Source organism: Ctenopharyngodon idella, chromosome 7 (genome assembly GCF_019924925.1).
Source record: "Ctenopharyngodon idella isolate HZGC_01 chromosome 7, HZGC01, whole genome shotgun sequence".
NCBI lineage: Eukaryota > Metazoa > Chordata > Actinopteri > Cypriniformes > Xenocyprididae > Ctenopharyngodon > Ctenopharyngodon idella.
The window spans coordinates 7,789,341-7,933,519 of record NC_067226.1 but is presented as its reverse complement, the minus strand read 5'-3'; the positions used below and the strand labels follow the sequence as shown (position 1 = coordinate 7,933,519).

Here is a 144,179-nt window from a genome sequence, read left to right as displayed (position 1 = left end):
TTTATCTTGTATCTTTTCCTCTTTTTTCATGGACAGAAATAGAATAAAATGGCTTGGAGGGAAACGAAAGGCATCCTCCTGTTGGAATACCGCACAGGCTCCGCCTGTAAGCTTGGGCTTTGCATAAAATGAGCATTGATAAATTTAGCAGACTTACGTAACCATTCCTTCCTCAAATTCAAACTGATGAGGCAGGGAAAGATATTTATTTCATTCTACAGAGCCTCTATGCTAATGAATAGTGGAGAGGCTTTGAATGTGTCACACTGTGCTGGCTAAGTGACAGGCAGAGAGGGGCTGGGATTGGACTTGGCTAAGCTCAGATCCACATGCTGTCTCTATGATGAACAGGACTACCTGCAGAGGGTTTGCTGCTTGGCCGTGGAGCGCTCACAGAAATAAATAAATAAATTCATATAAAAAGATCTCACATGCTGGGTTGAGATCTGCATTCACTGTTTCGGCTACAAACATTTTGCCTCAGTGAAGTACTGAGTTCTAACTCCATCTGGAATACTCGAGTGTGAAAGCGATTCAGCGACGTGCACAGTAACACATAGCGCACACACTAAAATGCTGCCTGAACATCTGTTTATTGTCTCGCATTTGCAGAGATTTGTAAACGAGCATGCTAACGTCCCAATTCTAGGTAATGGCTGGTTAAAAAGGCTCTGATGGTAGCGATTCCTCGGGTGAAGTAAGGAGAGCACGGTTAGGTTAGATCAGAGGAACTCTCTCGCCTTCTTCGGTGCTGCTGCATCTATTTTATTGGCATCATGCCTAAAAATGTTTACAAGCCATCACTGCTGTAAATCCCTCTAAAACATCCATCCTGTGGCTACTCACCCAGAGCTGCTCCAGGGTCTACTTATCTTATGAATGTGTACAAGGTGTGTGTGCATAACTCACCCACTCTGCTGCCATCACTCCCAGAATCATAATATGTGATCTTAATGTGCTCTTCAGCTATTCTGTCATACTGCCTGCGCTGGCTTATATATCTAAAATTTAGGAATGTAAGAACAGTTGACTTGTGGTGATAAAGTGTGCCTAAGTTATCACAAGCCAGAATAATAATAACTGTAATATACTGTACAAAATCATTATAAAATATAGGGAAATAATTTATGTTTTTAGCCCAGCAAGAATGCAGTCTGGTACTTATGAACATCTTAATAAATGTATAAATCAGCTAATTATAGAGAACAAATAAACCAGCAAGATAAACAAAATGAAAAAATAGCATAATTTTATGTTTGAAATAACCTTTCATATAAACAAATTGTATAAATATCAGTAGTTTTAAAGCTGTTCAGATAATTGAAAAACTTTTGTCCAGTTTGTATATTTTCAAATGTCAGGGTGGCACAACTGCAAAAATAGGTATTTTATTATAAATTGACAAGGTAATAACAGTACCATGATAATGCAGCATCCAGAGGACCCCAATTGATCTCTGTGGCAGAGTGAAAAGGTTTGTATATCTCTGAAATACTGATAAAAATAGCTACTTTCAAGTATGGGTAGGTTGGTACACTTTCCATGTCAGGTGGTACAACCAGTGTAAAACAAGAAAAAATGTTTTATAATAAACATTATTGTGTTTAATAATTCCATGTATAAACTTGCTAGCATAGGCAAAAGCTAATACATACATTTAATTAGAAACCTGTTCAATGTAAAAAAAAAAAAAAAAAAGTTGCAAAAGTCAGGTGGCGCAACTGCAATTAATGTCCCTTTATGAAATAAAAAACATTATTTAAGCTATATAATAAATAATACATTTAAGCTAAGATCACCAATTATTGTTCTATTTTTTTTAATTATTGCTCTAAAATGTTAGTTTTAAGTTAAAGATGTTTTCACACTTTTTTGAAGCTTTGTCATTGACCTAGAGAGAGAGAGAGTACAGTATAAACTTATATAATATATACAGTATATACATATACTGTACAAACAAATCACTGCTTATAAGCAATTGGTTTCCTTCAATCATTTAGTGAATTGGCCTATGTAACATTCCTGTAGTTTGCATGGTCTTACAGTTTATGGTTTTTCTATGATGCTTTTTGCTGTCCTATTGTATACCATGTGTGTCTGGATTCAGAAGAGCGGCAAACCCTGAGAAAAGTCAAGGTTCAGCTGACACTTCAAATTGAGGCATGGCAAACCCAAGGTCGCACGGTATGCTCCTTATAGGGCAGGAAGTAAGAAAAATGGCTGTAGGAGCAGATAAGACCAAAATGAATTTGGATAAAGACATGAATAGCATAATGGTTAACATATACAGAATATGTTACTTTTTTATTTAAAGCAGCTACTGTATTTGATGCAAAATATTTGATTACAGTGCAGACTAACAGCAAGACTGAAAATGGAAAAAGGAAAGGCCTATAAGTAAATCTAGAAATATAATAAAGACTTTCTACTCAATTTTCTTTTTTGTATTTATTAATACTAGAAATGTATTTATATTATTTTTTGTTAAATTCATACTAAGACATTTTTTTATGCTTTTTTTTTTTTTTCTTCAAATAATCTAATTTCATTATAAACAAAACAGAGAGACGACCAGGTTATAAGGTAGCTAAACTCCTTTAAACTCTCATTTAAAAATGAAGGAGAATTTGATATCTGCCACTTGAGAAGTCACTGTAATCACTTGTAAAACTCTGCTAAGTGCTTCAAAGGGCACCGGTCATGAACCAGCTTGACTGTACACGACTACAATCATTCAATCTGCCCTCAGTCTCACACACACTCTTTTGCTTCAGTGCGAAATGTTTCATGATTCAGTAGCAGCGTGAGACTGCTATTGGTGCCAGTCACCAAGACTGTAAACTCGGCAGGGCCGAATAAGACGGAGGGCCCCTGCTAGCTTTGGCACAGGAGGCAGATGGAGAGTTGTCTCATCCCAGTGGTCTTCCCTCAGGAGGCTGCCAGGATGACGCAAAGATGCCAGTGGCTCCACCACCGCCATGGACACGGCAACGGAGGTTTGACAATCATCACACACATGAGAATATCACAACAGATGTGCATTTCACCTTATACATTCATACAGAGCCCAATAACATGAAATTTATGAAATTTCACATTTAACAATGTTAATGTTAGTGAATGAGTTAAAGTCACAACTAGTATTGGGGAAAGTTACTTTTAAAAGTAATGCGTTACAATATTGCGATACTACCTTAAAAAAAGTAACTAAGTTACTTTTTATGGAAAGTAATGTTACATTACTTTGCATTACTTTTCTTGTTATTTAATAATAATAATAATAAAAAAGTGTTCTATATTTGGCAAATGTAAAGGCCCTTTCACACCAAAAGTGCACATGCGAAAGGAAGTGCAAATTCACACATGTACAATAGAGGTACAATATTGCAGCTCAAACAAACCCTTCAGCTGTGCTGATATTTTGAATTGCAGAATAACAGGATGCAGGAGAAGAAAGTTCAACACTCTTCAGCAATAAAAAAAAAAAGAAAAGAAGAAACAACACAAATGTGATGTTTATCTGAGGTCATTATTGTTTAATAGTATGGTTGAATTGAATCATTGAAGGAGCAGCAAAGACATTGGTTAATAAAGTGAGATTAAATACATAAAGTATATTTGTGTTATTTAACATATTTAGTTATTGCAGTTTTGTGTAATATTCAGAGTTTGCATTTCACTGTTTTTATTCATTTTCAGGAATACTGAATCTGTTTTGTGAGATGAGTAAATGTCTGCTCACATTTAGTCTAGAACTATAATCATCATGTTTACATAGCGCACATAAGTTATAATGCTTCACTTATTTCCGATTTCTCTCAACAAGAGGTATCTGCCAATATATGGGAAAACAGTAACTAATGTTACTTATTTGAAAAAGTAACTCAGATATTGTGTTGTAAATTTAAAAGTCATGCGTTACTTTACTAGTTACTTGAAAAAAGTAATCTGATTACATAACTCGCGTTCCTTGTAATGCGTTACCCCCAACATTGGTCACAACACAGTAGTAACTTCATGAATTTGTCAGCATCCGACACAAAAAGTAAGTATACAAAGTAAACTGTTGTTTCACTTGCAGATAATTTTCAAGGTCACTAATGTGTCTTAAAGTGGGGAAAAAAAACTTAGTGCACCTTAGTGCAAAAAAAATAAAAAATAAATAAAGAATAAAGAGGGAAATAACATTAGTCCGGTGCATTCTAGGAGACACGTAAACAAGTAGTGCTGTCCTGACATTGTGCTTGGTGGCAAAAGACAGACTCACACATGCTGCAAACAGATGGCACATTTGTCCTTAGAGATGCTTCTCACATTAACCCATATCATTAACCCATATTAACAAAATAACCTTTTTTTCTTTTTCATGATGTCTCTTTTAATAGAGGGTCCATGAGTTTTACTCTTTACCAAAGCAGGTGTCTCCTTTGGATGATGTTACACTGTCATTGCATCACATCTGGGCAAAATGTATCCGATCTGTCTCCAGTGAATCATGAAAGGGTAACAACTGTCGAAAAACTCTCTGCAATGTCTTGACTTTCAAATATAATGCTTGTCATTTAGTGTAGTTGGCTTCACTTTGGCCATCTTGGCTCAAACGAAAACAGCTCTAATTGTGTTGTAAAATCACTGGCTGGTTTTTAAGAGTGCAGTATTAAACTAATGTTTTTTTTTTCTTTTTTTCAAATGTAATGCAAAGGCTCAATTTGCCCTTTACAGAATACAGCCAATGCTCCTGCTTGTTGTGATAAACTGATCCACCATCAGCCATCTGAATCAAAGCACATCAAATCCAGGCCACATCCCAGCCAGTGTCTGAATGAAAGCCAGCATCCTAGTCTTACCTACTTCAGACCTGCAGTGACATATGTATCCAGCTTGCTCTTTTGCATACACTACCAAATCTCTGAGTGGAACACTGATTTAAAGCTAAAAAAGGTCTCATCAAATCACAATTATTTTTTTTTATTTTTTTTTTCTGAAAATGAAAATTGTGTCATCTTTTACTCACTCTCATATCATTTTATGACAAAAAGGTTAGTCCATATGACGTTTTCTAAAGTCATACAATAGCTTTGAGTGTAGAACAGACAGGAATGTAAATATTAAAATATTCATAAGATACACTACCCTAGATAGATACCCAATAGAAAAAATAGATACATTTTTTTCTTAAATTTTTTTTTTCCATTTCAATTAAATCCTGTTCTTTTGAACTTTATATAATCAAAGAATCCTTAAAAAATGTATCACGGTTTCCATAAAAATATTAAGGAGCACATACATTTTAAACACTGATAATAATAAGGAAAGTTTATTGAGAAAAAAAAAACCCTATTAGAATGATTTCTAAAGGATCATGTGACACTGAAGACTGGACTAATGATGCTGATAATTCAGTTTAGGAATAAGAATTGCATTTTAAAATATATTAAAGTTGCAGAAGGTGATCTGGGAAATGCTAACGTTAGCCTGCTAGCATTGAAAGCATATGATCCCACCCTTCCTGCAAATCGCCGTCCAAAGCCACGCCTCCTCCAAAACACATGAAGGCAAACACACACAGCTGCTTTTGGCAAAGCGCCACAAGAGACGGCGTTAAACTACCTCATGTCTCAAAGCGCATATCTTTACAATAATTATGAAAGTAAACAACTTAGAAAGCTTGTAATTTCGGTGTTTCAATACTGTTGACATAGATACGCATAATTCCGAGTCTGACTGAACAGCTACGGTTAGAACGTCACGGGTTGCCATCTCTTAATTACAGTAGTTATGGCGTGAACGCAGCATAAGCTTGTTGTTTTGATTCGGCAGGAACTGTAAAAGGTGGCTGCTGTTTGTTTGCGGTGCTCCGTGACTGACATCTGTCTACATAAACTCTGCAGAGCATGAAACGTGTTGATGATTTATGATGTCTGCGCAAACAGGGTGCATGAGGGTATGTAAAAACATACGTTGATAGGCAGGTAGGACATTGTATTATTTAATTTGAACCAAATATAATAATTGGATGAACATTTTATGGTCCTACGCCTTCCACAGACGATATATATTTATAAAAATACATTTAGACCGTTTAACATAGTGATTGCTATCAGGATATGAGGAGACTTTCAACCAGTATTACAAACAAAATGTTTCTGTAGAGAATCACCTATTGCACCTTTAAAATAGAAAATGGTTTTAAATTGTAATAATATTTCACAATATTACTGTTGTATTTTTGATCACATAAATGCAGCCTTGATGACCTTGAGACTTCTTTCAAAAACATCTTACTGACTCCAAACTTTTGAGCATTGAATATTATTCTTTGGCATTCAAATATGACGACTTGTGTTTGACATGACCAATCATCATTGATTTCTGACAAATCTGACATGTATGAATGTTGTTTGTTTGTTTTTTGTTTTTTTAATATTTTGGCATTGTTCTGCAGAGAGTCAGAGCCTGGAATCCTTCACTCCTGCCAAAGCACGAGTGCCACGGCAACGGTTTCATAACGACACAGTCATCAGTGAGATGTGGATGAGTTTGTGGGCGATGAACTCTTTGGCTGACTCTAAATAATGACACAGCAGAGGTGTATTCTGACCTTCTCCCATATCACTCTCTGAAGATGAATACACCTGTGCTGATTTATAATTCATATAAATTTCCATAATTAACATGATCTTGACTGTATCCAGATACTTTATTAAACTAAATAGAATTTAAAGAAAAAAGTTGATTAAAATTATATTTATAATACTATGTATATATTTATAATCATTATATATTTTTAATAATATAAATGTTATTAATATATACTTTCTAAAATGCATTTGTATAATCCACATAATGTTAAAAGTACATATTAGTGTCTTGTATTTCTTGATGAATATTTAATAATATAATATAATTAATATAATATAATATTTTTGTTTGTAAAATGCAATTAAATGATTCACATAATCTTAGTGACTTTCATTTCTTGATGAAAGCTATAAACAAATCTCCAACCAGGAGAAGGTTTTGTCAGTGTAATGTGTATCTGGTGCACTTCACTTTTGTGTATATGACCGGGTCGCTCATCCCCTCTCTTGAGCTCCCAGTAGTCCATCACAGGTTAGGTTAAGCCTTAGGCAGCACTTAGCATGCTTATACTCATGTCTGATAGTGGTTCAAAGCAACAGCAGAGCCGTGATCTAACCGATCTGATTAAGAAAAAGGGCTCGAGCACATATGCCTCATATTGCTAGACTCAAAAACGTTTATCTAACATTTTAGCTAGCAAAAATTCTCTTAATCTTATGCAATCATCATAGACATAGCTTGGATATTGGGTAAATGTTTTTTGCCAACGATCGAGGAGCGTGTGTGCACTTTGGGATCCCTCCCACAACGTTGGCTCCTCAAGAGCAGTCAAACGCCCACCACAGACCTATCTCTTTATCGCTCCCTCTCCTTCATGCTAGCACTGACTTGTGCACAGGAACACTGATCACTTGATAAATATAGTTATTTCAAAGGTAAAGCTTCTAGCCTGTTTAAAGAGTAGGTTCATTCGGTCTATTGCAAATTAGCTCTGTTGCAGCCATGCACATTATCCATTTTACAACCTTGCTCTGCAACTAGGCTCTGTAAGCTGCCAATTAAACACTGTAAAGAGCCACTGAGTCATTTCAGCTGAACACCAACTCTTCAGCGAGCATACAAACGCACATATGACTCATCATTACCCAGCCAATATGTGGCATGACATCACAGTTGTCATACAGCCCTCCAAAGTGTGCTGAATAAATTTATCCACAGCTGTTCAGCTGAGAATAAACAACTCTTTGGGAGATCCATTTAATATCATGGATTGAAAACAATATTGTTTTAATTTTCATTAGAAGAGCTGTTGTGTTTCTGTTGATTATTGGAGTTTTTACCAAATGTTTTATATATTCTCCTGTAGCTCAAACAGTAAAACAAGGCACAATAGCACAGCCTGCGTTTGATTCCTAGGGAATGCGTGAACTGATAAAATGTAAGTTGTTTTGAATAAAAACATCTACAAAATGCATAAATGCATCTTTTAAAATGCTTTTAACACTATAATAGTATGCAATCATGTCCACTGAAAGTGTACACAAACAATCATGTAACATTAAAGGTGCCTGAATGAACAACTGAAGAGCAACTAAACTATATACTCATTTTGAGTATGATACAATGTGTAAGATACTGTGAGGCTGATTGTAATTTCAGATGATTGACAATAATTATTGAAAGTTGACTGACTATATTCTTATCTGTTAATTTTCAGTTAAGGTTTGTGGATTTTAATGCAGTCTCTTATGCTCACCAAGGCTGCATTTATTTGTTCAAAAACAGTAATATTTTGAAAGTACAAATTAAAATAATTTTAATGTCATTTATATAAAAACTGTATTCCTGTGATGGCAAAGCTGAATTTTCAGTATCATTACTCCAGTCTTCAATGTCACATGATCTTTCAGAAATTATTCTAATATGATGATTTACGGCTTCAGAAACATTTCTTATTATCAGTGTTGTCAATGGTGATGTGGTTAATAGTTTTGTGGAATTTGATATTCTCCGATGAATAGAAAGTTCAAAAGAACATCATTTATCTGAAATAGAGATCTTTCGTAACATGACTTTACTGTCACTTAGATAAATTTAATGCATCCTTGCTGGAAAAAAGTATGAATTTATAAGTATTAATACAAAAAATCCTACTAAACCCAAACTATTTTTGTATGGTATTATACATAAGTGTACCATATTTTCATTAAAGAACACTAAAACTTTGTTTGTTGCTTACACTAATACAACCAGAGCAGTCTAGATGAAGTCTGTTCATTGTAACACAATAAACTGCAGATCTTTATATATAATCGTAGACATACTCTCAGTAATTTTTCTTTTTTTTAAATATATAAAATAATTTAGAGTAGAATTGTAAAGAACTGAATGATAGAAAAATATGTTTAAAGGGTACACACACAGTTTCTGCCAATCTCATGTTAATCTTGAGTACCTACAGAGTAGTAGTGCATCCTTATATCTCCGAAGAGTCTTTAGTTATATCAGATTTATAAAACAAAGATACGCTGTACCGAGTCTTTCTGGGTTTTCTGTAGCGATCGTCTGCAAGCTATCGATGGTCAGCTAAACAAATGTATTCAAACACACAATACACCATTGCATAACTTTTGAATCACTATAATGAACATAGTGCAGTGCTGCCGACGACTTCCGTAAAGCCGAACAAAGCGCGTTGATGGGCGTGCTCTTGCTCTCGCTCTGGTTAATGTGTGCATGCGCTCTTCCGGGAGAAGTGCCCGTACAAGGACTTCCACCCTTTATTACATAATAAAGGGCCATGCTCGAAAAAAAACTGTCTGAAATCTGTGGGAAATCTGAAGAGTATTTTTGGCATTTGAAACTTTGGCCATGTTTAGCATGAGAATCCAACTCTTTAACAGTGTAAATAAGTCAGAATGCATGAAATAGCATTAGACCCCCCCCTTTAAAAAGAACATACAGTAAGAGGTCAAAAGTACAATGTAGACATGGCAGATGTAGTTCATTTCTTTGGAATTCACGAGGGGTCAAACGTGTCAGACAGACGGCTCTTCCTGTGTAAGCAGATGGTTCTTGGCCAGAAAAAGCTGCAATGTGGATTAGTTTTTTGCAAAAAAATCTGGCTAGACAAGACTATCCCACATGTAACCTTACAATGACGTAAGTAAATATTTTTTGTATTAATACCTCTCTGTGGTGCTGAATAATTAGTTTGGCTTAGACTCATTTTTCTCCGGTTCCAATAAGGACCAGATGTGTTCTGCTTTTCCTTTGTGAATGTGTGGTGATGACTGAGGATCATGCTCGATTTCTAGGATTTAGTAAGGTGCAGAAACTCTGTAAATGTTTCCTGGCAGTTGGTTAGTCCCTGGCTAGTTTCCTAACTGCCATATCCTTACTGGTTTCGCCCAGCTTGTTTGTGTACAGTAAATGCCAAGAAATAAGGCCTGCATTCACAGAAAATTATGGGAAAATTACAATCTCTCTTTAGAGCAAAAGTCCTTTTATCACATCCCAATAAATAGTATAAGACATTTTGCTAGTGTATGATGTTTTGTATAATTGATGACAGTAATAATAAAACATTTTATTTATAAAAAAAAAAAAAAAGAAAATGGTGACATGATTTGATGTTTAGCTTCATAAAACAGCTGTTTTATTTTAAAAAAATATAACAAATACACTTGTTTTTTTTATAAATTTGCAATACGTCAGGCTGTAATTTTCAGTTAAGGTCAAAAAGTACAGCTGCCAAGAACAACTTTCAGAGCTTTTCTAGACATCTAGACTTATCTCCAGGCTCACTTTCACTTGACTGAAGAAAGTAATCCTTGACTTAGACAGATTTTAATGAATTTAGTCAATTATCAGCATTAATTCCAGTGATACATTCTGCTGATAAAAGGTTTAGAGCTGAAACTCTGTTGATTGAATCTCAGGTTGAATCTCGCTGCGGGTTCACAAACTGATCTAAGCTCATCAAAATGGATGGACTCTCTCTTGCATTCTATCATCCTTAATTCTTTCATTTCTGAAGTTTGGCTGTCTGGACTGCGTTGTCTCCCTAAACTGCTTCACATGCATAAGAGAGGCCCAATGTGGGTTCTTGAAAGTCGTGGAAATAATAGCATCAGGCTTTTTCAAATCCAAAAGTTGTTTGACAACAGCAGCCTGTTGTTTTGTTCACATAGTGGGCCCTTATGTCACCTGGCTGTAGGCCAGGAGGATACTGTGTGAGTTTTGGCTCTTTGGTACGCTGTGGTAGTCTGTCATGTGTTGCCAAAAATAGATATAGCTTCCCTCAGTGGACTGGAAAAAAAAAAAAAAAATTTAAGGCCTGGTGCAAATCCCTCAAGAGCTAGTGTTTTCTAGGAGAGGATTAAAGAGTCAGGGCACCAGGGGCTCAACTCCTTTCAGCAGAAGGGTTTCCCTCATAGATACATCACATGTGTTCTTCTGTGGGTATGCATTTAATATTAATATACATAATAATATAATATACATAATTTTACAGTCAAACTGTTTTGAGACTGCTATGAAATGATGTGACATCAATAACAAGAAGAAAATGTTAAAGGGTTAGTTTACCCAAAAATGAAAATAATGTCATTTATTACTTACCCTCATGCCGTCCCACACCCGTAAGACCTTCGTTAATCTTCGGAACACAAATTGAGATATTTTTGTTTAAATCCGATGGCTCCGTGAGGCCTCCATAGGGAGCAACGACATTTCCTAAAAACATATTTAAATCAGTTCATGTGAGTACAGTGGTTCAATATTAACATTATAAAGTGACAAGAATATTTTTGGTGCGCCAAAAAAAACAAAATAACGACTTATTTAGTGATGGCCGATTTCAAAACACTGCTTCAGGAAGCTTCGGAGCATAATGAATCAGCGTATCGAATTATGATTCGGATCGCGTGTAAAACCGCCAAACTGCTGAAATCATGTGACTTTGGCGCTCCGAACCGCTGATTCGACACGCTGATTCATTATGCTCTGAAGCTTCCTGACGCAGTGTTTTGAAATCGGCCATCACTATATAAGTCGTTATTTTGTTTTTTTTGGCGCACCAAAAATATTCTCGTCACTTTATAATATTAATATTGAATCACTGTACTCACATGAACTGATTTAAATATGTTTTTAGTACTTTTGTGGATCTTGAGAGAGGAAATGTCATTGCTCCCTATGTAGGCCTCACGGAGCCATCGGATTTCAACAAAAATATCTCAATTTGCGTTCCGAAGATAAACGAAGGTCTTATGGGTGTGGAACGGCATGAGGGCGGGTAATAAATGACAGAATTTTCATTTTTGGGTGAACTAACCCTTTAAGAATGCATTTGGGCTGGTCTAATTAAAATGTCAATACTCTTTTTGGTCCTTAGGCACATTCTGTCCTCTCATGCTTAACATTGTAAGACAGAAAATTCAGGAATTTTGTCACAGAATGTTAATTTGTCTGTATGAACAAAATATAAACCTGTGTCACTGCATCATAGAAAACCGGTATAGATTTGTTAGTTACGCCACCAGTTTTGGCTGAATGAAAAAAAAAAGAAGTATTGAATGTAATATTGTTGTATATTTCAAAAGTCGTTTATTTGCCTTTAAAAATTAATTTAAAATGTGTTTTTTTTATTATTACAATTTTGCAGCTTTATCTACAGGCATGGTGTGAGGGATACAAAAAGCATCTGTCTTTTTTTGGGTTTTTTTTTTTAACAACCCATCAAATTTCAGTCTGTTTTTGTACATTTTGTCTTCATTGTGAAAAAAGTAGTGGGTATATATAAATAATCTTTCTAAACAAGAACACCTGATCATCTGCAACAGGCAATTTCGCTGTGAAGACGAAAACTTTGCATCTAGACTGACCAATTTAAAAATACCTTTTTCTTCCTTGTAGAAAAATGTGTACATTGTTCATCATTCAAATAGCCCACTCAAAATGCTGTAGAGACTAGAGAAATTTTCCCACACCCTTACAAGTGCTTCTGTTCTCCCTTCAAAGAATGACACACCCCTGGCTAAAACCGAGCAAACAATTTGTAAAAGAACTGAGTCATTAGAACAAGTTGTCAAGGGTGTTGAGGAAATAAAGAGAACAAGACAATGGTTAAAGAGAAAGAGAGAGGAGCAAAGAAAAAGAAAGCTAAAAATAAAAAAATCAACCAAAACAAGAAACAAACAAACTCCTGCTCTAGTCTGCGTCCATGCGTAAATCTTTGCATGATTATCTCAAAGTGACTCATTTTTTTTTATACTCTGCATGCAGATGATGTCATTGGTATATTTAGGGGGACAAACAGAGACCGTAAGTGTGTTTGACATAATGGGGTCTGACAGAGTTGGTCACAAACCAGTCTGCCCCCATCTTCATCCGAATAGTGACAACTACAATCTGCTGAAACACAAGAGAAAGGAAGGAATACTATGTCTTTTTTCACCCACTGGTCACTACAGTGACGCTCCACAAACTATATTGGTCTTGACAAGTTATTGAAGATGCTTGAGCCAGACCTGGCCACAACTTCACGAACAATAAAATCATATAAGTTTTGGCTTAAAAGCTAACTGAAAAAAGGATGTCCAAGTACTTCAAATTTTCAATATATTCATTACCATTGGCTTTTTCTTGAAAGTGAGATTCTGTGGCCTTGGACGTTAGTAGCATTTAAATTGGATTCCTTTGAAATGAAAAGAAGGCCTGGCAATCAACCAACAAGAAATCAGGCACATAAAGTACAGAAAGCCTGTCTGAAGTCCCATGATGCATTTGCTTTAAATTGGTTTAAACGAGAGCTGGAGAAAATTGTGGTACCAATGGACTCATTCTCATCCATTCCTTTCACTGATCCTTCCAACACATCTCACTGTCACTGTCTGTCAATCGACTATAAGAAAATTATGAAAAGTATAGAACTCTTCCTAATAGCTTTTCTTTTTTTCTTTTTTTTGCTGTAGATCTGGATATCATCAGAGCCCATGAACATTTAAGAAGTAACGATTATGAGAGTGATCTACAGCCCTGTTAGAGCTGGGAGAAACAATCACGTGGAGACGTTTCAGTCCGAGAGAATCCGTTTGCTGTGAGATGTCCTGGAGGTAGATGATGCAACAGTGCAGGGAGAAGAGTAGATCTAGTCACGCGTTTGCTAGTCCACTCAGTGTTTTCATTGGGCGGGCTCTCTTGCAACAGGACAGTGTGTGTGTCACCACCGCTGTCATAGCAGAACACTCACTCAGCAAGAGCTAACACTCAAAACCATGCACAAACACAAATATGTGCAGGCAATTACAAACACAGTTGGTCGCGCAATATTCTCATATACAAAGACAAACATACAGGCTTTTACTCAAACAGTGGAAAAAGTCTGATTTAGTGGTTTTCATTGCATATTAGTTACTGAATAAGTAAACTCATGTTTAACCGACATATTAGCAAATTAGACTTTTAAATGAGCGCCAGTTATGCTCTGCGCTTAGGAGGGGCTTCACGGATGTCTGACTGAGACACTGCCATGATGCAAACCCTTGCAAGTCGGCAAATCACCCTCCATCTGCAACCAAGGATTTAGCGTAATGAGAGTTATTGAGCAGAGATACGGCAGACAAAAAAATTATGCTGGCTATTATATACACAGTTGTGAGAAAAGTCTTTAAACAAACATTGTGTAAGGCTGGGGGAATTATTGCACACATTTAGTTGTTTTATGTCAGCACATTCTAAATCCCAGTGGCATGTTGTGGAATTCAGTGTATATTGCATTATATATAATCTTTTGTTCAAACGTTTGGGATTTTTTAGGGTTTTTGAAAGAAATATCAACCAAAAATACAGTACAAAATGTAATATTGTGAAATATTACAATTTCAAATAACTAATTAATTTTAAAATGTAATTTTTTCCTGTGATGGCAAAACTGATTTTACAGCATCATTACTCCAGTCTTCAGTGTCACATGATCCTTCATAAATCATTCTAATATGAAACATTTCTTATTCTTATCACTGTTTAAAACAGTTCTGCTGCTTCATATTTTTGTGGAAAATGTGATAGATTTTTTAGGAATCTTTGAATATAAAGTTGCAAATGTCTTTACTGTCACTTTTGATCAATTTAATATACATATTTTTGCTATATTATGATTGATAGTCATCTTTTCTTTGTAATAAATCATTATAATGAAGAGAATATGATAGGCTGTCTTTTATCGCACTGATCACAATCCACTAATCACACCACTGTTGTGCTTTAAACACGATTTGAGCTTACATTTTGTTATATTCATAATATTTATTTACTGTCATATATTTTCTCTTTCAAACTTTTTGAAGAGCTCCTGCTTCCCTTATCATCCACTGTAAACCCTAACACTCAAAATAATTAATTGGTTTGAGTAGGGTAAACTTAAATTAAACAAATTAGTTCAGTCAAATTAACTTTTTAGTATTAAGCACTTTTTCTTTCCTTCGAGTTCACAGAACTGATATATTTTAAGTAAATTGAACTGTTTCTTTGTTTTGATTTCTTTTAATTTAGACAAACTTAAGTTTAACTGAAACTGGGCTGGGATTTCTATTTCCCAGAATGCTTTGCCCATGGCACTCAAAAGGGAGAGTAAATGTTAAAATGAATTGTTTTTTTGTTGCAAGATTAATGTTAAGTGGGAGATTTAGTAGTGATTAATGTTTTGTTATGCTAATTTAGAAGGGTTTCTGTTAATGTGGGTTTTTGGAGAGTTACCATCATGGTAGTCTCAGCCTCAGACGTCACACCCACGGACTGAACGTTGGCTGAACGTCTGATGCATATGGCACACTTATCTGGAAACACTTCAGGAGTTTCAAAGTTGTCATCTGGTTTGTTGAATTATACAGGATGTCCGGGAGACGTGTGTGTCGTGTTCTTTAACGGTCCACCTGGAAACAAATGCTGTGACGCTAAACCCCCTCATGAAAGAAGAAAGCCGTCATGTTTACAACTGTGACGATGAGCGCTACCAGGACCATCTAAATGCTGGATTTTTTAAAAGTATGTGAAGTTCATGGCTCAATTGTTGCAGTAAACTTGCACAACATTCTTAAATGAGTAATTTATTAGATGCATGTCGGTTAGTTATTGTAGGGACATTGACTTTGCATTTCACGCCCCTAAACATGACGCGGAACAAAACGAACTGTGACTGGTTGTGTTACATGTCAGTCAAACATCCTTCTGAAGGTTTGGTTACGTGAGACTACCATCATGGTGACAAGTGGTGCATGCGGCTTGGTTTGAGAACAGGTATATTAAATGTTTTATATTGCTGTACCTATTCAGCAAGTGCTATACCATGCTATTGCTAACATGCTAGCAAATTAACAAGTTAGCATTTTCTGAATTAGCTCGTTATTAGCTAATTATTATACGTTATTAGCTGAATTAGCCAAGTTTCTACTAATAAAAATGTTTATGTTGAGATTACGTGATCATTTTAAGTTAAATGTATGAATTAGTTTACTCAGATATTTCAATTTCATAACAACTAAAATGTATGAGTACAAAATATCTACCAGTTCTGCTTACTTAAACTTTGAATTTCTTAACTTAAAGGATTAGTCCACTTTCAAATAAAAATTTCTTGATAATTTACTCACCCCCATGTCATCCAAGATGTCCATGTCCTTCTTTCTTCAGTCGAAAAGAAATTAAGGTTTTTGATGAAAACATTCCAGGATTTTTCTCCTTATAGTGGACTTCAATGGTCTCCAAACGGTTGAAGGTCAAAATTGCAGTTTCAGTGCAGCTCCAAAGGGCTTTAAACGATACCAGACGAGGAATAAGGGTCTTATCTAGAGAAACGATCAATCATTTTTTTTTAAAAATCAAAATGTATATGCTTTATATGCTTAAATGATCGCATCACAAGTGCTTCCACCAGAACACGATTCCGTATTCTTCAAAAAGCTTACGCCTTCCTTATTCAACTTACGGAACGAACGCAGCGCCAGTTCCGTGTTTTTCCGTAAGTTGAATAGGGAAGGCGTACGACATTTAGCGTAAGCTTTTTGAAGAATACAGAATCGCGTTCTGGTGGAAGCACTTGTGATGCGATCATTTGTGCCTATAAAGCATATACATTTTGATTTTTTTTTTAGAAAATGACCGATCGTTTCACTAGATAAGACCCTTATTCCTCGTCTGGTATCGTTTAAAGCCCTTTGAAGCTGCACTAAAACTGTAATTTTGACCTTCAACTGTTTGGAGACCATTGAGGTCCACTATAAGGAGAATAATCCTGGAATGTTTTCATTAAAAACCTTAATTTCTTTTCGACTGAAGAATAAAGGACATGGACATCTTGGATGACATGGGGGTGAGTAAATTATCAGGAAATTTTTATTTGAAAGTGAACTATTCCTTTAAACATTTTGATGCAACCGATTGCCTAAATTTTTTTGAGTTTTGCCAACTTATTTGGGTTTACAGTGTCCTTTAATTTTGTGTATGTAGAAGCTTGACTGTTTATAGAAAACATTATGGTACTCGAGACGGATGCATTCATAAAATTTCATTGCTTTTGTTCAAAACAACCCTGTGAGAGGCGCTGTGTGTTTGTTAGTGCCTGTATGAGAGAGCATGAGTGTAGCAACTGAGCCTCTGATTGTGGTACCATTGTGCATCTGGCCTCCACATTACATCAGATATGTGTGACAGCTCCTCGAAGCCTTCAGGCTCTGAGATCCCCCCGCCTTAGTGCATCAGACCAAGTAAGATTGAGTGCCGTGATTTAAAATTGCCATGTATCTGTGCAGTATTAGGCTAATCATTCACGTGAGTCAAAGGTCTGCGGGAATCATTTTGACATCTGAACAGGCAAACAAATCTTAAAACACCATTGATAAAATCATGACAAAAAAATGAAAACGTTCCATTTTCTACCCGGCATCCCTCAGCACGAGGCTAAAAAACAGGAGCAACTCTCTCGCTCTCTTTCTATCCGTCATACACACTTATATAACTCTAATAAAAGACACAGCTTGCGATGAGGATTTGATTTAGTGTGTCTTTGGAGTATTCAGAGCCATGTTGCAGCCCGTGGCCCAAGAGGAGAGGGAAGGAGAGGGGAGGGGGTGAGGACTGGAGACTGGACACACTCATGTGGAAAGGAGGATCTGGCCTGGAGGAGCTCAGCCGACCCTCACAGCCCCGTCTCGATGTGGTTATCGCACGAGCTTGGGTATGTGTGTGTGTGGACACGTCAAGGAGGGGCAATGAGATTCAGAATGCAAAATATGTGGGTGAAGTTAGCCATGCATAACCATGTATAAACGTGTGGCTGAGCAAAATGTCATATTTCTATGCCTAGCTAGACATGCATGTCGCGTAAACATGGATGGGTTTGTGTGTTCATTTGAGCCCTCATGTGATGTAGACATAATTACATGTTTGTGACATGTTTACATGCACGCCTCCCTTCCAGAATGCCGAGGATAGACACGGATCCATCCCAGGGTGACAAACACATGCCGATGTAAAAGTGTTTCAACACACACACCTTGCATGACAGTTCTTCGTTATGACAAATGGAAGCAGACGTGTTCTGCCCCGCCGGCCCTCCTGTCACATCCCCCTGCAATGACACACAGCAGAGAGGGAGACAGCTTGGATTTATTCAAATAAAATAATATAAAAAGAAACAAACAAACAACACATACTTAGCATTCATAATCTAAAAGACGTCAGCAGAGAACAAACATACACTGCAGCACTTTAATCGACCTCATATATCTGTAAACAGTTGTATTCACTTGAGTCGGGGAGCTGTGAAAGTGCCCTGATGATCAGGTGATTGGGAATAAGGGACCGGCCAGTCAGTATATTTGGCTGGGTATCTCCTCTGCAGTGCACCTTTACTTTGACTTTGGAGCTTCTGTCTCAGTTGCATCATTAAATTTGGTTTGCTGCTAATTTTTTTTTTTTTTTTGTGGCTACTTGATATATGCTGTCCTTTCCATGAGCATTTGTCCATGAATAATCAATCAGGTACTTGGTTTATAGCCAGTAAAGTGTCTCTACATGTACTAGAGTAGCTGCAAAGAGGAAAACAAAATAAAAGCTTTTCCTAAAAAAAAAAAAAAAAAAAAATGCCTCAAGTGATTCCATGAAGGCAATGGATTCTCATGCTTGCAAAACTCTGCTTGTTAATGTAGCCAGACTTGAGTTGAATCAGCGACCGGTGCCTGTTCTAGTGAAACTCTCCATCAAGTCATGTTTGATAATCCATGACCAATCTCATTTCTTTACAGATCTATTACTGTGCCTGAATTCATCCATGCAAGCACGTTTGAAGATTAATGTAAAATGTAGTTACATCATTTACTTACATAATGAGACAAAGTTAAGACAGACAGTATTTTATGACACCTTTGATAAGTCAGTAAAAATATCGGTAGCACTTTAAAATAAGGTCCTCTTAATTAACATTAGTTAATGCATTAACTAAAATGGTAACACTTTAGTTTAGGGTCCAGTTCTCACTATTAAGTTGCTTATTAGCATGCATATTACTAGGATATTGGTTTATTAGTACTTAAAGCACATTAATGCCTTATTCTGCATGTCCATCTTCCACATCCTACCCAATACCTAAACTTAAAGGAAGATATTTAGAAGAATGTTTGTAACCAAGCAGATCTCGCCCCCCAGTAGCCCCCTATAGTCAATGGGGGGTGAGATCTGTTTGGTTACAAACATTCTTCCAAATATACAAACCCGATTCCAAAAAAGTTGGGACACTGTACAAATTGTGAATAAAAAAGGAATGCAATAATTTACAAATCTCATAAACTTATATTTTATTCACAATAGAATATAGATAACATATCTAATGTTGAAAGTGAGACATTTTGAAATGTCATGCCAAATATTGGCTCATTTTGGATTTCATGAGAGCTACACATTCCAAAAAAGTTGGGACAGGTAGCAATAAGAGGCTGGAAAAGTTAAATGTACATATAAGGAACAGCTGGAGGACCAATTTGCAACTTATTAGGTCAATTGGCAACATGATTGGGTATAAAAAGAGCCTCTCAGAGTGGCAGCGTCTCTCAGAAGTCAAGATGGGCAGAGGATCACCAATTCCCCCAATGCTGTGGCGAAAAATAGTGGAGCAATATCAGAAAGGAGTTTCTCAGAGAAAAATTGGAAAGAGTTTGAAGTTATCATCATCTACAGTGCATAATATCATCCAAAGATTCAGAGAATCTGGAACAATCTCTGTGCGTAAGGGTCAAGGCCGGAAAACCATACTGGATGCCCGTGATCTTCGGGCCCTTAGACAGCACTGCATCACATACAGGAATGCTACTGTAATGGAAATCACAACATGGGCTCAGGTGAACAAAATCCACTGTGCCATTCGCCATTGCCGGCTAAAACTCTATAGGTCAAAAAAGAAGCCATATCTAAACATGATCCAGAAGCGCAGGCGTTTTCTTTGGGCCAAGGCTCATTTAAAATGGACTGTGGCAAAGTGGAAAACTGTTCTGTGGTCAGAAGAATCAAAATTTGAAGTTCTTTTTGGAAAACTGGGACGCCATGTCATCCGGACTAAAGAGGACAAGGACAACCCAAGTTGTTATCAGCGCTCAGTTCAGAAGCCTGCATCTCTGATGGTATGGGGTTGCATGAGTGCATGTGGCATGGGCAGCTTACACATCTGGAAAGGCACCATCAATGCTGAAAGGTATATCCAAGTTCTAGAACAACATACGCTCCCATCCAGACGTCGTCTCTTTCAGGGAAGACTTTGCATTTTCCACCATGACAATGCCAGACCACATACTGCATCAATTACAACATCATGGCTGCGTAGGAGGATCCGGGTACAGAAATGGCCAGCCTGCAGTCCAGATCTTTCACCCATAGAAAACATTTGGCGCATCATAAAGAGGAAGATGCGACAAAGAAGACCTAAGACAGTTGAACAACTAGAAGCCTGTACCAGACAAGAATGAGACAACATTCCTATTCCTAAACTTGAGCAACGTGTCTCCTCAGTCCCCAGACGTTTGCAGACTGTTATAAAAAGAAGAGGGGATGCCACACAGTGGTAAACATGGCCTTGTCCCAACTTTTTTGAGATGTGTTGATGCCATGAAATTTAAAATCAACTTATTTTTCCCTTAAAATGATACATTTTCTCAGTTTAAACATTTGATATGTCATCTATGTTGTATTCTGAATAAAATATTGAAATTTGAAACTTCCACATCATTGCATTCCTTTTTTTATTCACAATTTGTACAGTGTCCCAACTTTTTTGGAATCGGGTTTGTATTCCTTTAGCAGAACAAAGAAATGTATACAGGTTTGGAACAACTTGAGGGTAAGTAAATGATGACAGAATTGTAATTTTGGGGTGAACTAACCCTTTAACAACTACCTAACTAACTATTAATAAGCAGTAATTAGGACTTTGTTGAGGCAAAAGTCATAGTTATTAGTTAGTTAATAGCGAAAATTGGACCCTAATCTAAAGTGTGACCACTAAATTTAACTAACAGCAATTAATTACAGTATTTATCAATCTTTGTTAATGTTGGGTAATAAAAAATACAACTATTCATTGTTAGTTCATGTTAACTAATGTAGTTAAAGGGTTAGTTCACCTAAAAAAAAAAAAAAAAAAAAAAAAAAAAAAAAAAAAAAATGTAGAAGATATTGTTGAATAAAGTCGTTATTATTATTTATAATAATAATATTTATTATTTTTATTTCATCAAAAATATCCTAATTTGTGTTCTGAAGGTAAATGAAGGTCTTACGGGTGTGGGACGACATGAGGGTGAGTAATTAATGACAGAAATTTCATTTTTGGGTGAACTAACCCTTTAACTAATGTTAACAAAAGGTACCTTATTGTGAAGTGTTACCAAAATATTCAATAACGTGTTGCATCAGACAAATGGAAGACAAATGGTATGACCCTAGATAATAACACTGAGGTTCTCTAGAACAACAATGAATATCATGTTTTTCTTCCCCCTCCAGAGTCAAGAGGCATGAAGCTCGTCTCCCTTCATTCCACTTCCTTCCTTCCCTCGTTCATATTCAACATCTCATTTATTTTACAGCCTCAGTTTGTTTCCAGCAGGGACAGCGGCTCGACAGCCTAAGATGGTGTAGCATTTGAAAACACACTACACGTTTAGTAGAACATAAAGTACAATCAGGCTTAGACTTGTTCAATTACGATACACTGCAGCATTCAAACTATTGTTCTGCCTATCACAGCGGATGAATACTAAACACTGAGCCAGAGGATAAAAGTGAGTCTAGAACAAGAGTTTAGAGTCATCAATGTTTCAGTAAGGCTGTGGCGTAATGTGTTTTACATCCTATTGCAACGGATGCCTAACGCAGTGGCAGGGAGAAGCAGTTGTTGAGAGATACAGCTGGAAAGAAAAGGAAAAAGGGGCACTAAGGCCCAGCTAACCTTAAAACAACCACCTACTGCGAGGAACTCCACAGTGTCAGAGTGAATTAGAGTGGCCCTTTGGGATGGCATGGCTGATATGTGTGAATGGCAGAGTGAGGGGCTGTAATGGATTATCTGACACTCATTTCATGACATCACGACAAACCCACCTGCTCGCTCCATTATGAGATCATGGTGTGACTTTCCACTGGACCTAGAAAGACCATGACAAGGAGTTCAGAGTGTTGATTTCATGCACTCTCATATTATATATCATACAATTTACATACTAAGCAGCTGACTGTACATTATCCCATTTATTACACAAAGGCTAAAGGTATGCTTAGCTAGCATTCTAAACAGTTAAAGAACAAGAAATATGTAATTTCACAATCTATAGTCTTGTTTATTTACAATTATAAGTCAAACAAATGTAGATGACAAATCATATCATGAGTGCGTATGTTTCATAATCAGGCACTCAAAAGAGCAAACATTAAAAGGCCTTTCAGACAATAGAATCTTTATGTACCAGTTAACAAAAATATGTTCTAAGAATGTATTGATAATGTTCTTAAGTTATAAAAATGTTATTTCTGATTGTTCTCTGAACGTACAAAACTTTTTCTTTCGTGGTTATGCAATCGTTAAGGAAACATTCCATTTTCTCATTCTCAAACTTTTTGGGAATGTTACTTTTTAACGTTCTCTGAAGATGCTGAATCACTTTGTAACATTTAAAAATGTTAGACGAACGTCCAACTAAATAATTTCAGGGGGGAAAAAAAGCATATTAATGATAGACAATGTTTTGGGCGAATGTTTTGAGAACATTATTAAAGACCAGATAACTCAGAACAAATGTTCTATTTATGTTACTGACAGAACCTTTTCCAGAATGTTTTGAGAACGTTCCGTTACCTGGGGTGGACCAGTTTGTCCAGGGAGACTAGTTTCAGTTACCGGTCTGATATACAGCGTTGCTGTGGCCGACAGTGAATATTAAGAAATATCTGATCACTGGACGCCAGGGTCAACCAATCAGAATCTAGTATTTCAGAGAGTTGTGTAATGAGCTCCCAATAGTTGTACATTTCTATGGGTAATATATCCACAAATATTACTCATGACAACCTCTAATAAGCATACAATATCTAGTAAAATTATATGGATAACTTAACTTGAACTGGGAAAACATTACATCCCATCATTTAAAATAAGCTTTCCTCATCAACACAGGGGCTTAAAAATGAGCCTTGCCACGGTGCATCTGTGTGAGATGTTTGACAGTGAGAGATAAGCTTGCATAAGCAGGATGTGGCTAAGCTGAAGCCGTTTCCCAATGAGGCGGTGATCACCTTCAGCCACTGAGAGAGGAAAGCCAGGGGGAGATGAAAACGGGCAACTCAGTGTGATTAGGTATGTGCTTTCTGTACAAACAATCAAGATGGCAGATGTGCCACTGTGAATTACCTTGTAATGTTAGCGAACGTTAATCCCTCAGCACATTCGTGCCCTTTGCTCCCTTTATCAAATAATGTCTGCTGATATGAGCAGAGTGTGTTGTCAGAGATACCACAGACAAGGCCATGGGGAGAGGAACTGTGCTATTAGCAGCCTCTTGAGTGGATAGAAATCATGCTAACTTTTTATTGTTATAGGGGTGACATTAAAAATCAACTGGAACTAACTTGCCGTTTACATGCTGTCTGACTGTATTTATTCTAAACCAAGTAAACACACTTGGCCCCATTGAGCAAACAATCATAGTCTAATATGTTCTATTGGTGTGGTTACGTATTGACCTTGTTGGTGGACTTTCCTTTAAACTAATTCCAGTTCTGAATTATTTTAAGCATTTCAACATCCACTAGACAGTTATTTGTGTAACTGCTTAGATTCTATGCAGCATATTTGACTAGTCGTTAAGTAAATGGATATTTAAAAAAATATTTAATATAGCCAAACAGATTGGCCTCTTAATCTATTGGAACATGGCATAGTTTGAAAATTGGAATGTGAGAAATTACACATTTAGAAAGTTTAATTGTCTTTAATATGTTTGTTTTAGACTAAGACGATGATACAATGACTAATTATTTTCATATGGATTGCATTCAGTGTTTTTATCATTAACTAAAAGTAAAACTAAAATGATTAAAGGTGTTAATTGAAATAAAGCTGAAATAAAATAACATGTAAATTAAAAAAAACTGAAATGAAAATTAGAACTGAAATAAAATAAGTAGGACCTACTCAAATTACAAAACTAAAACAGAAATATAATGTATTAAATCTAAATAAATAAATAAAAAAAACCTAATAAAACGCATGACAAAAGCACATAAAATTACTAAAACTAAAATGAAAACTGAAAATATAAAAATAAAAGCTAATTCACAATATTAAAAAATACTAGTATATAAACAATACTAAAATAACACTGATTATTATATAATACATTTGTATAGTGTTGGTGGGTTAAAGGTGGAACTATATTTGGCGTGTGAGATTTTCTACTGTGTACCACAGCTGACTGAATTTGTAGCCGACAGACTGAGGGGTGGTTATTTTTAACAGCTTAAGTTTCTTGACAAACTTAGCCTACGTTGTCTTTTCCGGGTCCAGATGGACAGCTCTATCCTGATACCCTTGCTTATTCATTTCACGCCAGAAGGAATCGACATTCTGAATGCCAATAGTTTTTTGTTTTCTTCTTTTAGCTTATTTCTCTTTTCTATGGTTCCGGTTCAGCGTAACTCCCTCCCAGTTTGTCCTTTATCCTGAAACTGCACGTATAGGAGAGATTTGTGGCTCAGCTGCTCCGTTGGTACTGTGCTCTGAATGACTTTTATGTGCTAATGACTCCGTTTAATGAAACCTTGTAAAATTCTGCACATGGTGAAGGAAGCAGATTTCTAGCTCACTAAATTGCAGCACTGACGGCTCTGCTTGGGCCTTTCTCCATACTTAATGATTCAAGCTTTCCAGTGTGCGTGACAAGTAGGGATGTACATTTTTTAAAAAATAATAACAAAATAACACTGCTAGATTATCAATAATACATAATAACCAATCATCCTAAACGAGATTAATCAGATATATAGCCTACAGTACAACATAAAAGTTGTACTACAACTTACATCTGCACAAAAGAGCACGTGAACTTGAATTTGCTTATCCGAATGCGTAACTCCCGTTGTGGATGAGCTCTTCCCGTGACAACAACACTGAAACACTGGCAACTAAAGCACAAAGAATTTACAACATTCTATTCCAGTAGTGCTCTCATTATTATGGCGGATTAGTGCTACACATCTTGCACTTCTATTTTCATGACCAAAGTGATTCCAGGCATCATGGCGCTCTTTTAAATCCATAGTTTCACTTTATTTTGCCGGTTTGGACGGAAGGCTGTCCTAATCAATCAGACCTCAGGTAAAGTCATAGCGATCATCGTTTTCATCGCTGTCACGTCCTAGTACTCGAGTAATGGTGCACATCCCTAATGGCAAGACAGCTATATCTGATAAACAGATTATTTGCAAAAGATTTAAAAAATCCTTCAGACCTCTGAACTGAGATACACATTTTGCATTTAATCTCACTCAAAATAAGTACGAACACTGAATCAGTAAGTACAGTAAGTAGCCTACTGTAATTTTTTAAAGATGTAAACTGAAAATGGATCCAGAAAAACAGGTAAAGCTATATTAGCTTCTCCTGTATTAGCTTGCTCATAGTATTATCATAGCAACCCTCTTTATAAAATGGCAATGTCATACATCTTTATATGGTAGATTGATTGCAGCAGTAGCCTACCAGATATCGAAAATAGTAAAATGCCGGAGACGACAAAAATACACAAAAGGCCATACATCTGGATCATTAAATGACTCTTGGAGTTATAGTGTGGCATATACAGAGAAGTATGACACTGAGTTTTTAAATGTATAAATTTTTTATTAGGCTGAACAACATCAGCCTAACGTTAATAATAGTGGGTGCTTTATTTATTATCCTACCTCAAGCAGGTAGTTTCTCTGCTAGTGTAGTGGCTAGGCAGGTCCATATGCAGTGTACACTTACATATGAAGGTTACAGGAGGACATTTGGAAAGATCAGAGGCTCTCGGCAGCTGGGGAAAATCTCCTCTTTAATGTAAAGCTGAAGTAGCACGGAAAATGAGAAAGCGTCACTCTGTAAACCGGCTGAACAGCACTGCCATCTAGAGGCGCCCACAAGCCACAGCAACCTGCTGGTGAGAATCGAAGCATATGAGGCCTCCCTCTTGTCAGAATCACTAATTACATGTTGAATTGCCTGTCACAAGCCGTATATTTAGTACTGACGGTGATATTAGTCTTAGTAATGAGTCTTTTTCTCAGCCTGGATGGTTTTAGTCTATCACCAGGAACATTAAGGTAATAACAAATCCTGGCAGGCTACTTCTTCTCACCCCTGCCTAATCAAAGCTATTCATTCAACACATGCAGTGAGGTCTGCAAAGAAAACCATAGATCTCCTCAAACACCAAACCTCAGCCCGTAAGCCAGGTAAGATCAGAATCTTCAATCATGGACGTTTAGTGTGCATAGATCTGTACTAAAAGTAGGCTATGTAGGTTTAGAGAAAGATGGCAGTTTATCAAGTGTTAACCAGCGTGACTGTAATAAGGTTTATTGCAGAAAGCGCTCACACTTAAGTGGTTGGTACAATTACGAGCACCTTAGGAAATATTCCCACTGAGATGTTTTAGCAACTCGACGATGAGCTCCAGGGGGTCTACTTCAAATTTTCTTATTCCGCCCCTCCAGTTAAGCATCGGGAGTCTGATAAGTGGAAAATTGGAAGGAGAAAAAAGAAGAAGAATCGACAGCTCTTTATTAAGAATCCCTCCCTATCCCTTCTGGCAGTGTCTGGTGGTTCCACACTCCCCAACCCGGGCTGTTTGATTGGCGGAGCCATTTTCCACAGCACTGGCTGTGATGTTTTTTCCTTATAGGGAACAGACAATTCCCATGGGCTTAACAGCTGATTGTTTTGTAGACACTCTCCTCTCTTTATAAAAACGTAGTAATGCTCCATTAATTGAATAACTAATCTTGTCAGGTATTTAAATGGCATGACAGGTTAAAGGATAATTAATGCATTAAGGATATGAAACATTTTAATATTACGGATGGCTGCTATTTTTGAATGAAAAGCATTGAAGAGCTAATGTTCATTGTTATGACATGAAGGTGAAGTTTTAGGAGCTGCAGTTTGTAGTAATATAAAAAGCCCATTTAGGATGACAGCCATAATATTGCAAGGTTAAAACTTTAAATCTATCAATGAGACTAATGCTATTTAAACGAGCAGTGTCACGACTTTGATTTTAGCTCCATTGAAATAAAAAGAGCACGACACAACACGTGTAACTCATCACCTAAAAGAGGACTAAACTATTAAGAGGGAAACTTAATAACAAAGGACAAGCACTCCCGTCTTTAAAGCGAATCAGTTTATATAGTTTGGTTTACAAAAATGTCTGTATACAGTATGTCATTTTCTCCCAGTACAAACTAACGCATGACTCATTCAGTGAGAACATACAACTAGATGTATTTACAGCGCAAGCAATCATACCAACAAAATGCATGTGAAAATGTAACCACATGTACTACTCACTACTGGCAGCCACTACGGTTGAAGAGGTAGCTTCCACAGTTAGACAATGCATCCCATTTTTGATTAGATGTGTCCTACAAAAATAATTTACATCATTCTGACATCTCTAAACATCTCACACACACACATTCAGACCTCACACACATGCATAGACACGTGATTTGGAATTCTGTCAGTTCTAGTAGCTACGTCCTGCAAGGCTTGTCAGTTGATGCCAGAGCTTATATGACTGGCAAAATGGCATCCACTTTGCAAACATATTAGAAGACCAAAGGAAGGTGTTGACACTCTGTATCTAAGGCAAACAAACACACATTTCCTTTCACTTGAATTCCTGAACATACATGGACAAAGGTGTACAAGTAGAATCATGATGATGAAATGTTCTATATTCCTGAACACAAAGACGCACTTTGGTCCTATTGTCCATCTCACCTGACATAGCTTAATGGCAACTTCAACATCAATATATTATACAGCTGATCAACACGAATACTACTGTACGGATGTAAGGTGTAGAAGAACAAAGGGTTTTCATAAGGACAGGTTTTGTATATTAAAGACCTTGGTCGCTTTTGGGTAGGGATGCACAATATTCAAGATCAAGATATTTTAATGTATAGATTTTTTCATTTATTGGGATTTAACAATATTGAATATTTAATTTTGCCTGCTCATTTTTCATATTTTTACACTTAGATTATGTTTGCAGTCATCACATTTTCAATTAAAAACTAGTAATTAAATAACTGTTAAATGTAATCTTTAGAAAATTTCATGTTATATTATGATGTTCTGATGCTTAAATTCAGTTGTAGAACTTACAAAAAAAAAAGGATTTTCATTTTTAGAGTATTATTTTTAATTTATTTAGCGCTAATAGTATAAATATTAATATATTTATATTTATAGTTTATCAACCATAACATGAAACCCATTTTTTCACTACCAGTGTACAAAATACATAAATCGCAATGATCTAGTGACTTAGCAGAATAATAATAATAAAAAAAAAGTGTAGTTTGCCATTCATTCATCAAAGCATTTCCATGTCTTAAAATAAATTAAAAACGTACTAGTGATTAAGGAAGCGCTCTGGTCAAGACATCCAAATGTCATTGTATAACATATATTAAAGATGATTTCTTTTCATAAACAGTTAATAGAGTACTGGCATGACTGGATCACTCTGTTAGCTGAAGGAGAGGACTGTGATTTTAGGATCACTTTCAGAACAAACAAGCAAGAAATGAATGCTTTTCAACATAACGGCCAACATGAACTTACTCAGAGAAATGAGAGGGAACAAGACAGCATGAACATTACATTCTTATCGGCATACTGGAACTCCAGTATTAGGAGGAACTTTGCTACATAGAACGGGATCCCCCGCCACAGTCAGGCTTTATGATGACAACAAGGAATAAAAGAAAAAGACAAATCAATAATAGCACATATATCCCTGCTTTAAATCAAAAGGACAAACGTTTAAAAGGATAAAAGGGAAAATATATTTTTCTTTTCTATAAATGCCCTAAGAAAATAAACAGACAAGTTCTACTCTCTTGCAAACTGAAAGGCAGGCACTGGGAGATAAGATCACTGTGTCCATCAACTGTCAATCGGCCCTGGGTACCAATGCAACCGAATTTGGCTGAAGGGGACAGGAAACAGAAAACAAGACATGTTGTTTGCTGACAACATTTGGCTCAGAGAGTCTCTCCGTATTGTCAGATTCCCTTTTCATGGATTTGGTCTATATTCACTCAAACACACACACGCGCACACATACACACACACACATGTGAAAAGAGAGAAAAGTGCTTCAGGTCTGTTTGTGTCTCCATTGGCTCTGCAGCCATGTGTCCAGCCCCTCCCTGTTCTCTGTCCTTGCGGAGCAGGGACACTCCACACCCTGGAGGACTCTGTGAGGAAGTGAGTGTGTGAGTGCTCGGGGCTGTGAGCTCAGTCTGTCATGCGAGGGATGTTATAAGAGTAGTGTACTAAAGGGAGGCCACGGCTCTGACAGAAACAAGCTCGGCCGCAAGCCTGAACCTGCTCCGAACTGTCCGACACAAAAGAATCGCCCTCGTCTCCATATTCCGACTGGGCGGAAAGCGTCCCGGTGTCGGGCCAGTACCCCTCTGAGCTCAGGCACTGAGGTGCGTTTGCCATCAGGGCAGGGCAGCTGTGGGACTTCACTAAATGTCTGCAGGCTGAGGAAGAGGAGGAAGCGGAAGAGGAAGATGTCCTGATGTGGAGGGCGGCGTCACAGTGTTTGCACATTCCCCGAGTGTCACCGTGCAGCTTTGTGTACATTCCGCAGTCGCTAGACAAGCCTTCGCCGTCGTCGGATACCGCCGAGCCGCCTGCTACTGTCCCTTTAGTAACCGCTTTACCGGCCAGCCCGCCGCAACCTCCAGCCCTCCCCCGTCCTCTAAGCCGAAGCCAGTCATATCTGAAGGAGGGACTGAAGCAGACGTACAGCACAGGGTTCAAGCAGGCAGAGAGGGGAAAGAATATGAGCGTCACGGATTTGGCCATCTCCGGTCCGCCCACTGCATTACTGGTCCCGGCCAGCAGGGGAGCGAAAGAAAAAGCCGCCACCGGGCAGAAGAAGATGCAGTTGGTAAAGATGAGCCAGGCGATGTGCCTCACTGACCCGGCCTGCTCGGGGTCAGCCAACTGGGCACGACCCAGCCTGCAGTATAACCGCGTATAGACAACCGCACTCAGCAGGTACGCCAGTGTGTTCAGTAGCACCAGGGCCACTGTGAACCCCAGACCTGGTCCGGGACCTCCAGAGAAGGGCAGGCAGAGAGGAGAGCCCATGGCTGATTCATGATACAGACTGAGGCAAGCCGCCGCGACAGATACCAATCCCAACAGGAGTGCGGCGATACCGAACCTCCTTCGTCTTTCCCTCCTTTCGCTGCTGGACCTCAGAGCTCCCGCCTTCCCCATCAGAGCCCTCACAGCAAAGCAACGCTCCACCGCAGCTAACGCCAGCAGCAGGACAGCCCACTCGGAGGAAAACACAGCGAGGAAGCCCACTACCTGACATCCGGCCCCTGTTTCCCACCACACGCCGTACTCGGCAAATGAGCCCCAGGTGACAGAGTCCAGGATGGTCAGTGCTGCCACGTAGACCCCTGTCAGCAGGTTAGCGGAGGCTAGGAGAGCCACCAGGAGGCGAGCCGGGGAGAGAGGAGAGGTGCGCGGAGAGAAGGTGGCTGCAAGGACCAGGCAGTTGAAGAGGAGCGCCACCAGGCAGATGAACCACACGGTCAACCGTATCATCCAGCTTCCCAACAAGTGTTCACAAGGTTTAAATGCCCCTGAAAGATGGAAACCACAGACACATTAAACCAAAGTATAAGAGGTGCATAAGAGGCTAATTCAATATTTCATGTTAAAAATAGATAAACTGAGAAAAAATTATTGTGGAAAAGGAGAACCAAAAATACAGTAAAAACTGTAATATTGTGAAATATTATTTCAATCTACAATAACTGTTTTTTTTTTTTTATTTTTTTTTTATTTTGTTTTTTCTTAAAATTATTACTTTGATGTCAAAGCTGAATTTTTATTAGCCATTACTTCAGTGTCACATGATCCTTCAGAAATCATTCTAATATGCTGATTTGGACCACAAGAAACATTTCTTATTATTATCAATGTTGAAAGCAGTTGTGCTGCTTAATAGTTTTGAGGAAATCATGAAACATTTTTGATTCTTTGATGAATATAAAGTTAAAAAGAACAGCATTTATATGAAATGGAAATCTTTAGGAACATTATGAATGTCTTTATATCTGTGCTTAATTAAAGTATTAAAGGGTTAGTTCACCCAAAAATGAAAATCATGTAATTTATTACTCATGTCGTTCTACACCCGTAAGACCTTCGTTCATTTTCAGAACACAAATTTAGATATTTTTGGTAAAATCCGATGGCTCACTGAGGCCTCCATTGACAGCAAGACAATTAACACTTTCAGATGCCCTGAAAGCTAAAACATATTTAAAACAGTTCCTGTTACTACAGTGGTTCAACTTTAATATTATAAAGCGACGATAATACTTTTTGTGCGCCAAAAAAAACAAAATAATGACTTTATTCAACAATATCTAGTGATGGCCAATTTCAAAACACTGCTTCATGAAGCTTTGAAGCTTTACGAATCTTTTGTTTCGAATCAGTGGTTCCGATCACATATCAAACTGCCAAAGTCATTTGAACTATTGAAATTTCGAAACACTTATGACGTAATGAAGCCTCGTTTACTGAAATCACGTGACTTTGGTTTGATACGCGATCCGAACCACTGATTCGAAACAAAAGATTTGTAAAGCTTCGAAGCTTCATGAAGCAGTGTTTTGAAATCTCCCATCACTAGATATTGTTGAAAAGTTTTTTTTGGCGCACAAAAAGTATTCTCGTCGCTTTATAATATTAAGGTTGAACCACTGTAGTCACATGAACTGTTTTAAATATGTCTTTAGTAGCTTTCTAGGCTTCTGAAAGTGTTAATTATCTTGCTGGCAATAGAGGTCTCACTGAGCCATCGGATTTCATCAAAAATATCTTAATTTGTGTTCCAAATATGAACGAAGTTCTTACGGGTGTAGAACGACATGAGGGCGAGTAATTAATAACAATTTTTATTTTTGGTTGAACTAACCCTATAATTTCTTTCAAATACAACTTTACTTACCAAACTTTTAAACGGTAGTGTACATAATAGGGATGCACAGATGTAAAAAAAAAAAATATATATATATATTTTTTACTATTACTAAAAATAAAACAAAACAGCCAATAAGGTGAGTATCTTGTAACATTACATTACCCAGAGTTCTCTGGCTGTAGCAAAAGGAAAGAAAAAGAGACTTTTTTTGTATTTACCTGGTGAGGGTGAACAGTGCATGACTAGAGGAATCCTTTCCATCTCCTCCTCACCACCTAACAAATATATTTATATGCATGTCAACTATGAGAAACATAATACCACACATAAACACAGCCAGACCACCTCATTCAATCACATGTGGCCACATACACCAGAAGCAGCAAGCTGCTGAGCTTAACAGCATTATACCAAAAAGTCATACCAAATGCATTTCTCCGCTCGTCCTCCTCAGCTGGGTTAACTGCACTGTCACAAGCCACAAAAGCACAACACTGGTAGGCATAGGGAACCGTAATGGACCTGTGGGGACAAAAACAGACGAAGTGAGTGAGCGAGAGAGAAGTGTTTAGGAAGACCTGAAGACTTACTTAATTATCTGGGTTTTGATCAAAGAAAGGCTCAAGGTCTCTGATTTCTTGAGTACACTGTGAGTGTGATTACAGAGAACGGGTGAAGGTGGGGACGTCACATCATTATTCATACAAACTAAACTGGGACACAGGAGCAGCCTTAATGAACTGTAATCAGTCACAGCTCTTGAGTAAGGCTGTGAAGAGCTCTACCTGAGTTTAGGCAGACTTTTAGACATTAGGCCGTTCCTCAGTTCCACGTTTCCAGTCAGTTTAAGTTGGTTCAGTGCACTCAGTCCTGCGGTAGGAACACTGGCTAGGGAGTTTAGACTGAGATCCCTAATGGCATGATGGAAAAACGGCAATTATATTCATGTAGACACACAGAAACACACACACACAAGAAAACCCCATATGGCTTTGTTGTTTAATCAGAGGCACTCTGGTAGAGAAACTGCATCAAAGTACTTTTAATATCTTAAAGTAATTAAAGAGCAATGTATGATAAAATAAATAATGCCAATTATATTTTCAATTCCCCAGCAGTTTTTCCACTGAAATACAATGAATTTGAATAATTATGAGAGCAGACTCATTGACTAATCACTCACAGGTTGGTGAGAGCGCTGAGAGAAAGGAAAGCATCTCTGTGGATGAACTTGATCTGGTTTCTGCTCAGGTCTCTGTAGAGCAGTAAGAAAACAAACAGATACACAGGCTAAACATATACAGATGGCTCTCAGTAAAGATTCAAATTTCAGGGCGAGCCTTGTGCGAGTTCATTGTGAGGAGATCAGTCAGAGTGTGATTAGTGAACTGCTATTCATTTGATTGAAATAAGTTGTTATAAGTCATAAGCTGGTCATTTTACACTCATGGTTTTTCCATGGTTGAGGGGTGTTGCTAGGTGTGCCTTGAAGCTCTCTTAGTCTTAATCATGGTAAAAATGAATGTACTGTATGGGCTCTTGTACCTTATTGCTAAGTTTGGGGTTAGTAAGGTTTTTTTTTTTTTCACTACTCTTTTTTAATACTTGAGCAAGGTTGCATGAACTTTATCAAATGTGACTGTAAAGAGATATATAATGTTATAAAAGATTTTGATTTTTAAAATAAAAACTGTCTATTCAATGAATCCTGAAAAAAAGTATAATGGTTTCCACAAAAATATTAAAGTCCCCCTGTATTCAATAATTTTATCCATTTAAACTCATCTTTGATCACTAAAATTATGTATTTCTTTATGCCTTAAAATAGCTTGAATGTAACTGCACACCCTTGCTTCATTTAGTATACACAAACAATGAATATGCAAATTAGCCCCACTTCCACTCAATCACACAAGCTCAGAATACCTAACCCATTCTGTCAACTTTACTGTAGTAAACGCTGCACAATGGCAAGTGGAAATACTGGTTTAATTCAGCCATATAGTATATGTTTGAACCAGAACCTGATTCAGAAGAAGAAGTGGAAGAGTGAATTATATCGAATTATACAGTCGATATATCAGAATGGTAATGAGTTTTATGTATCGCTCTCTAAAACATCGGACACATAATGGTAATTAATATGATTAGCCTTTTGCTTGACTATGTTATCAAACGACTAATAATGTGTTGCTAATGTTACACAAACCATGTTCCTGTTTACCATCTCAGTCTGCCTTCTAAATATCAGTATATGTCCTTAGAAACGCTTTGAACAACTTAGAACGTCTCGTCACACAAGAAAGGCATATAGTTCATCATAACATCGTAATTTACACCATATACATAATTCACCCGCAATATTGCTAAATGTGCCTGATTTTTCATATCAAAATAAAAATATACCGGGATAACCTGGCTTCTCTTGAGACCCCCTACTTCGCAGAATAGTTAATGATATGCTAAAGCCCACCCGCACGTTGATGGGATTGGTTACAACGTATTTGTGACGTAGAGAACAATAATGATTTCAAACTGCTTTTTTGAGACCGTCTTTGGTTTACTGCAGTTTTAATGAGAAAAAACTCAGCAATGGTGTTGACTGCATTTGCACAGGGGGTCTTTAAACAACTGTTTTCTACATTGATAATAATAAGAAATGTTTCTTGAGCACTAAATCACCATATTAGAATGATTTCTGAAGGATCATGTGACAGACTGGAGACTGGTGTAATGATGCTGAAAATTCAGCTTTACCGAATTAATGACTTAAATATATTACAATAGAAAACAGATCATTTAAATTGTAATTATATTTCACAATATTTTATTGTATTTTTGATCAAATGCCTTGGTGAGCATAAGAGACTTCTTTAAAAAAATAAATAAATAAAATAAAATAATAAAAAATAACATTTTAATTAAAAAAATCTTACTGACCCTAAACTTTTGAACAGTAGTGCAAGTTATCAATATTTAATTAAATATATTTAGGATGCGATTATTTGTATTGTTTGTTATACAATATATTTTATAATAATAATAATAATAATAATAATCAATAATAATAATTATTATCATTGTCATAATAATTATTATAATCATCATCATCACAATATACAATTCTTCAAGTAATAAAGTTTATTAGACCCCATACAGAACCCATTAATAAGACTCTATTGAACTATTTTTATGTAATGAGCACTTAATTGCATAAATGACAAACTGCAAATAATTTCCTATGTAACTGTGCTACTTTCAGGTCTCTCTGTTGTATCACTCTCTTTCTCTTTCTTCTCACATAATGAAATCTTTCAGTGAATTCAAATCAATATTTCATGTCCATTTGTTTATTTATGTGGTAAGTAGCTGTGTAATGCGTGGAATAATGTAGGATCATCTAATACAAGACTGATCACCCTATCTGGGATTATTTTGTGATAATGACCTGCTAATTATACATTATCATTTGCATATACACACACATTTATGGCTTACAGTAACCGTTATTACTTACAGCACTCTTAGGCTAGTCATGCCCTGGAAGGTTCCTCTGTCTATCTGCTGGATTTGGTTATGCTGTAGACTTCTGTTGAACACATAATAAAAATAAAAAAAGTCAACGCCTATTCATAAACCTAACTCAAATGTCAGCACTGAACAGTCTAAACAGTAGAAAAGCGTAGCACGATCACAAAACTTACATGTCCTGCAGTCTAACACAGCCCTGAAAGGACGGCAGGTCTTCAATCTCATTATAGGAAAGATCTCTGTCAGAACATACACACAAATGTTGAGACACTGAGCTTGTGAGGAATGGAAATGTTTTGATGAAGTTTAGACAGGAACTAAAGGATGTGTGATGTGTTACAGCAGTCAGGCTGGGATCAGGCCTGCCTCTGGCTCGCTCTCCTCCGGGAGGTCATTAGACATCACTTTAAAACGTCCCCCTGCAGCTGTGCCTCTGACAGACCAGTACGCACGGGCCTGTGAGGTGGGTGATGCTTGACTGACGCACACTGCGCTTGTGTGCGATGGAGTGTGTCTGTGTGTGTTTGAAGCTGAAGCGGAAAGGGGAGTGTACTGTTATGACTGACATGCCGAGCATATGTTAGTATCTTGAATGACAGCACCGGCTTGAAGGCTTTTCCATGACTGTGTGTGAGTGTTTTGAGTGACAGCTAACCTTTGTGTGTTAAGGGGCCTGTGACTGATGATTAATTACTGAGCGCTTAAGGCTGTAACTGGCACATCACTGGGCGTTCATGGACATCTGACTGACATGTGTTACGAACTGTTTATAAGGGGTATGTCACTGCTTAAAAACATGCTTATGTGTGTGGTGGCATATTAGTTTATGGATACAAAGTGGCATTTAGTGCTAATATCCTTGTGTGTGTCTCTGATGTGTTATGCTGCTGTGTCAGCAGTATGAGTGGAACTGAATTATGAACCGTGTTTATGCATCAAGTATGACTTACAGTGTTCGGAGCACGGTCAGATCCTCACACAAGTCTGCTGGGATGTTTCTGATTTTAGTTCCTGTTAAAGTCCTGGACAACACAAGATACAACTAAATGTGAATTATGTATTTGTTTAATTTGTACTGTAGTTTAGACTTTATTAAATGACTAGCCTTTCATTTTTTGTAATTTATTGTCATTTCAGACTGTGCTGTATGACATTTCCATATTAGGAAACCTTACATAAATGGTTTGCTATTGATTTTATTGTAACTGACACTGTTCTTTATGTATGTTTATGCCATGTAAAATAAACTCACAGGCTTTCTAGATTTATTGTTCCTGTCAGGCTGGGGAAATCCTGCATCATACTGGCACCACGCAGCATCCTGAAATACATAAATTCAAGAAATTAAAACTCTGATCATCAGTTAGTTAGAAAAGCTCTATTCTATTAAAGCCAAATATGAAGGAAAAAAAAAAAGCACAATTAAAGTATCACATATAGGTCATTATATAGAAAAGTGCATTATGGAAAACAGCAACTTCTAAACATCATCTTTTGTGTTTCATGGAAGATAGAAAGTACTATACTGGTTTGGAACAGCAACATTTTTAATTTTTGGGGTGAATAATTCCTATAAAGTTGAATAAATAAAAAAAGTAACATTTAAAAGCAAGTAAACACTGTAGTATGGTCAGTCATTCAAACGCCTGCATGCTCATATGTTAATTGTAAGTGTCATTAATTCAGTTCCAGAACAATGATTGAATAATGATTCTGCTTACAGAGAGTGCAGGTCTGACAGGTTCTGGAAAGCAGTGGTTCCCACGAAGGAAAGAGGGTTGTCAAACAGATGGCTGAAGACATAATGGATGTTTATAGCCAAATAAATAAATAAGTAAATAAAAAAAATAAAATCACAACAAATTTCAATTAGACTGTGTGTGTGTGTGTGTGTGTGTGTGTGTGCTCCATGAGAGTGGGATCAGCATTTGCTTACATTGTGCGTAGCAGGGGATTCCTACAGAAGGCTCCCTCGGGGATGGATGCGATGTTATTGCTATGAAATCCACTGGCAAAGAGGGAAAAATTAAAATCATTATGAAATCATTAAGCTAAAAATGTTTAAGAAGCTCTGTGAGATGAGCACTCAGAGACATTCTCCCTCAGGATTCATAACTGCTACATGACTGATCACAGCTCAATATTATGAAGCACTTCTAATTCTCAACACTAGATGGCAGCTTGACACAAGTAATTTTTTAAAGCTCTCTGAATTTCAAAACACAATGGTGATGAGGTTAACAAACGGACACCTGTCTGGGACCCTTGATTTAAAGTGCATTATTAATACTATTCATTATTTTCAAAAGGACTCCCAAGGCTTTTCTTTTTATAACAATTTAAAAATGCTGAAAGCGGCACCTGGAACTTCACAACAATTTGATCTTTTTCCTCTGAAAAACATGTTCAGAAATCCCCATTTTCTAACAACGATGTAATAACACCAACCATGACTGTAAATGAGTGTTTGAATGTGTGTGTTTGGAGATACGCACAGTTCTTTCAGCTTGGGCAGTGTCTGAATGGCCTCTGGGAAGGTCTTCAGATTGTTGAAGTTTAGATCCCTAAAAGGAGACAGGGCAGATTAAAGTTATTCACATTAGAAAAAACCTCCCTTGTGTGAATGAAACACTTGAGCGAAACCATTTCCTCCACTAATATAGGAAACTCTTTTTGCTCTTTATATTATTGCTGTTATATTATTTAATAAAGCAGTATAATATGGCTTTATTCTCTGTTTTTACATCTCTGTTTTAAGGACAGCCATAACTAAAGATCATTTTGGGCCAAACAACAGAAAAGGAACAATCTGAAAGAAGGAGAAAACAAAAAAATCTGTTGAGAGAAATCGACTCTGCTGTTTACAGAGGCCAGTCAGGACAGCCAGTCTGCTGATTTCTTCAGTGTGTTATTGTTTGTCTCAGCTGCCACACGATACAACCTGGCATGATACTTCCTCTCTACCCCCTAATGCCCCCTGTCCGGTGTCCCACTCTCCTCCCCAGGGGCACAGGACGTTGGCGTGTCCTCATCCTGTCCTAATTATGGCCAGAATAAGTAAATAAAGCAGAGTAAGTGATGGCTATCTGCCTTCCCCTTCCCCTCGCCTCTTCCTCCCTGACGCGGTGGATGCTTGCTAAACGAACTGTGGTAAGTGGAGAGAGGCAATAAGGTAAAGCCGAAGGTCCTAAAAGACTCCTTTGTCCTTTATCGGTATACTGTAAATCCTGAATAACTCAATTCAGGCGCAGAAGACAGCAGACTTACTGCATCAGCATCTTTTTAAAGTGAGCTATTGAATGTTACTCTCTAAAAACTTTCAGAATAACAAGTGGCACATTTTAAGGGACTGTGCTCCTCTGAAGTCATAAACCTCTGCAAATCCAAATGTTATTTAGACACTTGTCATATATAACATGCTTTTTATTCAAAGTGAAAAACATTACGCAACATTTCAGGTTTACGGTTAGGGATCTCTGTTAAATGGATTACTCAACCTTTGTCTCTGCTCACATACCAGTGAAGTGTTTCATATCTAGTGTGTTCTCTACTACACTGGAAACCTGTATTAAAATAAATGTCAGCTCAGGCATCCTTACAGAGAGCTCCCAATGTTCTCTGCAACCCTGAGTCTAGCAGAAGAGGGCGCTAGAGTAGCAGATACATATCATACCAAACACCCCACAGAGTAACTATACTTGTACCCACATACAATCTCTTGTAAAAAATATGTAGTATGATGCTATTGATGACAGACCCACTCCAGCAGATTACAATCTCTTTAATGACAGGAAGTGTGATTACATGTGTAAGTGAAGGGGAACTCACAATGTCTCCAGGTTGTCCAGCCCATTAAAGCAGTTTTTTCCTATCTCCTGAATCCGATTATTGTGTAGATGCCTGAACGACACGGACAAACAAGATTTTAGAAGCGATACTTATTTAGACACATATTAATTTACACACAATCATTTTAAGTTGGGATTCTAGCTGAACCAATAGGATTATAATTTTTTTAATGTTGTCGATAAATGGCAGAAATTAAAATTTTATAATATTTTTGTATAAATAAATTAAAAATAAAATACTCAAAAATAAAATCAATTATTTTAAATGCTAAAAGTGAATTTAGGTATAACAACAATGTAGAGTATGAAAAATGGATGTTTACTTTGAGTGTTGCTAATTATTACATTTAACAGCGTTAATGTTTTTAAAGATTAACTTTGTGAGAAATATATGACCGCAAAGGTGATATAAATATAAAAATAGGGAAAATGAGAACATACTATTAAATATCCAATACCAACCAATATAATACATTAAAAAAACTCTAATATCATTGATAATCAAGAAGGTACCCAATATAACACAAATCACTAATTTTAAGATGTACTTTTTCTTGTGCACTTTTTTTGATGCTCCATTTAAAAATGAATATCACACATTTATAATTTTACAATTTACTTCCACACTATGTTTTATTAGTTATATACAGAGTTCTGTGTGAAAAAAATGACAATAGGCGCTTAAAAGAGGGCCAGAATGCAATACAATGATAGATTATAGATGAATATAACCTTATGTAATCTTATGTAATCTATGCAGAATTAATGGATCCATTTATAACTGTTCAGATGACTAGGGATGACTAAGGGCTGTCTATTTTGCTTGAATTTTCCAGTCATTAAAAAGATGCACTTCTCAGCAGAACATTAACATAAACATTTTCTCTGAACGGATAACTCCTCAGTCGTTCTGCTGAGCACTTCACCACACAGGTCTGTGTGTTTGTTCAGTCTACTTAACGGATTAATTGGCCTCCACTCCTAAGACAAATATTTTCCAGCAGCTGGAATGTAATTGGAAAATCAGACCCACAGAGAAGCTTCCAGAAGTGAGGCACAGAGAGAGAGAGAGAGAGGGTCTATAGCGTCTGTTTGACTTTGCAAGACACAAGGGTCCATTTTGCTTTCCTGTTTTCTCTCTCTAAATTCACCCATCCACGCTGCTGTTTACCTGCCTGTGTACTTAACCATGTGCAAGTGTTTTTGTATGAGTGTTTTATGAGCCGCCTAGGACTACAGTTAGTGTAGCGCATTGATGGATTTAACTGACGTGTGGTAAAAGGCAACAGGGGAAGGTAAATTTATCAGTGTTAAAATCAGGATGAATTCCTCTAGTGTATATGGCCGAAAGTGCACAGTACTCACAATACAACCAGGCTGGAGAGGTTGGCGAAGGCATTGTCTGGGATGTGTGTGATCCGGTTGAGGGCCAACGTCAGGGCCTGCAGGTTACTCTGGTGCTGTAGGGGGCCAACGGGAACCTCAGTCAGGCTGTTGTCATCTAACCAGAGGTGCCTGAGCTGCTGCAGACCCTCAAAACTGTCCTCAGGCACTGAAGTGATGTGGTTAGCATCCAACCGCCTGCACAGAAATAGGAAGATATTCAAGAAACCGGATGTGGATAGAGCATAAAAGAGCTGAAAACGCTTTTACTTATCGAAACAGCCGCTTCTACAAATACACCACTGGGAGAGCGTGCATACTGGGACTAACAGTGTGCTGTCACATAGGTGCTAAAACATCAGTTAGCACTCAGTCTCTGCACACTGTGCTGTTAAAGAAACACAAGACGTTTCCATGATCTCACTATACTGGCCTCCCTTTTCACACAGCCCAGGTGGGAGCCCTGGCCCCACTCAGGGGCCCCTTCAATGGCTTTATGAGAAAAAGGAACCACACCTTTCAGGCCTGAGGGCTTGTGACCGAAATATACAGTGCTGTGTCAAATACTGTAGATGCTTAAAAGATCTGACTCAGTATGTATATACTTATCAACAAGTGTGTGTTGCATATGACTTCAGAAGACTATGAATATAGCGCACAAGTCATGTAGAGAATTTTCTATTTTCATTTTCTAAGTTAGGGCACTGAGAATTGGAATGGGAGCCAATCACTAGGAGGAAGGGGTTGATGGGTAATAACGGTGGGGTGGTGACTTCCTGTTTATAAATGGCTGACACTGACTAAGCTATACTCTCCCTGCCCTGTGATTATACAATTACAACACAAAAGAGTAGGGTATGCGTAGGTGGAGATCTTAGTTAGAACAAGAAAAAAGCCTTATTACCTTGCCACTGAAACAGGACAAAGCACAAAAATGAAGTGGAAACAAACTCACTCACGAATGCTCTGTTACCAGACCTTGCTGAATTGCCTACCTAGACATCCAAACTCAAATAGAACCTCATAAATGACGAAACTGACCTCACAACAGCGATTACTTAACCATGCCCACTGCTTTTCAAAGGCGGTACCAAATCTATGTCTGTGAAACATAATGACGTCACAAGTCGGATCGCTTGCTGATGATTTTGGAATAAATTACTTCAAATTTATCATGCAAAAACTGCATTTTTATCAGGCTGTTATGTTGAAACATTAAATATAACAGTAGAAGATGAGAAAACACCCAAATACTGAGTAAAAAAAAAAGTTTAGTTTTAATTAGACTGAGCTATTTCTATTGGCACTTTTCAGTCTTAAATCATTATTATATTTATAGTGCTGTGTCCGCCATCTTGATAGACTTTTTTTCTTTCACTGAGCTTGTCTCAATTGCATTCTATGCAAAAGATACAGTTCACATCAGGAACGTGCATATGATGCCTTAAAATTCTGCATAGCCAGCTCTTTATTTGGGAACAGATACACACAGTTTGACAAACGGTGTGGAGCTCTCTGTGTAATGGAAATATATTACAGAGGTCCTGTGGATCTACCAAATGAAAACATAAACAGCTCCTAATTGTTCACAATAGTCTTGCCTGGAATAGTGTGTGTACAGTGTACTGTAAGCTTAGTCTCGCTTGTTAAATAAACTTTTTTGTGTTCTGTCAGGCCATTCTGGGAAAGGAGGACTTAAAGATCGCACATGTTCTACTAATCAACCAATAGCAAGTGAAATCAGTTTTCAAGCATGTACTTTTCCCCTTTTTTTTTATCTAAGTGCAATGCTTTAGAAAAATTTTCAGCACTTCGAGGCATTTGTGAACTACAGTGAGAGATCATCTAAACTGACGTGTGCTTTGGATATGAACTCTGGCTCACTTTCGGCTTTGGCACGTTTAAGAATGTTTGGTTCTCTGCTCTACACAGACATGAAGCTCACACAATGGGCATAATGTGGGGCCGGTGAGTGATAAGTAAACTAAGATCAGTTCATGAATGACAATTTGGCATTATACAGTCCCTAAAACGGATGGTTAATTTGCGAATTAAACCGAATCAATATTCAGGAGTCGAGAGATGGATGTTATCTATGGAGATATGGATCTGTCAGCTGCAGCTGAAGTCTGTGCATGCTGCTTGTTTTGAACGTGCAGATCTGGGCATGTCCACATCAGCCACTGCCAAAGCTGAGCGTGCACACACTGACAAACACATGTAGTACGAGATTCACAGCGAGTCAAAAGGGTTGGGTGGCATAGATGACAGAGAGGTTATTATTTAAGATGTATATCTACATGGAAACATTTGGCCACAAGAACTGTTGTAATGTAACATTAGCAGCTCAGCGTTTGTTAAGATTTATTACTCTATAAGCTATTTCTAAAACACACCAGATCGTAGCTTTAACGCTCAAGGAGACTGAAGGATAATTATTTGTGATAATGAATTGCTCTCCGGTCTGTTAACTGGCAGACCACAGAATTGACTTTTGAGGTTAGAAGGCAGCGATCTTTACCGGATCACTGCAAACTGTGGCACAGACGGTCACTTGAAATTATAGATGGACGTAAGATTATAATTGTGGTTTTGGAAACTGTTTTAGCGAGGAGAGGCAGTCGTATTTCTAGAGTATATCCATAAAATCAACTGCTCTAATAAGAGATGCAAAGAAATTTTAGCCACCTGAAATGTTTTAAAATTCTATTTTAGAGAAAGAAGGAAATGGAAACAGTTACTTTAACATTCAATAACAGAATCACTGGCATGGACAAAAAAAGCAGTGTACACTTGAAATGATCCAGATTTAATGAGATTTAATGTAAACACTGGCTGTTAATAGGTGATGTATTGAGAGAAAAGAGGTTGTGTTTTATAGCTGAGACATGAGTTCTTTTTTTTTTTTCCCTCAAGAAATTAATACTTTTCTTCAGCAAGGATACCTTAAATTGGTCAAAAGTGACAGTAAAAGCATTTATGTAACAAAAGAATTCTATATAAATGAATGTTTTTTCTTTGAACCTTCTTTTGATCAAAGAATTCTGAAAAAAAATTATCAACAGCATCTGTTTTCAACATTGATAATAAGAAATGTTTCTTGAGCACCAAATTAGAAAATTAGAATGATCTCTGGAGGATCATGTGACACTGAAGACTTTATTGCATTTTTGATCAAATCATTGAAACCTTAGTAAGCAGACTTTTCAAAAAAAAAAATTTACTGTCCCCAAACTTTTAAATGGAAGTGTATAAGTGCAGTCATTCGACATAAACCCATTGTAATACATGTAACATGTAGCTCTGCTTTTAAAATCAGGGCTCAACTCTAAGGATTTTTTTCTACTGGCCCAGGCAGGCCGGTTCAGATTTTTACCAGCCCTGCTAAAATGTACAAAAAAAGTAATTGTTTTATTTTTATTTTATATTATTTATTTATTTATTTTTTTTTGCTTTAAGATTTTTGGGTAGATCTGACAGGTAAATATATAGAAATTGAATAATTTCTTAAATAATTTCTTTATCTGTGGAGTTAATAAACACTGCAGTCTTCACCATATAAATTATAAATTGATTATAGATTAATCCTTATTAAAGCTACAAAAGTGATTCAGTCAAGAGCAGTGAGCAGTGAGTTCTTTGATTAACAATGACAGACAGCAGCAGGTTTATTAAGCACACATCCTATTTTCCGAGACACATCCTATTTTCTCACAACTCTTTACGTTCATTTAACACTTTTCCCCCAGTTTCACAGACAAGGCTTAAGCCTAGTCCCCTTCTAAAATGCATGTTTGAGCTGTTTTAACTGAAAGCAACTTGCACTGACATATCTTAAAACATGTCAGTCCCATTGTTTTGTCCCAAGATGCACACCAGTAATGTTTTTTTCTATGGCATGTTTATAAAAGCCACTTAAATGTCCTAAGTAAACTAAGGCCTAATCCTGGCTTAATCTAAACCCTGTCTGTGAAACCAGGCCTTTAACTTATTTAAGACTCTGCTTATGAGAACACTCGCCAATAATGGGCATTTTGACATCATTTTGTGTGTTTTTGTCCATTCAACTGCAAAAGCGAACTCAACGCGGTGCTGGCGCGCTGTCTGAAGCAGCATTGTGCACGTGTTTTGGGTGTTTGTTCACAGAGAGCCACTTCAAAGACAGCGTGCCAGTATCATTTACTCACCCTCAAGTTGTTCCAAACCTGTTTGAATTCCTTTCCTCTGCTGAACACAAAAAAAGATATTTTGAAGAATGTCGGTAACCAAACAGTTGATAAGCCCCATTGACTTCCATAGTAGTTTTTTTTCCATTCTATGGAAGTCAATGGGCCCTATCAACTGTTTGGTTACCCATATTCTTTAAAATATCTTCTTTTGAGTTCAGCAGAAGAAAGAAATTCATACAGATTTGGAACAATTTTGAGGGTGACTAAATGATGACAATTTCCATTTTTGGGTGAACTATTGTTTTAACGCATTAATTTTGATAACCTTAGTATATATATTATACTAATTTTGTGTATAATCTCAAAATTAGTATAAAATTAATAAAGATCACACTTATTTTAAACAAAGGCTATTTTAAAATGAGGATTTTCAGTTTCAGCTTTCAGACAGAATATTCAGTTTAGGCAAAGAATTTTCATGTCAGTGCATCACTAGCTACAACCAAAAAATGTATTCACCAAGAGGCTATCAAACAATTGTAATAAAGCAGAATTGGTAAAGCAAAGGGTTTTCCCCTGGTGTTTTCTACAGGCTTTGTCTCTGCCTTGCTTCCCACAGCAATGTCACTGTAATTAGGAAGTGTTTTTTTTTTTTTTTTTTTCCTCGGTAGCCTGATTAGCGCAGCTGAAGAACCTGTGCAGAAAGCCTGCAGGGTGAACATAATCCCAAAGGACTGCACCCTTCCCTCTCTCTCATGTGTCTCTCATCTTTGGCCTCTGCTCTAACTATATCCCACTCTTTCCCTCATCAACCATGCTGAGGGGCAGAAGGCACGTAGATTGGCAGGTCATTCTCTGAGGCCTTATCCAAAAGCAGGTGGACTGTGCCAAAACACATTACTTTAGCACCACAGGGAAAAAGAGAGGAAAAACACACAACATGAGGGGGTGAGATAGAGAGAGACAGAGAGATCTGGAGAGGTGATGATGGTTGAAAACCTGATTTTTTAAACATACATTGTCCCACAGCAGAAACAGCAGTTGGACTATAACTCATTGAGACAAAGTTAGAGGACACAAACACAAAAACAAAACAACGCATAGTTACAGGAACTCTAATGCATCCAAGGCATTGCCGTGAAAACATTGCTTGATGAACCCCTACTTATTACTTCCATTAGAATTAAATTCATTACATTTTATTTATTGAAACATTATAAAGGCAATTGAAAAAAATGAAAAGGACACAAACAAAAAAGGACATTGTTTTTGCCTTTATTTGATCAAATATTTTAAAATGTAATGTCTTCCTGTGATGGCAAAGCTGAATTTTCACCACGTATACTGAAAATTCTCTAATATGCTGATTTGGCGCGCAAGAAACATCTCTTATTATTAGGGCTGGTCCCAACTAAAGATTTTTCTAGTCAACTATTAATTGTTAGTTTAAGCTATTACTTGACTAATCGCATATTATTTTACTTATATATATACACTGAGGAGAATACTAAACCATAGTGAGCGTTTATTATATAGAGGCTTAATATAGCCTATTCTGCGCTCAAGCGCATGCATAAAGTTTGCCGCAAAAGTATGCGTCACTATTTTCCAGTCAACGTCAAGAATTTCAGGTCAAAATTAGCATTAATATATAAAGGGAAAACAAACATTTTAGGTAACTAAAATGTTCACCTTTGTAATCACTCGTTTGCCGTCACAAGTAAACTACCATTCAAAAGTTTGGGGTTGGTAAGATTTGTTTAATGTTTTTGAAAGAAGTCTCTTATGCTCACTGAGGCTGCCTTTATTTGATCAAAAACACAGTAAAAAAATTTTTATTGTGAAATATTATTATTTATCAATTTAACTTTCTCTTTGTATACATTTAAAATTTTGATGGCAAAGCTGAATTTTCAGCAGCCATCACTAAAATCATGCTAATATGCTGATTTGGTTCTCAAGAAACCTCTTATTATTATCAATGTTACTAGTTTTTGGCATGATTATTTGATTAACAGGAACAGAATTTATTTGAAATAGATTTCTTTTAACAGTGTAACAAGTAACATGTCTTTACTGTCACTTTTGATCTTTGCATCATTAAAAGTGCACATTTAAAAAAAAAAAAAAAATTATATATATATATATATATATATAATTTTTTTTTTTTTTTTTAATTTTTTTTTTTTTTTCTTAAACAGTAGCGTAAATTGAAATATATTTGTTCAAGAAGGAGAGAGAAAGAAAGCAGATGGAGATGCTTACAAAGACTGCAGGGCATGGAGATTCTTGAGAGCTGCACTGGGGACAGTCTTCAACTGATTGTTCTGAAGCATCCTGAAAAACAGGTTTAAAACACTATAATTATTTACTGTATTCACCTCTATGACACATCTGTCTGATATCACAGCACAACACAATACATATACACTTCTCTACAACATTTCTTCACACATGAGCCCAGATAACCACAATATGAGCTCTAGTGTTGATGTAGTATGTTTTTGTGTGTGTGTGTGTGTGTGTGTGTGTGTGTCTTGTTCTGAGCTAATCACAGTGCATATCTTGCTTCCTCTACACTATCAGCTCTCTGGCGTCACTCAAATGGCATAGGCCACGAGGACAGCTTTTCCCATTTAGTGCCAGGCCACAGCACACACAACTACACACTAACACACATATATAGTCATATACACACAGCCCAGCCAAGAGGCATTCATAAACACATGACCACAGTAAATAAAAACTGGTCCCAAATCATCTCCAACATCTACAGCTCCAAAGCCCTTGGCTTTTGGTCCACAATCAGTTTCCCTAACTCATTCCCAATTTCCCACAACAGTGTCTGGATGAGCCTGTAACAGCACTGTGGGGCAGGAAGAGGAAAAATTAGCTTTATGTAAAGCATGGCTGAGGGGACCAGGCAGCTGATAAGCTGCATTTGAATTGGCTCACAAACACCTGAAGGACAAAATATGAGTTACAGCAAAGAGAAAGAGAGGGAGAACGCATCACGATGAAAGGTACTCCATCAGACACTGACAGACTTGCTGATCCAGTAGCAGTGAAATTCCTGTTAGTTACACAACACCACTTAACAACTCAACAAAACACACAGCAGGATCTACTTCTCTCTCACTGCGCTGTACAAGATCGTCTCTCTGGGTGAACAAGTAAGCCTGTATCAAACAGAGGTGTGTGAGGGTGAGAGAGAGAGAGTGTGTGTGTGTGTGTGTGTGTGTGTGTGTGTGTGTGTGTGTGTGTGTGTGTGTGTGTGTGTGTGTGTGTGTGAAATACTTACAGGACTTTAAGCTGATGGAGGCCAGACAGAGCCTCTGGGTGGATTAAAGCAAGGTCATTACCAGCCAAACGTCTACGGAGAGAGAAAGATACTTTATTTCAGCTAGACTGTATAAAAAAAAAAAATAAAATAAAAAAAAAGTCATTCTGATGGAAAGCTTTAGAAAGGGTGTCAAAGGGAGTAAATGCAAGGTTGTGAATGGGAAGGAGCACAGAAAGATTATTAAAAAAAAAAAAAAAAAAAAAAAAAAAATAGCTATAACTCTAAACTAGGCTGGATGAGCTATTGTAAAATGCTGGTAAACTCACACTTGCAACTATATATTTTGCATTCATTTTTTAGTTGACCCTTCCCCTAAGCCCCGTCAAACTGACCAATCCTATAGCTTGGTAACAAGCTTTTGCTTTTTTCTAATGTAAGCTTATGGGAGTTAGTTTAATTAATAACAGTTTTATTAAAATGAAACAGGTTTAAGAAAATGTTCCCACAACTCAGAACAACGTTGTTGCTTTGTCACTCATAATTAATAACTTGCTTCTTGAGCACCAAATCAGCATACTGATTTCAAGGATCATGCTACACTGAAAACTGGAGTAATGGCTGCTGAAAATTCAGCTTTGCCATCACAGGAAAAAATTACGTACACACACACACACACACACACACATATATTATATATATATATATATATATATATATATATATATAGCATAAGCATAAGAGATGAACAGCATAAGAGACTTCACACATATACATTAGTATCACATTATTGCATAATTTAACAATTTTACTAATAATAAGAATTATACCAAAATTAATATCACTTTCTGAGCACATTTTCCTGAAAATCATGCAGTTTACAGAAATCTACAGTTCATACCTGTGCCTATGGGATATTCTGTAAAGCTTGTCTAGATAAGCAACAGTAACTAAGCGGGGTATGCTTAGCAAAGGGTCAACTGCTATGTCACTTGGCAACCATAAACAGGCTACAGCAGGCTTAGTGCGGGAGTACAATATATACAGCAGCCGATATCTGCAGTGCTGAAAGTAGTGTGTGTGATAAGCGTTGCTCTCTCCTGAAGTGCTAACTTGTTCTCTGTTGGCAAAAAACCTCTACAGACTTTCTGTCTGATTGGGCAGCACAAATACCTAAGACGTGTCAGAATGTGATGGCTGGAATGAATGTGATGTGAAGTTGATGAGTTCTGATTGTACAGATATGTTTTGGGCTGGACAACACACACTCTGACACATTGGTTATCTTGGATATCTAACAAGTGGATATCTTGAGTCTGAATTTCAGATGGTGTGTGGAAGCATGTACATAAGATAAGCTGCACAACACACAGTGTATATGGGTTTGTCAATGCTGCATGTGCCGTTACTGGTGTGTGAGAGTGCTTGTGTGTGGTAAGGCGGGCAGAGGGTCCACATAACTTCACCAAATCAGGCCCGAGAGATTAACACCAGATTTATCACCCACTGAAACTGGAGTCAGAAAACTCTCTCACACTCTTCTAACTCTCTTATCATCTCTCTCTCTCTCTGTGTGTGTGTGTGTGTGTGTGTGTGTGTGTGTGTGTGTGTGTGTGTGTGTGTGTGTGAGGAGCAGAAATAGGCCACAGCGTTTTAGAAAGAACAGAAAGCTTTCCATTTGCCCCTCTCATTACAGGAAGTGCTGGACTGCACACATTAATCTAGATGTTTACAGCATCAGGATGTGTTAACTGCCCCTTGGTGGCCCTTAGATGCATGTCTGAAATAAATCACATCTAAAATAGGGCTGCACTATATTGGCATTGTGCTATTTTGTTCATCTGCAATATATACTCTTTTCACCAGATTACTTGAATATCTCTATTTGGAATTAATTAATCATTCTAGAATGATTTTGTAGGCGAGTGAATCAGCATAGAAATTAAAAACAGTCAGCGCCGATAGCCCTGTGGTTAGTACGTTGACATATAGCGCAACTGCTAAAACTAGTGGTTAAAAAAAAAAAAAAAAATACTATGGAAGTCATTGGGGCCCATCAACTGTTTGGTTACCCATATTCTTCAAAATTATCTTATTTTGTGTTCAGCAGAAGAAATAAATTCATACAGGTTTGGAACAACTTGAGGGTGAGTAAATGATGACAGAATTTTTGGGTGAACTATCCATTTAAGGGTGCAGTACGTTTTTGTATTTTCCTGCAGAGCTTAGCTCCAACCTTAATCAAACACACTTGAACAAGCTAATTAAGGTCTTTAGGACTACTAGAAAGCTACAGGAAGGTGAGTTTTTTAATCAGGATTGAAGCTAAACTCTGCAGGAAAGAGGATCTTTAGGGCCAGAGTTATCCATGTCTGATCTAGACCCCAAAAGCATCTCTCTCCATTGACAAATTTAAAAGCTTCAACATTTTGCAAGCAAAACGTACAGTAAATTGTAATATATCATTATATTAAAATAGATGGTTTGTCAGTGGCCATTTTTGGAGGACTTAATAGCATGAAATGTTATATTCTTTCCTGCCTTCTGGACACAAAACAATACAAAACAGAAAAAGAAAAAACACAAAAAAAAGAAAGAAAAAACAAAACCTGTATGTGAACCTGAGTGCCATGAGTACTGGCAAATTTTTAAATCATGTAATTCCATGAGGTCATTTGCCAGCTGAGCAACTGCCACTGAGATGAATGAAGGTCTTTGTGGAAAAGGTGATGATGCACCTTTTAAGGTAAAAATCTCCCTCTTTTTACCGTCATCCTTTTCTCTACCACACCCTTACATTCTCCATAATACCAAAGTATATATGTAACCGTGCGGGTAATTATCATAAAGAACAGTGTCTCCATTATTCACCTGCAGACCTGGAGACAGAGAGACAGAAAGAGGAAAGGGAGAGGAAAAACAACAAGAGACACTGGATAATACATCTGCAATTATGACAGCGAGGACATGACTGGGGTGGCTTATCAGTCCGCAGGATCATAGGGGTTCTAAGTGTTGAAACATTACCACACACAAAGAAATGAAAGGAGAGAGAAAACTGACTGCTGGGATACCAAAAAGTTAAAATTATGAACCATCATGCGGCAATTGACAGAATATCTGTTTTTCTCCAACCACGACACAAACCCCAAATTAAACAATCAACTGCAGTCCAACTGCGTTTTTGTTTACATCAACACATTTGTTGTGGCACACCAATGTGGTTGGGTTAGCCTGCGGGACTGCAGGGAAAAAGAGACGTTCTCTCCCTCCATGTCTTTCTCTCTACATCGTTCTGGTTTGGCAGTCTCTCAAAGCCACCAGCTCTGGCCAGGCTTCCATGGGTGGATTCTTATGCACACACTCAGTGTCACTACTCAGCAGTCCGATGCATCGAGCGGGGAGATGTCACCCCTGATCTTTATTTGTCTGGAACTAATCTAAGTCTCATTCTGTGGTCAGTGTGTTGCCAGAGCTGTGTAGCGCTACTCTGGAGTGTTGCTTTAGTAACCACTTCAGCAAGCACGGCAAATGTCATGTGACCTTGTGATGGGTTCAGCCAGCATTTCCAAAACAGAAGTGCCTATATAAAACAAATTACAAACGAATAAGGCAGTGCAATGCCATATGGGATATATTGCAATGTCAAATTTTCCTATGGTGTTGTTTCGGACACGTCCAGTGAGGCTGGATTCAGATTGCTCTAAATGACATCATTTGGAAACCACAGATTCTGAATGGTAGATTTTTTCCCAGGTCAAGAGCTTTAATGATTCACTTTTATATACATTTAAAAACACTTAGTCTTTGTTCAGAACTATTGTAGTCTTTGCACTTAATTTTTCCCCTCTAGATACTCACTGTGCTGGACTCTTATGAACAAGGCCAGTGAGCTTCCAAAGCCTATAAGGCTGTGCACCCTGAGACTGCCAATGAAACCTGAACAACAAATCTCTTGGAATATACTAGCACTAACTGAGCCCTATGGCTACTACTTTTAGTTAGACCAAATATTAGCGCAAAGTGCCAAACAAAGTGCCCTAGTTAGTTACCTAATGTAGATTAAGAGGTATGCCACTAGCAACCATTATCCAGTGCTGCAAAAATCTGGTATTATCTGAGCTATAGTTAAAAATGAGAAAATGAAGTATAGAAACACAGTAAAAACCTAATTAATATTGCACTTGACTATATGACTTAATACTAACACCTAGTGACATGAATGCAGCAACACCAAAAAAGTTTTGTTACCAATGTCATTGTAGCAATGCCTTATTCAGAGTCAGCCATATATATATTTTTTTATTCCATGAGCAAAAGTGACCAATAACAGGGGGGATATCGAGATAAAGAGAGTAGTACTTATCATATGATCTCTTATAGGTCATCTAGGGATGCACCGATGTATCGGCCGATTTTTGCTCAATTTAACGTACAACCATTGGCATATCGGCTGTAGCAGGAAAAAAGCCGATATAACAAACCGATGGTTTATTAAATAACTGCGTGAAGGCACTGAGCTGAATAATGACTGTTGTGCAATCCTAGCGCTGCTGTCTGCGCTTTAATGTTAATCAAATAACAAAAGATCGCACACTATTCTTGATTAAATAACTTCTGTAACTTTCATAAGTGTAGCACACCCCATCAGAATGATGACCAAAACTTTACTGATGTTTTCTTACGTTTCTTGCGTCCGTTTTCACCCCAAACAAATCACCACAAAAGCTAAACAATACAGAGCACAAGAAGTGCGCATTAAACACTCTCTCTCTCTCTCTCTCTCTCTCTCTCTCTCTCTCCCTCCCTCCCCCCCATTGCATTATCATCAACATACAGCGAATTACTCAAAACACTTATTACAACTAACAGTAAACAAATACATACAGATCTTATGCCTTTTCGGGGGTGCTTAATAAACTGACAAACTTTAAATCTGCAAAATATCTCAGAAGAACGTGCTCTCCATTACCCTTATAGCGCCGTAGACGAGAAAACCCGTCAAAATAAGAGTCCCGCCTTAGTAAAGGAGATAGTGCAGATCTCATACATATTTAAACTTACAAAAAATATTAAAATGTATACAAAAACAAATTAGAAGATTAATCACAATAAAGTCTGTTACAATAAAGAAGGATTAATATGTATATAATTTATACAGTGAAGAATATGCAGTGTTATTTTACATTTGTTTACTTTATTTCTGTACCTAAAAACTATTAAACCTACCTAAAAAGCACTGTTTATTTCATATGTATCTTTGTTCTGTTGTCTTTATGTAGGCCTGCTGAATGTTAAATGGATCCAATCCATGTTCATTAAAATTATTTGATGATGCAGCAATAAACCTGCTAGTATATTTTAATGCATGTGTTTTTGAACTTTACTGATTTAAAACAATCAAAATACTATCTATTTTAATGACAAAATTTCAAATAAGAGAGGAAGTGACAAATACCGGTATCGGTCAATAATTGTTTGTTAAAATCGGTATCGGCCCCGAAAAATCATATCTGTGCATCCCTAATGTCATCATAAAACCAACTTCATGAATTTGTGTAAAAACATTGTAATTAAAAAAAATAATAAATAAAAATAAAAAAAAATAAAATAAAATAAAAGAGTGAGTGCACCTTTAAATACAAAAAAAAAAAAAAAAAAAAAAAAAAAAAAAAAAGACAATCATACACAATCTCTGCCATACTCAAACGTACAATACTTAAGCTAGAGACACAAACCTAGAGAGGATTAATATTTGACAGCTCTATATCTGTTAGTGGGGGTGGATATGTTTGAAGAGAGAGGTGAGTCTGTCTGTCTGTGTGTGTGTGTGTGTGTGTGTGTGTGTGTGTGTGTGTGTGTGTGTGTGTGTGTGTGTGTGGTTATGACAGAAGACTGCATGACTCTGAGGCAGAGAATGTTCCTCTTGGCTTTCAGCAGTGCTGCCTAACATCACCCGCAGGTCAAATACACACACAGAAGCACATCACTGCTGCTGCACTGCAAGGGTAAGTGCATTCTGTAAATAGGTGCGCTGCTCATGGTAATCTTTTATGCTTTCACCTGTACTAGAGAGCTATCACTACTTTTGAAAGGCAACATCTGCCACTTTAATCAACTAGCTTTTTTATATATTCTGGACACCCACACTTCAATTTACATAGCATGTTCTTTAAGGAAAGAATACCTTAATGGAATGCAGATTTGATGATTTTATATATCTATATATATCTATCTATCTATCTATCTATATATCTATCTATATATATATATATATATATATATAAAAAATGACTTTTTTTTTCCTTTCTTTAATTCGTTGTTGTTATGGGAAGAGCGCATCCACAACAGGAGTTACACATTCTGACAAGCACTGTCAAGTTCACGTGCGCATTCACGTTCTTTGGTCACCATGATTTTGTCAAGTACGAAATGTTCCTGGATCAACATAGTTCTGTTGATCCTGGAACAACATTCCTGTCTAAAACAATTTGGCCTAACCCGATCCCTACCCCTATCCCTAACCCATAACTTATCCATAAAATCAGAGGGAGATGATAGGTGAATAACACTAAAGTAGAAGCACCTAACCCTGGCTGTAAGCCTAAACTTGACATAAACTGTAAACTTGTTCTTCAAATCTGATTGGTTGATTGTTGGTCCTGGGACAACATTACAAAGTTGATCCAAGAAAATGCTGTACTTGGTGAAATCATGTTTACCCACGTCATTTTGTGCAGATGTAATATTACTTTTATGTTGTATATATCTGATTAATCTCATACAGGATGTGTTTGGTTGAGTTTATTAACCCGCTAGCAAAGCGCTTCTGTGTTCATTCGCTCTTCAGCGTCAGCTCAAATGCAATGCCCAACATTATTGACTATGTTTGGATTATATGAGACAGTCATATTCCTTTTAGAGGTTTCTTTTTCAAAAACATTGATGATATTAATAATGCAAGTGTGTTGTTTTTTCTCGTCATATTGTTTCAACAGTAGGCCTATGTTTTAATTAAAATCATTTTTCGTCATGGCTTGGAAAACACGCAAGAGATGTCTAGAATCACTTGATAAAGTTGATGAAAATAAGTTAAAGTTAAGTGCAAGATGTGCAGCACCAATCTGCCATATATATAGCATTATAATGTGCACACTCTAGAATGTTGTGAACTCTTTGTGCTTTAGTTGCCCATGTTCCAGCGCGTTGTCACGGGAAAAGCGCATCCACAACAGGAGTAACATATTTTGGCTAGCACGCAACTAAATGTAAGTTCACTTACATTTGCATGCTTTTGTGCAGATACCAGCTGTAATATTCCGTTTATGTTGTTTATCTAGGATGTCTGATTAATCTATTATGTCATATAGAGCGGGTTTTTAGTTTACTGGTGTTCTTTTACACTCTTCAGCTTCACCTATTCACCTATCAGCTTATTCCTTTTAAATGTTTCTTTTTCGAAAACACTGATGCATTACTGATAATCTAGCAGTTATTTTTCTAGTCACATTTTCATTTTTTGATAAACATTATTTTTATATGTCAAGTTGACATGAAGTTTCATAACAGTGTTTTAATTAAAATATTTTCATTATCGCCATGACGGACACGGCCTGCCCCCGAGTACTCGTTTTTGAAAACTATCAGTATTTGAAATGAAAAACTGACAAACACACACACAGTTCAAAGTAATGTTATCATTTTATAATTTAAAATAAAATGTATTTATCAAGCTGAATTTTCAGCAGCTATAACTCCAGTCTTTAGTGTTATATGATGCTTCAGAAATCATTCTTATATTTTACTGACCCCAAGCTTTTGAACGGTACCATATTTTTCCGGCCAGTTAATGATCTTGCAATATAGCTTTTGAGGGGTTACAACAGTCCAGGATTGTTTAAAAATAAATGCAAGCCCAGAAAGTGAACTCCTGACCCTCTTGATTAACCACACCCATTGTGTCCACTGAACCATGAGCAACCTGACAAAGAGCATCTGGCACAATACAGTGCTGTACAGGTCCCAGAGACCTCCCGCACCCCCTACCCCATTCCCAGATAGCACACGCTTCTGAAAACTCCAGTTGTCACGGAAACCATTGTTTTGCCCTCCTTCTTCCTGCCATGCATTCCTTCTCACAATGCGTTGAAAAGCAAATTGGCCTTTGACAAAGCGCTGGAGGACTGTTTGGGAACGAGAGCTGAGGAGATTGGAGTGGATGAAAGACACACGAGGGTAAGAAAACACACTCCAATCAAACGAATAAAAAAAGAAAAAAAGCAGAAAAGAGTGAACAACAAGGGGGAGCCGACTTTGAGAGCTGGTCATTTCAGCAGTCTGGAAGCGCTGGTACCTGATATCACTTAGACAGATGTTATCTGCCCTTCCCGCAGATGGGCAGACGCGGGATGAGTGAAGGAGTAGAGAAAAGACAAACACATGAAAAAGACACCCAATGAGAGTTCAGAACTTATTTTAGAGATACTGATACAGACACTCCAGAACAGTCTAAAACAGCTTGTTTTTGTTTCTTAAATGCCATTAATACACTATGAACAAGTTAGACGTAGCTTCAAAAGCTAATTTGGTGACATCTGTCACCCGCAGCATTCTGAGATGCTCTGACTAACAATACTTTGTAAGCTATGAGCCTGTTCCAGATGTGCTGCACCACACTGATGGTGCTGTGGGTGGCCAAATCTGTTCCCTGCTTATTCTCTGTAGTAGGTATTTGCATTTTTTTTTTTCCAAATAGAACTCTCAAGGTCTAATGGACAGTGTGTAGCTTGTTCGTATGTAAATCCATTAACGTTATTTTGTTTCAGTATTATATATGTTTAGCATGAAAAAGAACAAAAAGCCATATCATACTTGCAATAGTGTTGCTGTACTGAATATTCACACATGGGTGAATTTTCTGTGCCACTAAGCCTGAATCCTCAAATAAAGGTAATAGTAAAAGTAATATTAGCAAAATTTTGCGGGGCAAAAAAAGTCCATTGTCTATTACTAAAGTAGCGATGTATGAAGCACAGCTCACACAGAAGAAGTCACTTTCAAACCAAGCAGCTTTCTGTTGGTCAACGTGGCGAATTTGCGTGACCAATTTCAATACAATACAAAATCTGTATGGGGAAATCTCATGGGGAAATCTCATGTGGATCCCTATTGAAATGATTGGATTTCATCTGTGAAAATTTGCTGAACAACGGTAAATGTGACTGCACCTAAATAGCAGTTGTGCATTAACAGTGACTGCAGCATCAAAGCGTCTGGAAGCCACACATTTTCAATGATAGTTGCTGATCTGAGGCGATATAATACAACAACAACAACTGATGCATCAAAGTTGAGCAGACTTTATGGTGACTACCCAAAAAAAAAAAAAAAAGACAATGGAGCTCACATAATCCAACAAGCTGACACTGAAACCAGCAGCGATTTAATGGATGCAATATCTCAATATAGGCAAAATATTACAAAATAGGGCCACACTCAAGAATGAAGACTGAGCAAAGGATTGTTTCAAATCATCATAGAGGTAGTAGTAGTAGTTGAAAACAGAGTATGAGGAAAATAGTGAAAGAGAAGAAGAAAAAAAAAAAAAAAAAAACATGTCATCCTCACAGTTCTTCCAGATACGGCAGGTTTCTGAAGACATTAGCAGGCAGCTCAGTGATGTTGTTCATACTGATGTCCCTATGGAAACAAAAGAAAAATTGCTCGTTGTTAGTGGTTGAGCAGTACTATTTCTGTAGGTTAACATAACACAAACATTTCTGTTTGGATATACATTTTATGGTTGGTTTCTTTACTATTTTTTTATGGAAGAAAAGAGGTGGCTTGTGCTGTGATTCCACTCAGTTGCCAACTAAAACTGACCGTGTGCAGGCACCCATTTCAACCAGAACTTGAAGAGATTTCATGGTCATATCATGATTATTTTAATCATGATCCCAAAAAACTATTTATTAAACAAACTGTAAAAAAGTCATGTGAAAATAGCAGAAAACAGGCATGTGGTATTTGTAAACTTGACAAAAACTAAAATGAGTTGAGTATATTTGCAATTGTAAATGCGTAAATGTAAAATATATAATAAGTTGACAATATATGGAAAACAAAGAGTAAAATGACCCCTTTAACACAATTCAAAATAGAACAACTCAAAAAGCCTGTCATGAGGCAACATATATTATTTCAATTTTATAAATTACTTTGAGTGGACCCTCCCACACATGATGTTCATGCTTTACAAGTTTAAACAGAGATCTGTATGTCTGTGACGACTGATAAGACCTGAATCCAGATCAGACAGTGAGATCAAGCATCATGCAACAATAATTGAAAAAAGCAAAGTGTATTTGATGTCATCAGCGCTGCACTATGATGTTTTACCTCTACTTTCATGCAAGTACGACATCAGAGGCTTACAAGTTTTTGCTTGGGAGATGATAGTTTGAAAAGCTATAAATGCGTGCATTTCCAACCAAAAATAAATTTTTCACAATATACATATTCATACACAATCTTTATTTCCCATCATCCTCTGTAATCTCTCCTGCTTTGTGCATATATACATTGTGCAAATATTATGATTATCCCAGCCTTTTAGCTCTGGCTCTATATAGAAGATAAAGTGATTTTTGAGTGATTTTAGAAACTTGATCTAATTTACATCCAATGTAGCGATCAAATTTAATGGTATAGTAATTTATTTACACAGAAACAAAGTGCACACTGTATGCCTAAATTATCTGAATTCAGTCAGATTTGTGAACAAAGTGCTGTTTGTATGTCTGTCACTGCGCATACATCAAGCCTGACAGACTTATTTTCAAACATTAGTACACTCCATTATCATGTTGCTTCATAAAAGTCATTGTATACAGCAAAAGACGGGTTGATAAATAGGATCATAAAGCATTTTTTAAAAAATTAGATGTTCTTTTCCATCCAATGAAAGTTCATTGTATGGAAAGAGTAACATCAATTTTCTGCTAAACTGCAACAGAAAAATAAACCATTCAGGTAAATGATGCTGGTGAACTATTCCTTTAATGAAGTGAAATCCTCTAGTTTTCCCCTCATTCTTTTTTTCCTTCTCTTATTTTCTATAAAACTATCTCTGTCCCTCCTTCTCTCCCTACGGCTCTGACGCTCTGAGCATAGAGAGAGCGGAGGCTGTCAAGGAGACGGAGAGATAGCATGTAGCAGCATGACAAAAATGCAGGCAGTACACAAAGTGTTTTTCTCTCTCTTTTTCTCTTTTCCATTTGGGCTGAAAGGTGAAGTGTGTGGGCAGCTAGAAAAGCAAATGGTAGATCCGCAGCGAGAAAGGTCAGAACACTGACCTTAAAACACCCACCGTCAGAGACGCCACAACACAAACTCACAGAGAGGAAATGAGAACCAGTGCATGTAGATCATAATAAGTGTGTTTTTATGTGGCATTTTACTTGTTATACATCACAGTCCTCTTGTTTATTTATCCTGCTGTATTCCAGCCAGAATTGAGTGTGTGTGTTTCTGTCTTTGTTCTGGAGGAGATGCACTGAAGCCCGGCAGGTTTTTCAGCTGGGGCCGAGATCTTGATTAGGAATCCATTATGTGTGGCTTCAAAAGCTGGGCCGCACACAGTAGACGTGGAGACGGGGTCTGACGGAGCCCAACAAACATGCTACAATAGCTAATGAGGCACATCCCTATCCCTAAATGTAGAGAAAAACAAGGGAAAGAGAGTCTCCACCATCTTGGATTTCACTGCAAGGGCTGTCTTGAGTCTTGAAAGCATATATATGAGCATGAGGGCCTCTGGCCACACTGTGTATCAGATTACCCCCCGTCACACACAGCGAAAGGGGCCTCCCTATCCCCCCTGCAGCTATGACCTTCCATTGCTCCGCTATCTTTTTTTTTTTTTTTTTTTTTGATCCGCAGGTTACCTGCCCTATCCAATTACCCTTCAGGCTGCTTTCAATGGACCATGTACCACCAGAGCACTCCCTTTTCTCCTCTCATTCCTTATCACTCACTCTTTTCTTTTTCTTTTCCTCTTGGTGGTGTCCTTGGGCCCCTATATGTGCAGCAGTCCAGGTGGTCCTCAGGATACATTATGTATTACTGACAGTCCTGTTCCTCCTGTACTCACACACACACACGCACGCGCACACACATGCATGCGTGCACACGCGCACACACACACACACACACACACACACACGCACTCCTCCAAGCCCGCAGCCTTTCGCCCTACTGCAAACTCTCTCAGTCTTTTGGCTGAGGTGCCTGGGAGCAGGATGAGAAAGAAAGAAGACTATGTGTATGTGTGTTTGGGTCTGTGAATGTGATCTCTATCCCTGAGTAGCAGGTTTCCTCATTAGGGGCCAGGGGCCGCACTGCAGTGACAAAGACAGGGACGGAGACAGAGGACTACTGGAGCAGTTACAGGAGGGAACTCTATCCTATGAGATTGATAATGTGTGCTCTTAAAGAGGGTGTGCGTTTGTGACTGTGTGAGACCAGTTCTACTGAATTTATGTTTAAATAAAGCATAATTATTAACCTTGTGCATATGGACCTGAAAGGTGATGTGTCTCGTTTATATGTCGCCAAACTGAATTGCAAAAATATGAACAACTTCTACACTGAAATAATTTTCACTCAGAAATTGCTAGTAAACTTAAACAATTACAAAGAAACGTCAAGTAACATGGTGTATTTTCTTTTAACATACACATCACAATCTCAAAATTAAAACTTGCATGATGTTCAAATGTCTAGTTCTTACATTTATGGAACATTTTACCCAAAAATGACAGTTCTGTCTTTATTTACTCACCCTCAAGTTTTTCATCTGTGGAATACAAAATAAGACATTGTCAATATTTTTTTTTCTTCTCCATAATGGGGTCAATGAGGTCAAATGTTATTTGGAATTATTTGGGTTATTTAGAATTCTTCAAAATATTTTATTTTGTGTTCTTCAAATGAAAGAAAGAAAGATTTGGAAAGTCATGACAGAATTTTCATTTTTAGGTGAACTATTGATTTAAGGAGCTATTTCTACTTGACCAGATTTACTGATATTTTTCAACCAATTTTGGCAATTTTCATCATCCATTTAAAAAAAAAAAAAATAATTATATATATATATATAAATTAATTAATTAATAAACTATATATAAAATAATTTAATTTTCAAGTGTCAGGTTTGTGATTTTTATTCGTCATGTAGGCTATTGCTGCTGACCATTAAATCAAATCAGACTTGTGATTTTAAGACATTAATTACGGCTTTATTTATTCAGTTATTATTATTATAACAACAAAATACAAAAACCCCTCTAAATAAATAAAACTTACACTAGGACCTGGAGAAGGAAGCTGCTGCGGCAGAGGTTACTGTATGTGAATCATTTTGTTCTCTGATTCACAAGTACATGCAAAAGTTCACTTCAAGAATGACCACACTGCTGACATGATCTTATTGCTAGCACTCCTTGAACACACAGGAGTTATAACAACTCATTGCAGGTGCATAATCAACACGTCATCTTATCTGCAAGGCATATTGACATAATTTTTTCATATCTGGCCGATGCCAATGATATTTTAAGCCTTTATCGACCAATTTCTATGACATTCCAATAATATTATGCATCCCTAGTAATATAGTCAGATTGGTTATTATCATTATTATTATCATCATTATTTCTTGAAGTACACTCTACCATGTAATAGTAATATATTTCTGTTATAATTTCTTCAAGTTAAACCAAACTTTTGTTGTGACTCGTGAAGACCTTTGAGTTTCTGTGAGTATATGATATGACAATAGTTTTATCAAATGAAACGGTGAAATGTGAAGTGACTCTTAGAGCAGTTCTGGAGATGAAGTTCATGTGTTCATGTCCTCATATAGCGAGACAACAGACACTGAAAATACCAGAAGCATCATGCGTGCTTCAGTATGTGTGTAGTAGACGAAACTGCGGCATTCATTCACACAGAGACACGCAGAAAATGCAGACTTAAAGGGGACCTATTATGTAAAATTCACTTTTATACAGATGTGTGTCCACAGTGTGTGCAAACAACCAGCCTATAATGGTAAAATCCACCCACTCCTTTTTTTTTTTTTTTTTTATAATTCCCATAAATCATAAACAATCTCTACAAACAAGCAGTTTCAGATTTCCCCCTACTCAAGCCCTGCCCATGACTAGTGACGACCTGAGTGAGCCACAGCAGTCCGCCATTTCTGTTTCCTCACTGTAGCAGCCAGAGATATACAATGTCTGTGCCAAAAAAAAAAAAGTAAAAAATTACAAATGTTCTGGTATTGGATGTACCATCGAAAGTAGACTCCAGGCATCTGAGCTACTGCAGACACCCGTGGTTGAATTTTATTTATGAATGAAATGTGCTGAAGAAACTTGGTAAAATGTTATATATTAGCCCAAATCATCTGCTTCACAAACGAGATTCAATTCAACGCTGGATTTGCATAAAAGATTAACATGATGGTACATGCTAGTCAATGAATAGTTGAATCAACTTAACTCCACAACAACTACATAAATTTATCCACTAACCATTCAGAAACATCCAGTCGCATTCTAAGTTGCAACTTCTTCCTGAGTCTCTCCATCAGTGTCCACTTCGAACAATGTAAGGCTGAACACAGCTACTGACAATTTCTGACATTTTGGCGGCATGACATTCTCCAGTTATGTTGTTTTTGAGTATCCAAAGCACAAGCTGTTAAAGCTCTGGGGCCAGATTTACTAAACAGGGAAAATTAACGTAAGAGCACAAAAAATGTGCCGATGGGAGTGGCAAGTTTTGCGCGTGATCTACTGCTGACACGCAAATTAAAGAACACAGACGCAGTCAAATCATCTACATAATGACCAACGCAATCTACCAAGAGCAATGCAAATTAGCGTTGGGTCGCAAATAAGCAGAGCTTATGCTCATCAGGTGTGGGTCGACTCAGGCGCAACTTGTTACATGTAATATACGGATAACGTCTTCCTCTGGCATTCCAAAGAAATTAATACGAGTGGTAAATATTTTCTCTCTTCTACCACGCGCTCTCTTCTCTACGGTGTCTCCTCCTAGTAGCAACAATTGCAGCCATGTTGCAAAATGGGTTAAGACATGCTTTTTTTGGGTGTTAAATAATGGTGCAAATACCAGTAAATTGACTAGCGCAAACATTAGTAAATTGCCTTGCATGACTCATTTAAAGACTCTCCTCCCATAAATTTTGCATCTAAAAGGGAAACTCCTACAAATGCATAAGCAATAAGGTCAGCCGCAAAAACAACTCAGTCCACGCCTTTTCAGTGCTAATTTTCCACTGCGTGTCTTTAGTAAATCCCGACAGTAGTTTTTTAACGCCAAAAGAGGGTTTGGGCTGGCGCAAGCTGTTTGTAAATCTGGCCCCCTGGCCTCTTTTGGAAAGGGGGCAGGGAGCAGCAGCTCATTTGCATTTAAAGAGACACACAAAAACAGCGTGTTTTTGCTCACATGCAAATGGGGCAAATTTGGCAAGCTATAATAAATTATCTGTTGGGTATTTTAAGCTGACACTTCACAGGCACATTCTGGGGACACCAGAGACTTATATTACATCTTGTGAAAAGGGGCATAATAGGTCCGCTTTAAGATTTCAGTAACAGTCTTTTTTGAGCTTTAATATTCACAGAAATTAGTCCATATCACAGTTTGATCCATGATTGTACAGTCCTACTTTTGATTTATTCATCAAAAAATGGACAAATTCTGTGATTTTTCACTTTACACAGTAAGTTTCATTTGTGACTAGACACCATGATTTCGTCTGTGTTTTTTGCATCGCAAAAATCATAGGACTCTACATGGTATTTGCCATGTTAAAGAGTTAGTTGTGTAGATTATTTATTGTTGTGTTATAAAGTTATAACCATTAGAAAGAAGAGTATGCAGTTAATAGTGGTCCTCTTAATACACTCTACATAGCACTCTCCGTGGCCATTGAATAGATGCAGCAATTGTTTCAGCTATGGCGGTATTTGAAAAATCCATTATGTACATGAAATTGAAACTGGTATACCGGACCAACACTAAGCCAAAACATATTTGAGCTTGTTGAAAATGTAAAAAAGTCTTGTTTTAAACACCAGTGACAGAAAGATAATGTAATACCTGCTGGGTATTGTGAAGGTGAAATCCTGCAACATGCTCAAACAGTTGAAGATTTCAGCTTGCAAAGGCAGATACAATTTGGCATTGTCATTAAATTACTAACTCTAGGAATACAAATAAGGACCACCCTAAGCGCTACAGATGGAGCGTGACTGAATGGAAAATACATACTACAAACATGGAAGGAAGAAGAAAAGCCTTGTGTTAGGAGAGCTCAGGAACATGTCAAGTCTCAACAGAGCACTGCAGATTTTCTGCCTGTCAGTAATAGTAACAGAAATAGAGCAGGAAAGAGACAGAAGCCTAGTTAAACTCATGCTATAGGACAGAGAACATTGATTTATGAATGATAGCCTTATTTTCTAAGAGGATAGCGTCATTCGCTTTTTCTAAAACAACATCTATTCTTTTAGAGCTTAATTCAAGATGCTCTCTAAATCACTCTGAAAGAAGCCCAACAAGCCTGTTTGTCCTGGACTGAACACTCAGGGGCAAATTCTTAGCACAAAAACATGTGCATATTCACTAACTACATGCAGTCTAATTTAGTTTTTCAAAAAAAATTAGAAAAGCATAGGAGAATTCAGGAGTATAAGAATAGCGTTATAGTCAGACATACATACTATTGTATCCAATACTCTTCAGTTAAATAATATAACAAAAAGCAATGCTGTTTTGAGTATTCTTCTACAGAGACCTACTTGACACTTATCGGTAGATAAAATATATGAAAATGATAAACAATTAATGTAAAAAAATAAATAAATAAATATTAGAGCTGAAGTATTCTGGATAAATTGTGAAATAATAATCGCAGCTTCATGTGAACTGTTATTTACACGAGTGGCGCGTTTCAAACTCCATCTCTGCATATGCTGTCAGTTTGGATTGCTTTTAATGTTCATCTGGAAAGGCAATGTGCGACACTTAATCAGATTTGTAAGGTAAGTCATCTATAAACCTTAGCAAACGCAGAATACATTATACAGTATGTTTCTACTGTGCTAACTGCTCGTCGCGATTTCAAAATATAAGTTTAAGCCCTCGTTTAAGTCCACGTTCTTGTTCAAGAAATTACAGTGGTTTTAGCATTTCTGTTGTAAAGAAATGGCCAAATATTAAAGATTAATTGGACAGTTGAAATAAATGTTGTAAGCCAATATTAAACAAGGATTAGATCACGTTTAGAGTGTAAAAACAATCGTCAGGCCACTGGCGCCCTCTGCAGGCATTTGTTATAATACATAAAGAACATTAGTTATACAATCTGGCGCGATTACTCTAGGAATCATTAGAATAATCGAACAATTACTCGATTACCAAAATAATCGTTAGTTACAGCCCTAGTTTGAATCGAGATTGCAATCTTTTAACAATTCAAAACAGTCAAAAATATTCATCAGTAAAAATGATTATCGAATTATTTCGATTAGCGATCTCTCCTCAGAACTAACCTGAAAGATCCAGAATTGAGCTGGTCAAAATGCATTCACCACAGATTTTGTGGGTGTGTTTACAGTGTTACTAATTCTTTAGTGAATCAGATGGTAAAACAATGCAGAAAGTGTGTCCATGAACATTTGCAGAAATCCAATCAATAGCATCTGCTCTCTGCAGGCTCCTAAACTTCTCCACTCAGACTCTGAGGGTTAACTTTTACATTTCCACTGCATCATTGAAACATGGGAGCATCCGCGTGTCGGCAAACCACACCAGCACCGCAGCAGGCCTTTTGGTGGCCGCAGCTGCCCACAGAGCCCCACATCACAGCTGGGCCAGTCCGCTCACAGCCCTGCCAAGCCCTGAAAGAGCCCAGCCACAGCCTGCCCCATGATAAGGCCCGTAGATGTGGTGTGAGCATTAGGGCGTGGGTTGGTCTTGTCCACCGGCTAGCTTTTGGGCCAAAAAGGATGATGCATTTCTGTGACAACTCCATTTTGATTGACAGCCCTGCAAATGATGTCTTTTAAGGAACAAGCCTAAAAATGGTGTGCGCCTTAAAAAAGACTTGTGCTCATGAAATAAAGAGACTTTCTCCAGTTTTATATAAATGTTTGTGTATCTCACATAGACCTACATCTAATATTATTCAGAAAATTCCTGGGCTCTTAAGTCACTTGTGTATAATATAATAGTAATGTATTTTGTGCAATAATTTCCAACATTTTGAATGTGCAACTTGTGGGATTGATTAAAATGGTGCATAATACCTACAATCCCACAATCCTGAGTTTCAAGGCCTGAGTAGGGCTCAGGGTTTGTTGTTTCAAGCAGGACCTCCACCCTGAATTTGAAGCACATTAGTCTCTTCTCACAAGCAGAAAGCCTGATGGTTTGTTTTTCCTTCAGCGTTACATACAGAAGAAGTTGAGCACTAAACACTGGAAGCCTATCAGTGGGTTGGATGATGTCATGCCTGACAAATTCCTCTCCTTCTCTACAAAAGAGAAAATTGAGTCATATTGGCCAGCATACTGTCTGCCATTCAGAAGACAATTGTATGATTTGAACTGCAAAATTATAAAAAGCAGAAAGATAAGTAAACAGATTACTTTCTTGTCCACATGCTCAGTGTAAGACACCTTTCCTAAAGGAAGATAGTCCTGATGGCCCTCGAAAATAGGGCATAAGCTTTGTATGCGAATTCAAACACAGTACTTGGTTCTTTAAATGTTTGGAAAGACAGCACTTAAATGTTTTTCTTAAAATGTTTGGGAAAAGAGTGCCGTCTGACGCAGAGCATGGGATTTAAACTCTGAGAGTAATGAATTCCAGTCTAAACCCACTTTGAACTGAACTACCTGAGTAAAAAAAAAAAAATCTACAGACTTCCACAATACTTAAAGAAGAGAAGACGACCACACACATGCACACATAATTTATACCCTATGAAAAAAAAAAAAGTACGAAAAATAAAAATACATTCACCAAGTCACACCAACACACTAGCAGCTTTATGTCCAGTCAAAGAAGGGCTACAGTTCTGGAGTCGCAGAGCAAGAAGAAAATTCCCTCATGTGAGCTCTAACACAAACATTCAGCCTTGAGAGCAAACATGCCAACCCAAAAAAAAAAAAAAAAATTGAGATTGAGAGAAAGCAAAGGATTTGCAAAAAGAGAAAGACAGCAGGAATGCGAGAAAGGAAGTGTATTAAGCCGCTAATTCCACAGGAACACCATGCCTGTAAGCACACAGTGTGATTGGGCTATGCTGATAGCCTATCTGTAATGAGATATGGACAAGGCTGAACACACCACCAATCTACACAAACAACATACACTAGAGTTAGACTGTACAAGTGTCAAGAGCAAACATTCACCTTCACCTTCCTTCATTTTCTTAAACGTGAACTTTATTATGTAAAATATGATGACAAAAATGTGCTTGAATCCACTGAATTTTCCAAATGAAATTAGCAAAACACTTAAAGGGATAGTTTACTAAAAAAATCACGTCAATCCAAACCCAGCTGATTTTCTTTACTGTGATGAACACAATTTGTTGTTTAGCAGAATGTCCAGGCAAAAAGCACAAGTAAAGTGATAATTCACCCAAAAATGAAAATTATCCCATGATTTACTCACCCTCAAGCCATCCTAGGTGTATATGATTATCTTCTTTCAGACGAACACAATCAGAGATATATTTAAAAATATCCTATCCTCCAAGCTTTATAATGGTTGTGAAGGGGGGGGGGGCCACATTTTGAGAGAGAAAAAAAAAAAAAAAAAACCCACCCATCCATAATAAAAGTAATCCATATGGCTCCAGGGGGTTAATAAAGGCCTTCTGAAGCGAAGCAATGCGTTTTTGTAAGAAAAATATTCACATTTAAAACTATAAATTCAAATAAATAGCTTCTGGTTCCGGTGCAAGTCGATTTGCGGCAAATGAGTAACCCCTAAAGCGATGTATGATGCAGGATGTAGGAGTATCATAAGCTTAGACGCCTCTCGCGGTTCAAACAAATAGGGCTGGGCAACAAACTCAAGCTCCTCTTCTCTTAAATAGAAATCCTCTGACATTTCTCTTTAAACATTATCGTTTTAGACTTCTAATTCGTGACCGGTGTTTTGTTTTGCTCTTTCCTCTGCGCTTCCGCGTTTGTCATTACGTCGTGCATCGGTTCAGAGGATACTCCTCCGCCACAAATTGATGCAAACAGCCTTCCACCGAAAGCTAGTTATCACAGTTAATAAAGTTTTAAACAATGATATTTTTTCACAACCATTATAAAGCTTGAAGGAGCAAGGATATTTTTAAATATATCTCAGTTTGAGTTCGTCTGAAAGAAGACAGTCATATACACCTAGGATGGCTTGAGGGTGAGTAAATCATGGGATAATTTTCATTTTTGGGTGAACTAACCCTTTAAAAACAAATAAAACTAATTATCATAGATCCAAGCCCTCTGAAGTTATACAGCAGAACAAGCTTATTGACTTAAAAAGAAACCTCCCCCTCTGCTCTCAATCACGTTTATTTATTGTAAACACCAATAAATCAGTGATAATCAACAATAAATCAGTGATGATAAACATCTTTTTTGTGTCCATCCCCAGAAGAAAACACATTTGGGTTCAGATTGAGGTGAGATAAATGATGCTAGAATTTTTGGGTGACATTTCTTTAATGTGGTGTCCGAAACTAAATTAGGAACTCCTCTATCTAAAAAAAATAAAAATACATTAAAAATGTGGTTAAGTAAATATCTAAATAAAGTATTTTTAACCAGATTAGATCTTATGTTAACACAAGACTGTAAATCCTGCAATTTTCCAATTCTTTCATTAATCATTCTTAATTATTTCAGTTACATGAACTCACTGCATGTGCTATCAAAATGCTTATTTACAAGTCAGCCTGCTACAATTGCTATCAAATATGGCAGTGAGAAGGAAACATGAAGGATAAGTTATGAAGATATCAGCCAATATCTGACATTTATCAGGCGATACCTTGACAGTTTAAAATAACAGTTGTTTCAATACAAGATCATCAAGGTCAAAATTCTTTTTTTTTCTTTTTCTTTTATTTATTTGAAAAGGGACCATGTACACTTTTAAACATGTTTCCATTTCATGCAATGTACCGGATTTAGCCAAAGGCTAATTTTCATCCGCAGTCCCATCCACATGCTTACTAATGTTTGGCAGTGAGTGCTATCCAGATGTCTTTGACAGAATCACCTAAATGTAAGTTGCCTCCCATAAGGGTCTGATACGGACACGTCTTATGGCCAGCAAGTTCTTTTCCATAGTACTCCATCTCAAATTGGTCCATGTGTTCCATCTCCTTCTCTCTGGAGAGGTGAGCTGAGCTGGACAGAAGCTTGATAGGGACAAAACCCAAATAAAACCAGTTTTCTGGGAAGCCATTTCACATTCCAGTGAGACCAGAGAGGCTTCCCACCTTCCAGTAAGAGTGTGTGTACAGACCTGTCTGTGGCTGCACCTATTTGCGTGTCTGTGTGTGTTGTGACACTAAGAGACAGAATGTGTGTGCGTGCGGCTCAGCGCTTTCCCAGTTCATCTCACTCAGTATACCCCCTCTGTTTATCGTTCAGCCCATCTCTCTCCCTCTGTTTCTCTCTCCATCCTTCCCCTTCATTCCTTTCCACTGATCTCAGAGCCTCATCCTGTCATTTGTCTGGTGTCCATTAGAAAAAGAAGATGTGATGGGAGACAGGCGTTTCTAACGCAGCAGATGGCCTTCTTCAAGGCTCCATCAGGAAGCTCACATTAAACAAACCCATTAACTGCCAAGGCAACCTGCCTGCGTCCCAACAACACCAATGACCATGAACGATCTCTAAATAATCACATGGCCATCTCTCTGAGCGTTCACAACCCTCCGTTTCTGGAGGACAGAGATGAACTTGAGCGTGTGAATGGAGTGAGTCGGAGGGAGTGTCCGGCTGTCCTCACGACTCTCTCAGCTGGTTTAGACCAAACACAGTGAATCAGACTGGCTTTGACTAGAAATCAACACTCTAATAAATTAGAGAGGGGCCTCTTCACTATCTCAGAACCCCACACTCTGTCCTGCCTTCTCTCACAGCGAAAGCCGTTAAATGGAGTGTGAGCATTTGCGATTGAAAACGACAATAAATAACTTGATAAATATTAATGAGACATGCTTTCACCACAGAACATTAGTTCAAATACATTCAAATAATTATGAATGTCATGAAAGTATGATTTATATATTTTAATTTTTATAAACTACTGATCTGCTGAACACTACATAATGTTGATAATGACTAATGACATTTTTTGGGCTCCCCCAAACAAAAGATTTTTCTAGATGACTAGTAGTCGTTAATTTAGGTAAGTCGACTAATCAGCATTTATGATATTAATTTTATTACCTAAATATATACTGGGGGGGGAGAATATTATATGTAACATTGCTAACATTATTCTACATTACAGAGAAATACTAAACTATTACTAAACTATTAGTTTAGTATTTCTCTGTAATGTAGAACAATGCTAGCAATGTTACATATACCAGAAATATTCTTAGCAATGCCTTTAAAATAAATAAATAAATTAAGTGCTCAAGCACATGCATAAAGCTTGCCGCAGCGCTCAGGCAAAAGTAATGATTATGAATGTGTCGGGAAAAAAAAAAAAAAAAAGAGACTGTGTGAACATTTTAATAATTTATTATAAACTACTGATTTCTGAGTCAGTGTCAGCTTTAAAGATGTAGTTGATGAACTTTCATACAGATTACATAATCAGAGAATATTTGTTTTTCGATTAGAATTGGTTTATTTAAAAGTAGACATTTCAATATAGACAGACATATTTCTCATGTCTGTGAGTCAAGTGTACGCTGAGTTCACAGAGAACAAGTCGGCAGAAACCGCACCCTGTATATTTTATTTTACAAAAGCACAAAGTTTTGTTGTTATTTTGAGAGTACACAAATTAAAGTAGACCCTTTACAGTTTCGAAAGGTGTATGACTCATATCTGTATTAGGGATGAGCATTTTTGGCAATTTTTCATTTCGATCATAGCTAGGTGTGACGTGTGCGGGGGGCGGGGCATGGCCGTCATGGAGATAATGAAAATATCTGAAGACTTATGAAAATGAATGTTAAAAATAAAAATATGACATGAAAACCTGTCTATAAAAACATGAACACGTGATTAGAACACTGTTAGATTATGATTATGATGCAGCAATGTCATTAAGAAGCATCTAAATGAATAGCTGCCTGAGGTGAAGAGTGACTTTATGCCAATAAACTGAAGCCCGTTCTATGACACATCCTATGATATTAATCAGATAACTTAGATACATAACATAGACGCAACATTACAACTTTTATCTGCATAAAAGGATGTAAATGCCAGTGAACTTTAAGTTACACGCTATAGCGAGAGAGAGAGAGAGAGAGAGAGAGAGAGAGAGAGAGAGAGAGCTCCCGCCGTTTGTGCTTTATTTTCATCATTAAGTGATTCCATTCCATAAATTGCCTGCGCGTTTTCGAAGCCATACGAATTATAAATTAGCATATGCCATTGAACAAATATGACGAAAAAAGCACTGCTGCATTATTATAACATCAGTATTTTTTTTAAACAAACATCTAGCCTAAAAGCAATCAAATAACTCAGATATCGGGCACTGTATTGAGCATGAAACTAAACACTGATATGCAGCGCATTCAGCATGTTAATAAATGTTGATATTAGAGATCGACCGATATGGGTTTTTCTATAACCGATGCTGATGCCGATGTTTAGAGGTCAGGGTCAGCCGATGGCCGATATCGGCCCTAAAAAATCGGCAGCACATATCTTGAAGTTTTCCCCTTCATTTGCATGCTAAAATGTCACACTAATAATAAGTGGATGCACAACATTTCTAAACTTAACATCATTTATTGAACACTGACTTGATTTACATAAAAAATTTTAGAGCATTTATCAAGCTGAATTTTTCAAGTTTGTTGGAACATAAATGTAAACTTAAATATACATTTAAATAAAAATCAATTCAAAACTTTGTCATGTTGCACAGCCTTGTATGCAAGGACAGTGCTAAACTCTTAGTGATTTCTGACATTCTTGACGGTCAACGTTAGACAGGTTTAATGAGGATAATAACTGTGCGACATATATATGTGTCATTGGTCGGAACACATCATTTTATTAGGCTGATGTCCATTTCGCATTACACAGTTGATGGAAACATACGCAGATGCGCATATTCTTGAGCTGAATTTTTATTAATGCAAAGTTGGATGAAAACCCGGCTATTGTCTGCATCAAACCATGCTTCCGAACAAATGTCATACACTTCTGCGCAGTGGCTTAGCACAAATCCGCGGGGGTTCAACCAAGAAGAGGAGCCAATGGATATCACACAAGAAACAACGTGCAAACTTTGCGGAAGTGTTATGCCGGTAAAAGCTTAACCTCGGTCAGTATTCAAAGTGAAAGTAAAAGTGACGGAGCTGCCTGACGCTGCATTAACGGAGCATTTTCTCTCAGAGACGAATTTCAACATAATATGCTGATAACGGTATATAACTGTCTTAATTTATTCCATTTTTTCTCTTGTTGCCCGTACATATAGTGAAACAAATGAGAAGAATAGTATTTTGTGTTAAACAGCTTGTTTTTTTTTGTTTTTTAAGTTGGTGCTTGAAGTAGCCTAAAGCTTCTCTTAATTTTCATTTATGACTGCAGTGTTAGGAAATATTATAGACTGTTAATAATTTTAATTATAGGTCTAATTCATTGTATAATAGACCTAAAAAATGTTTAAAACATTTTCAAAGAGGAGCTGATAGCCTAATCTTTTATTATCCTCACAGCACGTCAGTTATGCGGTGATGCGCTGTGAAATTATTGCGGGGCAAATTTATTATAATATTAATTTAATAATAAAAGTAGCTTACCTAATAGTAATAATAATAGACTAGAAGAATGTAACATGCTTACATTAATTGGAAATGCCAAATCCTCTTAATATTGCCAATATTTGTCGGAGTAACGTAGCCCTCAATCACGCTGCAGTGTTTGTGAGAGCTGCCGCCTTCTCCACCCCAAGCAGAGTGAAATTCTCCGACTCCGATACAGGAAAAATAAAACAGAACTTATAACTAATATGTTATGTATGGCTAATATGTTAGCAAGCAAGCTGCTGGTAGTTTTGGGACTACAGACCTTAAAGTTACCTACAAGTAAGCGAACCTTCAACCAGCTGTAGCATTATGCCAGTTCCCGACGGTTCTATGCTATCCGTTGTTTCTTTCACTAAGTGAAGCAACACTTCATAGTTTACTAGTAATATATAGTAAATATATGGCCATAGGACTTTGAAATATCAGAATTTAAGCCTTAGGCTACCTTTATCTCCCAGTACTGTTGTTGAATCTTCCAAAAGTTTCAAATCACATGCGGCAGCAGCACATTCCACCGCAGCAATAACACAGGGCTGCCCGCGGACGTGCCTGGCTTTAAATCGGCGCTACTAAACACGGATATCGGCCGATGCCGATATATTAAAAAAAGACAAATATCGGCCCGATATATCGGTCGACCTCTAGTTGATATCCAAACGCATCTTATATTAGATTAATCAGACGTAGGCTAGCTATTATAACTTTCATCTGCAAAAAGTTCGCGAATGCAGACGTGACCTTGACCGAAAGTGTAACTCCTATTGCGCTTTAAAACGAAAGCACAACAAATTCACATTCTGTTAGGCTACATTAGTGTCACTATTGTAATTTTTATTAATTCTAATATTTCAGCAATATTTTGGATTCAATCTGCACTTTCTGATCAACCAAAATGTTATTTTACAGTATGAAAATCACTGATGATCATAGGCGCCGATTTATGTTTCTGCCGGTGGGTGCCCTCTCTCCATGAGAAAAAGCACGTTGAGATTCGTGACAGGACAAAGTTTGAGCGCGTCCAGTGCAAGAGTCAAAGAAATCCGCGTCCGAGCAGAGAGATTCGTGCTAGTGAATTACATGAGCTCTCGCGTGCGTTACAAATGCGCTCTCGACACTAACGAAATAGAAACTGCCTCAAATGGACTATAAAAATGAAAAGAAAGCCGTGTCTGAAGGCTTCAATCGATTTTTATTGGTTGAAATGAAATGAGAATATCTTGTGTTTTTCCGTGGGTGCTCGGGGGCTCGGCGCCTATGTTGATGATTATTGCCAAATTAATTATGAATATAATTTAAAGGATATTTTCAGCACAAGATAAAAGCTTGGCGCTGCACAGCTTGCACTGAACTGTATTTTCATCTGTCTTGTCAAAGTGAAGCCAGACATTCTCTCTCACGGAAATGCAAGTGATCGCGCCGGCGTCTCCAGGTTACTCTGCACGAACACTTAAATATGTGCCAATAATTGCTAACATTACAGCAAGTGGCCATGTAAAGTGGCAAACGTTAGGCTACTACTTACATGTTTCAAGTGATAATCCATAGTTAGGTCGATGAAAGGATTTCCTGCCTGACATACTGTAATTAACATATAGACCAGCCGTGTTACGATCTTGTTACAAAATATTATGTAGCACAACTGTTTTCAACATTGATAATTTTGAAATATTAAAAAGATTTCAGGAAGATCATGTAACACTGAATGGCTTGTAAAAAAAAAAAATCAGCTTTGCTATCACAGGAAGAAATTACATTTTAAATTTTTTTTTTTTTTTTTTTTTTTTTTTTGATCAAATAAATGCAGCCTTGGTGAGAAAGAAAAAAAACACTGTACTGACCCCAAAACTTTGAACGGTAGTACTAGTTTATTTTTATAAGGTAATCAGTAAATCAACTGTGCCCAGAGTTTCTCACATGAATGCAGTCCGATTAAACCCTTGTCTTTGCGTGAAGGAAGATCTTTTCTGTGTGTAATTGATCATAGTTTTTTACAGTAATATGCTCCTCATTCCTAACTCATCTCTCCTTCGGTGGTTGTGTGCCATTACATTGTCACCTCAAATCTAATACAAAATAATGGTTGTTTTGTCACTGTAAATTGTTGTCACTGTGAATGTACTCAGGGTGCAACGGTTCAGATTACTCACGGTTCGGTTTGTATCACGGTTTTAGGCTCACGGTTTCGGTACAGTTCGGTATGTGCTATGTTCTGGTAAAAAATGACTACTGTCAAATTAAAATAAAGAAAATAAGAACAAATAATTAAACAGCACAAACAAATACAGTAAAGCAAAGATAAAAATAAATAAAAGCTTTTCAGGTTTTTCATGTATCCAGTTTTCAGGTATAGAATTTGAATAAAACAACACTGCATGTTTGATTAACATTAAAAGCACATTCAGACAGCAGGAATGCAAGGGCTGCTGTCTCTTTAAGACACAATGCACGGACCAGTACACTGATACTAAACACATGCATTCTTTCTCGAGTGTTTAAGTTCACTTAAGACATAACCGACTATGCTTGCTAGGATACTCCCCAAGACGGGCACGTTGACATAATTTTGTGTGAATTTGTCCGTTCAAGCACAAGACTTGAAAGAGACCTCAATATTTGCACGCCGTACACGCGCACGCTTCGGATAAGTGCACAAATCTTTCGCGCCTTGCACTCGAATGTTTAAATTAGAAAGAAACATACATTAGCCTAACTCTGTCTGTCTGTTTTATTTATTTTATACAAACCATATTATAGATGCGTATGTGCCGTCGGATATGAGATGAACCACGGTGCAAGTGCGTGCCGAACCGAGTGTGCAGAACGGTACGGTTCGATTTTTTTACCGAGAACCGTTTCACCCCTAGAACGTACCTCGTGTTTCAGTCCTCATGTTTCAGTCAAACTTTCAGTCCTGATATGACTCACTCTCTCTCTCTCTCACACACACACACACACACACACACACACACACAAAATATTGCAAACTCTTAAAAATAGCAATGCAAAATGAAGCATGACTGGCTTAAATATGACATGCCAACCAGACGAGGAGACAGCAGAGGTTTCTGAAATAAGGAAGAAAATGATGAACTGGTAATAACTGTTTATTTTACTGGCCTCTAGACATAATGTATCATCAGCTCAGTTTAAATAAATTCAACACATTCTGCTTTTCTGTCTCTCTCACACTCATAAACACACACAAACCGTTGGCAGGGCAGCGTGTGGACAGATGCGGGGGACCCAGGGGGGTCATCTTCAGGTCAGGAAGCGTGCGGCTGTGGAGTGATGACGGACCCTGCGACTTGAGGTCACCAGGGGTCGCACACACGGGCAGAGAGGAAATGCCAGCCAAGTGGCACTGTGTAGGACCACACACGTACAAACGTTCAGCTAGAAGGAGAGGTGCCATGTTAAACACTCCTTACTGGAAGAGCTGGACAGAGAAGACATCCGCACTTCTTCAGCTGCTGGACACTTCTCAAGGAGCCTAACCACGAGAGAACACAACACACGCAAACCCTGGATTAGAGCTCATCTCCGGTCGGACTCCTACTGGGGACTACTTGTCAGTCCACTAATCCGGTCCTCACAGTTCCTTCACAGCAGAACGGACATTTGGTGGATATTTTCTCCACATGGGACGAAGTCCACAGGACAAGGGCATGGCCAATAAGGCTTGATTCAAGGTCTGAAAGCTGCATGTATAAACACTTGCAATGCTTTAAGAAGTTCTGGCAGCCTAACAGTCTCTCTCTTTGTCCCACAACCATCATTTCTGAGTGAGAGAAAAGCTCTTACGTGTCTCTCTAATCATCATGAGCGTTCGTTTATGCTCATCAAAAATAGAAAAGTACAAAGAGGGAGAGAAAGTAAACAAGGAACCTAAAAGGGAAACATACAAAGTGACAAAGTGATTTTCATTAGGGATGGGAATCAAATTCTTCTTAACGGTTTTGGTTCCTGTAAGCTGTATGATTTTGATTCACTAAAAAGAACTTGTTCATGAGAGTAATTTATTCTATAATGAGACTACATTTTTCATGCTGTAGATTCAAGAGCGGTGTTGTGGTGCCAATGAACATGTAGTGCATGAAACATAGTATTTCAGTATGTTTGACAACCGTAAATAGTTCTGTATTACAAACCCGATTCCAAAAAAGTTGGGACACTGTACAAATTGTGAATAAAAAAGAAATGCAATGATATGGAAGTTTCAAATTTCAATATTTTATTCAGAATACAACATAGATGACATATCAAATGTTTAAACTGAGAAAAAAAATTATCATTTTAAGGGAAAAATAAGTTGATTTTAAATTTCATGGCATCAACACATCTCAAAAAAGTTGGGACAAGGCCATGTTTACCACTGTGTGGCATCCCCTCTTCTTTTTATAACAGTCTGCAAACGTCTGGGGACTGAGGAGACAAGTTGCTCAAGTTTAGGAATAGGAATGTTGTCCCATTCTTGTCTAATACAGGCTTCTAGTTGTTCAACTGTCTTAGGTCTTCTTTGTAGCATCTTCCTCTTTATGATGCGCCAAATGTTTTCTAGGGGTGAAAGATCTGGACTGCAGGCTGGCCATTTCAGTACCCGGATCCTTCTTCTACGCAGCCATGATGTTTTAATTGATGCAGTATGTGGTCTGGCCTTGTCATGTTGGAAAATGCAAGGTCTTCCCTGAAAGAGACGACGTCTGGATGGGAGAATATGTTGTTCTAGAACTTGGATATACCTTTCAGCATTGATGGTGCCTTTCCAGATGTGTAAGCTGCCCATGCCACACGCACTCATGCAACCCCATACCATCAGAGATGCAGGCTTCTGAACTGAGCGCTGATAACAACTTGGGTTGTCCTTGTCCTCTTTAGTCCGGATGACATGGCGTCCCAGTTTTCCAAAAAGAACTTCAAATTTTGATTCGTCTGACCACAGAACAGTTTTCCACTTTGCCACAGTCCATTTTAAATGAGCCTTGGCCCAGAGAAAACGCCTGCGCTTCTGGATCATGTTTAGATATGGCTTCTTTTTTGACCTATAGAGTTTTAGCCGGCAACGGCGAATGGCACGGTGGATTGTGTTCACCGACAATGTTTTCTGGAAGTATTCCTGAGCCCATGTTGTGATTTCCATTACAGTAGCATTCCTGTATGTGATGCAGTGCCGTCTAAGGGCCCGAAGATCACGGGCATCCAGTATGGTTTTCCGGCTTTGACCCTTACGCACAGAGATTGTTCCAGATTCTCTGAATCTTTGGATGATATTATGCACTGTAGATGATGATAACTTCAAACTCTTTGCAATTTTTCTTTGAGAAACTAATTTCTGATATTGCTCCACTATTTTTCGCCACAGCATTGGGGGAATTGGTGATCCTCTGCCCATTTTGACTTCTGAGAGACACTGCCACTCTGAGAGGCTCTTTTTATACCCAATCATGTTGCCAATTGACCTAATAAGTTGCAAATTGGTCCTCCAGCTGTTCCTTATATGTACATTTAACTTTTCCGGCCTCTTATTGCTACCTGTCCCAACTTTTTTGGAATGTGTAGCTTTCATGAAATCCAAAATGAGCCAATATTTGGCATGACATTTCAAAATGTCTCACTTTCAACATTTGATATGTTATCTATATTCTATTGTGAATAAAATATAAGTTTATGAGATTTGTAAATTATTGCATTCCTTTTTTATTCACAATTTGTACAGTGTCCCAACTTTTTTGAAATCGGGTTTGTATTGAAAGGGGCTATATGTAAAAATTTTCATGTAGTAATTGCTTTTTAATTGCCAATGTATGAACAGCTTGTACCGAAACGTAAAAAAAAAAAAAAAAATAGACCTTCCCTGACTTCCTAGGTCATCCATAAAAGGCTGTAGACTCTGGTCGTTTTTGCCGGGAAAATCAAAAGGATGTGATGTTTATGCGCACTCCTGAGAGCCTCTCTTCCGTTCTATGACACTTGAAATGAATGCTTATACAATGCATTGCCAAAAGAGCTATTGTGTACTGTAATGTCAATGTGTCATGCAAAGAAAAGGGATTAATTCAGACTATAGTCTCACACTGTCAGATATAGTCTATAGTAGGGTTGGGTACCAAACTCGGTACTTTTAAGGGCACCGACCGATTTACGTCGGTACTACCGAGTACCGATTGACATTAAATCGATCTGTGCCAAATTTTGGTACCTGAGAACGCATCTGGGCACAAGAGGTACGTTAGAGAAAGAGAGAGAGAGACCATGTGACATCACCCCTGCAACTTGTTCAAACACAACACACAGGGCAAATACAAAAAATAGTTCCAAACAAAGTCCACAGAATTGTTTTGCGTCTCTAAACACTTCCTGAATGAATCAGCCGTTTGAATGAATCGGTTGAATCTCAATGACTCGCTCATTAACAGGGACCTGCTGCCACCTACTGGCAGGTTTAATTTCATATTTAAAGGTTGTTTTTTTTTTCCATTTTATAAATAAATTTCAAATAACTATTTAACGTTTTATATTTTCAACATTTCAAAACATTATTTATGCATCTGTAACTGCTCTTGACTGATTAATAAAGTTTAATCTATAGTTATATAGTTATACATTAGATTACAATTTCTGTACCTGAAAATCTCCTGTTTAAGCCTACATAAAAACCTAAAAAGCACCGTTTATTTCATTTATGTTTATTCTGTTGTATTTATTTGTTTATAATTTGATTATTTGTTCCTATTTTATTACTTACTGTTTTCTTGTCTAACAATATTTAAAATGTGAGTTAATCTAGTAGCTTTTGGAGTCATAACCTTATTTATTAGGGTTACATGTATCAAAAACAATGAAAACAATAACTAAGCTTAATTTATAGGCCCATTTTCTTTTCTTTTACTTTATTTTTTTTTTTTAATTGTGGGGCCAGTGAAAATTTTGGCAGGGCAAGTAAAAATTTGAACCACTGGCCCAATCAGGCCAGTAGAAAAAAATCCCTAGCGTTGAGCCCTGTAGATGCAGACTGAGACAACGCAATTTGCAATATGTCGATGAAAACTTGAAATGCGCTTACTCCAGTCCGTATATGATCTATGATCCATGTTGCGAGTGTTGTTAATCTCATCGTGGCATTCTGCGCAGAAACCGCTCTCATGCACGCTCCACATATTGTTACATACTAAATGTTGTCACAGTCATATTTTCCATATGTGTTGTTAGTCAAACTCCAGCTCTGACATCATGGGGAAAATGAAACAACACTTTTGTGCTACTGTGCTGAGGAAACATACACTCATGGCACATGTGTCCAAACACAACGCTGAACAGCAGGGGTGAAGAACAGCACGAGAAACGATCTTTCGTGACAATTGAATTCTCCGCTGTAATGTGATCTCATGCATACTACAGCGCACACATAACAGTTTATTGTCATCTAGTGTGTAAAATTTCTAAATAAATTTTAAAAAATGTTGAAATTGTGAGGCTTGGGCTTATTTTTTTCACTGAAATAAATGTTTTTTTTATTACACGTAGAGCAAAGTACCGAAAAAAGGTACCGTTGGGTACCAGCACCGAATTTCAGGTACCGATACTGGTTAAAATGTGAACGGTACCCAACCCTAGTCTATAGTCTCAAATATACTTTATAATCAAACTATCATAGTGTAATTTTAATTACTTTATCTGTGGACATGATGCTGGTAAATTGCAGAGCTTGTGCAAACATACTTTCTTAACTGCTGCTTTCTCACTGCTGTCATTTTTTTTATTTTGTTACTTACTGAGAGGAAAGGATGAAACACTTATTTATATATTCATCTAAACATCACTCTAACTTAATTTAACCCTTAGCAAAGAACTTCGCTGTGAGTATGGAATATCGGGGCATTACGTTACGCATGTAGAGTGCGAGCACAAGCAGTTAGTTGCTGGCTACAGCTCACTTAACAGCCACTGGTGTCGCTAATAATACAAGTTTCTGAATTCTCCATATTGCCCCTTAAAAAAATAAAGTTCTGTATAAAAAACAAAACAAAAAAAAAAATAGATTTTTTTTTTTCAACTTCAATGTTTGGGACTCAAAGTTGTTCTTGAAAAAATGCGGTCACAGACATTCATGAGGCTTCACCTTTAACGGCTGAGAGAGTCTTTGCCAGAACGCTGAACACAGAGGGCCCTCTTCTCCTCCAGAGCTCTTCTCATGACCTGTGTCTGTGTGTGTGTGCGCGCGCACGCAGGTATGACTGAAGGCTGCCTGTGCTCATGTACATAAAACAACCTTTATCCTGAACCATCCCAATTCACCTCATAACATCAGTTAGAGCTGTAAATCATTTGTTCAGCACTGAGGCGTACAAACCATCTTCAGGTGAAACGTTGAAACTCAAAGGTTCAGCTAATCCACAGTTTTCACCCTAGTAATTTTATCTGACAGACTCAAGAAAAGTGTGTGCCCCTCTCTGGTGGCCTGTTCAAAAAATCTAAATCAAAAGAATAGCAATGACAAACTTCCATCCTCTAATTCACTCTCAAACACCATTAAAAGTGCATTACCCAACCAGTCATTTTCTGCCACGTACCCCCTGACTGCACAGAAACGGTATTGTCTTCAGACGTGAATGTGAAAAAAAGATCACTAATCGCTCTATACATTCAGTCAGGGAAAGGTGTGGAAAAACGGTGCTGCCGGTTCCATTTGACTGAGCTTGTAGACGTGCAACCCTTCCCACAGCCTTTAAGATGGAAAAGAACATGGCGTCTCTGTTTTGTTAATGGGACACAAAGGCACATTCCAGCTCCTCAATGCTGAAGGGCTTTACTGAGGCTGAGACAAGAGTGGGCTAATGGCGTGTGGACAGACGGTTAAGGGGGGATATCCCCACTGCACTAAGCCAACGCGCACACACACATATATACACAAGGGAAATTCTTTCAGCCAGTGAGGGGACACCAAAAAAAAAAAAAAAAAAAGAGGCAAGGTAGATTGAAAAGTAGCATGGGTCAAAAATAAAGGAGTCACGCACTTGACTATGAAGGACGTCCAATTGAATTGTAACAAAAAAAAGACATTTGTTAAACTTACTAGATAAGAACAAGTAAGGAAGAAGTGATTAAAAAAAAAAAAAATGCCACGTGAACAGCAAGGCTGTCTTCATGCCGATAAAGTGAATAACAAAAGTAAAACAATTAACAAAAAACTATGCAAGACATTTGAAATTATAACAAGAAAAAAAATCTAAAATACTTATATGAGTTAAGCATATCCCCCCCACAAAGCCCCCAGCAAAAAAAGTACTTATCAATACAACAAAACAGACAAATGTTTTACTAGGTGCTTGTTAAAACACTATCAAGGCCAAAGCGCACTGTAATATGCTATGAACCACTTGGCATTGGGAGTTAAGTATATAGTTACATCCGTCTATACAGCTCAGTCAAGGTCAAAGTTTCCCTGATGTGGAGCGATACTACAGTGTATATTTGTTTCTTAAGCCTGTGCTAAGTCTCTCACTCACCCTGCTCCGATACTCCGCCTAAACAGAGTATGATTAACCTGGAGTATTGCGCAACAACCTGTTGAAGTAAGCAAACTATATTAACCCCACAAGACTGAGGGCTGCTATCTAGACTAGGGAATAATGATCAACCAGACTGTGCCCACTCTCTCTCACACTTTTACACTTGTTTCCCTCCCTTTTTTTTTTTTTCGGACCCTCCAAATCCTGACATACTCCAACATATTTTTCTTTGTCACTTTACCAGTTTACCAACTTCAACTCCCTCCCTCTATTGTCCTTTCTCTAACTAATTCTCCAGTTCTGTTCTTCTCTGCGGGGAGAGACAGTGTGGCGACAGCTGAAGGCAACCCAGAGTACGGGCAGAGAGAACTGCCCTACTATTATCAATTACATAAATAAATACCAGAAATGCAGTAAAGCGTGCAGCAGGCCGACACAGCCGGATGCAGCAATGCGGCTGGAGCGGTGGCAGCGCATTTCACAGCTTATGACTATTACCACACAGACTGACTGACAGATGTCCCATCATCTGCTCATCATCACTTGCAGATTGATTTTGATCCCATCAAAAACTGGACCATGCTAAAAAAAAAATGTTTAAATATTGACACTTTTCACACTAACATACTGTCACACATTATTCTTACAATCTTTAAAATCATAATGAAGTGGAAGTAGCAACAGATATTTTCTTCTGTATTGTGACTTACATCCAAATGAAACGGATTGTTGAAAAAGAAAAAAAAAATAGAACAGAGACTAGGATCTATCCAATGGTTGCTAAATGGATGTTGAAATGTGGTCGCTGCACTCAAAAATAAAGGTGAGCTTCCACATGTTTGTGGAAGGATGGTGTTTAAGTGGACTAAATATTTGGAGAAGTCTGGCATTCGTCAGTTTTTTAAAGATAATTATTCATTTTAATATAATTTTGAAAGTGAAACATGTACATGGATGAATTGTTCGCAATAATCTATAACTTGCACTTATAGATAGGGAGAATATTCATTCCAGTCTGAATTTAAAAAAAAATTAAAAAAATAAAAATTAGTCATTTCAATTGCAAAAAGTGTCTCAATTTAGCCTACCTGAATTCCCCCTAGTTCAACAATACAATTTGAATGGCTGGTGAATTGGTTCATATTGGTCAAGAAACATCGAAACATGCTGTTGTTTATAATAAGACTGCCTAACAAGATGTTTCACAGGTTAAAAAAAACAAAAACTTCCAATCAGGGGAGTTAGCATCCTGCTGATGCCTACACATGCAGCCCCCCCATCTGCATATAATTCACTGATATCTAAGATGGCCACTGCCGCAGCTAGCGTTAACTCTATGGCTTTATTTCTGGCTTTATCGCTTCTCCAGACTGGACTTAGCTTGGCGTTGGGTTACACGCTGCAGCTTGGCAGAGATATTTCGAGAGCCCGGTCAAGCTGTTTTCAAAATGTATGGGCTTCAAGAGAGCTGCAGAATAAACATTCGCCTCCAGACGTGCTTCTAAACAATTTGACAGAAATGTAACAGACTTAATTACAAACAGAGTGAAAGCACAATAAATGCTGGTGAAGTCTAATGAGGTGAGGGACATGATTTGCACGTGCCACAGACAGTGGGCTCTGGCTCAGCCCAGCAATAAACCAGTATTTTTGTATTAACAGACAGAAAAACAGAAAAAGTTCTCAAGGTCAACCGGTGAAACATCAAACTATGCACGCCGCGGTTGATGCATATTCTCCGTCGATACAGACCAAAGGAATCAGCATCTAGAATTAAGCCCGTTCACACCAAGGACAATAACTATAATGATAACTATAAAGTTTTAATAATCATTTTAATTCTATGAGAATACAGCCACACCACAGCTAAACACATTCGAATGATATTCCTGGAATCACTTTCAGAACAATTTTTTTCCAGCTGATGAACAATAAATTCATTGAGAGCCAATCAGAATCCAAAAGCCTTTAAAGAGCTTGAGCATTCAAAGCGACATAATAAAGACAGCATAAATGAAGCTATAATAAAAACAATGCTATCATGCGTTGGTGTGGACACTAATATAGTTGTTATAGTTCTCTCTATAGTTATAGTTCTTGGTGTGAACGGGCCTTTAGTCAGCAATGGTAAATGTTACTGTTTGACAGTATAGCTACTTATACTTTAATTGCTTGTGTCTTTTAATGTGGGAGGGCTCCTAGATTATCAGTGACTCAACTTACAGTTCAAATATGAATAAAATGTAACTCTTAAAAAAAAAATCAGAAAGATATAATACCACTGTCTGTTATGCCCTGCAATAAAATCAGCAGTACTAAGAAAGACATTTGTGGAAAGTCCTATTCATAGAAAAGCACCCCAACTCACCTCAATGTATAAATAACTGGCTCAAAATCTACCTTTTTATGCTGCATGGGTTTAAAAGCAGGCTGGTAAGGTTTTAAAAGCTGGCTGCATTCAATAATGGATGAGCAGCCCTCTCTATATTACCCGCATGGGTCATATGGCATTTAGTTTGCTACACTCACACATAGTACCCAAAAGTGGCCCAAGATGGACTTTGAGCTACAAAGCTAAAAATCTCTCCAATGAATTTCAATCTGAAAACAACTGCCAGACTTACATTTACGTTAGGCAAAAGAAATTTAGCTAAATGTAATAATAATAATAATACTTACTGCCAGGCTTGTCCATCAGAACTAATTAATTTGGATTTTTCACCCTTAGAATATTTGGTACTGCTTACTACTATGCTGTGAATAAAAGTGAGTGTGTACAGGTGTGTTTCTGAGTCACAGGATAGGTTATCATGGTTTGATACTACATGATCAATGATCTTACTCACTTGACGTCTGAAAACAATTTTAGACTTGTTTTAGACACGTTACGGTTAATTTACGTAACTGCATGAAATACAATAACGTGTAATATGGACTTTTTAGATAGGGGGGCCAAGCACGTCTAGCGCTATACATACAGTATACACTTGTTCCCAGCATGCACTTGATTGTTAAACGTTATTGTAGTGACTTACAGGTAATATGTGAAAGCGCTGAGGCCGGTGGGAACGGTGGTCAGTCCTCGTCCAGAGCAGTCCGCTCCTCCGTCCTCATCGCAGCGGCACAGCGGAGAGCATGTGGCCGGAGTGGACTGTCCCTCTCCTGCAGTAGCTGACTGCCCCCCTATCCACAAGCCCAGCACAAGCATTCGAACTGCCAGCAATGCCATTATTCTCTTCCTTTTGAACCAAAAGACCCTCGAAGGCAAATGCGTTGTTTGTTTCGCCAGCAAACGGAGGTAGTGATAGTTCCTTCAACCTAAGAACAAGTACAATATCAAGCTCTCGGAAGTCTTTAGGTTGAATTCGCTTGGTTTAATCAGATTTAGACATTATGTGGGCGAGTTAACGGACTAAAATTAAGCTACAACATGTCTTATTGTTTGTGAGAGCCCAAAAGAAATGTTATGCTACCTGCTTTTCTTTTAGCCATGATCGGTGTAAATAAGTAATCTTACCTAATGCCCGCGAACGATAAGCAGATCGGGCCAGTCAACGGTCATTCTGCGCGGAGTCTCGAGCCTCACGCCTCCAAAAACACACAAAAAAAACACCTTTAGTTTAGATTCCCGGGTCTAAACAAACGGGTCTCCAGATTGGCGTGATTCGCTAAGCGTCCGCTTCCAGGAAAACACTCACAAAACCGCGACGAAACACAGCGGTTACAACAGCATTTTCACTCACTCACTCACTCACACACAACACACTCTCTCTCTCTCTCTCTGATTTGTTTCCTGTAGAAAACACGGTCAGCTCTCAGTAGAGCCTCACGTTCGTTCGCTCTCTCGCGCTCTCGCTCTCTCTCTCTTTTCTCTTTCTCTTTCTCTCTCTCTCGCTCTCTTTCTCTCTGCAGGACAGCCAGTTAGGTGCTGAATATGTTAATACAAACCTACATATTAATGATTTCTCGACGTCAGTTGTATAGTATGAAGCCGAAGGCAGCCAACTTATGAATATTCAAAAGCTTTATTTACATTAACAATAAACAGGTTTAATAATATTACTAATAACAATAATAATAATTTTTAAAATATGAAAATAAAACGTAAAACTACAAAAATGTGGACTGGAAATAATTAGTCTTGCAGTTGTCCTCTGTAAATCAATAAAGCAACTCTTATCATTTTCTAGATAACACCTTAACAATTAAAAGCCTTTTATTTACCTATAAAATACTTTCCAAATTCATTAATCAGGAAAAGAGAAACCACTGAGACACAGTTTTAAAAAAAGAGTATTCCTCTACTCGAGCATATACACAGTTCATCTGAGAACAAAGTACATTTGCATTTATGCATTTGGCAGATGATTTTATCCAAAGCTAGTTACATTGCAATCAATATACACATTTCATCAGTTCTTGCTTTGCCTGGGAATTGAACCCATGACCATGGCGTTTGCTAGTGCCCTGTTCTACTGCTTGAGCTACAGAAAGAGAAGATGCACTCTACTGAGAGCTCTGCATAAAACTGGCCTCTACAGAATGTGTTTCTAAAAAAGCCATTTCTCAAAAAGAACCATACATAGACAACATAGACAGGCAGCCAGAATTCTGCCAGAAGTCTTTTGTGTAAGACACAGGGAATAGATGTGGAATCTCTAATTTAGTGAAACGAGAATACTTTTGCAAAGTATTGTATATTTAAAGCATTATTTGCAGATATTTACAGTAATATTTCTCCTTTTGGACTCTCCAAAGTTTAGACTTAATTCATATTTGAAAAGGCCAAGAGAATACAATATACACTCTAGCCATTCTTGCTGCATATTAGCACAAACTGTCTGTGATAACATAAGAGAAAGACTGTCATAGTCTGCCAATGCTCCTGTTTTTCTCAGCTTTATAAGCCATAATAAAGTTTTCATAAATGTCTGCACAGCTACTCACATTGCTGCACCACCCATGGGATTACATGGCACTGACTCATAAACTAAGAGGGTAAAAGGAGAGAGACAGAGAAAAAAATTGTTTAATGTTTTGGCCGGAGTGCGTGTGCTTTGTAAGTTCTTCCATGTTACCTCCTCGATACAAGCTCACTGACGTCAGGTTTATCTGAAATCACTAAAGCTTGCTTTTATAGGGAGATATTTGTCCAGACTGTAGCTCTTTATCTTATCTGCCAAATGCTGCGCCTCGCACCATTATCATTCTATTGCATTTGACTATGTTATTTTGCAGTGTTTTATCACAATTTCTGTTATGCCCAGATGCCTACAGGGACAAATTTTTCCATGGAGTTTCATTTAACCTTGCAATGACCAAAAGTAAATAGAAAATGGTCTCAAGTGAAGTGGCACTCCTCTCGGGATTAAATTAAATCTTCCCATACTGTTAACATTGTCAAACTAATGACGGTGCCCTGGTAAATGAATGTTTTGTTTTTAGTATATTGTTTTGATGTCCATCTTGATTTAGTCACTAATAGAGGTACGTCTGCTTTGGGTATGTGAATAATTATAAGGTCTGTTGAATTCATATGCTCTGTATGTCAGCAGCCTCCCTCAAGTTTGCATGTTTAGGAAACAGAAGAGAACTGGAGCTCCTCCAGCTCCTGTGTTAATAATCTGTCATCACTTTCTTTAATTGATTGTGTGGGTATGGAAATATGACATACATAGAGTAATTGATGACCTAGCGGTTACACAAGATCAATTCATAGAGGCAGTAATATTGTCATTTTGACGCAACGGTTCAATCTGATTGTCGATATGTGCAGCAGCAGCGGCCTCAGTTCCCAAGGGCAGGAAGAGCCCACAAGGCAAAGAGTTTTCATGCAAATGCAATTTGCATTAGAAACAGTGGCAAGTGACCAGTGAAAAGGCACTTGTGCAACTTGTTGTGATAGATGGCCCAAAGAGGAAATGACATGGGTGAGAGCACATTTGAATGGCACATATCAAGATCCCACGGCAAATAGACAGTGACTATCAAAACAGGGTTATCAAAGCTGTGAAATGGGGAGAGGGAGATATAGACACAAAATACAATAAGTTCAGCTATTGTTATATCTACATTAATTGATCAGACCTTATTTATAAAGAAGAACACAGATAATGTGGGGGGGGGAGAGAAAGACAGAATCTGATATAATGACAGACAGAGGTAGGTGAGAATAAAACATCCCTTGTTCAAAGTTATATGTGACCCTGGACCACAAAACCAGTCATAAGGGTCAATTTCTTTTTAAATTGAGATTTATACATTCTCTGAAAGCTGAATAAATAAGCTTTTCATTGATGTATGGTTTGTTAGAATACAATATTTGGTCGAGATAAAACTATTTGAAAATCTGGAATCTGAGGGTGAAAAAAAATCAAAACATTAAGAAAATCGCCTTTAAAGTTGTCCAAATGAAGTCCTTAGCAATGCATATCCACTCACAAAAATACATTTTTGATATATTTACGGTAGGACATTTACAAAATATCTTCATGGAACATGATCTTTACTTAATATCCTAATGATTTTTGGCATAAAAGAAAAATCAATAATTTTGACCCATATAATGTAATGTTGGCTATTGCTACAAATGTGCAACTTATGACTGGTTTTGTGGTCCAGGGTCACATATGAGAAAATTTGAGATAAATGTAATGATAGTTTTTGACCTTTATTTTTGTCAAACTTTTCAGAGCTTGAAGATTTTCTTTTTAAATGATTAAAAAATACATTAAAGTTGGCATGAAACTAAAGTTGTGATAGTCTTTTCTTCCCTACTGTGGTATATATCTGAGTGAAACGGCTTCTCGAACAAGAAAAAATGTAAGGCGGGACCTCATTTGGTCCATGGGGAATTGATTGGATGGTTGGATTGTTGTGGTTTGCTATTGCTGTGATCTCGTGTGAATGACAGGTTGTCCCGCCCTCGCCCAACGTCATCAGAGAAGAGATGTCATTTCAAGAGGGAAGGGAAGTTATTTTGATTAAAGATTATGAAGGTATATGAATAAAAAACAAAACAAAACAAAACAAACAACAACAAAAAAACAGTAATGATGTGCACATAAAACATTTATAATAAATACTGCAAAAACTTCCAAAAAAACAAACAAACAAGAATTGTCCATTTTGATTCATGGTGACTTTAAAACAAATTTTGTGTTGTGGGAAGAAACCCTACAGATACTGTAGTTCTCTGGTGTTGAAAGATGGTAACACCAATAATTACCAAAGATCGGGCTATAAAAAAATCACAGTTTTGCCAAAAAGAGTAAGACCATACCGCACACAATCCTAAGGAAGTATGTGGAATTGTAACCACATACTTTTATAATTATATACCCACATACTTTTATGATTATATAATCAACATTTATATTTAAGTTAATTTAGCAGACACTTATATCCAATGAAAATTACAAATGAGGAAAATAACATACATTCACAACACATCCACAAAGCAGTAGCCTATCACAATACTACATTTTAGGAGCAAACCAGAGAACAAAAACTAGAGCATAAGTGTTCGTGTGTAAAAATCGAGAAAAAAAGAGAAAAATAATAAGATAGCTCTGAACATACAATTTCATGACTTGTTGAAAACAAAAGTAATCAAATCTTCATCAAAGATTTGACTATCATTTTAAATGTAATGTTTATAAAATGTGGAATCGCCCTGACATTGTAGAAAGGACCATATTCATAATACAGGCTGGCTAAAAGTAAGGATAGGATTTCTATGACCATACTCTCTCAAAGAGAAAACACGAGCTCAGGTTATAAAGTGATCATTTACTGCCATCTGTTGGCTAAATTAGAAACCACATGTTGTGACTACACACGTTTCATACGACATTCAAGTGCAGCAGAAGTGGAAACACTGACACTCAGTGGTATCCGTAAGACAGGACTTTTTAAACTTTTTAACGTCAAAGACCCTAAAAATATCAATCCACCCTTAAGTTGCGAGGGCCCACTTACTGAACTAAAAAGTCAGTATTCTTAAACAATTGGGACTAAATTGTACTAAAGCCAAAAGAAGAGATTAACTGGAAAAAAAATATTATCTGGAATAATACTTACTTTGTATTAAGTTTACAGTGTATCTTTTTTGTCGCTACAGTAATGTTAGATGTGTAAATCCATAGATGAACAATTTAATTTTAAATGTATTTGTATGGCACTTTTCATTGTGGTTAGAGAGTTATAACTCGAAGGTTGAGCAAGGCACCTAACTCCCAATTGCTCCCTGGGCAAAAATGGCTGCCCACTGCTCAGGGTGTGTGTGTTCACTACTGTGTGTGTCTACTTGGATGGGTGAAATGCAGAGCACAAATTCTGAGTATGGGACACCATACTTGTCCACACGTCACGTTCACAATAAATATCGCTCCAAAGCAGCTTTACAGAGAATTTTGCCTTACAACAAAGCTAAAGGCAAGGTGCAACCACAAAGCACCTGAGTATTCTGGCAATTTGTGGAGGAAAACAAACTGAATGACCCCCTAATCATTCACCATAACAGGAAAGAATATCTCCATCTTAGAATTGATCAATAAATGGGTGAGTTCTCAACATACCATATTTTGGCTCAGTACATATACACATACTGTTGTATATGCAAAATAAAATACAGTAATACAACACAACCACAGCTCAAATCCTAACAACTAAATAATTTGTCTGAAATCCAGGTCCTCAAAAACAGCCACCCCATCACAATCTTCTGGCAAACTGTCTGGACAGTAACCATACCAAACCACAAACCACTACATGTTCTGCCCGTCAGGGCAACTACAAATTATGATGAATTTGTGATTAGTTCAAAGTGCTGCCATGTGCTGCTGATCACAGACAGTGTATCGCCCATTATGAGAGTCAACCGCAAGACACTACATGTCATTGAGACACAAACCCACACCCAGCAGCCACATCAGTGTGGCTATAGACAGTGACAAGAACACTAGATGTCAGCATCACTGTTATCTAGTAGGCTACTGAAAGCATGAGCCAGCACCCTGTCCCTCATCATTGCACTGCACTGACAAGCGTAACTATTATGTTAACATCTTTCTGGGAAATTTATATGACATTTTTACATATCTGTACATTATTAGCATATTTTCATTTTAGTGATATTTTACTTTATAACCATACATTCCAAAACAAATTATCTCACTTTTTATCCCACTACATTTTATAAAAAACATATCGAGACCCAATCCGTAAGGCAATAGCGATGTCTAATATATGAATAAATCATTCTTTATTGTGATTTTTTTTATCTGGTTTTGGTGAACCAGTTGAATCGTTTCACGAATCACACTCGATTCGCTGCCAAATTGGACTGATCTGATTAGGGCTGAATCAGAATATGTATAATTCCCTAGTACAATAGTAGACAAAAACTGTATGTGAAAACAGTAGTATTTACAAATTTACTGTATTCATAAAACAAAAAGTAGGCAAAAAAATACCAGGATGACCTACAATGACCAGCAAGATTCTGAAGTGCACATCAATGGACACTTTACAATCCACTGTGAAGTGATGGTCATGGTGTGGGGGATATTTTCTTGGCACACTTTGGGCTCCTACTAATTGAGCATCGTTTAAACACCACAGCCTACCTGAGTATTGTTGCTGACCATGTCCGTCCCTTTATGACCACAATGTTCCCCTCTTCTGATGGTTACTTCCAGCAGGATAACGCACCATGTCGCAAAGCTTAAAGGGTTAGTTAATTTCAGTCATTAATTACTCACCCTCATGTCGTTCCACACCCGTAAGACCTTCGTTCATCTTTGGAACACAAATTAAGATATTTTTGATAAATCCGATGGCTCAGTGAGGCCTGCATCGCCAGCAATAACACTCCCTTTTTCAATGCCCAGAAACCTACTAAAAACATATTTAAAACAGTTCATGTGACTACATATAATATTATAAAGCGACGAGAATACTTTTTGTGCGCCAAAAATAACAAAATAGTGACTTTATTCCACAATATCAGTGGTTGATGGCCGATTTCAAAACACTGCTTCAAGAAGCATCGAAGCTTAACGAATCTTTTATTTCGAATCAGTGGTTTGGAGCGTGTATCAAACTGCCAAAGTCACGTGAACTACTGAAGTTTCAAAACACTTACGATGTAACGAAGCCTCGTTTACTGAAATCGTGTGATTTTGGCGCTCTGAACCACTGATTCGAAACAAATGATTCATAAAGCTTTGAAGATGAACGAAGGTCTTACGGGTGTGGAACGACATGAGGGTGAGTAATTAATGACAGAATTTTCATTTTTGGGTGAACTAACCCTAACTAACTAATCTCAAACTGGTTTCTTGAACATGACAATGAGTTCACTAAACACAGTGACCAGCTCTCAATCCAATAGAGCAACTTTGGGATGTGGTGGAAAGGGAGATAAAAAAATAAGCCAAGAGCCGGAAGTGAGTGTGCAGAGCAATTGATTGTGATAAGTATAGTGACTAATTCCAAATTGTAGTATTAGTTTTGCTTTTTGTTTTGTTTTTCAAATTAAAGTCATATATTGAGGTTATACATAACTGAAAGTTGTAAGTTAACTAAATCTGCTGTAAAATTGTGGGGTGTTTACAAACACAATATGAAATCCTACAATGTTGACGACTAGTTGAAGATTTATAATAATTCATAATATCAAGCTTTCTGTGTCTATAGGCCATTAGCCCCTCTCTCATTTTGAAGAATTAGATGGAGCATATTAAATTGAAAATAAAACTGTACCACTGAAATGAAATAAAATAAACAATGGTTAATCAATCAGTACTTTTAATACTTATAGGCTACTTATATTTTTGCTGGAGTAATCTTTCATCCAAGTATATGTATTTTATCTCAAATACATGATCTGTGTACTTAGCATGCATGCACTTACACGGATGAGTGTGAGATTTGTATGCATGTCTGGTCTTGCAGAACCTCATGCCACTCTCATTCTCATTTCATCTGTCTCTAACTCTTTTTCTCTCTTTTTGCACAGTCTCTCTGGGCCTGATCAACTGTAAGCAGTTGAGTAATCAGAAATAAACCGCTCAGCATGTCAACATTCTTCACATCAGATAAATCCATCTCCTCTGTTCCCCACATTTAATCCCCATCATCCTGCTTCATTCTTCCCTCCTCCAGTTCCATCCATCTCGAATGTCTCCAAACACCAGCAGTGTCTATAAACGTGACTGGCAAACTAAACTGTTTATACTGTAAGTAGGCCTACAACAAATGAAGAGAATTATTAACTAAAAAACAGGCAGATGTTTATGATCAAAACTTTTGTTTTGAAAAAGCAGCAAAATTCTGGGCACCCTGTCCTAGATGGCGCTCATTCGCTTTTCAAACACAATCACCCTTGAAGCAGCACAAGATGTTTGACAGATATATTGGACAGACAGTCAGGCCGTGTCATATCCTCACAGAGCTTTCATTGTCCCCAGCCTAGTGATGGGGAATTTGAGGACATATCAGAGCAGAGCAGGGCAGAAATGAACAATCACATGTTAGACTTAAGCGCCTTTCAAATTGCTCAATTAATAATTTCAAAAGGAGAAGAGTGGCCACAAAAGTAAAAAAAAAAGCTGACCACAGAACACTTGTCACATTGCTATGCAGACATTATGCAAATATACTTCATCGGGCATTGTGGTTGTGTTGGTTCCCTCTATCTCTCTTCTGCTCTCCTCTAAGACACAAAGAATGAGGCCATTGAAGAAACTTCTGTTGGCTGAATGACAAAGAGATGTCGTGCACATTTATGTGTCTCAGTCACCAATTATATCATTCTTAAGACCATTACTAAATTTTATTACCCTAGATTCAGTTGCCACGGGAACAAAACACTGATTGAAAAATGGTCAGAGAACTTTTTGAAGTCCATTAGCTTTGGATAAATAGCTATTGTCACATTTATAACTAAAAGATGATTTTTTTTTTTTTTTTTTTTTTTTTTTTAAACTTGGTCATGGGACTGACACCAAGTGTGGTCCCTGTCAGTTATGGCATGCAGTTATGAGATAAAGCAACCCTTCATTGCCTCTCTTCAAAGCATGACTGCTAAGCCTTCAAAAGTTGTAAACAAGCATCTGGAACACTTAGAGTGGGTATGTTTTTTTGAGTGTGACTTCAGTGCCCTTGCACTGTCTGTTAGATGGTCAGTATATGGCGCTTATAAGTAAAGACATAAATTAAGATTTAAATGTGTCACTTAATGCTTGTTTTAATTGAAGCATCAGGGTCATAAATGAATCTCATAAATGAACTTATTTCTACCCTTTGCACTTATATTCACATGCATTTCTGTGTAATTCTGTATAAATTTTTATTCTCTGTCTGATGATAACCTTGGACATATCCTTGGATGGTTCCTGAAGACTTACCTTAGAAGTCGAAGGTTAGTATTATATCTTAATGGCATTTTTTCATAGTAATGGCATGATTGTAAATGTTATTGTGTAGCACATACTGTACAAATGTTCTTCAATTAATGAGAGCTAAGGACCTAAGTCTATTATTTTAGAAAGATCTTTTCCTTGCTCGGACAGATCATCAGAGTAATGGGAATATGAATTATAGGATAGGATATAGGAATTATATTAATGCATAAATATAAAGAGTTGATTAAAGTTGTACTTATGCAGAACTCTGGAACACTTAGTTTCAATTGGCCAGCCACGGCATTAGTGTTCAAATATTTCTGATATCAGGACCATTTTCTATGACAACACTATTATACAAGTAAACTAATAAAGTATTTAAATTAATTGAATAATTAAATTTCATATTCTTTATTTATTTATTAAAACAACACAAAGCGTGCTTTTATTTTAATTTATTTTATTTTAATTAATTAATTTATTTATTCATTGAATAAATATTCATTACATAAACAAAAAATAAAATAAATTAAACAAAATATAATATAAGTACATTTTTCAAGTATCTGTACTTTGCTCGAGTATTTTTATTTTGAGCAACTTTTACTTTTACTTCACTGCATTCCAAACCATAAGATCGTACTTTTTACTCCACTACATTTCATAAAACATGCTGTTACACATTATTTTAAAATGAAGAAACCGTCACATGCTCAGAGAAGCAAAAGTGGTGTCCGATTCGTGCACGAACTGATTCTTTTCAATCAACCTGTTAAATTGGTTTGCAAATAATATAATATAATATAATATAATATAATATAATATAATATAATATAATATAATAATTTTTATTATCCCTGTCTAGCCACTGCCCAGGTACAGTTTGTGTCAAGCCATTTGTTAGTCTGGTTGTTTGATGAGAAAGAGGTGAAATGTAGTTGCAATAATTGCTTTAGAATCCATACAACTACAGATGATCTTTTGGTAGACTAGACAGCAAAAAGGCATGTTTCAATCCCACTTACATGTAGAAATTAAATATTAAATGCATGTATTTTCTACTGCTGAATGTAAAAATTATTATTTTTTTAATTAAAAGTTTTCTCATTGTATTGTGTATATATACACACCTTATGCAACCTTCTTGTTACACATTGTCTGTTGTGTTTATTCTTAGTTTCAGTTTTCATGGACTTTCAGTTTGTTTTCATCAGTCACATGTGTTCCTTTGTTTATTTTCCTGCCACTGATCAGTTTCCATGGACACTAATCGTCATCATCACAGCTGTTAGTCATTTTATCAATCACCTTGTGTATTTAAGTTCCTCATGTTCACTCACCCTGCATCCCAATGTGCATACTATCCACCCTAAATAGTATTGAATATTACTAATGTCACATACCATTTAGGATGCATAGTATGCACATTGAGACGCAGGCTCAGTGTTTGTCTGGTCTCGTTTGTGTTATACCAGTTTGTTTTCTCACCTGTTGGATGTTATTAAACTCTGTATTTGAACTTTAATCCTGATCATCTCTTCCTCGTACCATGCTCTAGGGTCATAGAGCTGGAGCCTATCCCAGTTTCTTCAGGCCAGAGGCAGGGGAAAGCACCCTGAACAGATGGCCAGTCCATAGGGCTCTCTCACACACAGGCAATTTTTGACTCTCCAATTCACCTATCCTTTGGACAGTGGGGGAAACCCACACTAACATGGGAAGAACATGCAAACTCCACACAGAAAGGACTCTGCCATGCAGGGCTTGAACCCGGGACCATCATGCTGTGAGGCAACAGCGCTAACCACTGGTTATTTTGCAATAATGTCTGAATGAACATTATTCCTTACTTAATAAAGAGCAATTAAACTGAGTCTCAAGACTGTTAAGATGATCTTAAGATCGTGATTTGCATTGTTATCAGGAAAACCAGCTGTTGCAAATGATCAGGTTTACATTCGATCAAGAGTGTCTGCTTATATCTTTCATTTTAAATGCAGTTTCTAACAATCACTTTTTGTGTTTTCTTGCTCTGATATTTGTGTTCTTAAATACTTAATTACACTTAAAGTTAATTATTAGTTTTTAAAAATGTATAACGATGAGAACTGGATTTAGAAATACCTTTTTCTTTTAACTATGAAAAACTATTATGCTGGTGACATAACTGCTTCATTGCATAAATCTTCCCAAACAAGCCAAAGGCTTTCTGAGTTTGAAAACAGCCTATCTATTCATAGAAATGTGTTCAAAAACTGCTTATTACGACAATAGTATTTTACAGGTGCTTGTGGACAACCCTTTTTCCCCCCAGTGCACCACATCTATGATCAAGTCTAAGCTAGCAGCATGCGTGTGAAGCACCATGTTTGGTATGAGGGAAGAGGAGCACAGAGAAATAAAGGGTATAAGAGTGGTGTGGTGACAGTGGGCCTTAGGCACGACTGTGTCTTTCAAGTCGAGGAGGGCATATCTGGGCATGTAAGTGGGTTGATGGGGACCTCCTGGAGTACATTCTGGACTGAGTCCCAAGGTTGCATCTTATAGGGTCTTGGCAAGAATCCACATGGCCTGTTTGTGCAGGTGCATCATAAATGTCCTGGGGGCCCATCTCATGTCAGATGAGCCAGGTGTGCAATAAGGAGCACTGCAATCCTCATGTGAGCACTGTGCGGATGGCTCTGATCATCGCAGGGGTGTGTCACTTCAGGGCAATGGAGGTTAGACTTTATGTAGATGCTCTGCCTCTCCCCATATTCTCTTTTCCAAGCTTCTGTTCATGTTTCAGGCATCTAATATCACAAAATGAAGTCAGACAACTTCCCAGTGGAGTCCTTTAGAAGAAGCACCTGCACTGACCTGACGTTCTTTATTGGGAAATGTATGGCTGCTTTTATGTCTTTGTAAGTGACATGAGCTTGTCTGGCAGGTAAGGGTCCTTATTATGATTACATTCATCTTCTTTTTGGCTATCTGCACATATTGGCTCTCTCAGAGACTCTCTAAACTCTGTGATGTGGTCTGGCTCTTTTTCCGAAGCTGTTGAACTTCATCTCTTAGGTGTTAAGTGGACCTGTTGACAGTTTCCATGCAGCTGGTCTTTATGATTTTTTTTTTTTTTTGTTGCATAAAAGTCTTTTCTAATCAAGGCAAGCCTCCTTCTATGCCAACACTGCACTACCACATACACAAATACTTTTACACTGCTAAAAAATACTGTTGTTGCAACCTGCGTGCAAATATTTAAGAGGTGGTGAAAACTATGTTGCTTAATCTGCATTGTATTGGTACTGTATTGTATTGCAGGCAGAGGTTTTCAAACTCACTAAAAGACTGCAAAGACAATTCTTGGGAGTTTGCGGGAAATATGAGAGAAGGAAATATTTACAAATTGTATATTTGGAGCTGTCAAAGTTATTAATTAAACGGTGTTTATTTAAATGAAGCTATTAACTGAATTTAACACAATAATTTGATATTATTACTGCTTCATTCTACTTTATAAAAACTACCCCGAAACCCATTAAATTATTAATTAATCATTATTTTATTCTATTCACAGCATTTCATTGTAAGATCTAAAAACAAGCTGTTTTTATGTTTAAGGTTAATACGTCAAATTACTCTGATAGATAAAAACAGAAAAACACCTTAATAGTTATAAATTAAAAACTTAACTTAATATAAAGTAAACATTTTCCAGATAATTAAAAAAAAATAATAAAATAAAGCATAAAAGCTGGTTTAGAAATTTATTAAAAAATAAATAAAATAAAATAAAGTAGAATCTCATACTTAAAGGGAACATCCAAAAATGAAAATTCTGCCATCATTTACTCACCCTCACATCATTCCAAACCTGCATGAATTTCTTTCTTATGTGGAACATAGAAAAAAGATATTTTGAGAAATGTCTCAGTGTTTCTTGACCATATACTGTAGAAGTAAATGGTCATCAAAACAGCCTGGTTACCAACATTCTTTAAAATATCTTCTTTAATGTTCTACAGATAAAAAAGAAAGTCATACAGGTTTGGAATGACATTAGGGTGAGTAAATAATGACAGAATTTGAAATTTTTGGTGAAATATTCCTTCTTTCTTACAGTAAAAAGTGGTCTTTATATGTGAAAAAAAATGTTGCTATATGTGAAAATATATGATATTATATTTCAGTAAGGGGGTCCCTCACAAGAGGATTTGGGGGGTCCTGGGCATTAAAAAGTTTGAAAACACCTGAAACATTCTGCCCTGCTTCAGACCCCTCAGTTCATACTATCTCAGTAGGATTTCTTTGACATGGTGGTGTCTGCTCTCTCATTCTTCCTTTTCTTCTCTATGGGCACACACAGTGTTCTGTGTCAGAACCTTAATGGTGGACAGAGAAGACACAGGCTAACAAGACCCTGTGAAGCACCTAATTGGTAGTTCTGTCATGTATCTACCTGCATCTGAGTCAATGGCTACAGAAAGCTACCACTGAGTTCCTCATTTTAACAGGTTTAAGTAGAGGGTGTTCACTGGAGCATATCACCAATCAAGAGAAAATGTCCTTCATGTCACATGTATGGTCTGTAATAGTCATAATTCATGCACAGATAAAGAAATGACACTAGCATAATATCTATAATGGTTCTTTAGCTTCTGAATATATTTCATCTCCATTATATTACTTTCTACTATATTACAGTGCCATAAATTGCTTTGTGAGTGAGTGTTGTGCGTTTGTAATTTCCACATATGTCTCAGTAATCATTGTGACTAACCGTCGTAAGGGTGAGATTGTTAGGGCTTAGGCCAAATCCTGCTCATTAATGCACAGAGACAGCCAACCTCCTCACAGGACCGACCGAAACAGAATAAATCTGGACTGACCTCCCCAGTCATATCACAGCTAATAGAGCACAAGAGTACAGGAGTGCCCACGATAAAGTTTAAAATGCATATGTCAAGTTAGAAATAAACACTTTGTATTCATGATGCTTTCATATGTTTATGAAAAAAAAAATCTATGCCATTTTTAAGAAGTTTCAGCAGTTTAATGACTCTAAAAATGTCATATGGTCTAACCACCAAGTAAAAAGAAAATTATTTATAATTAAATGTATATAATTGAATACTATAAAAAATGTTTATAAATATTATTGTCACATAGAGGCCGTAATAATCGCACAATGACAGAGAATTAAACAAAACAGTCTTTATTAATAAATCCAACAGGGAACGTGCAGAAGATCACAAGGAATCAGCATAGAACACAACCACATAAACTTAAGACAACACTGAACAAAGAACACAAGGAACTAAAGGCTTAAATACACACAGGGATTAATCAACATAATGTGGAAAAGGTGCATAACTCAAATCAGAAACCATAGCAGGAAGGAAGGAGCCAGGAAGGAGATGATGGAGAAAGGAGCCAGATACAGACCCAAAGCACAGCCAGAACAAGGACCCTCAGTGGAACCAATGGAGGGAGGAGCCACGTTGGAGTCAGGAGAGTTGGAGACCAGGGCGGAACCAAGGAGACGAAGAGACCGGGTGACACTGAAGGACCTAACTGAAGTCCGAAGTCTGTGGTGTAGGCAGAGTGACGACAGACCAAGGCGGAGCTGGAGGGGCAAGGGAGCCTGGTGGATCCGTAAGGACAGGTGGAGCCGAGTGGGTGAGAAGCCAAGCCAGAGCTGGAGACCGGAAGGCCCGAGGTGGATCCAAGCAGCGAAGCGGCACTAACAAAAGAGGGGCCAAGGGACTGAAGGGAGCCAGCGAAGGCAGGACCGAAGAACTGGATGGCTTAGGCAGAAGAGGCGGGAGAGGGATGCTGGGTGAAACCATAAGTGATGAAGGAGACTTGGAACTGGATGAAACCATCAGTGACAAAAGAGATTTGGAACTGGGCAAAACCATCAGCGACGAATGAGACTTGGACCTAGACGCAACCATCGGCGACAGGAGATTTTGGGGACTCAAATAAAAATTATAGAAACCTGGCACAGCTCACCCTCAGCAGCGGAAGTATGGGCAGGGCTCTCATTTATGCCCTCATACTCCATGAGGACACCCAATGGGACGGACAGTGTTGCCGGCTCATGCACCTGGTCAGACTCTTTGTGGGGCTCAGGCTCCGGGACGAAGATGGCTTCAGTATTCAGCTACAGCGCTGTCTTTGTGGCGGGCTCTGTCTCCCAGTCTGCTGTGGGCTCAGGCTTTTGGTTCATGATGAGGTCCGTCTGACTGGGCTCTGGGTCCAGAGTGAGGCTGGTGTTGGCCTCATTTGCGAGGCTGATGGTAAACAGGGATTCGCAGTTAGCCATAACCCTGACTTATTTGACTATATTTATTTAGATATTATATTTTTGTGGAGTCATAGCTCTACATTTTACCAGAACAAACCTTTTCTTGCCATAAAAAAGTAAAAAGTATCTAATATTAGTAAAAGACTTTGACCTAGACAAGAGGAGATATCATTGATGATATCTATGATATCATTTCCAGTTATTGTTCTGCATGATTCTTCATGTAGATTGCACCATATAACTTTGATTTGGAAGACAAACATTTTTCAAACATTAATAAGAAAAGCAGTTTTGATAAAATATTTTGTAAATATATATTTTTTCTAAGAAATAATAATAATAATAATAAAAGTTTAACTACTTAAGTACTCAACCAGACTTCTTAACAAGGTGCTATTTTCAAGAATTTGGTTCTTTTAATGAGGTTTTTTCTCTTCGTTTTGATATCAAGACAATATCACCCTGAAATTTTTTAATATGTGCCCATAAAAATAAAAAAAAAGAAGAAAATGAATTTTGCTCATCATAGATGTAATGAAGGGCTGACAGCGTGAGGATCCATTTGCAGTTTCTTTATTGTGACAACAAAGCACAAGGCAGACAAGGGCAAGACAGTAGCGGAAACAGGGACAGGCTTGGGTCGAGGCAGGCGGCAGACAAACAGAAACTTACAACAGGCAGAGTTCAGGGCAGGCGGCAGACAAACGTAATCCAGGAAACAGGCAAGGTTCAAGGCAGGCGGCAGAGGTTCACAAATGATAAACAGTCCAATCGATAGCAAGGTAACAGTCCACAAGAAAACGCTCAGTAGTGATCACCGGGGCAAATCAAGACTTCGCAGTGTATGGGTGCGTGTGTGCGTCTTAAATAGTGTGAGTGTGATGCAATGCAGGTGTGTGCAATCAGTCCCAGGAATGAGGGCCTATGGGTAACGTAGTCCAGAAGGAAGTGACTCAGAACTCAGGTGATGGCTCCCTCCGGCGGCCGGGAGGAGGAGCCGCGGGAGCCGTATTCGTGACAATAGAAGAGGTGTATGTGAGATCATTTTATGTAAAACTTACACTTTTAATGCATTTTTTAATAGATAGGACAAAACAAATTAGCATCATGTCACTGACCCAAACATATTTGCAATCACATGAATGTGATTGTAATGCAATCACGTTCTGGTTCAATGAGTTTCTCAGGCCATGTAGCATACAATGCTTAAACCGTGTACCCAAAATGAAGGCAGCAATAACAGCAGATGCACAATGCAATCGAGTGTGTGTGCATCTGTACGTGTATCCAATGAAAGGAAAGCAACATCTTAATCTGAACCCAACACTTTATCACTTAGAGGTGTGAAGCTTTAAGAACCGTCAGGGACCCTGAATGTTATTTTCATTGCCACAGCTGATTCTAGAATATAGTCTGCATGTCACTCTCACCCACCATGCTGCACTCGTATAAGGCTATCGAGTTTGAGTATGACTCACCTTCCAAATGCTTTATTTAATTCTCTCTCTCTCCATCACGCTCACTCTGCTTCCATTCACAACACACACTGTGGCGGTATAATGAAAATGCAAAGGGGAAAAAGACAGAGAGAATACAAAGATCAGTTCTATACATCATGTTCAGCCACACACATTCCAAGCTGGAATGAGATTTTGGGGCTTTGGGAAAAGTGTCTTATATACCTGATTGAAAGGATACACAAAAGCTAACAGAACATAAATCAGATTTGCGGCTTTTGGTGTGAAGCAGCAGCAAAATGTATGAATATTATTGAAACTGTAACCTTTAATAGCCGCTGTGAGACTGTAATTCTCAGTTCATTCTGTCTTTTCAGTGTAAAAAAAGCAACATGACAAAAGATCTCGAATACTGCCTTGTTGTATGTTCTCTCTGCACTGCATTTGAAGCTTGTGGTGTCATTTCCAGCAGAGCCACTTTAGGCTCCCAGGGTTCACTGGGGCTTGCAGACTCCTCAGTTACCACTGTGTTTTGCTGCCATTGCTGCCATTGTTATGATAACAATAATAAAAAAATGTTGCACTATCATAAATGAATATTTTCAATTGGTCCTGATATGCTATAGAAGACAATAGCAGACAACATGTTTCAGGCTTGACCTGAACCTCTTTGCCACTGTTAAATGAAATATTTGAAAAATACTTGTATAACTGACATTCATAAGCCTGTTTGCATCATTCCTAAAATTAAGTATTTTCATGTGCCCATACTCTAAAAAATGCTGGGTTAAAAACAACCCAAGCTGGGTTGAAAATGGACAACGTGTTGTTTGCCCAACGTGCTGGGCAGTTTTATTTAACCCAACTATTGTTTAAAAATTACTATAGCCTATGGTTGGGTGAATTTAACCCAAGCGCTGTTAAAACAACCCATTCGCTGCATGGGTTAAAACAACCCAATCGCTGGGTTTGTCCACTGCTTTATTTATTCCCTTAATCCTTTTAATACTTAAATATTATTTAATTCCCCTCCCACCCCCCACACGTCTGTCAGTAGGTGACAGCCACCCAAGCGCAAATGTGAAACTTCGCCTATGATGACCGCTGTGTGAAATGGCTCGCCTTAAAGGAACTTTGTAGTTCTAACTTTTCTGCATAAATGCCACTTGAAATTCATAAACATTTGTTTTGAGCATTAGCCAAGGCTCAGCTCCTGTGACTGGTGTAAAATCAAATATGAAATGACTGTTCAGAAGCCATCCTTGTATTTAAAAATGTATTGAAAAACATAAGTATCTGCAGTGTGTCAAAATCTACTGGGAATAAGAGAAAGAGCTCAACGTGTGTTTCTTTCAAATGAGTGTGTGTAGGTGTGCGAGGACTTGCTGACACTCTTATTTCTGCAGTGAGACCCTGCCAAAGCGCCAGCTAGGCTGACGTGCATCTGAAATCTTATTTTCATTTAGTGTGCTAGTAAAGGGCTGGAGAATTATGAGATATTATGAATTTGTTATGATTACGCACCTTTGTGTGGGCTCCAAATGACGTTGGCTAGACTATTGACTGTGAACTGAGCATTTCAGAGTCATTCAAAATGATGAACTCTCCAGTGAGCGTGTCTCAGTAAAATTTATTCCACTATCTATTCCACATGATTTTTTTTTTCAGCGACAATGTCAGCTTGATTGAATTTCATATTCCCATCATTTTTATTTAAATTTCTCTTTTTGCAATTACCTGACTTCTATTTCTGAATGTTTTTATTCTTTATAAACTTTGTTGTCTTAAAAAAAGCCTTAAGCACATTTTGAGCACAGCCTTTGTTAATTATATCAGTGCTTGTGCATTATTAAAAAAAAAAAAAAACAAGGTTATGGGAGAAATGTTGAGCCCTAGCATTCTGAAAGATATTGCAGATAATTTTAAAAGTTAAATAGTTTAAGACACAGATAACATTTTAATGTTGATATATGATTGTTGTGCTGTGTTTGTCAAAGATACCAGAATTATAGTCTCAAATGACTGGGGCACATTTAACAAAACCTTTTTATTTGCCAAGCTTTCTGGAATAGTCTGATCACTGCTCAAAGAAACTAAAAGATGGAGAAAACACACAAAAAGTGAGGGAGTGAAATGGCAAAAGTGAGGGTGAGAGAGAAATTGGCCCCTTATTACAGCATATCCTCTTTTAGAATCGTTCACAAAAATAATGATAACAATAAAGATAACTACTGTATAGTGATAATAACTATATTAGCATCCACACAAAGAGATTGAGCATAATCTGTAATAAAGATTAACCCAAGCGCTGTTAAAACAACCCATTCTCTGCATAGGTTAAAACAACCCAATCGCTGGGTTTGTCCACTGCTTATTTTACAATTTTTACCTTTATTTATTCCCTTAATCCTTTTAATACTTAAATATTATTTAATCCCCCCCCCCCCCCCCCCCCACAAATCTGTCAGTAGGTGACAGCCACCCAAGCGCAAATATGAAACTTTGCCTATGATGGCCGCTGTGTGAAATGACTCGCCTAAAAGGAACTTTGTAGTTCTAACTTTTCTGCATAAATGCCACTTGAAATTCATAAGCATTTGTTTTGAGCATTAAAAAAATGAACATTTTTTTTCTGAAATTGATTCCAACAATAGCGTTCCTCTGTGTCATTATCACTATAGCTGTGGTGTTGACTTCACTATTCTCATATAATTAGAATGATTATTAAAACTTTATCATTAAAATGATCATTCTTGGTGTAAATGGGCCTTTAGGCTGGTTATATATTGCTCATCTTTTTCTCCTCTGCTTTCCCCTGTGTCCCGTTTCTCTCTATGTAACATCTACCACTCACTTTGTCTAGCTGACTCTCTTTCTGTCTCCCTTACTTTCTACAGCCTCCCTCTGTGTCTGTGCAGGTTTGGTGACTCATCTATTGACAGATAGGAGCATTGTGAATGCTGGGGGAGGGGATTGTTTTCAGACTTTCAGAGTTTCAAATGTACAGATAAAGATCCAGAGACTAATTCACTGAAAACAAAGAGTTTGCCTTGGTGTTGTCCATTATGACAGGACAAAAGATAAAGGGATAAAGCACAAAACAAGTACAGGCTGTGCTTAGAGAAAGTATGCTAAATAGACTTGAGTGAGGCGGATCATGAGAGATTAAATGGCATATAAATAGAAGCAGAGATAGAGGTAGACAGCCCTTAGAGACTGTGAATTGAAATTTCACCCTTTTTTTTGATAATTATTGACAATCAGACTCCAGAGAATCTTGCTGTGCTGGTTTGATTCCGATCTGGCCAAAAACCTAGGACTAGTTCACAAAAGTAGGTTTTTAAAAAATCCAAAATACCTGAAAATTTTACAAATCGATGGAATCGAAGGCATGCATTTTATCCGTTTGAGCCAAGGATTCCAACAAAATAAGACACGGTTTAGGAGTTATAGGCGACATACTTTTCACCACTGTAGCGCTCCCGTCAGGTCAATCGGGGCGAGCCTTGGTGACTTTGTAGACGGTGAGAGTACTACCAGCCCTTTAAGACTCTACGTCTTATGGTTTGGTCTTCCCGATCACTTTTAGGGGAGAATGCTGATCCTTGGAAATTTTAACAATTACAATAGGGTTTCAGCATTACGCACTTGAACCCCTAATAATTATCTGTCAAAAATACTATAGCCCAACCATAAGCATTGCTATCCAGATAGAATTTGATTTCTCAGTGGACGCCAGTTAGGTACAGTATAGGTAATTTGCTCCTTTACTTTATATTAAGGTTATCTGAGAAAACATATAGGCTTCATGCCTAATTTTGGCACAATTACATTTACATAACTGTTATAACACAAATAATGTCACAGTCGTGTTTTGTTTAGTTTCATTGCAATGTTCTGTTTCATTTTCCCTGTCACCTGTTTTGCCTGTGTTCTAATTCATTAAGAGGGTCGCACACCGGACAAGAAGCACAGCGCCAAAGACATTAGATATACAAAACCGGTGCACTCGTATTACTATTAATGGGAGAAAGCAATGCCCAATATGGCAGAATAAGTCCCGCCTTCTAAATAAAAGAACCAGCCTTCTCAACACCCCTAACCATGTACAGGTATATAGTTGGGCTATCAAACAACTAAAATAATATCTAGATGCACTGTAGCCAATACAGGAATTACTCTGTATCCTAATTAAAGGACAAAGGTGGCAACTGGTGCAAAGAAAACGATATTTGGTTACTATTGTAACCTCGGTTCCCTGAGATAACGGGATATTGTGCCGAAGACGCTATGGGAAAACTCCTTTTTCTCTGAATTTGAAGCCTATGTAAAATTTAACAACGCAGTGAAACTGCACAAGCCAGAAGCCGAGCAGGGCTCTGCGCGAGCTGATTGGCTGGTGAGCTGTAACTGAACGAGCCTACGGCAATGCAGCTTAAGTGCACGAACTAATGGGTACACTTCCCGGCATGGCAGGCATGGTGCCTATATAAGCATCTGAGCATCTGCCTATATAAGCAGCTCGCTTAGCCATAGGAATCAGGTTTAATCGACTGAAGCGATGATCGCCCAGTCGTGGAGCCTTCTAGCATGGCCGTCTAAGCAATACTCATTCCTGTTATCTCAGGGAACCGAGGTTATGATAGTAACTGAGTATCATTCCCTTTCGATATGGTTCACTCGTATTGCGTCAAAGACGCTATGGGGAACTAGTCCAACAATGCCTTGCTAAGGCGGAAATAGGGTCTTCTCCCCTGGTAGCACGCCAACTGCAGAAGACAGACCGTTTGAGGGCGTAGAGGCGTCTGGTGGATGGGGCTCTAGCCTCAGAAATGGTTTTTAGGACTCTAGATGGGAGTTCCACAGGCTCCTGTTGAGGGGCCATACATGGAGGGCCCACTGTTTGGGGTGGGGGTGCCAAATTGTCCCCTTCACCTGGGAAAGGAGGTCTTTCCTCAGGGGAATCGGCCATGGGGCTGCTGCAAGTATTTGTGTCAGCTTGGGGAACCAGGTTTGGGTCCGCCAGTGAGGAGCCACCAAAAGGACCATGTGCCTGTCCTTTCTGATTCACTTGATGACCTGAGGGAGTAGCGTGAATGCGGGAAAAGCATAGAGGGGGAGGCTGCCAATCGTCCTTCAAAAAGAATATTTAGCAGTGAGAGTTGTCTTCTGAGGTGAAAAGGTCGACCTCTGCCCTCCCAAAGACAATCCAGATCATTTGAACCGTGTCAGGATGTAGCATCCATTCCCCTGGGAGCACATTGTCCTGGGACAACGTGTCCGCCCCTTGGTTCAATCTGCCTGGCATATGGGCTGCTCTCAGAGAGCGTAGATTGTGATATGCCCATAAGAGGAGGTGTCTGGACAGCTCATGCAGAGGCCTCAACCTGAGACCACCCTGGAACACCCTCCCCTCTTCCTTTTCTGTGGATCAGGACTGCTTCTGAGGTGCAGGGTCCAGCGCAATTTTGGGCCGGGGTCCCTGGCGCTTAGGCGCAAAGCACTTAGCAGAATGGGGGTGCTGTTGAGACTCTGCTGCAGGCTGCTTGGTTGGCATTGTCTTCTGACAACCTGAGGCAGCTGAGCTAGAGTGCTTCGGAAGGAAGTGACGCAAGGCTTGTGACGACTTCTGGTCTTCAGTGAAGTGCTCGGCGAAACCGTCCACTGCAGGGCCAAAGAGACCAGTGGGGGAGACCAGCGAGTCAAGGAAGGTGGTTCTGTCTGCATCCTTGATCTCTGTGAGGTTTAGCCACAAGTGGCGTACCAGCAGGGGGGTCATCCACTGAGCCCGTCCAATCCTCCGCATCGGAAGCTGCCAATGACATGCTGTCATCACGAATGTCCATTCAGAGCCACCGAATGAGACGAGGCTGCTCACTTCACATGAGGGGCGCTGGTCTGCATGGGTAAAAAGAACTAGTGAGATCTCTCTGTGTAGAGAGAGCGAGGCATGCAGGATCTGAGCTGACATGAGCTCGCTCGACTCCGGCCGCTCAGCTCTCTGACTCCACTGTTTCTTCCTCCGAGGCTCCTGGGAGAGAAGAGACAGGAGAGCGCGAGGGGCAGATTTGCTCTCTGAAAAGAAAGCGATCCATGAGCACAGAGAGGAGAGAGACATACTCTCGCAGTGAGAGCAGCTCGCATCCGTGTGCGCATTCATGAATGCGCAGACAGGCAACGCATTCATTGTGCTCGTCAGATGAGTGCAGAGGGGCTCTGCACATGCCACACTCGTGGCAAAATTTGCTCAAAATGTGCTTTTTTCCTAGCGCCAGATGACCGCAGGGAAACAGGAAACCGCTGTGCAGCAAGACAGCTTGCTGGCGAGCACTGATCAGCAGTGCAGCTGAAGCCAGTCTGCTTGCTCATGGGAATCGCTAGTTCTGCTGCAGGGCACTTGAAAAGCCTGTCATATGATTAGCATAGCCTTCTCTGTTAGCGACAAGGGTTTCACATGTCATAAATGCAGGGAAATAGTCTGGCTGATGTCAGGCCAGTGCGCCTGGCATCAAAGCTAATTTAAACGTGCTGGCTAATGCTAATTGTAAATACTCTTAAGATTATTATTCACGTCGGCACAAATGATGTCCGACTTCGCCAGTTAGAGATCACTAAAATTAACATTAAAGAAGTGTGTGAACTCTCAAGTACAATGTCAGACACTGTAATTTGCTCTGGGCCCCGCCCTGTTCTCCGGAGTGATGAGATACTTAGCAGACTGTCATCACTCAATGGCTGGCTAAGTGGTGTCCGCAGAACAATATAGGGTTCATAGACAATTGGATAACTTTTTGGGGCAGACCTGACTTGTTGAAAAGAGATTGTATCCATCCCTCCTGGGATGGTGCCACACTTCTCTCTCTTAATAGGGCACATAGTCTTGTAAGACGCATTAACTGGGCTGGTGAAGAGACTATTATTTTTGGTGTATGTTTCAGAAAACATAAGAGAGTGGATGTATGTGTCAACGATATTTGTACAGATTTACAAGGAGTTAAAAAGCGTGTCTTGCGTGATTGGCTTGTTGCATGTTGTATTGAGTGCTACCATGCTAGTTGCGAGATGATTTGGCCAGTCAAGCTTATAAAAATGTTGTAGTGTGAAATATAGAAACAGTTTCACTGTACATTTGTAAAACTATACAAATGTATAGTGTGAAATTTCAAAACTTGACTACCCATGATTCATTTTATAACCCAAGGTAATGAGCATGCATGGAACAAGGTGGACTTAAGTCATATGTCTTAATTTTTCAGTAACTGAGTAATCCTATTTATTTGCTTTCATATCAATTGTGGCAGTTTTATGTATTTCAACCACGCTAGCTACCTCTCCTTGTCTACCCCTCCTCCATCTGTTTCACATCCAGTCCCTGAAGGACACATACGCATGGATAGAAGGAAATGACGTGCATATGAAATCACCAAACCATTCAGACAATATTCACATACAGCTAGACGTGTACAAATAAAAGATGTGTGTGTGTTTATTTGTGTGTGTGCTGCATGTTCATTAAAAGTCAATGGCTGATTCCACTCTGTCTTTGTCTTTTCTCTGTCTGTCTCTCTAGCTCTTTCTGTCTTTCTTTTCCCACACCTGTGGCCTGTGCGTCATCCTACTAATTCCAGTTTCAAGGTCAGCGCTGTGCAGCTCTGAGCTGATCTCATTGGCTCTGTGAGTCCACACTGTGACGCCACCACACATCCACAGATTCATTAAAACAGCACATCCGTCTGTACTTTTTCCACTCACACACAAACACACAACACACAGCCCTCTTTTCCCCTTCCATTCTCACAAAGAATAACTTGACACCTAGTTCTATATCCAGCCTCAGCTACGTGAGTCTACTTTCAACACGTAACATTTTATCATATCTTGTCATCTACTTTCATCTCTTTTTATTTATTGCTACTTGTTTTCTCTATATGTTTGTTTATCCTTCCCCATGTTGCATATACATTTAGATCGTGTCTAAGTTTAAGGAAAATTTTCCATTTGTCATGTCTGCTATTCAATAAACCTTATTAATTATCTAACGGTTCACCACACAGGAGGCCATTACCAAATTAACCGTACCCTGGCAACATGTTGTCTGCTGCACTATTACTGCAGAGATGGAAAGAGGGAAAGAGAGAGAGAAAAACAGAATAGCACATAGTTAAAAGAGAAAAATAGAGACTCATTTTTATCTCATTTACAAATGGTTTACTGTTTTTCTTGATTGTTAACACACAATTGATACAATTCAATTTTCTCACAACTATAAACACAATCTCAGAACTACAAATCTCAAACTGTCACGGCAAAATCAAATATTTTTGTCAAAAACAAATTCTCTTTTGTAAAAATCAAACTTTGGCCTCAGATGACACAAAACCTAACAAAGTCCGGTATCGTTTGCACAAAGTGGACTGCTTACCTGTTCTTCAGTTTTACTCCAGCGATTATCTCCTATGTATGTGCTCTAGGTTCTCACTTCCCCTTGTCTCTTCTGTGTTCTCCAGTCTACTTCCTGCGGAAACAATTAACTCCATACCACAAACATTGAGGTGTGTGCATCCTTCCATCCTCCCGTTCTGTCATCTACAATCTCCTGCACCTGTAAGAAAGAAGGAAAGTTCTGTTATAAAGCCATACTCACTCTCCAAAGTATATTTGAACTGTTTTCTCACCTGTATTCGTCATTCTGCTCAATGCTGTCAATAAAGATCTCAGTTAACATAATTTTTCTGTCTGAGTCTGCTTTCTGCAACAGTTCTATAGTTAATAATAAATCACAAGGAATTGTATCTAATAGATGATGATTGTGAAGATCAGAGTATAAAGAAAGAAAGGCCAAAAAGAAGTAAGATATTTGCAGAATAAAAAGAGAGACAAGAAAGAAGACCCCACTGTTCTGAAATGAAATGTTTTACATGCTGTGCTTACATAAGAGGAAGGGACTTATTAAGGGAGAGTACTTATTAAAATTCTTGGTATTTCATTTTGAAATAAGTAAAGTCAATCATGTCAAAAAATATTCTTTCTAAGAATCAGCTCTGGCCTCTTGGTACTACATTTTGCAAAGCTAAACGTTGTGGTTTCAACACTCTTGAAGCAGAAAGAGCCAAATAAGCATTTTCATCATGTCTAGACCTCTTTGCAGATACAGTAAAATACAACAATGAGCTTAAAGAAAAGTCTATTTACATTACACTACTTTAAATGATCTTACAACAGATAAAAAACACTTGAAAATAAAAGTTCAAGTAAAACAATGCAAAACAATGCAGTATACTGTCAATTAGTTGTAGTAGTAGTGGTACTTTGTTGTTCCCGTATAGGGAAAGTTTTTGTCAGTGAATTTCTTAACATGGGCATTTCTAACACATTTTTAAAATACAAAAACCTTTACAACACACATATTAATAATAATAAAAAAAAAAATAAAAAAAAAAAAAAAAATCATCTTTATTTATAATTACCATCATGTTTTGTTCAATATCTTGAAAAATGCTTTTTGCCACGATTCTTACACAAAACTGGCATCCTAAACGTATGATCCCATGGTGGCAGAGTGGCTGCTTCTTATCTAAAATAAACCAACATGAAATATTATATATTAAATAAACAGTTTTTTAAGAAAAAAATATCTTTGAGGTCCCTTTTTACTACGGTTTTTCACAATTGCTGAGACACATTTCTTGAAACCTTCACCCATTTTGTCACAACATTAAACACAAAACCAAATCTTCAAAATACATTGACAACCCTGGCTCTTGAGGCAAAATTAAACAATCGGCTCAAAATCATTTCACCTTTACTCAAAATCAAACAGTGCTTTCAGATCAAATACACAGCCAGTCAATATATAAATTGATTATATAATTTATTAGACACTAAATAAAAAATGGAGAACACAGCATCCAAAGCATGTAGTTACAGGAAAAAAAAATGTATATTGTATAATCTAGTAAACAAAATATGCAATTACGTAAAAAAAGTATATAGCAGCTAAGGTTAATTGTATATTGTATACTGAATGTACTACAAGTATAGTATTGTATTGAAAATTATACACTACTGAATGTCTGTTGTGGCAAGCAGAATGAGAACGGTGGCGCAAGTGTTAATGAGAGTCACCTGCACGCCTCACCGGCCTCAAGTTTCTCACGAAGGAGCTCCAGGAGCATAAAAGCAGGAGTGACGACAGTAAAGGACGAGGGAGGACAAGGCCTGTATTTAACATTGGGTTTTGTTTATGTTTGTGTGGCAGTCGTCCATGAGGGGCTGCCGCTTTACTTTCATTTTGTGTTTGTTTATTTTGATATTAAAGCGATTGAACATTCACTGGTTCCCGCCTCCTTCTTCCGTGAACAACTAACCTTGTTACATTGGTGCCAAAACCTGGGAGGAAGGAGGAATTGCAATATTGTGCTCCTATTTCTCTTAAGCCTCCTTGTGTGGAGATTGAATTGTTAGCGGTATAGGCCGGTAAATGTATTGCAATTTTCCCTTTAAGTGGACTGTGTGTGAGAAGTGGGAAGCCCCCTTTTGTTTAAACTTTTGTTTACTACTTTTTTTCCTGTTTATCGGTCAGCAGGGAGGTAAGAAATTCAGACTTTATATAAAAAAATTAGGTGTGGGGGAGTGTTATGGTGTTAGTGTTATAGTGTTATGACTCTCCGTCTGTGGAGCAGTTACATCATTTTCGAAAAAAAGATTTGCTGCAGATAGTGAAACACTTTAAAAATATCCGTTTCCCCCACTTCAGTAAAAGCGAATAAAGCAGAAAGCAGAAAAATTGATTTCTCTCGGTATTCTACCCGAGGAGTCGGTTATTACTCCCGCACACGAGTTTGATCCTGATGTGGCACTGAAATTAAAAGAATTAGAGTTACAAATTAAACGGCAAGAACACAAAACGCGTGTGCTCCATTTGCGCAAGTTAGAGCTGGTTGAGGGTTGCACGAGAGGGTGGCGGGGAAGCTATGCTGGCCAAAAGATATGTGGGCAGTAATGTTGCAGAGTAGCTTCATGGGCAGAGCTCAAGAGGTTTGCTCTGCCTTGCCCAATGAAGACTCTCTCGACTATGATTTAGTGAAAGCTGCAATTCTAAGAGTGTATGAACTCGAACCAGAAGCCTATAGGCAAAAATTCAGAAATCATACCAAAGCGTCTAAACAAACCTTTGTGAAGTTCGCACATGATAAAAAAGCTATGTTGGAGAAGTGGTGTATTGCGTCTGAAGCTACCACGTTTGAGTGCCTCCAGGAATTAATATTGTTCAAGGATTTCAAAAGTTGCCTCCCCGAGAACTTAGTTTTACATCTGAATGAACAAAAAGTTACTACTTTGTCTGAAGCAGCAGTATTTGCTGATGAGTACGTACTAACTCACCAAACTGTTTTTTATACAGCACGTCAGAGTCAAAAAGTAAAAGGGTATGCTGAGAGGAATTCTGCAGTTGTACGGTCCTCAAAGACAGACACTCATGCGAGCATGTCTGGGGTAAATGTGTTTAAATGTACAGAGTCTAAGCACGTGTGTTTCTATTGCCTTGATCCCAGCCATCTTATTGCTGACTGCAAGGCGTGGAAACAAAAGAATGCGGCTTCTAAAGCAAAAAGTGTTGCACATGTGGCATTCGAGCCGCTGACAGAAATCGCTGAGACGTTTTCACCTGGAACGGAGATGTTTAAGCTTTTCCTGATGAGTGGCTCAGTTTCTATTTCTCCGGACGATAGGCCGAAAACTGTGTCCGTTTTGCGGGACACTGGTGCCGCTCACTCGTTTATTCGTGAAGATGCACTTCCATTGTCAGCGGAGACATATACAGGCCCCAATATTTTAGTTCACGGAATTGAACTGGGATGCATTAAAGTTCCTGTTCACTCAGTGTTTCTGAAGAGTTAGTTTCAGGCCTGGTAGAGGTGGGAGTATGCGCTAACCTCCCAGTTGAGGATGTAAATTTCATTCTTGGGAACAATTTGGCAGGGGGTAATGTTTTTCCTTTTCCTATGGTGTCCGAATGTCCTACACGCGACTCAGCTCTAGCGGCTGTCTCTCCTCCTTTGTTTCCGGCATGCGCAGTTACGCACTCACAATCACAAAAATTTGCGGACACAGTTGATCTGTCTGATTCTTTCTTGTTGCGTTCAAGCCCCATGGAGCTATCTCTGTCGGTGGATGACAGTGTGTTAGAGACAAGCTCTGATGTGCCTACTAAAGACAATCAAATGGTTAACATTGGTCGAAAGCAGCTTAGTATTGTGCAGAAGTCTGACCCATCCTTTTCTCACTGAATTGAGACCGCCGTAAAAACAAGGGATGAACTTGCTCGTGTGAGGATAGGTTATTATTGGGACGAGGATGTTTTAATGTACAAATGGCTTCCAATGTCTGCGGACGGGACTGAGTTAGGCCCTATTTATCAAATTGTGTTGCCTATGTGTTACTGTTCAGTAGTGCTCGAACTAGCTATTGATCACGCAATGGCAGGGCATTTTGGAGTAAATAAAACTTTTCAGCGTGTTACGAGGTATTTCTATTGGCCCGGCTTGAGAGCTAGCGTGGCAGAATACTGCCGTTCCTGTCACGCGTGTCAGAACGCGGGGAAGCCTAACCAGGTCATGCGACTGGCGCCTGTGGTGGGGGAACCTTCCGAATGTCTTATTTTAGACTGTGTATGGCCACTTCCGAAATCTAAAAGCGGACACCAGACACAAACCCAAATGGCATTAGAGCGTTTCCACTAAACGCTCAAAACAATGCTACGTTTCATTACGTAGAAGCGAGGAGAGACTAGGCTGATAGTCTGCCTCTATTACTTTTTGCTGTACGAGAAACCTTGCAAGATTCCCTTGGCTTCAGCCCAGCACAGTTGGTATTCGGACATTCTATTCGTGGCCCCCTTAAGCTTCTGAGTGACCAGTTACTCGCGAACGAACCCACTCTCGTACCGGTGACCGAGTATGTTGATATGCTCCGTAAGCATTTAAGACACGTTTGTGAACTCGCGATGTTGAACCTTGGAAACTCGCAAGCTGTGATGAAAAAGTGGTATGATCGCAAGAGCGTTGCTCGTTCGTTTGAACTGGGACAGTCAGTGCTAGCATTGTTAACAGTACCTGGTTCAGCCGTAGGAAGAAAACGCGGCTTTGCCACATTAACATGTTGAAAACTTATCAGCCAAGAGGCCAGGGTGAAACGTCAGAAAAGGCCATTGCGATGGTGGCCCCACCTGTTTCCCAGATCGAAGTCAAAGATGAAGTTGGAGAAAAATTTCCTGTGTTGGGAGAATGAGAAAAGAATCTCAAAAATGTACATACTTTCCTGGGTCATTTATCAGACTGTCAAAGGGAAAGTATTATAAAATTGATTGACAGGTTCCCGAGTATTTTCTCGGATGTCCCCTCTCGCACTAATGTGTTGTTCCATGATATCGACGTTGGAGATGCTGCTCCAATTAAACAACATCCTTACAGGGTAAATCCTCGTAAACGTGATATTATGAAAGCAGTGGTGGAATACATGTTGCGTAACGGTTTGGTGGAACCTAGTCAGAGCGCTTGGAGTTCTCCCTGCCTTTTGGTACCAAAAGCTGATACAACATTTCGATTCTGTACAGATTTCCGGAAAGTTAACGGCGTCACTAAGCCTGACAGTTTCCTTTTACCAAGGATAGATGATTGCATTGACAGAGTCGGTCCTGCCAAGTTCGTTTCGAAGCTTGACCTGCTAAAGGGCTACTGGCAGGTGCCCTTCACTTCGCACGCTGCTGAAATTTCAGCATTTGTCACTCCAGACTACTTCTGTCGGTATTTTGTAATGGCGTTCGGGATGCAGAACGCTCCGTCCACATTCCAACGCCTAATGCAGTTGGTACTCCGCGATGTACGAGATTGTAGCGCATATCTTGATGATATTGTACGTTCGGGTGTTTGGATGTGTAGCACGTAACATATCCAATGAGCAAGTTGGACGTAGAACTGGGGTCCTGTGGGAGAGATAACACTGCTCCGGTAGTGAAAGCAATTTGGATGGAAAACTGAGCTTCTGGAGGGAGTAACACTACTGTGGTGGTGAAAGCAATTTGGATGGAGAAGCGGAGCTTCTGTGGGAGTTAAGGTAGTATCACTGCTGCGGCAGTGAAATAATAAAGTTGGCTCCTGCGGCAGCGAGTAGGTGGATGCTGCTGCAGCTGTTAACGTGTAAATATTTCACCATTTAGTGGATTTATGGTGTTAAATTGAGGTGGATACAGTAGGTTTGGGTGTATGAGAATAAGTTGACACTAAAGAATTTAGCTGGTTAGGATTTGTTTAGCCTTGTTTGATGTGGAAGCAATTTGATCGAATGTAACTCTTGAAAGCCTCCGATGACCAGCGGCCAAGTGCTCGGATCTGCTGCTGGGTGAGGACTTTTTGGGCAGCTGTGGTTACTGCATCTATACGAAACGAAAGGCAGGAAAAGTGATCTGCTAGGATGCTGGATTGGAGCAAAATGGACTTAAGGTGATTTTTGGAACCAGAAACATGTGACGGGGCGATTGGAGTCATCTGGGTCAGATGAGAATTAAGCCTGCAAGCTTCTGAAATGTAGGTAGGCTAAGAGGGATTGATACGGTTGAACTGATGATGGGAGATTGAAAATGTCGATGAAATGGCCCTTTTTTTTTTTAGATCTGTCTTTGCTTTATGAAGTAAAGAATGGTTTTGTCATCTAGCACTGATAAATCTGTATTTGTGGGATGGACTTTTGGGTTAAAGCCGGACGTGATGGTGAGTTCTGAGAAAAACGAAAAAAGCCAATATGAACATTGTGTCAAGTGTGAGGGCAGTATCAATGGAGTGGTAACCTCAGTGGAGGGTGAAAATACATTTGGTGAGTATGTCTAAAGTCTGGCCTCTGGGTGGGTGGGTTGAGTTCTTTGGATGCCTTTGATGAGCAGAGATGTCTGTGAATTGGCTATTTCTGAGAAAAGCAAACCGAAAATAAGTTTGTGGAAAAATTGGATTCTGCTTAAGTAACCCTTGCTGGAGCTGGCTGGGAGTTTCTTGATGCTGTTGAGATGAGATATGAATGAGGTAATGGTGAGCAGAGAAAAATCGGGAAAAAACAGATTGTTTGTGAAGTAGAAAGACTTAAAACATCTCCATGCAGTTAAATAGGATTGGAGGGTTATAGGGGAGACTGCTTGAAGAATGGAGTTGAGAGAGGTGTCATGGATAGGTTTCAATGGGTGGTTTATAGGAATATCAACTCTGAATAGTGAGGTACTGGGGTTGGGGTCTGTTCTCTGATGTGGCTGGCAACGGGGGGCGGTTCCAATGCTTCAGAGTTCGGTGGGATGGGCATCGCCGTTGCGGAGAACAGAGTGAAAGGAGGTCTAGCTTAGGGGAGAGTGTTAGAAGGAAGAAAGGCCGGACCGAGGCTGCTTGTGGAGGCAACCTCATGCTTGGATCGGCCCCTGGAGCCTGGGGAGGAATGAGGAGAGTAGAAAATAAAAAAAAGGGAAGCTGGGAGGGAAAACCAGGCGTCTGGGCTTGCGCCGCTAGCGGAGGCAGCCTCACGCTAGGGTCTGATGGTGGGGCGGACATGGGAGTGTGTTAAAGACGGTGAAAAGAAAAGGCTGTTATGGCTGTGCCTGCGCCGCTGATGGAGGCATACTCACACTAAGAGGGCAGCATGTATTGATGGAGGCTGGTATTGCAAAATGGGGCACAGCGCTGGGCGTGTGGCATGTATCTTGACGGAGCGAAGAGGAGAGTGAGGCCTGGCAGCGGTGGAATGTGGGGCACAGCCAAGACTTGCTGAAGGTCTGCTGCTGCTTGAAAACCCGGTCTTGGGAGGGAGAAAGTGTTTTTTTGAAAATGTGAATTCAGGGCCTTACAACTGACTTGTTACTGACTTTGGAGGGTGGAGTGCATTTTGGAGACGGAAAAGCTAATTGTAGTGAGACATACGGGTCTTATAACTGCGCTTTATTCATTCTCCTCTGCTGATTAGCGCTAGTCTTACACAGCACTGTTCAAGAGCTCTATTTTGGACATGTTGGGAATGTAGGGCTGGGCCAAATGCTGAAAAACAGGCGAGGAACAAAGGTGAGTCAACAGCGTATCTAGTCCACTCAGTGATGGTACTACACGGGGCTAGGGGGGGCTATAGCCCTGTCAGAAGTTTGAATAGCCCCTGTTTAGCTCCTCCAAGCAGTTGAGATGGACCGTTTTTTGATAAAGAAGGCAAGAGTGCAGGTAGAAAACCCTGTCTCTGAGGGGGCCAAAGAAGGAGAAAAGAGAGAGAAAGGTTTGAGAGAGAAACACCTGAGCCAAGACATGAGGGAGAGCAGGAGCCGTGGAAAAACCAAGATGCCCACTTCTTCGACGCCAGTAACCTCTGCATCATGTGAGTGCAGTTTCCTGCATTAGGGCCTGTTCACATATTGCGTCTGTAATCCAAACACAACTAATTGCAATTTCAGTTGAAAGCTGACCAAAGTGTCCTATTTTTAGTCTCTCTTATAGTAGATTTTTTTTTCTTTTGGTAAATCGGGATGGCTTCAGAATGATTTTGTCTGGAAACATGGATCAAGGAAGACAAACTGGTGGGGAAAGAAGAATGGCAGAGAGAGGGAGGGCCTCACAGTACATCCATCCATCCATCCATCCCATACATTTTCCAAAGCGCTTGTAGCGCCTGTAGGGTCGTGGGGAGTCTGGAGTCCTTCCCAGCGTCTCGGGTTGTATAGGCAGGAAAACACCCTGGACAGATGACCGGTCCATCACCAGTATGACACACGCACACATTCATATTCACACTCACTTACAGTCTGCAATTCACCTGTCCTGTATGCCTTTGGATTGTGGGGTAAACCCAGAGTAAACCAACATCAACATGAGGAGAACATACAAACTCCACACAGAAAGACCTCCTGGTACAGCTGGGACTCCAGTACTGCACATATGGCATTATACTAGACATGTTTTTGATGTTTTGATATTTTTTTTTTTTTATTGCTTCAGGAATTTGTATTTGTTTGTTTTTTTTTGTTTCAACTTTTTATTTTCCGCAAAAATTACTCTATGTTATAGATAAAAAACAAATTGCTGCATTTCTCATTCATTCTTTGTGCAGTAATACAGTCAGTAAAATGAGAAGATCTCATTCTTATCCTATAAAGAAATACTGATTTATGTGAAAAATCATTCAAACTTTAAAGTTCATAATTTATGTAATGCTCCCTGTTTTTAGTGTTTTTTATGTCATTGTGTTATGAATGGCATGTATGTTTTCTGAATGAGAATTGTTGCCAGTGTTATGGTGGAACGAGCTTATTTTGAGACATGTACGAAGTGTTTTGTTTGTTGTCTGAGTGAGTTTTGGAGGCGTGATTAACTGTTTGGCCAAGATTCATGTTGGTAATGCAGACTGTTGTGAAGAGTTTTGAAAATGTGGCTTTGGTATTGAACAATGTTTGTTAGCAACTGAAAAAAACTGTAAATATCAGTGTTTCCCAAACGAATCAAAAGAGCTGTTAGTTTTGAATGATGTGTGTAATGTGCAGAACTGTGTTTAGAGTTTTGCAAAAAAAATAGAAAACTAAGTTTAAAGCATGTAATGTACTTGTAGTTTTGCAGGCTTGGTCTGAAGATCCTTCTCACATCATCGTGAGTATGTGCTTCTGCCTTCAGGAAGAAGGTACAGAGCGACCATATGTTCACTCAACCAGTTTAAAAACTCTTTTGTGCCTGCCTCCATTAATGGCAAGGACAAAGGCCTACGATCGTTCGATTGTCTCTGGTTAGCACTGATTATTTAACATTATTTATTGTTTTATATTATTTATTCTTATTTACTGCTGGTTATTGTTATTTATTGCTGGTTTTATGGTTTATGTAGCAATTATTTGTGCAATAATAGTGGCCTTTTTAGCTGTGGAATATGACGCCTGATATACCTGTCTATATGTTTCGCAACCCTGTTTATGTGAGACACATGCGATTTATTGATTTATTTATTTATTGTGTGATTTGAAAACGCAGCATACGTTATGCCCAAAATTTCCCTAAGGGATAAAGTATATTGTATCATATTACAGTACAAAATTATTCCTCAGTATTTCCCTTTTGAATGGATGGAAAGGAAATTGAAAGAATAACACTTTTGTAGGTGTTCAGTCACATCCAGAGGTAGGTAGAGTATCAAAAAACTGTACTCAAGTAAAAGTACAAGTTCTTATAAAAATATTTACTCAAAGTAAAAGTAAAAGTAATAATCTTAATAGTTACTTGAGTAAGAGTAAAAAAGTATCCAAAGAAAAATTACTCAAATAGCTAGTTACTTTGTAGCATATATATATATATATATATATATATGAGCAATATCACACTCGTAGCCGTGCAATATGGCTGTATATCAGCACGGCTGTGATTCGTCCGTAGGCACGAGGCCACAGGCCTCGTGCTGTAGGTAATCACAGCATGCTGATATACAGCCATATCGCACGGCTACGAGTGTGATATTGCGTTTATACAACAGTTCGACGGCACGAGTGTGTAAACAAATAAGAAATAACAATGGAGTGTCTTTAAAACCCCCTTTCGTGCAGCACTACTTCCTTCCGCCACGGATTCAAATCTCAAGTTGACAGTTGTACCAAGCCTCCGTAACTAATTCTAAAACGCCACTTTAGAACTAGTAACGAAGGAATGGAGTCCCTCCATTGAAACGCATTGTATTTTGTACAGTATTATTGAGAGAGAGAGAGAGAGAGAGAGAGAGAGAGAGAGAGAGATCGCCTGAGCGAGCATTACCTGTCTGAAATAACATTCATTCTTCAGGTCGATGTCCATAATATTTTATCCATTATAAAAGCCCGTTTGAATGTCTGCTGAGGAAAGCGATCTTTGTAACTTATTTGTCCTTTTTACAGCTAAGGGATTTTTCCACAACATACAGCAAACAACAAAAAGTCTCTTGCGACTTACTTATTGAATAAGTCTCATTCATTTGTAAAGTTTGCCTCCATCTAATGGCGTATTAATGTAACTTTCACTCAATCCATATTACGCACTATTTATTGAACATCAAAAAAACAACAATAGCCATTATAAATGACAGTAGGAACACAATTGTACAGTTCAGTCAAACAAAAGCACTATACTTTCTATTCATCAAGGAATCCTGAAAAAAAGTACACAACTGTTTTCAACACTGATAATAATCATAAATGTTTCTTGAGCAGCAAATCAGTATATTAGAATGATTTCTGAAGGATCATGTGACACTGAAGACTGGAGTAATGATGCTGAAAATTCAACTTTGATCACAGGAATAAATTACACTTTACTATATATTCAAATAGAAAACAGTTATTTTAAATTGTAGTAATATTTCACAATATTACTGTTTTTACTGTATTTTTAATTAAATAAATGCAGCCTTGGTGAGCAGATAGTGTATGTATGTATACAACAATACAACAATACAATAGCATGTTATTATTTAGATGTTTAAATTATTATTATTATCATAATTAGATATCTTTGCAACAAACACAGAAGAGACTAGCATTATTTCTGGCATCTGTAGCCCAAATGCATGTCTTTTGCTTTGTATAATGTATACAGCTACATTTGAAAGAAGAAAGAGAGAAAACTCTTTACATGTGCTCGTGCTCATAACCGCTGAACATCTGAACACAAACAATGTTCAAATGCACATTGACGGATATTCTTCTGTCTGTTCTCCAAAATGTAAACAAATGTATATTTCTGTAGGCGTGTGTAAACTGGTTAACTGTGTCTACGCAAAGGCGTTCATTTTCAAGACGAACAGGTTGTCTTGCCACTGCACAATGGGCTACTAACAAATTACCGCGGGACAGCGTGTGTTTATTTCATGCTCTCTAAACGCCTTAAAAGGCAGGAACGAGAAGCTGCGCTATGGGAACGTCTGTAGTCGTGACCAGCTGTGAATATGTGTAAAACAACGTCAATGAAATTGACCTATATTTATAGCCTGCATGACGTCATCGGAATGTGTCGTAGGCGAGGCTATAATTAGATGAACTGCAGGTGCATCTGCAGATATTTTGTCTGAAGAGCAATCCTGGGACATCCCAGTGCGGCAAAGAAGCACAGCTTCTTGTTCCCGCCTTTTCAGGGAACAGGGTTACAGTGAAGTAACCCGGGGTGTTCCCTTTCAAAGGCTACACTCAGAGCTGCGCTTAGCGCTATGGGAATGAGAATTCCCACGCCACCGCACTGTGTGTCTGGACCCCCAGGCTGTGAAGTGTGTCACAAAGCGCAGAGAGTCTCAGACACTAGCTTGCGATGTTGACTCAAGGACGCAAGAGCCCGGAGTAACATGAACATCCAAACTATAAAACCTTATGAATGTGTGCAGAGAGGACCAACCTGCCGCATCACAAACATTTTGTAAGGGGGCGCCCCCGCCAAAGCTCTAGACGAGGCAACCCCCCCCTGGTGGAATGAGCCCTGATGCCTGTTGGCGAAGTGTGACCAACGCGCCTCATAGGCAAGGGCAATAGCATCTCTCACCCAATGCGACATAGTCTGTTTTGTTTGACAAACAAACAGTTGTTTTGACTTACGCCACTGGCTAGTGCTGTGGATGTAGGTATGAAGAGCACTGGACACGGTCTGTGAAGTCTCTCCTGATGGCAGAAGGCTTCGAGAGTGACTGGATGCAAGGTCGAGAAAGGTACCTTCGGCAGATAGTCAGGATGAGGATGCAAAATAGCTTTCACCATTCCTGGGGCAAAGTCTAAGCAGGATGGCACAATGGACAGAGCCTGCAAGTCCCCAATTCTCTTTAGAGAAGTTATAGTCATTAGGAAAACCATTTTCAGAGTTAACAGCTTGTCAGAAACTGACTCTAATGGTTCAAAGCGGTCTCAAACCAGGCCCTCTAGGACTATTGCTAGGTCCCATGAAGGGATCCTGGTTCTAGAAGGAGGCTTAAGCCGCCTAGCTCCTCGAACGAAGCGAGAGAGCAGGACATGCTTGCCCAAAGGCACCCCGTCAATCAGAGCATGGCAAGCCGAGAGAGCGGCCACATAAACCCTGAGAGTGGCGGGGCATGTACCTGTTGAAAATTTTTTCCTGCAGGCAGTCCAGAACTGTAGCAATCTGGCAATTAACTGGATCTGCATTGTGTGCAGTACACCATATTTCAAAGACACCCCATTTGTTGGCATAACTTGATCTAGTGGAGGGAGCCCTAGCATTTAAAATGGTCTCAATAACATCAGGTGAAAGCCCTGTGTCCCTCAGTTGGTTCCCCTCAGGGGCCATACATGAAGGTTTCCACATCTCCGGCCGGGGATGAAATATTGTCCACTGCACCTGAGACAGAAGGTCCCTCCTCTTCGGTATCACCTCTGAAGACAAAAGACCTGCAGATGCACCTGCGGTTCATCTAATTAGCTTCGCCTACGACGCATTCCGATGACGTCACGCAGGCTATAAATATAGGTCAATTTCATCGCCGTTGTTTTACACATATTCACAGCTGGTCACGACTAAAGACGTTCCCATAGCGCTAAGCGCAGATTTGAGTGTAGCCTTTGAAAGGGAACAATGTGTAGCCCATGTGGGAATCTGTTATGGGTTTCTGATTTAGATAAAGTTTGTATGTAAAACTGTATAAAGTTAGGTTAAAATATACTGTGGAAAATGTGCTTAGAGATAACCTAAACTGCTGGGTCTGTAATTTAATTTCTTTATAATGTGATTGGGTACTTTGTGAATAATAACCTATCAGGTATCAGGATATGTTGGAGGGGCGGGACAAGAAGCAGGAAAAAAGAGTGAGAGAACGCACGAGAGAAGGTGAACAGGTGTGAGATACTGCTGGCTAAGAGTGACCGCGATGTCCAAGTTTATTTAAAGTGCGTCACAGACGTGAACCAAAGAACCACTGGCAGCGAGCCGGTACATTCTACGTGAACTGTCTATATCGTACCAGTTATGAAAGAGAACGTCAACGGATGTTGTATTCATGTTATGTTCATGTTATGTTCGGGAGTCTCGTGCGCTGTTGGACGGAACGAAAGGATACCGCGTTGAGAAGCTGAGCTGCTGGATGAGTAACGCTGACGGCTGCTCGTGAGTGCGGCTCGCGACTGATGGATTCCGATTAGGAACCTGATAGACTGTGACTGATCCTGATCAAAGAGGACAAAATTTTCTATAAAGGTACCTATTTATTTTCATTTTCTTTGTGGCTCGATTGAGTGAAGCGGCCGTGTGTTTTTGGTCTCTACGATCCCAAGCAGCAAAACAGGCCTGCAACAGAAACTAAGGGTTATTTAAATTATTTGCCGGCTTAGGAAATTATTCTATTGGGTTGGAAACGTTTTTATTTTTCCCTTGATACTGTTGATTGTTTATTTTACATGTAAATGTCATTTTAAAAAAGGGAATCATACACTTGTGTTTTGACCGAAGCTTTATTGAAAAGGATACATCTTATATATATATATATATTTCTTTTCCCCATTTATAACATTCAAGTAAATTCAAGTCTGATTTAACATTTTTTGTATTTGTGGTAATTGAGTAATTCATTTTTCCTGCTATATTGAGGTATAAACAAAATAGATAGCATTACAAATTTAAGTTAATACAACCCGTCATATTAAAGAACCTGGGCGTCACCCATAAAATTCCCAGTTAGAGGAAGGGGGCGCTACACAAAATGGAGGCACCGCTGGGATCGGTTTCATAAATTTGTGGTTATCTAGGCTGTTCAGTTGTACCTAAATTTCCTTGCTTTCAATTGCGAGAATGATCATGGAGTCTGTATTGTACAAAAAATACCAAGATACACTTCGTGGTTGGTGTAAAGGAGAAGAACTTGATCTAGCTCATGCTATACTGATTGCTGGGGTAGCAGAGGATGTCAACATTAGCCAAATTGAAGAATTGATGCAAACTGTGCACTGTTGGGGTCGTGTAAGAGTAAGAGGAAGGACCTACAGTGTTGAAGCAGGATGTTTGCTGGTTCTATGTGAATGTAAAGAGGAAACAAAACCACAGATTGTTCCTCCTGAAGTGCGGAGTGATGATGGTACTGCTGTGTGGCACATAGTGGTGGTTGATCCAAGGCCTGATTCGTCAGATGTGTCAGATGACTTTGTTGGTAAGCTTCATAGTTTCTTGCAAGCTGAAGGTAAAACAGTTGCAGACCTCCAGGATTATGTAGCTACCTCAGCACCCACTAAAGGTACTGCAGAATTCTTCATTCATGCTATGGCTGAAGTGATGAAGCAGTCTAACAGAAGCATGGCTGAGAGTCACCGTTATCGTCGACTTCGAGTGTTTTCTGGTATCACCCCTACCCCAATGGGAGAGGAACAAGTTGAGTATTGGCTTGAACAGGCAACAGTGATGGTAGAGGGCAGTGATTGCCCTGAAAAGGAGAAAAGACGTGGAATAATAGAAAGTCTGAGGGGTCCTGCACTAGAAATTGTTAGGTCGTTGCGGTTCAGCAACCCTGAAGCTAGCTCAGATGAGTATATTTCTGCTATTGATAGGGCTTTTGGATCTCCAGAGACTGGAGAAGATTTGTATTTTGCATATCGTCTCATTCAACAAAAATCTGGAGAGATGTTATCTGATTACGTACAGAGGCTGGAACCCTTTCTGGCCAAAGTTGTCAGAAAGGGGGGTGTAAGAGCTCAGGATATGAACAGAGTGAGAATTGAGCAGTTGTTGCGAGGAGCAGTCGGGGCTGACATTATGCTTTTACAGTTACGTCTCAAAGAGAAAAGAGCTAACCCTCCTACATTTCTTGAGCTGCTCAGTCAGATTAGGGTAGAGGAAGAACATGAGCGATCACGGCGTAAAGTCCATGCAAGGGTTCGGAGTGTTGGAGCACAGGATTGTGTATCTGCAACTGATTTTGATTTGCAAGAGCTTAGAGCTGATGTGAAGGCTCTACAAGCCAAAATGTCTGAATTGAAAGTGAAGTCCAACCCTGTCAGCAAAGAAGGTGCTAGCACAAAAGTACAGGTTAGGCAGTGTACATCAGATGATAAAGCAATTGGAGCTTCTGAATTACAGAAAAAAGTTGATAGACTGAGTCAGAAAGTGAAGACATTGGAGAGTAGAGAGCAAGCTCAACCTGCTTCTGCCTCTGCTGTGAAAGTAAAGGTCAGTGATAGTGGCAGTAAGAAACCTCTTTCCCAACAGGAGGATGATTTTTTTTTTGTTATCGTTGCAGGGAGGATGGTCACATTTCAACTAAATGTACTGCTACGCAGAATGAGAAGAAGGTAATCAGGAGGCTTATTGCTTCTCTTCGGAAAGCTAAAGAGAAACAAAGTAGTTCTGAGGTCAGTTCTGACAAGGAAACCACACACTGCTCTGCTAGAACACAGATGGTCCAGAACACAGCATCAGTTGCAATTCCGACTGGGTTGGTGGGACCAATTTCTACTGTGACATTGAAGGTAAATGGTCACCCTTGTGCTGCGCTGTTGGATAGTGGGTCACAAGTGACCATTGTATTTGAGAAATGGTACCAGGAACATCTGTCACATATCCCTATTCAACCAGTGTCAGGATTGGCTATTTGGGGACTTAGTGACGAAAGTTATCCCTATCAAGGTTATATAGTGGTGGACGTTCAATTTCCTAAAGAATTAACTGGCACTCTAGAAACCTTGTCAGTGCTGGCGCTTGTGTGCCCTGGACCAAATACACCTGATCAGACTCCTGTAATATTGGGGACTAATGCCAGTTTGTTCCAAAGACTGTTTGCTACCCTTCTCTTTGTCACAAAGAGCAATCTGGTTCATGTTTTCAATATAAAAAGCTTTCTGCCAGATAACCTACCTGAGTCTACTGTGTTCAAGGCAAGGCAGGGTGGCGAGGATGACATTGTGGGTCGGCTGAAATGGAAAGGGCCTGGCTCTGTAACCATTCCACCAGAAGACATTTGTTGTGTCAGCTGTCAAGCAGAGTTTTCTCAACCAGTGACTAAAGGTATAGTTTTGGTGGAGGCTGATGATGTAACACCATTGCCACAAGGATTGATGGTTCAACCTATGGTAGCTTTAGCTTCAGCTGTAAATGGAGAGAATTTCTCTGTGCTTTTACAGAATGAAACCAAGCGAGAGGTTATCATACCTGAAGGTGCTTTGTTAGGGAATGTGCAAGTCATAGATATGGCTGTTCCACCAGTGAGAGTGAGTAAACCTGAGGAGATAGATCCAAGCCTTTTTGATTTTGGGGATTCTCCCATTCCTGTGGAATGGAAAGAAAAGCTTAGACAGAAATTGATGCAGAAACACAATGTTTTCTCCCTACATGAGTAGGAAGTGGGGCTGGCCAAGGGGGTGGAGCATTGTATCCGATTGTCGGACACCCGCCCTTTCCGTGAAAGATCTAGGAGGATTGCTCCTGCAGATATAGAGGATGTACGTAGACACTTGAAGGATTTGCTAGAGGCAGGGATAATCAAGGAGTCTAGGAGCCCATATGCTTCTCCTATAGTAATCGTTAGGAAGAAGAGTGGCAAAATCCGTATGTGTATAGACTACAGAACCCTCAACAGTAAGACTATTCCTGATCAATATACAACCCCACGGATTGACGACGCTCTAGATTGTTTGGCCGGAAGCCACTGGTTCTCCGTGTTAGACCTTCGAAATGGGTATTATCAAATACCCATGTCTAAACCAGACAAAGAGAAAACAGCCTTTATCTGCCCGTTAGGGTTTTATCAATTTGAGAGAATGCTGCAGGGGGTCACAGGGGCCCCTGCGACATTTCAGCGTCTCATGGAAAAGGCTGTTGGAGACATGAACTTGCTCCAAGTGTTAGTGTATCTCAATGACCTCATTGTGTTTGGAGCTACATTGGAGGAGCATGAGGAAAGACTCCTCAAGGTGTTAGATCGTCTTGAGGAGGTAGGTCTCAAGGTTTCATTGGACAAGTGTCAGATATGTAGGGACAAAGTCAATTATGTTGGTCACATAGTCTCAGCAGATGGGGTATCAACCGACCCAGACAAAATCGAAGCAGTTGCTAAGTGGCCGCAGCCAACTGATCTGAAGTCCCTCTGCTCTTTCCTGGGTTTCTGTGGTTATTATAGGAGATTTGTGGCAAACTACTCTGCTATAGTTAAGCCTTTGACAGAGCTTACCAAGGGGTATCCTCCAGTTCGGAAAGGAAAGAAACAAAAGTCTCTCTCTGATCAGACATATCATGATGAGTCAGAACCATTTGGTTCTAGATGGACTGATTCCTGTACTGAAGCCTTCCATAAGATCATTGACTGTTTGACTCATGCACCTGTATTAGCGTTTGCTGATCCCACTAGGCCATATGTCTTGCATGTGGATGCCAGCCTAAAAGGGCTGGGGGCTGTGTTGAATCAGGTGTATCCTGAGGGGTTACGTCCCGTTGCGTTCGTTAGCCGAGGGCTCAATGTCGCTGAACAAAAGTATCATATCCACCAGCTTGAATTTCTCTCCCTTAAGTGGGCGGTGGTAGAGAAATTTCACGACTGTTTGTATGGTGTGAAATTTACTGTGGTGACGGATAACAATCCGCTCACTTATGTGTTGACCACTGGAAAGCTCAATGCCACTGGGCATAGATGGCTTGCAGCCTTGGCGACTTATGATTTTGAGGTAAAGTATCGTTCTGGTCATACAAACATCGATGCAGATCTACTGTCAAGGCATTGGAATGACTCACATACTGAAACGTGGAAACATTTTTCAGAGGTTGAGGTGAAAGGAATATGCAATTGTATCCAGTTGGGAAACTCAGCCAATGCAGGGCGACTAGTTGACAGGTTAGGGGTGCCTGCAGAAGGTATTCCCAAGCTATATGCATTTGCAACTAATCTTGGAATGGCGCAGTTAGGATAGGATGCATTTGCAGATTTGCTTTTAATTGACTGTAGGTCCACTGTCACTTCATCCAACACTCCCGAGAGAGAAACCGCTTTAGACGATTCAGTGCGTGCAGGGAACTGAACAAATCATTCAAACTGATTCGCGAACCAATTTACACAGTTTTTCCAACTTGTTTTATCAAGTCTTTGAACAGAATCGACTCAAAAGAGTGATTCATTTGTGAATGGGGCATCGTTCATGAAAAAAAGAGAGCGCGCTTGGAATAAACTACGCATTTCTTAACATGTACTGTACATTAAAATGAAGTAACGAGAGGAATGTCGCCCAGCGTAGTGAAGTAAAAGTACAGATTTTTCATTAGAAATGTACTCAAGTTAAAGTACCCACATTTAAATCTACTCTAAGAAGTACAAATTTTCCCAAAAAATGCTCAAGTAAATGTAACGAAGTAAATGTACTTCGTTACTACCCACCTCTGGTTACATCTAATTACTTTTATCCCAGACAGCAACATAGTGTGTGGTCCAGATCCAGCCCACATCTGGTCCGCATGCAAGTCCACATGTACTAGATGTGGGCCGAATCTAGGCTGACACTATGTTGCTGCCAGGGACAGTATTTGATTTTTTAGAAAAATAATATATTTCAATGTGGTATTACTGTAGAAATTAATTTTTGTGTTGTGCTTGGTTTTAAACATAAGTTTAATAGTTTTGAAAAGTGTATGTAAACACATGCATATTGGCCTGTATAGGATCATAGAGTTTTGGTGGTGTTTGTGTCTGAGTGAGAAATTAATTCAATTAAAGTGAAAGATGTCGTCATTGAATGCATTTTGTGCCAAAGCAATGATAAATGATCCACAGTTTAGCTCACATAGACTGATGCTGTGATCCTTGTTTTGAAAAAGAGACCTAAGTATTGAAAAATGTGTCCTAGTGATTATAAAAAAACTATAAACAGTAAAGTACAATTACATAACATATGTAAAAAAAAAAAAAAAAAAAAAAAAAAAAAATTTTTCACTTAAACATTTATATAAAAACAAATCTGTCGTCTGTTTTTTTTTTTTTTTTTTTTTTTCCCCCTTGACTTTGAACAGAAAAACATAAATTCGTTACAATTAAGTGTGTGCCTTATGTTTGTGCGGATATTGCTACACATGCAATCCTCCTCTGGGGAATAGAAACTTTTTTTCAGCCTATTTTTTTTTTTTTTTTTTTTTTTTAGTGTGCAATCATTTGTCAGTCATCACACTGGATGCTTGTAACATCTTTGAAGATTAAAGTTGCATCAGTTTTTCATATTTTTGGCACTGTGAAGCTGAACAACCTGCCCTCCATGTGACTCAGGCAATGCTGCTTTCACTTGAAGGTCTTGAAAATTCATTGTCTCGCAGTTGCTGTGATACCGCTGTCTTGAAAGTTTGTCAAAATGTCGGTGGTAAAAAAGTCAATAACTAATCAGCCATCAGATTCTGGTTTACCTGGATGTCTGTAGGACCACACAAACACCAAATAATTTTACGTACGGTGCAGAGTCTAAAATTTGCCTCTTTTTGTACAAATAGTGTTTAGGTTACCTGTAGCAATATAATATTGAGACTAGATGCAAGTCTCTTTAAGACTTTAAGACTCTTGAAGACTAGATCATTTATTCATTTCTCTTTTTTTATGGGGGCTGGGAGCATTTGTCAGTCAAGTCAAACTGCTCCCAACTTCAGTGGTCACTTAGCCAATGTTGACATGACCTGTAAAAGACAACATCCTTACAAACATTCTTTAATGTACCAGCAGTAGTATCAATGTTATGCCACAATGAAGAGGCTTCAGGATTATTGGCTTCCACAACCCTTCCCCTGCAGGTTAACTGTGTAAGCTAACCTGATAAAAAAAAAAGTCTGTCTGGATACTTAGCTGCTCAAGCTTACAGAGGATTTCTTCTTAAAAAACATACAGCCAAAAGAAAAGGAAAAGAAAATGTTTAATTATCAGTGCTCTGCAACAGAAAAAACATTTGCCTTTGTCTATCTTTACAGATCCTACATAAATCTCCCTGAGGCAGGATATTGATAAGAAGACAATACAGGTGAAATAAGTCAAACTGCATTTGATTTTTTTCCTCTTAAATCGACTTTTTTATTGCCTTTCTTCCTTGTCTTATTGCTGTGGCATGCTTTTGTAAAACTTCTGATATGCTAAGACTTACAATAGCACTTATTGCATATACATAATGCTGATGCAACTGTTTTGCTTGTATCTTGAAAAAATCAGCATCTACATTTCCCCCTTTTTTTTCTTCTAGAAAAGCAAACTAAATATGAACATTTTTTTTTTTTTTTTTTGAAAAGTCAATATTTCTAGCCCTAGCGAGTGTCTCCTTTCCCAGCCTGTGCTCATTGAATCCCTCTTGAATTCCTGCCCTCTGTTCCTCTTGACCCTGGTTCTCATGTATGAGCAATCGCTCAAACTCTTCTGAATTACTTTTTTTATTCATTAATTCATTTATTTTTGCTCTGTATGTGAAGGAGGAGTATTGGGAACAAAAATTACTTTCATGCAAATTCTGCTTTTAATGAGATTATAGCCAATAATTAATTTCACAATAATACATATGACAATGGTTTTATCATTGATGCTGCATTTATGACTCATTGACTAACTTGCTAATAGCACATCCTTGATCATATCACATTCAGTAAACAGCTGGTAAACTGGATGTCATACCCCTCAAGAGAACAAATGTCATTCTTAACTCACAGACTTAACAGACTGTGCAACACACAAAACATTAAATGCACATTTTCAAGTGAGAGAGAAAGATGAGATGAAGATAATGTTTATTTGAGACACTTGTATTTGTGAAGAAATGGAAGGCGAGATTACACAAACTAAGGGCCCTATTTTAATGATCTAAGCGCATCTGAAGCGCATGGCGCAGGTACACCTAGGGCATGTCCGAATCCTCTTTTGCTAGTTTAACGACGGAAAAAATGGTCGTCGCGCTAGGCGCATGGTCCAAAAGGGTTGTACCTAGTCTCTTAATGAGTTATGGGTGTGTTTTGGGCGTAACGTACAATAAACAAATTAGAGTCTCATCTCCCATTCCCTTTAAAAGCCTGTTGCGCTTGCACCATGGCAGATTGCTATTTACATGGCAGAATTTGCAAAGGGAAAGACTGAACGCTTCTCCAGAGAGGAATCCTTTTATTTTTAATATTTAAAAAATGTTTGTGTGCTGCTGCCCTGTGTGTGTAACAAGCAAAGTGTACGTGCGCTGTGCACCTGCCATAGGCACATATTACTAACGTGCCCTTTAAGTAACAAAAAAATAATAATAAATACTGCGCCATTGACTTTAGACCAGGTTTTTGTTGGTCAATGGCGCAGTCGTTTTCAGTTGCCTCAAAATAGCAACGCGCCAACAATGCGCCTGAACACACTTCATTTTCTGACCAGCACGCCCATGGGCGAACAGATGGGTGCGAGTGCATTTGCTATTTAAACAACGTGGTGCTGGACGTGAAAATGATAACTGCATCAGGCTGTAACTAGCAAAAAACACTTGTGTCGCGCCTGGCGTCGCATTGTGCCGGGTGTATGATAGGTCCCAAAAAGCTGCTAAAAATGAGCTAATGCAAGATCACAGTTTATGAATATTTTGACATAACTCAATTTAACTGTGTGCAATCAACTTACATTTTGGTGAAGAGTAGAGCTTGTGTTTAGGTTGAGACTGGCTACTGTAAAGTAGCATGTTAGTGTTTGTTGCTAGCTAGAACTGAATAAGATTTATTTGAGTTTCTTTGATGCTTCTTATTTTACTCTCTTACGTACTCGCACACATATATGGACATTTTAAAAAGGTTCTAGCATAAAACTCTGTACTGGAGATCAAGCAAATGCACTAATGTCCGTTAAAGTAATGATGATTCAACCTGTTACAAGACGCACTGCATTTAGTTTGAATTAAGGCAACGATTCAAACTCTGAATGGAAACCTTTCTGTGCTTCTAACAGAAATAGAAAAACAAGTACACATATGACAAACAAGCAAACACAATGAACAAACAGCATAACACTAGCTAAAGCATTGTAAGCCCAGCCAAGCTGCTGTCACCAGCTGTCTCTGTACTCACTGTTTCAATTAATTATGGAAGCAGTACTCTCCCTCCTAAGAACGTCCATATTAACAGTGTCATTTATTCAGGGTGTAATTATTCAGTACACATTTGTTTAATTTTTTCATGCTACACCATGACAAATGAGGGTGTAAATTGCAACGAATTGCAGTTTCACTCTGTCAAATAGGAACTGTTTCTCTTGTTTAGTCATTCTGTGGATAACTCTCTCTCTCTCTCTCTCTCTCTCTCTCTCTCTCTTTCTGTGTGTGTGTGTGTGTGTGTGTGTGTGTGTGTGTGTGTGTAAAGGTTTAGCTATAATGTTGACCGCCAGATCTTGAAAATATCCCCACAAATATAGTGAAACCTGTCAAAATCTGACTTGTGAGAACATTTGAAGTTCTCCTCACTATTTAAATGTTTTGCTTAAATTCTACAGGTTTGTGTTAAAGTTGGGTCATAATTTGGCTATTTGGAGTACCTAGTGTTTTTCTGAGTACAGGTTTCAATACATCTTTGACCTCAGGCTGAAACTACTGGACTGCAATCTCACACCCTACCACTAGTTGGCACTGAAGACTAACATTTAAAGACTGTATGCATGTGCTTGAGTAAATGTGAGAGCATTCATTTGGATGTACATTACGTGCATGTAGGAGTATATGTGTGAGTTTGAGTGCATATTATGTGTGCTTGTCATGTGTGCAATATTGTGTTTGTGTATGTTTGTCTTTATGCTGTCATGAAGTAAACATCCATGCAGACATTTTCGACCATTATGAGTGTACAAAGCTATCTGTAGGACTAACATCAGAGACACATAATCAATAGATATTAGACAAAACCCACACCCCCACCTCAACCAATCAACAAACTGGCCAGTATTGTCTGAGAACCTTAACCCATGTTAGCCTCATTACTGCATTAACAAGATAAGATTAAGCCACTTGGAGAGATATTGATTGGCTCAAATTAAAGGCAAAGATAGTCCCTGACCCTAAACAAGGAAATTATGCTTGTTAGCTGGCAAGTGCAAATGACCCGTGTACGTTCATGCGCGCGCGTGCGTGTGTGTGCGTAAAAGAGAGACAAAATCGTTCTATGGCACTCAGAGATAAGAGAACCTTTACATAAAACAATTAGCAAAGGACAATACAAACTACAGCACTAGGAGAAAGCCCTGTGATAAGATCAGAACCATATCGACCTGCTCTGAGATCGCTTACACCGATTATTCACTGAGACACAAGACCATTTTCTGATACTTTGACTAGTCTTTCAAAGAGCTGCCTGGGTTCCTTGTAGCACATCTGATATGCTAATAGTAGAGAATGGTTTTGATTGCTAAACAGATGTTGCCTTGTCATGCCACAGTTCAGTAAAATGTCAAGGTCTCATGCTGATGAGGTCAAGAGGGTTATTTCCATTTTCAAAACGTCACCTGCAGTCTAAGACGCATCATGCATCACTTCCTAGCAACATCTGGTAACTATGGCAGCAAAGCCAAAGGCACTTAAGTTGATTCCATTCTAGGAGCACTTTGGAGGCTCCAAATGAAATCCCAGTTCTGTCAGAGTACTTTAAAGCAGCTCAGCATCAAAGAGCCAATGATAAAGCCAATAATACAGCAGCGTCGGCACCAGAACATCTGTGAATTTGTAATAATCTGGTTTGTAAGGTCACTCAGGCCACAGAATTACCGTTATACTCTAATTAATGTGGAATGGGAGGGAACCAGACGACAAGATGCCTCACCCTTGATTGAATTCAGACCTAATGCAGACCATTTTCTGATTGACAGAATTTATTTCTCTCCGCATTATTATATCTGCCTTCTGCAGTGTCTGCCAGGATCCAAATGTAAAAGTGAGGAACATTTCCCTAGATGCAGCTTTTCAGCAGCTGCCAATCATCCTTCATGCCCTTCTCTAAAAGAGGACACAGACATGGAAAGTCAAATTCGGAAACAGAGATGATGGCTGATTTTTGGAAAGCTGTGAGAAGAGATTTTAACCTCAGCTGGTCTGTATGTGTGCTATATGATCAATCAGATGCACACATAGAGAGATTATAGTGAGTTTAAAGTGAATATGTGTATTGTGAATTTATTTATTTATTTATAACAAATCAAACTAAATGGCTGCTGTCTTGTTCAGATAACTACAAACTAATTTTGTTTGTATTATTAGCTACTTATTCATATTTATGTATTTTATTATAAGCATAGATTGCCATGATTTTAAAAGATTTTAACAATAATTTCTTAATTACATTCAAATATTCATAATTTTACTGTGAAATCAGTGAAGGTCATGATATTTTCAGTACTTATGTAGTAAATTACTATAAAAAACATTATTTTATACCATATTGTGCCACATTGTGGAATTGCGAGCAGTTTGAGCATACTTACCGAGCAGTAATGCCATGTATATATGTTCCCGGTCTAATAGGAAAATGGTAGTGATTGGAGCGATTTGACAGCTGACCGTGTCAGCTGGTCGCAGCACTATGCCTACGTGGCCTGACTGAACTAATGCTGCGCTCGATAAATCTTTTTGTCTCTTTGTCTTTTTAAACATCTGAGGGGGTGAGGTTGTATTTTCATTATTGATATAATTTTATAGTATTTCTTTACACACTGTACTGACAAGAAAATCATTATGGGAATTTCTTTTTTTGATCAATTTCTCCATAAACCAGTATAGTACATCACTTCTAGGGTAAAGATGGGGGTTTGTACAAGACAAACAGTGCCATTAACTCTCTCACTATTTGAGGATAGGATGGCTCATTTCATCCCAGTCCAAAACCCCATCCATTATCGTTACATTACTGATCTTAAATAAGTGATTTTTGTCCTTGTAAGAATATGGCCTAGTCCTGCCCACTGGGGTTTGGGCTTCTATGTTGAGCCCCATTATGGAGCAATGGCAATGTTTTATTCCCCAGGTATTTAGGTTGTTCCATTCCACTTCTTTCATTAGGATCCTACAGTGGGTAATGTAAAGGCATAGTAATCCCATTTAAAAGCTACATGTCTGTTTGCGGAAACAGTTTCAAAGTATTTAAACATAGCCAAAGAGTTTAGCTTAAGTTAAGGGATGCTCTGTTTCTCAGGGTGCTGTCTTGTCACAGCTGTCTTTCACGGTTTTCACCACCTCTGTTGCTGGAATGCATATAAACAATGATGTGACATTGTAGAACACCATCTGCCTCATCTGTTTCCATTCTTGGTTCCCAGACTTTGTCAACAAAGACCTTGGAATTCTAGATGTGATTGATTTGATTGTACCGTTGCAAAAGAAATGCACCATGTACAGTTTATTATAGAGGCTATTGGCCAAAGCAGGGTTCTTCCTTGTGTATTTAAGGCATGCAGTGGCCTCCCAAGGGTAAAACTAGTAATGCACTGCTCAGATGAAGGATTTTTCCTGCTTCTGCTGCAGTAAACAGTCCAAAACCTTTTTTTTTTTTTTTTTTTTTTTGTAGCCTAGTAGCTGTTAGTGGGGCCTTCTTTTAGTTTTACTATTTTGTAAAGTAGTGATTGGAACTAGTCACTGCTGACATTGTGATTTTTGGATCACACTTCACTTAAGTACATCAGATGACCACCCCACCCCCCTTTTACCTTGGCAGTATAAGAACACTGCCAACAGGGGGCTGTTCAATCATTTAGAATTAATCTAAACTGGAGGGAGTTGGTTAGCTGATTTATCTGAAAGATGGGTGAGATATCGTTAACTTGTAGAGCCTTTTCTGCATTATCAAAACAAAGAAGACAAAAGTGTAACAAAATAAATTTTATCAACAAAATTTTAAGCAAGAGTAAATCAACACAAGTGATTAAGTCGGGTGTGGCTATGGCAGAGTTACGTTATCTTATGGAACGACAAACTGTTGTTTCTCTGAAACTTTTAAGAACCTTATTATGCATCAAACAAGTAAATGAAATATTATTTTTTATTAACTATCATCAGCTATGTTACCTGTAATGTAAATTAGAAAACCATATACTGATAATATACAACAATGCCAAGGTTTGGTTAAGTGATATTTACGTTCCATGTGATCGAGTGAGCAGTCTGGCGGTGACGTCTTCCACTGGTTGTGCTGTGTAACATTCCAGGGGGAAAGGAGCCAGAACCCATTTCGACAGCCTTGAATATGAAGCTCTGTGGGATGCTGATCTCCTGGAGCACCAAAAGGGTCCTAAAATCTGGTGCAGAAGTGCAGAAGGTCCTTAACAATCTATAACTTGAAGACGAAGGAACCTTGAAGTTAAGGTTTGATCTCCTGAGCTTAACCTTGTTGCAATTCACTTTTGTCTCTCTGGCAGGAAAACTCGGGATGTAGTGTTTGTTAATGTCTTTTTCCTCACAGACTGGAGGCTCAGAACATGGTTGTATCTGTTGCTGCCTCACAAGCTGTAGACTCAGATCATGGAATCTCTTGTTGTCTCTCTGGATGAGCCGGATGCTCAGAAAGGTGTGGTGTATCTGTTGCTGCCTTCCCTGTAACGGGCCAGAGGTTCAGAAGGTGTTGTTCTGTTTCTGTCTCACCTTCTGTCTCTCCCCTTACAAGACAGACTCAAAACAAGGAGTTTGTTGAAAGGGTACCTCTATCCTTTTCCGATGAGGAGGAGATTGCAATCTGGCACTTCTCCATTCCAGTGCTGCAACTGGCTGCTGGCATCAGAGGGGGCACACACAGTGTGGCCCACCCTTCTTTCCCCTGTGAAACTCATTTGCATACAGCACACACTCATTTGCATTTCTCACTTTCCAAACCACCACCAAAATACCTTTGGCAATATTCTAAACAAATAGAGTCCAAACAAGATGGAAAAAGATGGAAAAACTGTTATGCACTCATTCATTAAGAGCTAAATTTGTGTAAGATGTTGCACTACAAATAGCTGTCACTGAGAATACTTATTTCTCTGTATACATGCCAGATTTACTAACAGATTGCGCCAGAGCAAACCCTCTTTTGGCTTTAAAAAACTACTGTCAGGATTTACTAAAGACACGCAGTGAAAAATTAGTGCTGGATTACAGTCCAAAACCTGACTTGAATTAACCTAATTTTTCGACAATTTAAGTCGAGGATCCACTCACCTGGTAGAAGCTGGATGATAGAAGGCCCAAGGAAGTTGAGGGGATGACAGGAGACAGCAGAGATGGGGATGACAAACTGGCTGATTTTGAAAGAGGAGGTGGGAGAGGGAATCTGGTTGGGAACTTGGTGACTTAGAGCTGGACGGAACCAGTGGGAACAAAGGAAACTCTGAGCTGGACGGAACCAGTGGGGACGGGAGAAAAAGGGAAACATCCTCTTCCAAATTATCAAAATGATTCCCAGAGGCCAGGCATAACCCAGGCATTCCCTCCATGCCCTCGAAATCCACGAGGACTCCCATAATGATGGACGATGTTGTCGGCTCACGCACCTGGTCAGACATCTTGCGAGGCTCAGGCTCCAGGGCAATGACTTGCTCTGCCCTATTCTCTGGTGTGGGCTCGTGCATCGTGGCAGACTCTGGCTCTCTATCTGTGGTGGGCTCAGGCAAACACTCCAAGCAGCGGTGTGCAGACTGGCTGATCTCTGGAAGCAGAGGAGTGATGGGTGTGAGTTGGGGCTCGTAGGCAGTGCTGGATAATCCTCTGTGCTGGAGTGTCCAAAAAAAAAAAAATTCAGACACACTGCTGGTGAGTCATTGTAAATCTACTCGTTTTGAGGGTCCTGTATCCTGTAACGAAATGGCTCTCATAAAGTCCACAATGACGGAGAATCCAAAAGAAACACTTTACTATAAAATAAAACAAACACGTAGACATGAAATCACGGTGAAACACAACCACTCTTCCATAAACAATACAAGACAAAGAACTAAGGAGAACTCAGGGCTTAAATACATGGGGAGTAATGAGGACACTAATTAAACAACAGGTGAACGAAATCTGTAACTATGGGAACAAACTAGTGAACTAATGACAGAGAACATAGGTAAACATAAACAGAACACACACGTTAACTTGTTTTAAAGCTTTATATATTAATACATGCATTAGATTTATTTTAATTTAAAAGCAAATTTTAATATTGTCAATTAATATAATAATTATATGAATATATTATATGAATTATACATAATTATAATTCATATAATAGAAATATAATAAATAATTAGTAGCAAAAGATGAGCAAATTTCCATGGCGATGAAACCCACTAAAACTAATCCACCTTCATGAACCCGAAAAACCAGTTTGCCCAAATTAATCTTGAACTTACCTGGTAGAAACTGAAACCGGCTTTGTGTAACAGGCCACAGATGTTAACCATTCAAGAGCAACAGGTTGCTGGCATGACACATTGCCTTTTTCCGTGTTTGCTCTATGACTGCGCAGAAGATATCAGGCTCTGACATCTTAATTTAGAGTCATCATGACTCAAGCCTCAAGCTCTAAAAAAAAGACAACTTTTCTATTTAATCTGACAAAACCCTACCTCTCCAACCTTCTACCCATCTATACTTCAGGCCACACAGCCAACAGCTCTAGACTTTGTAAAAAGCAAGGGAGTTTATAGGCTAGTCGAACCTCACAGAGCAAGATAAGTCTCTTATTGATCAGTTGTGTCTGTGTTTCCTAACTCTCCCTTCTCTTCAGTCCGGCGCAGAAATAGATTAATAAATTTCGTTATGCATGCCCAAATACTGATATGACTTCCCAAACACAGACAGAACTATAGACTAATCAAACCTAACCTATAGTAAACACAACCTAACAGCCTTTGCCTATTCATCAGTCAGCACTATGCTAATTTTTCACCTTAACAAGCACCTATACACCTACTCATTAAGAACAATTTTGCATTAAGTATATGTTCAAAGCTCACTTAACCTGAATTAGCTTAATACACACACTTTTCCTTCATGTAAACACAAATAGTCACAATTATAAATAAAGTAAACATTGCATGAGAATTTGGCTAAAAACAAACAGAAAAGCACAATAAGAGCAGCACAAGAGGATGTGGTGCTGGTCCTTCAAGAGTAAATCTCAATCTGTCTGTCTATAAAGCCTATAAATAAAACCGTATTCAACATAAGGAGTTCTCATTCAAAAGCTACATTCAATGCTGCGCTGATTAGCACTATGGGGAAAACGTCTTAATTTGCCCGGTTGTGAACACGTGTGGCAAACATGCCAAAGATTTTGGCTTAAATAACCTCTGATGATGACATCATCGGAATGCACACGTCAGAGACTATAAATAGACATGTGACATGGGTGCTCATCAGGTTCTTTTGTCTTCAGAACCGCATTGTGTGCCGTGTGTGCTATTCAAACCTCTTCTCAAACTATCCCTTTTGCTAGGAGTTAGTTTTGTCAGGCAGAAATAAAGCCTTTCTCACTCTCTTTCTCTATCATGAAAAGAAAAGTGTTGAAAAAAAGGAGAGAATTTGTAGAGAGAATGGCGAGTGCAAACACTGTGAGATGCTCTCCATTAAAGTGCTTTGCGTTTGTCTCGCATATCGCAAGTCGATCTGGCTGAGGAGCGGGAGACGGGTCCTTCCCTTTCTCTTGTTCTCTCTTCATATTGCGTCATCCTGCCGTCCACTGCTGAAGCTCGCCTTTAATTCTGAGAAATTATTTAATACTCATATGATTTGATAAGTTAGATGCTTGTATTAATATCTTGTCTGGCTGTTCTTTAGCTACATTTGGTTCTGATGAATTAAATGGCAAAATAGCCATCTGGAGATGGCTTTGACTTTGAGAGCGCCACCTCCAAGCACTACTCCTGTGAGGATAAAGTGCATGAGGAGTTAATCGAGGTGGTCACTCGTGCAGTGGCCAGATTACAGCTAGATTGGCCACAAGAGAAAAAGCAAACGCTCAAAGTTAGAGCAGATGTCTGTCCGGTGGTCAGGGGGAGGGGCCTTAGTGACTCTCCCCTTCTTCACCTGTCTTTGTTCCCTTGACAAAGACTTATTCGACTATCATGGGTGCAAGGGCACGTGGATATACAGTGATGCCCCAGTTGGAAGAAACACTCGTGGGCTTTTGCTCCTCGGAGCTCATCGTCACTTAAAAAAATCAGCACTCCCCACCAAGCCATGCAGAACAACATTCACGCTGGTAGGGAAGGTGTTTCAGTCATTGGGTCATGCTGGTGCTGCTCTGCACACTATTGCAAGCGCACCAAGCTGACCTGCTAAAAAAATAAAAAAGCCCCCTGGGATGGGGCACATAAAAATATATTAAGTAGCTCCTTTCCGACACCCTCATGACACCGCTGTTCCATCCCCGCCACCTCTGGTGTTTTTCTTATTGCTATCTCGTCACTAAAGAGGATTGGAGATTTGCAGGCTCTGTCGGTTTTGCCATCCTGCTTAGACTTTGCCCCTGGACAGATCAAGGCTATTTTGCACCCTCACCCCATCTTCCTAAAGTTCTATTTTTGATCATTCATCCAGTCATCCTTGAATCCATCTGTCCTCTACTGTTCACTTCGCCGGAGCAGGAGAAACTCCACTTACTGTGGAGTTCATGCTCTTCAGATCTAAGTCCACCGCACTAGTCAGTGGCATAAGTCAGAGCAGCTGTTCATTTGTTATGGGGGCCGTAACCGGGAGGCGGCTGCCACGAAGCAAACTATGTTGCATTGGGTGAGGGATGCTATTGCTCTAGCCTATGAGGCATGCAGTCAAGTTTTGCCTCTAGGTGTTAGGGCTCATTCTACCAGAGGGGTTGCATCCTACAAGGCTTTAGCAAGAGGCACCCCCTTGCAGCAAGTATGCAGTGCGGCAGGCTGGTCTTCTCTACACACATTTATTAGATTTTATAGTTTGGATGTTCATGTTACTCCGAGCTCACATGTCCTTGAGTTGACATCCCAAGCTCATGTCTGAGGCCTTTCTCGTATATGTGCGCACACACTACACAACCTTGAGGGGTCCAGACACTTCCAGTGCGATGGTGTTGGTATTCTCGTTCCCCATAGCACTAATCAACGCAGCATTGAGTGTAGCTTTTGAAAGGGAATGTCTCAGGTTACTTGACTGTAACCCTGTTCCCTGAAAAAGTGGGAACGAGATGCTGCGCTTCATTGCCGCACTGAGGGTGTGTTCAGGAAGTTCTTCAGACAAAATGACCTGATGAGCACGCCTGTCACACATCTATTTATAGCCTCTGACGTGCATATTCCGATAACGTCATGATCAGAGGTTATTTAAGCCAAATTCTTTGGCATGTTTGCAACACGTTTTCACAACCAGTCAAACTCATTCCTGCTTTTTCAGGGAACAGGGTTACAGTTAAGTAACCCGAGATGCTTTTCATTTCCAGCCTTCATGAACAATTGAAGAGTTCATTTGCAAAAACAGATAACTCCGTTTTTATTAATTCATACAAATCATGTTTTTTTTTTTTTTTATTGTGCATTCCAAGTAATATCAAACTGCAGTTGGGTTGTAATAATAACTCCAGAAAATACAGGTAACTTACAAAAATTCATTGAAAGTATGTTTTTTTTAATATATTAAAAGATTTTTTTTTTTTTTTTTTTTTAGCAAAAGTAGATAACTCCAACAGTCGTTTTGTCACAATCCCTGTCTGTGTTCCCATTGTCTCCATTGTTTGTTCACCTTATGTTTCCCTGTCACACAGTTCACTGTTTGTTACCATGGACACTCATTGGACCACACCCCCTCTTGTTATCTTCTTACCCTGTTTAGCTTATTA

At 38.6% G+C, this 144,179-nt stretch overlaps 2 protein-coding genes across 2 annotated transcripts; one reads left to right on the top strand and one right to left on the bottom strand.

Moving 5' to 3' along the window:
- Positions 1 to 27,551: 27,551 nt before the first annotated feature.
- lgr4 (leucine-rich repeat containing G protein-coupled receptor 4) lies at positions 27,552 to 87,124 on the bottom strand. Its single transcript, XM_051898924.1, has 19 exons — positions 86,781 to 87,124; positions 86,299 to 86,581; positions 58,262 to 58,333; positions 48,656 to 48,727; positions 47,620 to 47,691; positions 41,168 to 41,383; positions 39,783 to 39,854; positions 38,450 to 38,518; positions 37,891 to 37,962; positions 37,676 to 37,747; positions 37,207 to 37,275; positions 36,905 to 36,976; positions 36,128 to 36,193; positions 35,941 to 36,012; positions 33,607 to 33,678; positions 33,209 to 33,334; positions 32,848 to 32,945; positions 32,642 to 32,698; positions 27,552 to 31,071 (listed from the first exon to the last, which is right to left on the bottom strand). The coding sequence occupies exons 2-19, from the start codon at positions 86,490 to 86,492 to the stop codon at positions 29,699 to 29,701; spliced, it is 2,916 nt and encodes a 971-aa protein (XP_051754884.1). The 5' UTR covers positions 86,493 to 86,581; positions 86,781 to 87,124; the 3' UTR covers positions 27,552 to 29,698.
- A 38,848-nt stretch (positions 87,125 to 125,972) lies between these two features.
- On the top strand, positions 125,973 to 128,009 carry LOC127515373 (paraneoplastic antigen Ma2-like). The gene has a single exon (XM_051898926.1). It carries the CDS (start codon positions 126,222 to 126,224, stop codon positions 127,713 to 127,715), a length of 1,494 nt encoding a protein of 497 aa, XP_051754886.1. The 5' UTR covers positions 125,973 to 126,221; the 3' UTR covers positions 127,716 to 128,009.
- The last annotated feature ends 16,170 nt before the right edge of the window (positions 128,010 to 144,179 follow it).

Bases quoted from the DNA above. Each gene is read 5' to 3' on its own strand.
- LOC127515373 (XM_051898926.1), top strand. From the start codon at position 126,222: ATGATCATGGAGTCTGTATTGTACAAAAAATACCAAGATACACTTCGT.
- lgr4 (XM_051898924.1), bottom strand. From the start codon at position 86,492: ATGGCATTGCTGGCAGTTCGAATGCTTGTGCTGGGCTTGTGGATAGGG. The intron at 58,334-86,298 runs GTAAGTCACTAC...TTGTTTCCATAG, and splicing joins AGCGCTTTCACATATTACCT to GGACATCAGTATGAACAACA. The intron at 38,519-39,782 runs GTGAGTTCCCCT...GTCTCCTTTTAG, and splicing joins CTGGACAACCTGGAGACATT to GGATCTAAACTTCAACAATC.